Below are 144,179 nucleotides of genomic sequence, written 5' to 3'. Positions count from 1 at the left end.
GTATCTCCCTTCAACAAAGGCTCCTTGAGAGCCAAAGATTGTTTCATGGAGGACTTTGCGTAAACGCCCAGATAAGACCTTAACAATTATCTTATATAAACTTGTAACCAAGCTAATAGGTCTATAATTTAAAATTTTAAAAGTTTGGCTTTTCTTAGGTACCAAAGCAATGAAAGTCGCATTTGTACTTTGATTTATTATCCCATTGGTGTGGAACTCTATAAACACCCTCATGAGGTCCTCTTTCATCACATCCTAACACTCTTGATATACTGCAATCGTAAAACCATCAAGACCAGGGGCCTTTTCCTTATTCAATTGGAAAACTGTCAATCGTACCTCATCTTCAGAGAAAGGCCTATCCAGCCAAACCGCACTTTCTCCAAAAATAGGGACCCAATCTAACCCTTCAACCCTCCAAGAAACACCTTCGAGCTTGGAATAGAGTTTCCCAAATAAATGTACAATCTCCTCAAAGATAACCTCAACGTTGCTTAAAGTCACCCCCCTCTCAGAGATCAAAGACTTAATTAACTTCCTACTTCACCTTCCATTAGCCATTCTATGAAAGAACTTAGAATTGCAATCCCCTTCTTTTATCCACTTGACCCTATATTTTTGTCTCCAATGAACCTCTTCTTTTAATAACAAATCCTCTAACTCCCTTCTTCTTAAGGTCCTTTCTGATAACAAATCAAGATTCAAATTCCCTTCTTGTTCAATTAGATCAATTCTACCTAAGTCCGAAAGAATGAAATTTTTCCTCTCTCTTAAATCTCCAAAGGCCACTTTATTCCAATCTTTCAACTTTGATTTAACAACCTTTAATTTCCTCATGAACTTGTGACATTCCCAATCTTCAACCGTACACTCTTGCCACCAATCTCTAAACTCCTTAAACTCAGGATGAAACAACCACATATTCTCAAACATGAAAAGAGTCGGACCACATTTTAAAGGATTAGTTTCCAAACAAATTGGGCTATGATCTAAGGTCCATCTAGGAAGCGCCTCTTGAAGACTTTGAGAGAAAAAAGAATCCCACTCAGAAGAAAAAAAAAAAACCTATCCAACCTCTTGCAAATAGAAGCAACTTGCAAGTTTGACCAAGTAAAAGCCGCATTTCTTAAAGGGGGATCCAACAAACCACTCTCCCTTATAAACTCGCCAAAACACCTCATGTTGAATGTTAACCTAGAATCACCCAGTTTCTCAAAGATCCTCCTAATTACATTAAAATCCCCTCTTACACACCACATTGAGAAGTCAGACCATATAGGTCTTGAAGCTCCAACCAAAAATCCCTCCTCCACAAAGGCTTATTCAGGTCATACACTAAAGTTAGCTAAAAAGACCCTTCCTCACCAGAATTCAACTTCAAAGTTACAGAGAAAGACCCTAACACCTTCGCTGTACACTTTAACTTATTTGAATCCCACATAATCACAATCCTCCCTGAAGCCCCACAAACAAAAAGAGCAGCCCACTCTATGTTTCTACCTTTCCAAACACTACTCACAAACCTCCTATCCTAAATTTCTCTCTTTGTTTCTTGAAGCGTCACAACATCTGGATTTTGAGAACTTAAAAAATTCCTGACAATCCTCCTTTTCTTCTTGGAACCTAACCCTCTTGTATTCCAACTTAAGATCTTCATGTAAACAAAAAAAACCCAGCACAAACTGCAACCAGACCTAAGCCTCTCCTTGGATTCCACAACCAGTTTTTCTCTTCCTTCTGAAAAAGACCTTGTCCGCAGAAAAAGTACTCATACTCTCTACTGCCGCACCTTTTCCATTATCTCTGACAATTCTAATCCTCAAACTTTCCAAAACCGACTGAACCTTGACCATCTTCTTGGGCGTGAGGCCCTCAATCTGAAAACCATCCAACGGGAGGGTGGGAGGTTCTAACTCTGGGGACGACACCCAACCTAAGACACAAAGCTCCTCTAGGCTACTAAGTGGTTCCCTAAGGAAAGAACAGTGTCTAAAATTTTGGTTAAAGGCTTCTAAGAAGGACGCCACACCTTCCCAAAAAAGGCATGCCAACAAGACGACTAAACTCATCACCACGAAAATTCGAAAAGGGAACAACCTGAGAAGCAATGTTTGACTCCAGCGGAATCAAAGAAATGAGGTGGCACCAAAAAGAGTGAAAAGCAGAAACAGAGGAGACGGGAAGAGATTTTGGAACAAAAGCCCCAGCCAAAGAATGGCCCTTCTCAAAGGAAGCTGAGAGAGGAAGACACACCTTGTTTGCCAAACTGCAACGTGAAAGGCCTTTGTCTCCCTCTGTCTCCACAGTGAAATCTTTGAAAATTTCTGGAACAGAAGAAGAAACGCTCTGATTGAAGACTGAATTGCCTCGAAAAATGGCTAGATTTGCTTCCGCCGAAACACCCCCATCTAGTTTACGTTTCGGTGCAAAAGGCGATACTTTTAGGCTCGGAGGCTAGCTTCTTACTTTGCGCCTTGTAGAGACTGAGGGGCCTTTTATCTTTGACGACTCTTGAGAGTTTACAATCGACAGGACCTCCTTTGCGGAAGAATCTGAGCACTGAAGCTTTGAGGACGAAAGCGCTACAGGGCCTCCCTTAGAAGACCTTGCTTCTATTTCGTGGGTTGGATCAGTAGGAGGCCCAAAAATTTTCACCCCAAACTGGGCCCTAACAGAACGGGCTTTTAACAAGGCATCTGGCTTTGTGGGCCCGATATTACTTCCCACCACTGGGCCCAAGAGACTCCCTCCCCAGCCTTTCTCTGTTTTGGAAGCCAGATTTGAACTTGAAGAACGAAAACGGGAGCAAGGAAGAGGCCTCCAACTGTAGCGTTCATTATCCCTAGTAATAGCACGTAGCCCCTCAACATCATTTGGCCTCTGAGAGACGCAACCTCCCATTGACATCGACTCGTCCTTGCTACGAGTTGACTCAGACTTGAAAAGGTCGTCTTCTTAAACTTCTCCAATGACTGAAACTGCAACCATGAATGACCAGGCCCCATCTTCCACCTCTAGCAGCACAAGTAACACGACATTTGGAAGCATCTCCACCCACAAATTTACCTTCGACAAGTCTACAAGCTTCAAAGAGTCCCGTGCCACCTTCGTTACCTTCCCCCACTTCTTCATAATGTATCTCAGTTGATCCTCGTCCCACAAATGAAAAGGAAGACCTCTTAGTTCTAACCAATCCTTCTAAATTTTCTGAGTACAACCGTATTTTCTCTTGGCGACCATCTCCTCAGAAAAATAGACCCTCCTCTCACTGTTAAACTCCCCTGATCTTGGAACCAATCAGTTCTCCTTGCAGAATCCACAAAAATACACCCTTTGTAAGCGGAAATAGGGATTACAGACACCATTCCTTTCGTACCCATCATCCTTGCAATAGCTTTTCCTACGTAAAACCAATCTTGAACTTTTCCTTTACTTTCGCAAATTACAGCTCTGGCCCATTTTCCAATTAGAAACAAAGCTCCGTTCCTAGGTCCTTCCTCTGCAACCACATCTGCATAAGACCGACATCCTCTATAAATGTCCTTACTCGCCTGAGAATCTTCAATCGTCTCCTTCGAGGCTAGGCTCTTACAGCTTGATCAAACAAATCTTGCACTGAAGAAATCGCCTTCCTAAGGGCTTCCCACCCATTGCCTTTAACACCCTCGGGAACAACTAGAATTAAGGGTCCTCTTTATAACAAATTCTGTAATTTTCATGAATATCCCTCTACTATTGAAACAAATCTCCATCAAATGAGTCCTAGTCTTGCCCCTAATCTTTCAAATAAAACCCCTGGAAACCTCCAACTCCACAGCTTTCTTCAAATGCTTCAACAACCATTCCAACTTCTCCTTTCCAAAACCTATTGAGACAACAAAACCTCGACTCCTCTCTGTTATTAAAATCCAAGTTCCCTCATTGGAGCCTTCAAACTTTACCTGGAAAGCCTTTTTCTCCACTTCAAAAAACTTCGTCATTCCAATCCTTGTTTTCCCCCCTTATCTCTAAATATGCTTATAAAAATTCATTTTTCAGCTCTTCTTTTTCTCAAATATAATTGTTACTAAGAAAGTTGAAAGCATAAAAGGATATCAATAAAAAAATCAAACAGCCACACTCAAAGTAAGATAAGCGTGTCTAACAAGGATCTCATACCCAAACCCCATGTCATGTCATGTCAACATGACAACATTAGGTGAAATTGAAGGATCCGGATATCATAGACCTCCACAACCATTTGTCTAGCAAGGCTAGATTAAGGACCTCCAAGCTTCTTATTCCTAACCATCCATGCTTCTTGTCTAAACACATATGACCAACTTACGAGATGAATCTTTCTTCTTTTCCCAATATCTCCCCACAAAGAGTTTTTTTGAATTTTCTTTAATTTGATCCTTACTTTTCTAGGAATTGAAAGGAGAGACATATAAATAGATTGGAAGGTTTGATAGAGCACTCTTAATAAAGGCTAGTCTTCATCCTTTGTACATGTACTAGTTTTTCCAAGAAACTTATTTTCTTTTAAACCTTTCCTCCATTTAATCCCACACATCACAAGACTTATGAGTTGCCCAAGTGGTAAACCAAGATAATAAGTAGAAAATCTCCCCACCTTACAACTAAAAAGAGAAGCCATTCTATCCACATCCTCCACCTTCCCCCCCTAAAAATTTTCACCTTTTTGCATATTTACTTTAAAACCTGATACCAACTCAATCAAGTGACATTCCACTTCTAATATTTCCACTAATCAATATTAACCTCATAAAATAGAAGATAAAAGCGTATGGTTTGCAAACAAGAGGTATGAGATATGTATCCCTTCAACTCCTTTGCCCTCAACCTTGAAACCACTAATGAAACCTCCTTGCTTGGCCTTTTCAATTAGATAACTTAGGGTTTCCATGACTAGAACAAAAGGATACGATGAAAGAAAGCCTTAAAGAGATACAAGATAATATTTTCTTCTTCTAACTGAATTCTTGACAAAATTTAATGCATCGACAAAATTATGCCAAAAGAACAGGAAAAATGACAATTAGCAAAGAAGAATTCAGATACAAGTTAGCCAAAACTGCTTACAAACAGCATCAACTAGATACCAAACAAAAGAAATAGATACAAGTTGTCATGTTATCTTACAACTTGATCAATATACACACTTCATTGACCATTGCAATTGTAGGAAAATATTACAGAATTAAGTAGTGTATGGAGAACTACAGATCAGTTCTAATGTAAGTCATAAACAGGGGAAAAGTCATCATTACCCAGATTGCAATTCCTGATGAGTTAGACTCAGGTCAGAAAAATATAAATATAATAATTAAAAAAACACTCAAAACCTCATTGAAATTGTGACCTGTGAAGAGAAGGAATGCTTCCATTTCAAGCTTTGTTTGGTACCTTTTAATGGCATTTTGGAAGTACTTTTTCTTCCTTTCAAAGGTTAAAGTAGATGCCTCCTTTGCTTCTAAAAACATGAAAGGCAGTTCGAAAACTTCAGCCAAATGATATATTAGTTTACTTTAAACAAGTCAGCGTTCTTTGGATTTAGCACCTAAACAAAGATCTATAATGCAATCCTAGAAATGAAAAAGGAAAAAGAAAGAAAAAACACACTCAAACGCACAAACAAAATAGGGGGGAAAAAAGGAAAACACCCACACACACAAAGGCTACCTTGTTGATAGCCTCAAGCAGTTCTCATGAGTACCAGTCAATTATTGATCCAGTACACTATCTGCATAAAGCCAAAACATTTAACTTTAAAAATATAAATACATATATCTCACAAAAGATAAAGACATTATCTAAATACCATATCATATCTCACCATATAACTTTTTTTCCCAGATTAAGTATCCCAACAGAGGCCAATACAAGACAGTGCAAGATCTTTATTACTAAAACAATATTGAAATAGTGTTGTTTCACATCATATATCATCATTGGGATGATCCGTCATTCCTTCCAACCGTGCAATGATATGCAAACAAAATGTTGAACTGGCCACACATTTCTTTTAAGAAATCATTACCCGAATAAGAATCAAACAAGATCAGTGCTCCATTAGAATCAAAATCAAAACTAGATATAAGAAATGGAGAAACCCAAATAAGATTTCAAATGAGAAAAGTGGTCCATTCAATTCCAAGCCAAGATGAGTGATGAGAAATCTAGAAGCAAGCATATCAAAAATGGTGTCACAAACAAGAATTGTAACAGATGAATGTTCCATTATCAAAAAAATTAGAGATAAGTAGTAAAAGCTGAGTGGTACAAAAGTCACATCTCAAATAAGCAATCAGATCAGCATTGGAACAAGAATCAAAACTATTGATGAGAAACGGTGAGAGATCTGAGATTTTGAGGTAGCACTTTAAGCTTGATGATAAGATACAGAGAAGAAAAATTTGCAAGGACAATGGAGAGAGAGATGTCAAGTCAAGGGAGGTTTCGAGGATTCAAGCAACCTAGGTTTCAGAATTGAGTAGATCCCACCAGCTCTTTCAACACAAGCGATAAATCTATATTATATATAAAAGCACAAAAAATTAGTGGACTTTTTCATTCCGAAGTACCCCTGTTACATCACTTATTTCCTCCTATATTCTTGATCTTTACTATTCAACCTCATGCAATCATAATAAATCCATCTTAAATATCATAACAAGTTCACCTTTATATTATTTATTGGCTATAATTAATAAAATTAAATTCATTTTATTTATTTTACACTTTAAAATTTTTCATTCTCTTCCTAGATAACAGATTACCTTTTTTTTTGTTGCTCCCCACCCCCCTTTTCTAGAGGGTTTCATTTGGTAGCATGATAGGAACCATTTACGTTTCCATAGTAAAATTAGTGAATGTTAATTCAATCCAAAAATAATGTTCTCAAAATTCTAGCTTGAGTTGTAGTCCAAAATGAAATCCTAGGGTTAAAAACTGTTCAGCAATAGCATTGACAAGATAAAAGCATTCAAAAGAAACACTGGCCCTATGTTTGGTTTCCAAGAAATTGGAGCAATAATAATAATAATAATAAAACCGGATCAACTTGGCAGTGTGAGTTTTAAGTCACTTTTTTCTGTATTCCCGAATCCTTGGTGGTAAAAGTTCTACAATTCAAAATTGTAATTGTTTTTCTCGTATTTTCTCTGCATTTAAGAAAAAAACTATTTTTATACAAGAAAGCATTCCCAAATAGCAAAGATGGTCAATCCAGAAATTTCAGTCCGAGCTGTAGGAACTAGCAACAGTTCACACGGCTGTGTTCAAAGAGAAAGCCTAGATTTCAAAACTTCCAGCAATAGCAGTCCCAAGTTATAAAGCATTCAGGGTGAAATCCAACCCTCAGTTTGGTTGCCATGAAAATGAAGAAAAATAAAATTTAAAAAAAAAAACAATATTTTGATTCATGTGTTATCTCTCTCGCTTTTTTTGCTGCCAAAAATCCAAAGCAAACAATAAAATAAAATCAGATCAACTAAGTCAGAGAGTCATCGTGTTCTACGTAAAGTGTCATTTTGTGTATTCTCGAGTCCTAGATGGTGAAAAATTCACGATTCAAAATTTTCCTACATTTTCTCATTATTTTCCCAGCATCCAAAAGATTGTATCAAACCAAGAAGGCGATTGATTGAACTGGGAATGTAGATTGGAACAGTACCTTCAATCAAAGCGTTTCGAGAAATGCTTGAATGCTTTTGTGTATAGATTAGAGACCCACCTTGCTGCAAGCGAACTTTGAACTTTGAAGGTGTAAACGTGGGTTTAAGATCAGTTAGGTGATAGTGGGCCGGGGTTGGGCCGGCCCAAATTTTGAACTATTGGGCTGTTAGTGGACTGATTTCTAATGTTGTGGAAGAAGCCAACTAAAGTTGAACCCAATGTCATTTCGCGAACAAAAAGTAATAGCATATGAAATATAACAACTCTTGACAACTTGGATTGAAAATGTAACAGTTTTTAAAAATTAATTTAAAATTCGAGTTATTAAAAAAATTTAGGATTAATTTCATCGAAACCCTGAGGTTTAGTGTATAAATTTGATATAAATTTTATTTTATTTTTAAAATTTTATAAATATATTTCATATATAAATTTTATTTTTAAAATATTAAAATTTAATTGTTAAAGAATTATTAAACCCTTCCATCTAAAATACTTCTACTTAAAATCCCTCTAAAAAAATAAATTTGATGAAATTAACCCAAAAAAGTTTTGACCTCAAATTTAAAAAATTTTTTAAATAATTTTTAAAGATATAAGATAAATTCATATTTTTTGTTTAAGAGTTTCTATTTTTATATATAAGTTCTCATTTTCAAAAACAAAAATAGAAAGTATATTCATACAAAATCTTTTAATTTATATATCTTATATTAATTAATAAATCAATTTTATAAACAATTAAAAAGATAATGACTTTCAAAACCTATTTGAGAAGAATAAGGTGTTAAAAAAAATTATACTATCCCAAATTTTAAAAGTAAATTTTGATATATATAAAGTAAGTTTGTACGTTTATACATGAATTATCATATTCTATATAGAAATTTCCAAAAAATAAAAAACATGAAGTGTTTGTGTCATTTATATACACTTCTTGTTTTTCCTCCTTAAGAACATAAAATGATATTAACTCCTATATTAAATACAAGAACTTTTTTAAGACATTAAATATTTCCGTTTTTATGCTTGGAGATCATTAGACATAATTAATTATTGCGTGCATGAACTGTTGTATGTCCTGGGTGTAAATGGTATCAGAGTCATGTTCTGCTTTAGAACCGAGTGGTGTTACGAGTTGGAATAGTAATTAATCGCAGATTTAGTCCTGACTTAGTTCAAGTTGAATTTCCTGTGAACGGATTGGTCAGCCTATGATAGCGGTGTTTAAGGGCAGAATAAGCGTAAGTCCCGTGTTGATCCACTTGTGGTGGTCCTTGTTCAGGAAATTATCTGAATTGATTAAGGATAAAATTGTGATTATTTTCTGTTAGAATGAGTAATATTATAAGGAGATTAAGTAGAGGTAGTAAACAAGAAATAAATATAGCACAGATAGAAAATCAATTAAATAATTGGTCAATTCCTCACATGAAAATTAATACAATATATCAACAAGGAAATTTTGAAATTAGTCAAAATTATTCAATAAAAACTGAAGAAAAAACTATATCTCTTAATCAAAATTTAGAAAGTCTTCAATTATTGAGTCAAAACTCTATTAATCATCATAGGAAGAAATTTAATTATATTCATAAAGGATTAGATCAAGTTGCCATAAAACCTTTGTTCCATCTAGGTCTAAATATTCCTGTTTTTATTTGTTTAAGAGACGCTAGGTCAACAAGATTTACTGATTCTGTCCTTAGCATGATTGATTCAAACCTTGCCAATGGTCCCGTTTATTTTAATTGTTTTCCAAACTTTTCCATGAATATATATGACCCAAGTATTCTTTCAAGTTTAACCTTAAACATTAAAACTAAAAATATGAATTTTGTAGAAGAAGCTCAAACTATAGCAATAATTTATAGGATATATTAAGAAATATTTAATGTCTAATTCTGTCTAATTTATTGCAGAAATTTAAACATAATAATGCAGATATTTGAATCTGAAATTTTTTGTTTATTGAAATATACCTTGATTACATAGAGTTGATGAGTACAAGCTAGTTGATAGCAGAGGGATGACTCAAGTTGATGAATACAACAGAGAAAAATTACAAGAGAAAAATTTTTGAACTCTCAATTTCTCACTTTCTTTTTGCACTCTCTAAGCTCTCTCTTGAAGCTTTATCCGCTCCCTCAGCTCTATTTATAGGCGAGGATTCGAACTTGAGATTTTCTTCATTCTTGAAAATTTTTGAATCTGTCACATGTCTGGACAGCTAGAGCCTTGGTAAATTATATCTACAGAAGAAGGTAAGAAATTTTTGCTCTTGTCAGATTACTTTGGAAGAGAAAATATTCGTTTTCTTTTCCCATGCTCCACGTTGCCTTAAAGGATAAAGTGGAAGATAAAACCCACTATTCAACACTATTCACACTATTCAACACTATTCACTTTTTTTTTCTTTTTTTTTTAATATACAAACTTTTCACACTTTCAGACTTTACATACTCTTTTTTTTTTACTGGATAATTACAAATGTACAAAAGATTCTTGATATCTCTTAACTGAGCATTTCTAAGAGATATTTTTCAAAAGTTTGTCTGGCTTCTTCTTCAAGAACATATTCATTTTTGTACTTATCAACAAGATAAGTAAATTGAGTCTGGAAAAGAAGAGGGACTTCTGGAAGATTGATTGAAGAAATGATTTTTTGAATGTTGTCTTCAGTAATGAGATTATAGTTAGAAGAACTATAAATCTCATGATCAAGATTTCTTGAAATCATTCTTGACCTCCAATGTCTGATTTGTTTTTTAAGGATGAGTTTAGTACAAGGCCAAGGGCCTCTGTACCAAACAATTGATATTTTCTTTGATTGGCTTTGAGAAGGATGAGGTGTTGAGCAGGGTAAACTCCTCCATCATTCGACCATTCAGGAGGTCTGATTTCTATGATGAGTTCAACTGATTTAAAATCCCTAATGAAGGCATTTAAAACATAGACTGCTAATTTTCTTCCAAATCCATCGGTTTGATCAAGATGAGAAAAAACTAGTTGATAAAGAACTCCATAATCCATGAGAAGAGAAGGAGTTAGTTCTATTGACTCATTGTTGAATTTAATGATTATTGGTTTATAGCTGTCTAGGTCAATGTTGGCTTTGCAAATACTGTAAGTAAGAGCACACTTACAATCATGCCTTTCTAATGGAATTTCCTTACACAAGGGATCGATCTTTTGACAATTATTGTAAGTGTTGTCATAATAAGAAATCCAAGTGAAGCTCATCCCTTGAATAGTAATTCCAAAAGTGCTACAGTCAGCAAGAAATTGCATGATATGCTCTTACTTTGCTTCCCCTGTAGCTTCAGCCTTTTCACTGATCATCCGTCTAATGTTTTGAAGAAGATCCAAATTTTTTAGCTTGAAAAATGAAAATCTAGAAATTTGAAATTCTTGGCTTTCCTCATAAAGTTTTGAATCTTCATTTTGATTTGAAAGTTCTTTTTGAAATTTATTTTAAAAAGCTTTTGAAAATGTATCTTTGGATTCTTCTGCTTTTTCCCTGCAAATGAAATTTTCAAGATCTGTATCCATTGGGATGCAATGTATATCAAAACTTGAAGGGTTAGAAAAACTTTCTAATTTATCATTTAACTGTTTAAAATGAAAAGATAAGGCATTTAAAGCTTCCAACTTTTGAATATCACTTTTTGCATTCTAGAGGTCGTCTAAAATGCATTTTTGTGATCTGTCCTTCTATATCTTTATGAATCCTGAATGACAGATTACTTTTAGGAATTACTGGAAGAGTAAATTTCCCAAATGTAATCCTTTCTTGCTCCATCTGTAGACAAAATTCAAATTTTAGTATCTCTATTGAAGAATAAAACAAATATCTAATGTTTCTGTCTTTATCATACCAAAATTGAAAATATATTAAGTTTATGAGAGGCACATAATTTTGAATATTGATATTAAAAGGAGTTTTTGAATATTTTGGAATCACATTTATTGATTTATATGAGCATGCACAAATACCATCACAATCTTTTTGATTATCTGATTCTTCTTCTAGACTTGACTATTCACTTGATATTTCTTGTGTTATTAGTATTTGATTATCTTCTTCTGAGTCATAATTTTCACTTGATTCTTCATTTTCTTTATCAATCATTAATCCTATCATTAAATTTTAAAGTTTATCACTTATTTCTAATGAATTGATCTTGTTTTCTAATTGACAATCTCTTGAGTAATGTCCTACTTTTCCACATTTATAACATGTTGGTGTTTTCTTTTTTAAAGTTGTTTTATTTGAAGATTTTGATTTATTAGGAGTAGATTTTACAAACTTCTTTTGAAATTTTGACTTTGTATATGGTTTTTTACCTTTTATTTTATTTTGTTTATTTTTTCTTTTTGAAGGGGCAACTATTGTATCATAACCATAATAAGAACAAAATTTTCCTAATTCTTTTTTACTATCTTGTTTTTCTTTTTTCATTTGACTCTTTAATTTAAGATCTGTACAAAGGGCTAATCCTTCATTATTAACAAAAGTAATTAGTTCTCCATATGTTAATGACTAATAAGGAATTCTACCATTATGAATATTTCTTATTCTTTGTCTAACCTTTTCTGTAAATAAAGTGGGTAAACCAGATATAAATTTTTCTTTCGAATAATGACTTCGACAATCATGTCTTGTCATAACTTTGACCAAAAACATATCTTTATACCACTTGAAATCTTGAAGTGTTGGACATCTAAGATTATTAAGGATTTCAGAAGTTCTTTCTTGAAAATAAACTGAATCTCCTATAAAATGTTTTGTTATTGCAAATAGTAATGTATTGACAACATCTTCTTCATAAGATTGGACTGATGTTCCTTCTTCTTTGACTATTGTCTTTTTTGCATTTAATATGTAACCTCTATCATTTTGACTCAAATAATGATCCCACCATCCTTTAAGTAAACCAGTGAATCCTATTACTAAGGCACCAGCAGCATGAAAGTCAAAATTACTAGTCTTGATTCTATAAGCATTAGCAGCCATCATCATTTCCTGAAGTAAATTAATTATTTGATGTTCACTCATTCCATCTATATTTCATTCATAAAAACTACTACCATCATAACTAGCAGCTAATTGATAATTTCTATCTTATAATTGAATATCAGGAAAAGAGGGTTTTGAATAATAATTTTTTCTACTTACAAAATTATTAGAAATTGCATTGACTGTTGCAAGGGGGTTTTCTATTGAATCAGGAGACATTTTGAATTGTTCTTCTAATTTATTTATTTATGATTTTCCTTTTGTTATAGTTTGAATTTGATTCTTAATACCGTTAATATTGAGTTTATCTAATCTAATTTTTATTTCTTTTAACATTGTTTCTATTGGTGTGGCTAATTGAATATTTGATTTTGCAGCATTTATAGGAATAATAAAAGGTTGTTCTAAAGATTTAGAAGAAGATGATGATAAAGTTGAGGAAAATTTTGAGGATTTTGATGTTAATGTTTCTGTTTCTCCTATCTTCCCTCCCGGGGCAGAAGAAAACAAAAATTTAGAAATTTTTGTTGTTTGTTGACTTAGATGTTGAAGAAAATGATTTGTATAATTTAATTGTTGTTGAACTTGTCTAATATCTTTGTAAATTATGGGACTTTGTTCATATTTGGTTCTTGGAATTTTGAAGGGTGATGCAGAAATTGAATTGTTATCAAAATTAAATTGATGATTATTTAAGGGTGGTTGTGAACCTAATTCTGAAGTTATTGTTAAAATTCTTTTTTTAAATATTTTCTGAGTGTTTGATTGCTAATTGATGTCCTTCTTTATCTCTTAAAGTTATAATTTGTTTTCTTTGTTTTTTAAGTTTGAAAAACCAATAGAAAAAAGGAATAGTTATTTTCTTTTGATTCATATATTTTTCATATTGTTTTCCTAATGCATTTCTAGTTTGAGGAGGAAATGATTGAAAATAAGCTCTTTTAGTATTATTATAAGGGGCAAAATAATCTGATTTTATCCATTCTAATTATCATATATTTTATATTAATTAATAAATCTATTTTATAAACAATTAAAAAGATAATGACTTTCAAAACCTATTTGAGAAGAATAAGGTGTTAAAAAAAATTATACTATCTCAAAATTTAAAAGTAAATTTTGATATATAAAGTAAGTTTGTACGTTTATACATGAATTATCATATTTTATATAGAAATTTCTAAAAAATAAAAAACATGAAGTGTTTGTGTCATTTATATACACTTCTTGTTTTTCCTCCTTAAGAACATAAAATGATATTAACTCCTATACTAAATACAAGAACTTGTTTAAATTTATCTTCAAAAAGAAAAAAAAAATGAAGTGTGAAATTACTCAATTGATGAAAGTAATTTCGTCAATAATTGCACTTGTTTACATTTGTATCATTGTCTCCTTGTATTTATCCAGTCAAATAAATAAATAAATAAATAATCAAAAAGTAATGAATAGTGATAAATAGTGGGTTTTTGTCTACCACTTCAAAAGCAACGTGATAAAGAAGAAAAGGAAGATAAAGATAATTTATTCTCTTCTGACAATAGAAAAGAATCTCACCTCCTTTCTACAGATTTCAAAAACCAAAGCTCCAGTCGTCCTAACACATGGTGATGGATTTCAAAAAAAAAAAAAATTAAGCATGAAGACTCAAGTCTGACTTCATCGTCTATAAATAAAGAAGCCAACTCCCTCACAAGACAGAGTTGGAAATCCCGAGAGCTCAAGAGTGCAAGCATAGAGTGTTCTGGAAAATTCTCTCTCTTGTCTTTGTAATTTCCTCTTTCAAAAATTCTAGTCCTTTGTATTCATCTCTTTGAGTCATCCCTTTGCTGTCAACAAGTTTATATTCAACAACTCTCTATAATTAAGGTATATTTTCAATAAACAATATTTTCATATTCAAATATTTGTGTTTTTATGATTAAATCTCTGCAATAAATTAGACAGATTAAAGACTTCTTTTACTCCTAATGTAGAATGAATAAAATCATATTATTTTGCACCTTGTAATAATACTAAAAGAGCTTATTTTCAAACACTTCCTCCTCAAGCTAGAAATGCATTAAGAAAACAATATGAAAAATATATGAATCAAAAGAAAATGACAATTCCTTTTTTCTATTGGTTTTTCCTACTTAGAAAACAAAGAAAACAAATTATAACTTCAAGAAATGAAGAAGGACATCAATTAGCAATAAAACACATAGAAAATGTTCAAAAAAGAATTTCAACAATAACCTCATAATTAGGTTCTCAACCACCCTTAAATAATCATTAATTTAATTTGGATAATAATTTAATTTCTATCTCACCCTTCAAAATTCCAAAAACCAAAGATGAACAAAGTCCCATAATTTATAAAGATATTAGACAAGTTCAACAACAATTAAATTATACAAATCATTCTCTTCAACATTTAAATCAACAAACAACAAAAATTGAGAAATTTTTGTTTTCTTCTGCCCTGGAAAGGAAGATAGGAGAAACATCAAAATTAAATTTTTCTTCAAACTTTTCTATAAAAAAAATAAAATAATAAAATAAAATTTAAAAAAATCAAAAAGTAATGAATAGTGACAAATAGTGGGTTTTTGTCTACCACTTCAAAAGCAACATGATGGAGAAGAAAAGGAAGATAAAGAGAATTTATTCTCTTCTGACAATAGAAAAGAATCTCACCTTCTTTCTACAGACTTCAAAAACCAAAGCTCCAGCTCTCCTAACACGTGGTGACAGATTTCAAAAAAAATAATTTAAGCATGAAAACTCAAGATCGACTTCATCGTTTATAAATAGAGAAGCCAACTTCCTCACAAGGCAAAGTTGGAAAGAGTTGGAAATCCTGAGAACTAAAGAGCATAGAGTGTTCTAAAAAATTCTCTTTATCCAGTAAAAATAAATAAATAAATAAAATTGAAAAAGTATGTAAAGAAAGAATTGTGAAAAAAAAATATCAAAAAGTCATGAATAGTGGTTAATAGTGGTTTTTCTCTACCACTTTAACTTTTAAAACTACGTGAAGAAAGGGAAAAAAAAAAAGAGAATTTATTCTCTTTTGAAGCCACCTGACAAGGAAAAGAAAACTCTTCTCCTTCTACAGACTTCAAGAAACAAGGCTCCAACCGTCTCTACACGTGGTGACGGATTTCAAAAAAATTTCAAGCATCAAGACTAAAGATCAACTCAAGTCCGACTTCATCGTCTATAAATAGAGAAGCCGACTTTCTCACAAGGCAGAGTTGGAAATCCTAAGAGCTCAAGAGTGCAAGCATAGAGTGTTCCAAAAAATTATCTCTCTTACTTTTGTAATAAAAAATTCTAGTCCTTTGTATTAATCTCTTTGAGTCATCCATCTACTATCAACAAGCTTGTATTCAACAACTCTCTGTAATCAAGGTATATTTTCAATAAACAATATTTTTAGATTCAAATATCTGTGTTTTTAAGTTTAAATTTTTGCAATAAATTAGACAGATTAGACAACAATTATTTATGTTTTTATGTTTGGAGTTCATTAGATAGAATTGATTTGTTGTGTGCATGAACTGTGTTTTCATGTTTAAATTTTTACAATAAATTAGACAAAATTAGACAATAATTATTTCTATTTTTATGCTTGGAGATCATTAGACGGAATTAATTTGTTATGTGCATGACCTGTTGTATGTCCAGGGTGTGAATGGTATCAAACCACGTTCTGCTTGAGAACCGAGTGGTGTTACGAGTTGGAACAGTAATTAATGACTAATTTAGTCTTGACTTAGTTGGAATTGAATTTCCTGTGAACGGCTTGGTCTGCCTAGATAGTGGTGTTTGAGGGCAGAATGAGTGTAAGTCCCATGTTGATTTGCTTGTGGTGGTTCCTATTCAGAAAATTATGTGAATTGATTAAGGACAAGGTTGTGATTATTTTATGTGACAATGAGTAACATTATAAGGGAATTAAGTAGAGCTAGTTTTTCCAAATCTCTTAACTCCCATGATAGTTCTGCATCTACATCAAATAGTTCTGCATATAATTTAGAAAGTTCTTCATATGAGATAAATAGATTTACAAATTCATTACCTACATCATCATATAAAATTTAATAATTCAAAGTTAGATGAAGAATCAAATCAAATAGAAAATCAACTAAAAAATATGTCAAACTTTGTTTCAGAAATTCCTCTATTTGAAGAAGAGTCTGAGTCAAATATTTTCTCTTATCATGATAAACCTTCTTTAAACATAAATATCACTAGAAGAAGAGATATTAACAAAAATTCTTTTATTCCTCATGTAGAATTGATTAAATCAAATTACTTTTCTCCTCAAAATACAACAAAAGATTTTACAAATTGAATCTTTTGAATTTGATGATCCTGGCCTTGAAATTATTTGCAAAATCTTTTGCTAACATACAAAATCCTGATTGAATTTGTCCCACCATTTGATGTTGAATTCTCTAGAGAGAGATAATGGAAAAGGATGAGGTTGCTCTTGCTTCTTGATAATATTCCATGAGAGAATCCATGAAATTCTTAATCTAGAACAGAACGTCAGGAGTCTTGGCTGAGATATAGACTGAAATGAAGTCTTCCTCTTGTAGAAGTTGAATTTTTCTTGTATTTCAGAAGGAAATATGGAGTCTAGTAGACCAAAGAAAGTCCACCATTTTTTAAACCAAGCAGGAAATTTGGTATTACAGTTTCTTGAGAATTGGATGAACCAAGAATGTTGGTAGCTTTGCAAATAAAACATATTGTACCAAACGTCCATATAATCTATATAATTGTAGCTCATGGGATGGAAAGGTTGAATAAACGCCTTGTAGATGAAATGTTTTTTATTCCAATCAGCAATGGTCATGACTCTAAGAATTTGACATTTGGAAAAAGCAATCCTCTAAGGATTGTTTTTATCAGTGTTATGAGTAATTTCAACTGAATCGGTGTCCACTAAAATGAACTCATAAAATTGTCGAGTTTTCAAAGGATCATTGGAATTGAAGGTGACTCCTTGAGGAAAGATGTAAGGAAGAATTTTAGGAATTTCTTCATAATTGTACTCTGGCTCAATGAAAGCAATTTCTAAGATTTTGGGTTTTTTTAAAAAAAAATATTGACTAATTGAAAAATAGAGAGAATGAGAAGGTAATGTTGAAATAGTGCTAGGGCTGGATCGACTTTTTTTATTTAGAAGCTTGAATAAAACTTTTTGAAGGTTGAAGAGGAGGAAAATCTGGACTCAAAACTTGAAAGGAATTTGACGTTTGTAATGGAAAAGTAAGATGAATATTTTGAAAATTTGAAATCATTGCATATGAAGCTTTTGTTTTCTTGGATGATGAAGGAAGCTGGGGCCTAACGGGAGTACCCATTAGGATGGAAGAGGATCCTTACCCTGCAAAAACTCTCGAGTAAGAAAGTTAGGAAGGGAATTCAACTCTCTTTTGATAAATTCAATTTCAAAATCAAAATTTGAAAGTAAAGCTTGTCATCTTCCAAAAATTTCTTTTGAAACTAAATTTTTAATATCCTTTTGTAAAATATCTTTTGCAGCTTTGCAATCAATTTTTTAAAGAAATTTTTTATTTATAAAATCACTTTGAAATTTTGAAATACATAAGACTATAGATAAAACTTATTTTTGACAGTTGAATAATTTATTTGAGCGCCCAACCAGATCCCTGAATGATATCTAACTATATGCACTTGATTGTTATATTTTTGCTTTAATATGCCTCCATATCCTAAATTTGATGTATTTGATTCTACAATGAGCAATGCATTTGGATAAGGGATGCTAATTCATGGTAAATGTTTAACTCTTTGTTTAATTCTTTGACCAAATTAGTATGATGCTCAGTCCATGCAAGTGCATTTTTCCTAAGTCTTTTGTATAAAGATTCACAGATGATTCTCAAATCTTTAAAGTAATCAGAAACATAATTTAAACATCCTAAAAATCTTTGCAATTGTTTTTTATCTTTTATTTCATCAGGAAATTTGTCAACAAATTCTATTGACCTTCGAATCAGTTTTGTTTTTCCTTGAAAAATTTCATGTCCTAAAAATCTAATCTTTGTTTGAAATAATTTTATTTTTTGAGCATAACATGCCATTCCATTTGCTTTAGATTGAAAAACTTCTTTAAATGAACAAAATGTTTTTCTAATGAATTAGAAAATACTAAAACATCATCAATGTATACAATTATGAACTGAAAATGAGGGTTAAAAATATCATTCATAATATTTTGAAATTCAGAATGGGCATTTTTGAGACCAAAAGGGACAGTAAAAGTAGTTTTGTATCTATCTTCTTCTTTGATTTGAACTTGCCAAAATCCAGATTTCATATCAAATTTTGAATATATTACAAAGCTATGCAGTCTTTTGAGTAAATCTTGCTTATTAGGAATAGAATATCTTATCCATTGTAATACTTTATTTAAAGGTTTATAATTGATGACTAATATAGGTACACCTCTTTCTATTTCAGCAGCATTTTGAACATAAAAAGCATCACAACTCCAAGGAGATTTTGAGGGTCTGATTAATTTCTTTTTTATTAATGAATCGATTTCTTGTTTACAATATTCTAAAAGTTTTTCATTCATTTGAATAGGTCTAGCCTTAGTGAGAATTTTAGACTCATCAAAATTTTGAATGTAAGACAAACTTATCTCATGTTTCTTTTTGGACCAAAAAACATTTGGAAGATCAGAACAAATTTCTTTTTGAAAAAGATCTTGAATCTCTTTTATTTTCTTTTGAACTTTATCTTCTAGAAGTTGTTCTTATACCTTTTTATATTGAATTTCTTTTGATAGAAAATTTATATGAGCTTGTTTTCTTTGAATTAAATTTATCCTTTTATTTATTGAATCACTTTGGACTTGATATAATTCATTTTTAGTTAATGGATATATAAAAGGAAAAAATATGGTGTTTCCTAATATTGTAGCTTTGACACCTTTATCATTTACTTGAAAAAGGTAAAGTAATGTAATAAAAGGAGTTCCTAATATTAAAGGTTCAATCATATTTTGTACTAATATAAATTGAGTTCTAAAACAATAATTATTTTGACATATATGAACATTTTGAAGTTTAAATTCTATCTCCAATTTTCCATTATTTGCAGCAAAAAGTTCTTGTCCTATTTTTTCATAATATTTAATAGGAATTAATCCTTCTTGAATACAATTCATATCGGCTCCTAAGTCTATTAATACTACTATTTCCATTTCAAAATCTTTAACTATGAGTTTTACATTTGTATACCATATTTGAAAATCAATTTTTGATATTGTATTTATTAATGATTCTATAGGTGTTTGTTTATTAGGTATTATTATTCCTGGATCTTGATTATCAGATGTTTCAACAAAATCTTGTTTATATTGTATTATATTTCTGATTTGTTCATTTTCTAGTTTTATTTGTTCATTTTCTTGTTTTAGTTGATCTATTTGTTTTTTTATTTTTTTGTATTTCTTCTTGCAAGTCTTCAATAGTTATAGGCTTTTAAATCTTTTTTAATCTATTAAAATTTTCATCCATTGAGTATTGTGTAAGTTTAATTTCTTCAGTTTTATTTGAATTTTCCGTGAGAATTACATTTTTAAAGTTTTGTAAATAATTTCTTTGTGTTTCCTCATATTGTATTTTGTTTATAACATCAAAAAATACTTGCTTTCTACTTTTCAAGATATTACATTTATTGTTTTAATTATTTTTGTTTTTTCTTTATTTTCTACTTTTGGTGTTTCATTAAATTCTCTCGTTGCCTTTTCTATCTTTGATGTTGTTGTTGATTTTGTTGATGTTTCCTCTACCTCTCTCGAGGCAGAAGAAAACAAAATTTAATTAAATTTTGTTTCACTGGACTCTTTGTGGACCCCGCATTTTGCTTGATGCGTTCCCACTCGATGACGAAACTCGCTTTTTATTTGGTTTTATTTTTATTAGTTTATATAAATATTCGTTCGCATGTATTTATTGAGTGTGTATAGAATTGAACATCAAACAAACTAGAAATTTTGTTTAAATGAGAGGAAGAAGTCAGTAAATGTGTTTTAATAAAACAACAATTTTAAAATATTATTTTTAATAAAAGAAAGTTTTTATTTTATTTTATTTTATTTTTTATTTATAAAAATTCAAAAAAATGCATTTAGAAAAATCCAAAAGAAATGTTTTTAATGGAATTTGAAAATTTGTTTTTAAATAATATTTGTTCAAAAATTTCTTTGTTTAACAAAAATTTTCCGAATATTGTTTTGCAAATAAAGTTGTCCCAAAAATTAATTTTTAATAAAATTTTCCAAAAAAATGTTTTTTTTTTTAAAAAATGGATTAAAAGTCATTTTTAGAAATAGATGATTTATTTATTTATTTATTTATATTTATATTTTTACTTTTATTTTTATTTTTTCCTTTTAATTAAAATTTCTTTTGCAAATAAAGTTATGTCATTTTAAATAATTTGTAAAAATCACTTTTTTAAATGAAAATGAATCTAAATACTTTTGTAAATAAAATTGTAAAAATTCATTATTTTCTAGTAAAAGTAAGTGAAAAATAATTTTTGTGCCCAAATTGAAATTTTGTAATGAATTCTTTTGATACAATAAGTGTAAATAGTTTTTTTTTGAAAATTGAATACAATTAAAATTGATAAAATAAATTGTTTCTTTTTATAAGTAAATAAATGAATTTCATTAATTCAAAATCATTTTTAATAAAATCCTTTGAAATTTCTTTAAAACTTTTTTTAATATATTTTATTGATTTATTTCAATAAATCATTTTGCATAATTCTCTTATTATTTATTTTGTGTATTTTTATAATTAGATTTCATCATTGTTTTTGTGCATATTAATTCTCACAATGACTTTTATATTGATTATTTTTCTTGGTATCCATAATTAATTAATTAATTAATTGCTACAATTTCCTCAATTCGTTTAGTAGAGGTCGTACGTATGCGGGCTTAGAGGGGTGCTACGGCTCACCACCGTACCTTCTCAATAAATAACCTGACCCCCAGACCTAGACTTGGTTTTTCACAGACCCGTTTTTTTCCTTCAGGAGTCACACTTAGGATTTTCTTTGTTATTTGATTTTTCCCTTAAAAAAAATAAAACAAAAATAAGTGGCAACTCCAAGTTTTTTTTTTCTAAAAATCAAATTTTCATCAAATAGAATAAAAAGCGAGTTTCGCCATCGAGTGGGAATGCATCGAGCAAAATGCGGGGTCCACACTCTTCTTTGAAATTTTACTTGACTCTTCTTGATTTAAGTTTTGTTGATCTAATAATTTTTTATTATGTGGAGAATTTTCTATTGTTTTTCTTGAGGTTAATGTTGCAACTCTTTTAAGGGATTTCCTAAATTTGAAAAACCAAAGGAAAAAAGGAATAGTGATCCTAACTTGTTGCATATATTTTTCATATTGTTTTCTTAAAGTGTTTCTAAATTGAGGAGGAATTTGTTGAAAATAATTTATTTTTGCAGTATTTTGAGGAGAAAAATAATTTGATTTAATCAATTCTACATCAGGAATAAAATGATTTCTTTTAATATTTCTTCTTTAAATGATATTTATGTTTAAAGAAGGTTTATCATGATTAGAGAAAATATTTGACTCAAACTCTTCTTCAAATAGAGGAATTTCTGAAACAAAGTTTGATATATTTTTTAGTTGATTTTCTATTTGATTTGATTCTTCATCTAACTTTGAATTATTAAATTTTATATGATGACTATATGATGATGCAACTGATGATGTAGGTAATGAATTTGTAAATTTGTTTATCTTATATGAAGAACTTTCTAAATTATATGCAGAACTATTTGATGCAGATGCAGAACTATCATGGGACCTAAGAGACCTGGAAGAACTACCTCTACTTAATTTCCTTATAATATTACTCATTGTCACATAAAATAATCACAACCTTGTCCTTAATCAATTCAAATAATTTTTTGAATAGGGATCACCACAAGCAGATCAACATGGGACTTATGCTCCTTCTGCCCTCAAACACCACTATCTAGGCAGACCAAGCTGTTCACAGGAAATTCAATTCCAACTAAGTCGGGACTAAATTAGTGATTAATTACCGTTCCAACTCGTAACACCACTTGGTTCTCAAGTAGAACGTGACTCTGATACCATTCACACCCAAGACATATAACAATTCATGCACACAACAAATTAATTTTGTCTAATTAATTGTTAAAAAATTATACTATCTCAAATTTTAAAAGTAAATTTTGATATATAAAGTAAGTTCGTACGTTTATACATGAATTATCATTTTTATATAGAAATTTCTAAAAAATAAAAAACATGAAGTGTTTGTGTCATTTACATACACTTCTTGTTTTTCCTCTTTAAGAACATAAAATGATATTAACTCCTATATTAAATACAATAACTTGTTTAAATTTATCTTCAAAAAAAAAAAAAAAATTTGAAGTATGAAAAAAATTTACTATTTCAATTTTTAAAAATTTTGAAAGTAATTTTTAAAAGCGTTCAATCCATACTTTTTATATAACAATTGTTTTATTTTATATAAAAGTTATTATCTGTTTCTCTTTATATAATAATTTTTAAAAAAATATATGCATGACACTTAACATTCTACTAGTAGCAGATTTTTTTATAAAAGTACGGTCATTTGGAACAAAAAAAAAAAAAATACAATAAAATATTTTCAAATTTATAGCAATTTTTGCCATGTTGGATTTTGGCGTGGAAGGTGTTTCAAGAGACACCTTTAGTATAATTTTTTTTTTAATTTGTGGTTGACATGAAAATTGTGAAAAATGTCTCTTTAATAAACATCTTTAGTATAAATTTAATTTCGTAAAATTACAAAAAGTGTCTCTTCAAGATACGTCTTTAATATAAATTAATTTTTTTTCAATGTGTTAATGATATGAAAACTCTTCAAGAGATATCTTTAATATAAATTCAATTTTAGTGAAATTATACAAGATTTTCAAGGTATAACTTATATGAAAATTATGGAAAATATCATATATAAATTCAATTTTATGGAATTATGAAAGGTGTTTATTCAAAAGACATTTTTTATAAATTTAATTTTGTATAAGTATAGAAGGTACCTCTTGAAAAGAAATCTTCATTATAAATTCATTTTTTTTCAATATATGACTGATATGAAAAATATGAAAGATATTTTTAAATGATATTACAAAATTCCTTAGTAGTCCTTTTTAATAAATTGTTTTGTAATTAGATGTAGCTAAAAAAAAACTTTTTTTTTAAAATTTTTTTAATAAAATATATTTAAATATACTATCAACTTATTTTCTAAGCGTATAATAATAAAAATAAAAATGGTGAAATATAGAAATTATATATTATCAAATTCTCACTTTATTTCTAACAAAATTAAGAAAATAAAGAGGAAATTTTTTTGTTGAAGTTATAATTATGTTTGTTTCTTTTATTTAAAATATTATGAGATTCAAATAAAGCTTTTAAATTTTATAAATGCAATATATTTGTGTTTGTCATTGCTTTTAAAAAATGTAGATGGTAAAAATTTAGAAATAAAAAATAAAAATGGAAAAAGCATCATCACAAGTCATTTTGAATAATTTTTGGACTTCGGTTGATAGTAATTTTAAGAAGTGTTTCGAATATTTATAATACTTCAAAATTTGTATCTTTCAAGTATTAGAAAATGTAGAAACGCTTCGTAAAATCACTGTCAAACAGATGGAAGATCCATTTGAAAGTGATTTTGATGTTTTTAGATATTGATTTTAGGAATTGGTTTCACCGAAAAAATGTTAAAAAAAATTACGTATTTAACAAAATTTAAGAAATACTTTTAAAATTTTGAAAAATATTTTAAAATCATTTATAATATTTTATGAATAAACACTTTATGAGAGTAGGTTTGATAATAATTTAACGAAGTATTTATAATCTTTGTAATTTCAATTATTTAAAAATATTAGAAATATTTTTTAAAATTATTATTAAACGCATTTTAACATCTCGTTTGATAATGATTTTAATATTTTTAATACTTAAAAATTTTTATTTTTCAAATATTAAAAATTTTCAAGTATTAAAATTTTTTATTAACCCTAAGGGCTAACTCGCTTGGATTGGCCTTGGGTTTGCTTCCTTCGGGACGACGTAAGTTGGTCCATAACCCTACTTTTATAAAAAATACTTGAAAATTTTTATTAAAAAAAAACAAAAACTAAAAACGTTTTTTTTTTTTTTTTTTTTTCTTGGAAGCATTGTGGTCGAGTAAAATGTTTTGGGAGGAAATGAAGAGGGAATCTCTTCAGGGTTCAGACCCGTGGGAGACCCATGCACCCATAGTTACTCACCACCGACGACAACCCCAATACTGCTCTTCCTTTCTCTGTCTCCACTTCCAATCGTGATATCCTACTCCTCTTGCCGCTTCTCTTCCATCTCTCCACAACACTACCTCCCTTTTTAACCTTCTCCCTCCTGGCTTTATATCTAACTTCTCCGAGTCCGTTCTGGTCCTTCCGGCCCCAAAACCAGATAGACTGTGTTTCTTTAGGAGCTATACAATACAATCATTCATCATTCAGACACCAAGAAAAGAGGTAATCAAAGCAAATGGTTCAGAGGAAAGGATCAACTAGGGTTTCGGAAGATGCAGAAGAGCTTGTCCGCGTCCCTCTTCAGGCCATTCTGTTGGCGGACAGCTTCGCCCAGAAGTTCCGCCCCATCACCCTTGAACGCCCCAAAGTAAACTTCCAAACCTCTCTCTCTTTCTCGCTCCCTCCCTCTCTCTCTCTCTAACGCACTCGTACAAACCGTTATTCACATATACTATTTATATTCCATTATTCCTTAATCCGTGCCCAAACTCCTATTACTTTTGATTTGGGTTTTGAAATTCATCTTTAGAGGTGTATTCATTGCATTCAATTGTTTTACAATTCATGTTGAAGTGTTAATATTTGTGATTCTGGGTTCTGAATGTGATGTTGGAAGGTGCTGCCGGTTACATTTAATTATTCTACAATTTAGGTTTTCAACTCTTAATTCTTGTGATATCACTGATATGACGTTTTGAATTTCATGTTGAAAGGTTGTGTATTGATTATATTCAGTTATTCTGCAATTCATGTTCAGTGTTTTGTATTTGATGTTGAAAGGTGGGGTTGATTGTTCATATTCGACTCTAGTAACATTTTAATGTGGATTTCCAATTTGGTGTTTGAAGGTACTGCTGCCATTGGTGAATGTCCCCATGATAGACTACACTTTAGCTTGGCTTGAGTCTGCTGGGATTGAGGAGGTTTTTGTCTTTTGCTGTGCGCATTCGAAACAGGTTATTAACTATTTGGAGAATTCCCATTGGGTTTCTTTGCCGCACTTTGAGGTCACCACAATAGAGTCACACAATTCTGTCAGTGCCGGCGATGCTCTGCGTCTGATTTATGAGCGGCATGTGGTATGTCTAGTACCATTTTAAGATATTGATCTTTACTTATGCATGTTGAAATTGTTGTTCTTGGAAAAAATTTGATGAGAAACAGTGTGCCATAGACCTCTGATGTTTCTGATTTTGAATCTGAAGATACATGGAGACTTCGTCCTAATTACTGGAGATACAGTAAGCAACATGTCGCTTACACAGGCACTTCAAGAACATAAGGATAGAAGGAAGAAGGATAATAATGCTGTAATGACTATGGTTATTAAACGGTCAAAGCCTTCTCCGATTACTCATCAATCTCGACTTGGTACTGATGAGCTGTTTATGGCAATTGATCCTCACACGAAGCAGCTTCTATATTATGAGGATAAGGCAGACCATTTGAAAGGCACTTTATCTCTTGAGAAAATGTTACTAGCCGACAATCCTTCAATTTCCCTCCACAATGACAAGCAGGTTCATTCCTCAAAAATCCTTTTACATTTTCTGGCTTCTTTTTTAAATTTACTATTATACTTTGTTATTAATGAGTTCAATGTTCTTGTAATTCTGGTGCTTAGCTCTAAGAATTACCAACTAGTCTGACAACTTGGGTATGATATAAGGAAAATATTTATGAAGTAATAGAAGAAATAATGTGTTTGAAGTTCTTAGGTTTTCAAGTATTGGCTTTTGTCATTATCAATTGGTTGCCTCTTTCTATTTCATAACTGAACAGGCAACTTCTTTTTGTCCTATTGTGATCTTTATTTACTAAGGTAGAAATGCTGCATTGGTTGCCTCTTTCTATCTCATAACTGAACAGGCAAGTTCTTTTTCTCCTATTGTGATCTTTATTTGCTAAGGTTGCAACGCTGCATTAAGCTTATCTATATATACAGACCCTATGCCTCAATATGGAGGCAAGCTATATTTATATATACACACCACAGAGATAGGCAACAGTCTAGAAATCCTCATCTTTCTTTTGTTATCCTCTTCTATTTTTCCTTCAATCTTCTACTGAACAACTTAGTAAAAAAGCATTGCTCCTAATAGCTTAGGCTTTTGGGGTTCCAACTGGAAGTCCAACAATATCACCTTGGTTGGCTCCATAATGGGGCTGTTTTGCCTGTGAGAAGGTTTTGAAAATTTATTTCATTTGACATTTGAAAATTAAAACTGAGTATCGTGCCTAAACAACTTCTGTTGAAGTTAGCCAACCTGAATTTGTGGTTTTAGTTTTTCCTATGGTCGATCAAGTGATTTTTTGGATTGATAGATCTATCTCAGATTCTTTATTTTTCTTCCTTCTCTCTCTCTCTCTCTTCCTCTCTCTCTTCCTCTCTCTCTTCTTGTTGTGATTCATGGCTTGAAAAAAAATTGTTGTCCTTAATCTATTCTTTGCAGGATTGCTATATTGACATCTGCTCCCCGGAAGTTCTCAGTATTTTCACTGACAATTTTGACTATCAACATCTGCGGCGTCATTTCATCAAGGGATTGCTTGTCGATGATGTATGTTTTGCTCATTTCTGTTACTTTGAGATCAATTCAGGAGTATAGATTTATGTTTGCATGGGCAGCACATGCACACAAATTCCCACATATGCTCTCTGATATCTATATGCTCTGATATCTATATGTATATGGATATATGTAGAGATAGATCACAGTTCAGTGAAAAGAATTGTTTGTTTCTGATGAAAGCAAAATTTGTGCTTGTATAAGCTGGCATCAGAAATACATTGTGCCTTTGTGTGTGTATATATATATATATATTTATATTCAATGAAATGAATTGTTTTTCTCTGATGAAATCAAAATTTGAGAACATATTTTTGCCTGTATAAGCATGCACCAGACTTCATAATTTGAGCAGGTCATTCTTTGGTGAATATTTGTTGCCGATTCTTTGATTGACATAAATTTTCAACTTCTCCAATATTGTGTTTACTAAAATTTGTCAAATATATAGATCTTTGGTGAAACCTTATTTTCATTTATGTCTATTTTTAATAGATAATAAAGGATGTGTATTAAGTTAATAAAGGGGATGAACCCTAGTACAAAGTGCATACACAAAGACCCAACAAAGTAAAATAATTCAACCCCAACCGGTAACTTGCACCCACTAGGAATACTCACTTCAGTTACACCCTATCCAAGAAGTTATGAAGATATGCTTCCTTCCATAAAGGCATCCTTTGAGCACATAAACAAATATTTAAGGAGCCCTTAAGGCCTTTTTTTTTTTATGAATAAAAAGCAATATATTAAAAGAAAAAGGCACATCAAGGACGCGCCCCAAAGTGTGTAGGTCCAATGAGACGGTGTAGTGTCATGTTATTTTATTGTGTTGTTTAGTTTTAATTCTGGCGGGAGGATTTCTCATCCTCCTTATGTACTATTTTATCTTATCAATATATTCATGTGTGGTTTCCTATCAAAGAGGACGCGCCCCAAAGTATACAGGTAGTATACAAGAGAGAGAAAAAATAACCCCTTAACCAGAGCCTAACCAATCTACAAAATCTACAAAGGAAGGGGGGCCAAAGTAAAAAAACCCCTTAGTCCACGCCCAAAGATTACAAAGGAAAAACGATTTACACCGTTGAATCGAATGCTCCTCATTTTCAAAAGCCCTATTGTTTCTTTCCTTCCAAACAAACCAAAAAAGATACAAGGGAGCTGAAAACCACACTTTCTTCCTCTCCTTTCCCACACAAGGCCCAAGCCACCCCAATAACGCTTATCTAACTGAATAGGGGAGCACCCACGAAACCCCAAAAAGGGAAAAAAGTAAGTTCCATAAACTTCTTGTCAGCACATAATGCAAGAGGATGTGATCAATAAACTCTTCCTTTGACAAGCACAAATAACATCTATTAGCCAAAGAGAACCGTCTCCTCTGAATACAATCCAAGGTTAAGACCTTTTTCCATGTAGCCTCCCAAGCAAAAAAACTCGCCCTCGGAGGCACCAAAGAGTTCCAAATAACTATTGTAGGAAAATCCCCTAGTTTTTCCGATTCCAAAGCCTTATATAGAGACTTAACAGAAAATCTTCCGTCCTTTGCCTTTGTCAAAACTACTTGATCTTCCACATCACTATAAACCCTCCTTTCTTGCAACCTTAAGAGAAAACGCTCCACATTGAACACTTCCCAATCATTAAGCCGCCTAGAGAACCTAGGAGCCCACACTTCCCCTCCAGAGTGGTTCCACACATCCTCCACCTAAGCCTCCTTAGCCAAGGATATAGCAAATAAAGAGGGAAAAGAAATACACAAAGGATCGTCTCCACACCACTTGTTCTTCCAAAATCTAACACTCCTACCATTCCCCACAGAATAAACCATATTGTCGCCTATTACATCCCAAACCCTCCTAATCGCTTTCCACAAACCAACCCCAAAACTACCTCTCACAACACATGACCTCCATCCGCCCTCTTCTTCCCCATACTTCGCACAAATAACTTGCCTCCACAAGGCTTCCCTCTCCACCGCAAAATGCCAACTCCACTTTCATAAGAGAGCCTTATTCAACAACGCCAAATTCCTCACACCCAAACCACCCTTTCGTTTATCTGAGCAAACAATAGACCAATCTACTAAATGGGGCTTCCTCTCCAAGGCCCCACCACCCCACAGAAAATCCCTTTGGATCTACTCCAATCTCAAACTTATACTCTTTGGCATATAAAACAGGGACATATAGTAGATAAACATACTGGACAGAGTGCTTTGGATCAAAGTCAGTATGCCCCCTTTGGAGATATACTGCCTTTTCCAAAAGGAAAGTCTCTTCCTCAACCTTTCCTCAACCCCGTTCCAAACTGCCACCTCCTTGAAACGTGCACCTAAAAGAAGACCCAAGTAAGAAGACGGGAGCGTGCTAACCTTGCAACCAAACTCAAGAGCCAAATCTCTACATTCGCCACTCTCCCCACCGAGGTGATCTCACTTTTGTCCAAATTCACCTTCAACCCTGACATGGCTTCGAACCACATAAGAAGGCAACTCAAGTAGGACACCTGATCAAGAGAAGGCTCACCGAATACTAAAGTGTCATCTGCGAACAACAAATGAGTGATCTCCACTCCCGCACCTCCTCTACCATTGAGCTGCCACCCCGACAAAAACCCTCCCTCCCTCGCTCTCTTCAACAAGCAACTGAGAGCCTCCATGACAATCACAAAAAGCTAAGGGGATAAAGGATCCCCTTGTTTCAAGCCCCGAGAACTTTGGAAGAAATCGAAGGGGCTTCCATTAATAAGGACAGAGAAGCTGATAGTACCAATACACCACTGGATCTAGCTAATCCACTTAGCTTCAAAACCCATCCTTTCCAACAACCAAAGAAGAAAACTTAAGGCCTTGGTCAAGTGGTAAAGGGTTGGGGAGGGTTTCTAGGTTTAAGTCTCAACATGGACAAAAGTTTACCTATCAAAGAAAAAAGGACACCCAGATTTAAGGAATACATCTTTTAGTTCTAAATTTTTTTGATTCTTCTTCTTCCATAAACCCAACCAACCCCCCCAACCAAAAAAAAAAAGGACAAATCCTCTTCCCCACAAAACTTCCTCCTGAAAATGAAGGCAAAACCGAAGAAACCCTGAATAGAGAAAATATTAGAGCCCAAAGATGCCTTTCCACCTGATATTGAAGAAGAATACGAGTTGTAGATTCTTTCCTTTTGCTTAGATAGTACCTGTCTCCAATAATCAACCTATCCCTTGATTGGTCAAATGTGGGTATTTTTTCCTAGACCACTTCCCATATTAAAAACACCGTACTTGCACATAGGAACCTACACACCATACACATGAAGCTTATAAGGAGATGAAGCTGAGATTACCATAAAGAACTAAGAAACCCAAAAGCCCTTCTTCGATGGCTTTCAAAAGGTGGGTCACTCTTCATCATGCTAACATGTTTCAATATGTGCAAGGATAAAAATATTAGTTTTCATGGAAATATTAGTAGTTGGATTTTATGGAAATATCAGGAAATATGAATGAAAATTTTGATAAAAAATATTGGTGGAATAGAAATTGATCAAAACTTATAGAAGTCTTGGAGAAAACTCCAAAAATGATAGAAGAAACAATAATATACATATTGAAGTTATTTTGTTGAAGAAATTGATATATTTATATCAAAATTGGCGGCATTGATCGTACCTAAAGAATATTAATGTGGAAAAATAATATTTGATTAAAACACATTAAATTTATAATAATATCATTCATCTATATATATATATATGTTAATCAATCTATATTTATCAAATTTTCTACTGAATTTATCTTAAATTATTTTAATACATTTATATTCATTGTTATCCACAAAGGTTTAGCCTACTTAAGGATAAATAAAGGTAAAATCTCCTCAATATCGGACTCAGCTCCTCCATTGTTATTCTCCCCATTTGATTTACAAATTGAATGCCAACTAAGTTGAATAAGATTGAGTGGAACACCTATAAAGGCAATGGTATAAGAGGCCCATGAGGAGAAATAGAAGTGAAGTAGGACCTACAACATCACTACCGTTCTCCATTGAGTTAATTTCTGCTTAATATATGTATTTTTTGTTGATTTTAGTGTCTTTTCCTTTTATAATCATTTAAGCTTAAGTTTCTTGTTTTCAGATTATGGGATACAAAATTTTCACGCATGAAATTCACTCAAATTACGCGGCTAGGATTGATAACTTCAGAAGCTATGACACCATTAGTAAGGATATTATTCAAAGGTGGACATACCCATTGGTACCAGATGTTCAGTTTTTGGGAAATTATGCAGCTAAACTTGAAAGACAGGGAATGTACCGAGCATCGGGTAAGAATTGTTAAAGCATTTTGGTGAGTTTTCTAAATAGTCACTTGTAGGAGACTATGAAAGACTTATTTCATGCTAATTTTATATATTTTAATTAATCCACAATCTTATGTTGCATAATAAATTGTCTTCTGGATAAAGAATCATGAATTTTCATAAGCATACTTGTCATGCATGTTTTATATTTTCAATAATGTTAGTTACCTTTGAGTGTCATAGTCTCTTTTATCATTTCCAAGAGTTTAATTAATAATCTCCATATTTTGCAACTAATTTCCTACCTTTTAGAAAAATAGTAGGCATGAATAAATATGCATATTGTTGTATGTTGGTGTGTTGGTTGATATGCTTCTACTAAGCATCTCTATCATGCCCATGGTTATGAAGGACCATATGCCTTGGATTATAGACGAACAATGCAGACATGGGTATTATGACCGTAATTGTTTGCATGATAAATACACTTTTAGCCCTAGATTTATCTTTCTTGGGCGGTGGCACAACTTTACTGCTCTCTAGTTTTTTTTTTGGTTGGAGTTCCTTGGTTTCTACCTTACTTGTCAAGAACTCTTTCTTGTCTACAAATGTTGTTTTTTTTTGGAAGGAAAAAAGGGAAATTTGGAAATTAGTTTCTTGTGTATATTTTTGGTGTCTTTGGAAAGAAAGGAATGAGAGAATTTTACAGGAGAAGGTCTTTGTATTGAAAATTAGAAGTTATTTTTGCTGATTTGGAGATAATTTTTTTTTTTTTTTATATTTATTTCACTGCTTGTACAATATATATAAGCAAAGAGAAAAACTGTATAAGAAAGAATCTAAAACAAATCCATATAATCTGTTCATAACGTGCAGTTATAATAATAATAATCAAATTGTTAAAATCAAGGGGCTCCTAACTACAAAGAGAAGACAACCTAAAACATGCTACTAGGCAAGAAGAGCTAACCTACAAATCTGCTTTCTGCTTATAGAAATTAAAATAATCATTTTCTAAAAAAAAAATGGTCAACTAGGGTAAAATATGGAAGTTGATATAAAAATTATAAGGCTGAAAATCTCTGAAATACTTGTCAACACTCCCCATCTAGCTGGAGCATAGATGTCCTCATAGAAAATGAAGTTATTGATATGAGGTTGAAGAGCCTTGTAAGTGGGGTCAATTGTAAGTTGGATATCAAGAAGGCGGTTGACCATGTTAATTGAGACTTCTTGTTGGCAGTTTTGGAGAAAATGGGTTTTGGTCTCAAATGGATAAAATGGATTAAATGGTGCTTAAATATGGCTTGCTTCTTAGAGAGTGTGAATGGGACTCTATTAATGTTTTTTTTTTTTTTCCCTAAGTTATGGAGGTTTGCCCACTGTCTTCATATCTTTTCATTATGTCCATGGAGACTCTCTCTCCCATGTTCTAGATAAGGCTAATGAAGGAGGCTTCTCAATAGGTTTTTTAGTAGGCAAATGAGAAGGCAAAAAGGAGGAGGTGTCACACTTGCTATTTGTGGATGATATAATTATTTTCTGTGATGTATGTAAGGAGAAGTTGGAGCATTTGAGTTGGGCTCTTATATGGTTTGAGGCAATCTCAGGATTAAAAATCAACTTGGAGAAGAGTAAATTGATTCCAGTAGGATTAATCAATGATGTAGAGGACCTTGCTAGGGCCTTGGGATGTAAATTGGGCACCCTCCTCACAAGTTATCTTAGAATGCCTTTTGGTGCCCCTTTTAGATCTTATAATGTGTGGGATGTGGTGGAAGGAAGATTTCAAAAATGTCTTGCTTTGTGGAAAAGACAATACTTATCAAAAGAAGCTAGACCAACACTAATAAACAACACCATAACTAGCCTTCCTATTTATTTTATGTCTCTTTTTGCAATTTTGAGAAAGGTTAGCATAAGGTTTGAAACGATCCAAACAAGCTTTGTAGAAATGATTCTACCTTATGATTTGTTAGTGAGAAAAAAATAATTGAGAGAAGAAGGTGGATGTGGAAGAGAACATTGAGGAAGGTATTTTAGCCTTTAAACATATTGAAAATATTTAGATGGATGTGTTAATAGGATTAATGTTTTAAAGTGGATGTATGAAGTGATTATGTGGTTGCAAATATAAATTCTCTTTAAATTATTCAATTTTTGTTGATCAACATATTTTTGCCTATTTTTCTATTAATAACATCTTAAAAATTCATTTATTTGAAAAAAGTTTAAAACTACCAAAAATTTTATGAATTTCAATAATTAAATCATTTAAAATTTTTAAATAAGATTTTGTATGAAATATTTTATTTAGAAGTTCATGTTGAAAGCCTCATCAAAAAATTCATTTGACAACTATTTGTTATTAGTTTATTTAAATTATTAAAATTATTGAAAGTTATATTTGTTATTTATCTTGTCAAATTAATTATTATTTGAAACTTATATTTTATAAAATACTTTAAAATTGTTTTTTAATTAATTTTTTTGATATTTTAGTTGTTTGCCCATAACTTTATCTTTTTTTTTTTTAATAAATATTTTAAAATAAACATAAAAAATAAAAACTCTAAAATAAATATATAACAAATTTAAAGTGAAGTGCTTGGCAATTTTTTTATAAATTTTTAAAATAAAAATTAATATGGTAAATATGGAAAAATTTAAAATAAAAAACTAATGTAAATAAAAATAAAAATAAAAGTACAAATTGAAATAAAAAAATATAATTGTAAGTGATTTTTTCAAAAATCACTGATTAATTGGTTATGCATCATGATATTTTGCAGCTGCATGCACCCCGTCTGATCGATACACGCCTATTTTTTACCAATTGATTGGCCAGTCGTCTTTTCATCACATTTTCTGTATGGACAGTGTCCAATAAGCTGATTTTTGGCAATATTTTGTCAAAAATCACCAAAATTCTGTTCTTCATAAGAAAAGCTAAGGAGCCTGATTTCTCGTTTTCCATTTGTAGATAATTTATTCGTCACCTTTCAATCCAGATTAGAAATGTTGGTTTCTTTGATAGCAAAGACCTATTCACATCAAAATCTTGTATTTTCACAAGAATTTATGTTTTTTGATGTTTCCCCCGATTATGTTAATTTCAAAAGTGAAAGTGCCTTCTAATGTTAGAACTTTTTTCTTTAGTTTCTAGGAAGTTAGCACTAAAACTTGTTTCCAGGGAGGCGGCCTCATGAAGCCCTCAATCCGGACAAGTATAATGTGTTTGGGAAGCTGAGCAATAGCTGATAATTTGTTTTTACCCTTTTTCCTATGCCTTTGGGTTGCCTTAGAGAAGATTATTGATATGATGATTATCTCCTTTAGGGGTTTTAGCAGGAGAGTGCATTGCATTGTGCTCTTGTCATGTAATTTTCCCATGATTCATTTGGTGATTTGGGTGGAGAAAAATAAGACTTTCTTATGAGGGATGGCATGACTGAAGGCACATGGGAGGATATTTCATGCTCCAAACTGGTTGGCTTTGGTTGGCGATTGAGGCTGAGTTGTATCCCTTTTGGAAGATTTAAGGGAAGCTTGAGGCAGGGGAGCTATGATTGAAGGGGAATTTTCTTTGTAGGTTGGCTTGAATGTTTGTCTTGGCAGCATAATGAGAAGAGAGAACTCTTTAAGGAAAAATTTCCTTGACCTTAGTTCTTCCATTATATTACAGATTATTTCCCATTAATGATATTCATGATACATCCTTGTTCCATAGCGTTCAATCTCTTGGTTTGTGAAGCTACTTCTTTGTTAAAGCAGTTATCTTGATTATGTCAACTTGATTTTTTTTAGATATCGGGCAATCACGTTCTGCACAGATTGGTCCATTTTCCATCATTGGAAATGGAACCAATATTGGTGATAACACAAAAATTTCATATTCAGTTATCGGGGAAAGGTGTACTATTGGATCAAACGTTTCAATAGAAGGTTCCTATATATGGGATAATGTTACAATTGAAGATGGCTGTGTGCTAAAACATGCTATAGTATGCAATGATGTAATAATGAAGTCAGGAGCAGTTTTGGAACCTGGTGTTATTTTGTCTTTTAAGGTACGTGTGAAAATATCCCCATTATACTGTCTGAGTTTCTGAATTCTCTTTCTTCCTTTTTTTTCCTCATTTTGTGAGACGACTTTCTAAATTTAACAGTTTATTAATTGTTTTCTTTTTAACATGCCACCTAGTATTCATTTATCCAGACATAAGTGAATCTCTCAGGCAAAGATTTTGTCATTGAGAGTAGAATGTCCTGTATGATTTCGGTATTACATTCTACAATGTAACTTAGATTGGTTTAGATATTTAATTAATTGGAGTGGATTATTGAATATTCCATTCCAACTTATTTGATCACCCCTTTTTTGACCAATGGAAAGAATTTACTAAAAGCAGAAGGATAAACTACAGTCAGAGAATGAGATTTCTAACCAAAGAAAGGAAAAGTTACAAGACCAACAGAAAAAGCCCAAAAGGAAAGGGGTTCATATCTTCTGGAAGCAGGCAGATTATCCGCTGAATCTGAAACCCTATATATTAAGACATCAGCCAAAAGTAAGGAAAAAGGAGAGAGAACAGCAAACCAGAGCTGTTCTATGAAGTCCAAAAACTATTTAAGACAGATACCTGTTATTTTGTTTCTTATCTGGGATAGCTATTTCTGAGTTGCTACTCCAACAGCTCTACTTCTTCAAACATCTTACAGTTTCTCTACTTTCAAAGGAAACAAACTAAAATAACCATGCTGTTCTTCCTCTTTCCCACAAACTTCTGGTTCAAGAGATGCTTGGTTGATTCTGTATCCTTCTTGCCCATAGAACACCAATTGACAAGGATCCTTGCTTTTCTTACCAACTGCTTTATAATTTCTTTAACTACATCCTTTCCCAATTGAAGAGGCAAATTTTGAGAAAGCATATAATCCCTAAGTTTCCACAGCTTGGAAGTTGTTATTGGCCTATCTGGGTAGTCACTGAAATAAGACTCTACTGGGAAACAACTATCCTCTGACCTTCTCTAGGTGACCTTGGTCTCACTATTCCCCTTTCACAGCTACACAAAATTGTTCTCCATGAAATAATCCACCATCTCCAAATCTTGAAGCCTCCTTAGAAACCTCAGGCTTTGCCCTTGGCCCCTCCAGTAACCAATTATAAGCTTCAATAGCTTCTATCTTGAATAAGTCCTGATAATGATTCTTAACACAATGCTTCTCACTGGCTGAAGTTTGACCCTCTGTGCGTTCCCTATCAGAAGACAAGGATTTGCAGATTCATCTTAGCTTCTCCTAATTAATTTCAAAAATCTTTCTTTATTGCCCTAGTCTCCTGAGTACCAAGCCTGCTATCCCCCCCTACCCACCCATGCACAATAAAAAACCTAGAAAAAGTCCCTTTTGATCTTTAATTTTTTTCTTTATTCAAAACATAAGTTTTATTAAAGAAAAATGAATGCCTATGAGCAGAATCATAAGTTCCCTAATCCAAAATTCTCACAAACTACAACTAGCATATTTGGGATCTTTCGTGGTGCTGTCCAATAGATATACCCTTAACAAAGAGAGCTGTCAAAAATCATGACTGTGGGGTTTGGAATGTTCTTTTTTATGGATTCAATGTTCAACTAATTATTTTGCAGAATTCATTGGCTAAGCGAGACATTTCAAGTCTTGACAATTTTGCAAGCTATTTCATGCCCCGTTGCATGATCATCTATTTTATTGTTGTTGTTGGGTTATGTGCTTATCTTTTATTAGTCTTCTTCTCTTGTTTTGTGCCATTCACTTTTGAATGATAAACTATTCTGCTTATACTTTTAATTATTGCTTGTAATAAAAGAAGGAAGAAAAGGAACAAATGATTAATATCTCTTCACTTGTGCATAGAATGCACTTGTTAGGATTGGTAGCTCCAGAAAGGCTTTGAATATGAAGCACTTTGTTGGTATTCGCATTTTAAGAGCCACTTGAAAGCTTTGATTTTTCAAGGGTTTGATATTACTATAATAATTTGGCTAATAAAAAATGTATTAGGTTTTTGAGGGAAAGAGAAAGAAGGATTTTCAAGAAAAGGAATAGAATAGATTGAGGGACCAATGTCTCTCGTCTTGATTAGATGAAAGAATTATGTTTTCTCAGGAGAGAATAGGCCATGCTAGATCAACAACTCTTGCTTATTGAGATTTTCATGAAAATTGAAGTGCTAAGCCATTAAAGGTCAAGGCGTTTACTTGGTTAGTGACTGACAAAAGGATCAATATCGATGGTTTGCTTTAAATGAGAAGACCTTTGAAAGCTCTTAGTTTGGATTGTTGCACTTTGTGTATGGGAAGTAGAGAATTGATTGATCATCTTTCTTCACATCAATTGATGACTTTGGAGTTATGGCACAAGCTATTTAGAGTAGCCAAATTGGATTGGGTTCCTCCTAGAAGTATCAATGACATGATGATCATTTCCTTTAGGGGTTTGGGGACCATTATTATTTTTTTTTTGATTGGAAACGACACAAAGATATATTGATAGAAAAAAGAAGTATAAGAAGAAGGGTGAGAAATCCTCCCACCAAAGACAACTAAATTACAGGAACATACACATAAAACAAACGAACTCCCACTAAGGACCAATCCTTATGGAGTACACACTGCTATCCAATCCAGTTGAATCACATTAAGGGGAGTCCCCTTAAATGCCTTGGAACAGAAAGCCCAAAGGAAAGAAAGGAAAACAATAGAGTCCCAAAGGAACTCTGAATTCCTTGCTTTATCCTCGAAAATCCTTGCGTTTCTTTCCCACCACACAACCCGAATTAGAGCGATGCTCGCAGCTTGCCACAAAACAATCCCTCTCTTAGAATTACCGAAGCCTTTAAATTTGATGGACATCATGTCATATATGCTCCTTGGGGGAACCCAATCCATCTTAGCTAACTGAAATAACCTGTACCACAACCCAATCATCAAGGAACAATGAAGAAAAAGATGATCTGCTGATTCCCCATGCTTCATGCACATAATACAAATATCAGGACTAAGGGCTTTGAAGGGTCTTGTCACTTGTAACATGTCATTAGTATTCACCTTCTTGTATGCCACTAACCAGACAAAGGACTTCAATTTGAAAGGAACTTGAGAATTCCAAACAAACTTTGAAGGAAAGTCTTGAGGAGATCCAGAAGATTGAGATAATGCTAGAAAAAAGGATTTGACTGAAAAAAGCCCTGAAGAGGATAATGGCCATAATCTGGCATCTGGGACCGAAGGAGCTAGATACAAATCATCATCAAGAGACCGCATGAGGCCTTCTAAGTCCTCAATCTCAGAATCTGTCAGGTTACGGCGGAAATTCAAATTCCAATAGAAAGGACGAGATGGACCGAGAACTGAAGAAATAGAGATGTTTTTATCCACGACTACTCTAAATAGTCTTGGATATTGGGTTCCCAAAGGTTGGTCCCCCCACCACAAATCTTCCCAGAACCGAATTCTTACCCCGTTTCCTACCACATACCGAGTAAACAAGGAAAACCCGTGAAAGACTTGTGCAATAGCCTTCCAAGGACAGCGATGTGAACATCTGACTAAAGTGTAAGCATCCCAACTATTAGAGTGTGAACCATAAATGCTTAAAATGACCTGATGCCAAAGAGCTGAACCCTCTCTAGGATACCTCCATAACCATTTCCCTAGAAGAGCGAGATTCCTCCAAGAAATATTCCCAAAACCCAAACCCCCTATTGTCTTCGGTTTGCACACAACATCCCACCTCACTAAATGATCCCTTTTGCCTTCCCCAACCCTTGACCATAAAAAATCCCTTTGCAACCTCTCGATTTTTGCAGCCACTGAAGCGGGAATCTTAAATAAGGAAAGGAAGTAACACGACAACTGGGTAAGGCAAGATTGGATAAGAGTTATCCTCCCCCCGAAGGATAAGTAGGCCTTTTGCCACCCATCTAATCTACTTGAGATTCTCTCAATCACTGGATCCCAAAAGCCACACGCCTTAGGGTTCCCGCCCAAAGGGAGACCCAGATAGAGAATAGGCCATCTGGACGCCTTACAATCAAGCATCACAGCCAATCTTGAAAGATGAGCCTGATCAAGATTGATTTGGATGGTATGGAATGAAAGAAATGCAAGAATCTTTGAGGACAAGTGGAGAACTTTAGAGATGATATGGGGATCTAATCTATTTATGTTCCTCCTTTTAGGCCTTTACTACAACAACTTTCAAGGACATTCCTCTGCGTATTATACAACTTGATTGGATTTTAATATGTACATCAAAAGGGTGGTTGAAATAGCAAAAAATAGAGGACTAAGGGACCATTTTGTAGGAGTTGAATGACCTTCTAAGGAATTATGAGTCATTTTTCTTTATGTTGCCTTCCACTGTACCATATTGATGTCTATTAGATTAGGTTTCTCCTCTTCTAGTTTTTTTTTTTTATTAGATTTTGTAAATTAGAAAAGATTTCTCATCCTTGTAATTTTTTTTTTTTCATCTTAGTGAGTGTTTTTTGTTTCTCACTAAATAAATAAATAAATGGCTCAACTTTTTTTTTTTTTTTTTTCTCTCCTTTCTTTTTCTTTTTTTAATTAAGGTAATAGGCAAAAATGAAATAAGAATATAAAAGCAAGGATCTTGTCAAACCAAATAACTAAACTAAAATCATAAATTTCCAAGTAGTAGACAAATTATTGAATGAGGCTTAATGGAGTTGTAACCCGTAGATTGGCACAAGGATTCCAATGATGCAAAGCATGACCAAAATATGCTGCAACATTAGTGTTTGTAGTTTAGTTTCTGAAATTGATTTTGCTGTTATACCAATTTATGTAGGACAACCTATGATACTTGGATCCTTTAATTTCACCCAATGTGCTTGTGTCGACACGACATGACATGGGTGTAGGTATGGGATCCTTGTCGGGCACTCCTATTTTACTTTGGGTGTGGCTGTTTCATTTTTTCTTCGATATCCTTTTCTTTTTTCAATTGTTTTAGTAATAATTAGATTAGAGAAAAAGAAGAGTTAGCTACAAAGTGAATTTTTGTAAGAATATTTAGGGATGAGAGGGGAAAAAAAGGATTAGTGGGAAAAGATTGGAGCTTTAAAAATGATATATTTTACTTTCAATTTTTTTTAATTGATTTTTCTTTTATTATGCCATATCCCCAAAGATTAGACAAGGCCACTATTCCTGACTAGAGTTAGGAACTAGTTAGGAATTAAGGCGTTTATCGATTATAGAATTCATTATCAATATACCACAAAATTACCATTTTTTAATTGCACGATGCTAAAAAATGGATATTTTTGGTGATCGGTGACCAATTTTTGAACAAGAAATTAGATAAGGCACCATGCATATTGTTGAATATAATGTATTTATAGTGTATAATCTTTCCTTGTTAATATAGGTCACATGTATGGTAGTTAGGACTCCTAGCTTTGTATATATATATATTTCTCAATTGTAAGTAGACCTTACATGAATAAGAATTAAGGTCTTTCTTCTTTCTTTCTCTCTCAACATGGTATCAGAGCCAAGGGAGAAAACCTAATTCTTTCCAGTTTCCCGTGTCATCAACTCCGGGAAACCTTTCGGTGACCGTGTTTCATTCCGGTCACCTTCCCCATCTCCCAATACTTTCCGGTCAGTCGGATCGTCGTCAGAAAACACTCACCGCCGGCAAACTTTTCCGGCGAACTTTCCGGCGACGTCTTTTTCCGACACCAACCATACCAGAAGGAGCGGCTGGAGGAGATCTCCAACTTTTGTGAAGGCACCGGAACCAAAAGATCATCCACGCGCCGACCACGCGCAATTTTCCGTCCGGCGACTGCATCTCACGCGCCGGCGCATGAGGGCGCGTGAGGACTTTCGTGGCCACGCGCCTCCTCCTCCAGCCTCGCCTGACGCCGACTAGCCTTCCTTCATCCCTGGTTTTGCCATCCGAGCCCTGCACGTACCTCTTTTGGGGTTTTTTGCCTCCATCGACCCTCCAAACAGTTTTTCCGGCGAGCTTCGGCTACTTTTTCTCCATCCTAATCCCTGCACGTGCCTAAGGAAGTGTTCTTCTACCTTTCCGGTGGTGCCATGCCGCGATCTGAAGCCGTCTCCCTTTCCAGTGGTGCCACGCCGCGATCTGCAGCCGTATTAGGGCTCTCTTCGATCCAAATATACTTCATTCTCTAGATAAGTAGATATGGCTACTAAAACTTCCATTTTTTCCTCTGTTATATCTGGATCTCCTATGATTACTTCGGAGAAATTGGTTGGCAGTGACAATTATCTTTCCTGATCTGCCTCTGTTGAACTTTGGTTTATGGGTCAAGGATATGAGGATCACTTGATTACACAGGAGGCAGATATCCATGAGGTTGACCGCGTACAGTGGAGGAAGATAGATGCACAGTTATGTAGTGTATTATGGCAATCGGTTGATCCCAAGATTCTTCTTCATCTTCGGGCCTACAAAACTTGTTTTAAATTTTGGACTCAGGCCAAAGGATTATATACGAATGATATCCAGTGTCTTTATAAGGTGGCTTCTGCTATTGTCCATATCAGCCAACAGGACTTGGATCTATCTACTTATATTGGCCAGATTGCCTCTCTTAAGGAGGAGTTCTTAACTGTGATGCCTCTTACTCCTGATGTTGGGGCTCAACAAACATAGCTTGACAAGTTCTTCATGGTTCTTACTCTTATTGGCCTCCGTCCGGATCTTGAGCCTGTCCGTGATCAGATTCTTGGTAGTTCATCAGTTCCGTCCTTGGATGATGTCTTTGCTCGCCTCCTCCGTATCTCCTCCACTCAGACTTTGCCATTTGATAACACTTCAGATTCTTCTGTGTTAGTTTCTCAAACTAGCTCTCGAGGAGGCCGCAGTGGTACCCGAGGTAGAGGTCAACGTCCTCATTGCACCTATTGCAATAAACTTGGCCACACTCGCGATCGTTGCTATTAGTTACATGGACGACCTCCTCGCGCTGCCCATGTGGCCCAGTCCTCTGATTCTCCATTGCCTCAGCCTCCGAGTTCTTCCGCATCTCAGGCTTCTGTTGCCTCTGTTGCCCAACCTGGTAATGCCTCTGCTTGCCTTACCCACACATCTTCTCTTGAACCTTGGATTCTAGATTCTGGAGCTTCTGATCACTTATCTGGTAATAAGGATCTTTTCTCCTCTATTACTACTACCTCTGCTTTACCTACTGTTACCTTAGCAAATGGTTCTCAAACTGTGGCTAAAGGTATTGGTTTGGCCCTTCCTCTGCCTTCTCTACCTCTCACTTCTGTCCTTTATACTCCTGAATGTCCTTTTAATCTTATTTCCATCAGCAAAATCACTCGTACTCTTAATTGCTCTATTACCTTTTCTGATAAATTTGTGACCTTGCAGGACCGGAGTACGGGGAAGACGATTGGCATAGGACGTGAGTCTCAAGGCCTCTATCACCTCACCTCGGATTCATCTCCAGCAGTTTGCATTTCCACTGATGCTCCTCTCCTCATTCGCAATCGTCTGGGCCACCCTAGTCTCTCCAAGTTCCAGAAGATGGTCCCTCGTTTTTCCACTTTGTCGTCGCTTCCGTGTGAGTCATGTCAGCTTGGGAAACATACTCGTGTCTCGTTCCCAAAGCGTTTGAATAATCGGGCAAAGTCTCCTTTTGAGCTTGTCCACACTGATGTTTGGGGTCCTTGTCGGACTGCGTTTACTTTAGGATTTCAGTATTTTGTCACTTTCATTGATGACTATTCTCGATGTACTTGGTTATTTTTAATGAAAAATCGAGCTGAGTTATTCTCTATTTTCCAGAAATTTTATGCTGAAATCCAAACCCAGTTCAATATTTCTATTCGTGTGTTATGCAGTGACAATGCCAAGGAATATTTTTCAGCCCCATTTACTTCGTTTATGTCTCATCATGGGATTCTTCATCAGTCTTCTTGTGCTCATACTCCTCAACAAAATGGGGTAGCTGAACGCAAGAATCGACATCTTGTTGAGACAACTCGTACTATCCTCCTCCATAGTAATGTTCCTTTTCGTTTTTGGGGGGACGCTGTTCTTACCGTTTGTTATTTGATTAATTGTATGCCCTCCTCTGTCTTACACGATCAGATTCCTCACTCCCTTCTCTTCCCTGACCAACCACTTTATTTCCTTCCTCCTCGTGTCTTTGGTTGTACTTGCTTTGTTCATATTCTCACTCCTGGACAGGACAAGCTTTCCGCCAAAGCCATGAAGTGCCTCTTCTTGGGATACTCCAAACTTCAGAAGGGTTATCGTTGTTATTCCCTTGAGACTCATCGATACTTTATCTCCGCTGATGTCACCTTCTTTGAGGACTCACCATTCTTTTCCACCACTTCTGAGTCTCTTCCTGTTTCTAACGTCTTGCCTATTCCCATTGTCTCCCCACCTGATGCTATGCCTCCTCGACCACTTCAGGTTTATCATCGTCGCCCTCGTGTCGTTGCTCCTCTCCCTTTTGCTGAGGCACCTGCTGACTCACTTCCTATCCCTTCGGCTTCACCTGCCCCGACTCTGCCTTCTCCTAATGACTTACCCATTGCTGTTCGGAAAGGTACTCGCTCTACTCGTAACCCTCATCCTATTTACAATTTTTTGAGTTATCATCGATTATCTTCACCCTATTCTGCTTTTGTTTCTGCTATATCCTCTGTTTCTCTTCCAAAGAGCACCCATGAAGCTCTTTCCCATCCAGGCTGGCGACAGGCAATGGTGGATGAAATGGCTGCTCTGCACTCTAATGGCACTTGGGATCTTGTTGTTTTACCCTCTGGTAAATCTACCGTTGGCTGTCGTTGGGTCTACACAGTTAAGGTTGGTCCTGATGGTCAGGTTGATCGCCTTAAGGCACGCTTAGTTGCTAAAGGCTATACTTAGGTTTATGGTTCTGATTATGGTGACACATTCTCTCCTGTTGCCAAGATTGCTTCTGTTCGTCTGCTTCTCTCCATGGCTGCTATGTGTTCTTGGCCTCTTTATCAGTTGGATATTAAAAATGCCTTCCTTCATGGTGATCTTGCCGAGGAAGTTTATATGGAGCAACCTCCTGGTTTTGTTGCTCAGGGGGAGTCTGGTTTAGTGTGCAGGTTACGCCGTTCTCTATATGGCTTGAAACAATCTCCTCGAGCATGGTTTGGCCGTTTTAGTTCTGTTGTTCAAGAGTTTGGCATGCTTCGTAGTACAGCAGACCATTCAGTTTTCTATCATCATAACTCTTTGGGGCACTGTATTTATCTGGTTGTTTATGTGGACGACATCGTCATTATAGGCAATGATCAGGATGGTATTCAAAAACTAAAACAACATCTTTTTACCCACTTTCAGACCAAAGACTTGGGGAAACTCAAGTATTTCTTGGGAATTGAGATAGCTTAATCCAGTTCTGGTGTGGTCCTTTCCCAAAGGAAGTATGCTTTAGACATCCTGGAAGAAACCGGTATGTTAGACTGTAAACCGGTAGACACACCTATGGATCTGAATGTCAAACTTGTACCAGGACAGGGGGAGCCTTTAGGAGACCCCGGGAGATATCGACGGCTCGTAGGTAAATTGAACTATCTCACCATTACTCGTCCAGACATTTCTTTTCCTGTGAGTGTTGTTAGTCAATTCCTACAGTCACCATGTGATAGCCATTGGGATGCCGTAATCCGCATTCTTCGATATATCAAAAGTACACCAGGCCAAGGTGTGTTGTACGAGAACAGAGGTCATACTCAGGTTGTTGGTTACACAGATGCAGATTGGGCTGGCTCACCCACAGATAGACGTTCCACTTCAGGGTACTGTGTTTTTATTGGAGGTAATCTAATATCTTGGAAGAGTAAGAAACAAGATGTAGTGGCCAGATCTAGCGTTGAAGCCGAGTATCGAGCTATGACTTTGGCAACATGTGAACTCATATGGTTGAGACATCTTCTTCGAGAGTTGAGATTTGTAAAGGATGAACAGATGAAACTCATTTGTGATAACCAGACCGCATTACATATTGCATCCAATCCAGTCTTTCATGAAAGGACCAAACATATTGAAGTTGACTGTCATTTCATTAGAGAGAAGATCGCATCAGGATGTGTTGCTACAAGTTTTGTTAATTCAAATGATCAACTAGCAGACATCTTCACTAAATCTCTCAGAGGTCCTAGGATTAAATATATTTGTAACAAGCTTGGTGCATATGACGTATATGCTCCAACTTGAGGGGGAGTGTTGAATATAATGTATTTATAGTGTATAATCTTTCCTTGTTAATATAGGTCACATGTATGGTAGTTAGGACTCTTAGCTTTGTATATATATATATTTCTCAATTGTAAGTAGACATTACATGAATGAGAATTAAGGTCTTTCTTCTTTCTCTCTCTCTTAACACATATTGTAACACAACTACTTAAAATTTGAGTTTTGAAGGATTAGAACTTATACACATACCCACATCTGACATCATACTTGAATCCATGCAACATAGAGGACAATAATGACAAAAGAATATGGAGAAGCGAGATATAAATAGAAGAGAAATTCTAATAGAATTATTTTTTGATAATTAAAATTTTAACAACATTATCAATGCTAGTAATCACAATTTAAAGTGTTTGACATCACTAAATCTATATATGGATATACAATCTTAATAATAGTTGTAAACTAATTCAAATAATAACATAAATAATTGTAACTCTAATAAAACTTTATCAATAAATAATAATAACCATAAAATATGCAACAAAATAAAGATAGCTTTCCATGTGTCTTGATGCATGCTCTTGACTTGGAGTTTGCATCCCATCCATTAGACTACAAGCCATATTACTTTCCATAATAGAAGGCCAAAAGTATGTCAATTTTGTAGAAATTTCTACAATCACTTGCTAATAAAAGCTCTATTGCAAACTAAACACCTCCACTACGCAACCCTTGGCCAACCCCATCTATACCATAGTTGTTAAAAACTTGTAACACACGATATAATATATCGATATGATACATTTTTAATGGAAATCGATACACATTGCAGTTGGTATCTTATCTTAAGCATGTTTGATGATGCATATACAATACAAAATATGCTACCCAATACAATGATACAAAGTTACTAAACCCTTCAACTACTTTTAAGAAAAATCAAATTCAATTATGTTTTGAAAGAACTACTATATTAATTGTTTAAAATGTATAGTAATGTTAGAAGTTGATTATAAAAGGGTGAGAAAAGTAAAATAATCCTATAGAAAAAACTGTATTCTTGTTCTCAAAAACAATTGTTGGAATTTAAGTAAATTTATTCTAAAAATAAATATTGAGGATTTTTTTTTAAATGATTTGAATTTTGACATTGAATATGATAGGAATTGATGAATAAAATTTTTTACTTACTATATTAGTTTTTCCTTTTTGGATTTTTTTTTTCATCGGGGAAAGAATGATGCCAAATATAAAAAGTTGGAACTTTGGAGGTGACACATAAAGGCTTACATATCAACAATGCATATAAGTACATGTGCCTAGTTAAAATTTGGAACTAAAAATCATAAAAGTTCAAAATGCTTATTTTTGTAGATTTTATGAAAACCTCTACATCTACTGTACAATGTTTTTATGTTATGACATAGTTAACTCCTTAAATCCTACCATCTTTTATGAAATTGTTTATTTATTACTCTATACTTCATGTTTCCAATATATACTTACACATATGCATATTTTTTCTATTTATTATTCACTATATAAAAGAATTTATGATACACGATGCAATATGATGAATGATTTGGAGAAATGGAAAACAAAGCATGATACTTTCTGAGTTAACAGCTATGGTCTATATACTCTCACCTAATGAGATGATACCTATAATCTTCCCCTGCCCTGAACCACAGGAAATCCTGCTGGATTCTCTCAATCCTGGACGTCACACTTAGTGTTATTCTAAAAATGAAAAGGAAATAAGTTAACATGGACAAGGCATGATCAAAATCAACATGATCTCATTGCTTAAAGAGAGGCAGAGCTTCTTCCATCCTTGTAGATGCCGAGACATGTTGTTGGCAACAGGATCCTAAAAGGCAGGCACTTCTCAATTACATCAACCCAAGAGGGCTAAAGAATTAACCTGCCGAGCATCAGTCTGCCTCTATAGAGACATTCTGAGTTGCCCAACTTTTCTCAGAAGTTCTAGCACAGAATGCCACACTGACTAGGCACTCTTGCAGATATTACATTGACTGTAACTTTGATGTTCTTTGCTTGCAGTGTTGTTATTACTGCACTGATTAAGTTTCACTATGATTTGATGTATTTTCCCAAGTGAATTTGCCTGCCCTTATATATAAAGGTAGGCTTTCTCTATGTCTATTTGCATGCACACTTGTGTTATTCAAAATTCCCTCGTACATAATTTCCTGGTGTATCCATCCTGTCATGATCTTGCTTAATCTTGTCTATATTTTATGGCATATGATTAAGCGATCTACTAATTCTTCTTTGTGCTTTTTCTGTGAGCAATGTCACTTGTATTTTCATGATGTAAAGTCCAAATATGATCATTGGGTGATTGATTTACTGCTTATTTCATTCTCATGTTTCATGACACATTTATTTTTCTTGTCCTTCAGGTTGTTATTGGACAAGAATTTGTTGTTCCTGCGTACTCAAAGGTATCTTTACTTCAACAGCCAACTAAGCAAGATAGTGATGAGGAGCTGGAGTATGCTGACCATAACAGTGGGGTTGAAGAAATTCCATGTAACTCTTCATGCTCCATATACTCAAACTAACTTTTGACTTGTTTAACAAATCAACATGTTATGTACGTTTTAAGGCCAAATCTGAGCTTAAAATTTTCCTTTATATACAGGCCATTTTGATTCTGTTAATTGTGATTCTTGAAGAACCATCTTGCTAGTTTGACATTGTCATTTATGGTAGAGTTCTGTTAGATAATAATCTTGTACCAAGATTGCATCTCCTTTGGGTGTTAAATTGTTTTTCCTCTGTGTGCTTATTAGAAGAAAATATTTTGAAAGGTAAATCTCAATAATTGACTACACCTAGAGGAGAGGTGGGGGGTGAATAGGTGTTGAACAATTTAAAAAAATCTCTCAACAAAAATTACCTAACCTTAGAATTTCTCAATGTCTATAAACTTCTCTTCCAACAACTTTTCAATAAAGTATAAAATTCACAAGCAAGTATGAATGCAACAACACTCTCCCAATAATTTATAAGTGCAATTCACATGCAAATGCTTTAACACTCCTCAAAATTAATTCATAAGAACAATTCTCTCCTTAACTCATTTCACTCATTTCCAATTATTACAAGATATAGGAAAGCCTCAAAATTTCTGCCTTGTTAGCATCATTGAAGGCTTGCTGCCAAGAGAAGGCAAAACTGTATCCTGAAGATATCGGCCTAACAATACTGGTCATCTGAGCAAGATTCTGGTTTGAAGCTGCAGTTGATTACGTTACTAAAGACATGGTGAAGTGCAAAGTTGAAAGGATTGTTGTGGAGAAAAAGTCCTTTCAGGTAGAGTTTGAAGGATTGAATGGCGGAACTTGGGTATCAGTAACAGAAAGGAGCCGAGGTTTTGTAGTTTCAGTAGGATTTGGAAAGGAGGAGCTGGATTGGTTGATTGAAGAAAGCTGTGGAGTTGGAGGCTTCCAGGGGTTTCATACAAAAGATTAGGGGCAAGACTAAGACCCACTTGATGGAGATCTGTTTCAATAAAAGAGGGCGATTCATGAAAATTACAGAAATTGTTACAAAAAGGAAACCTTTATTTTTTGTTGTCCCCGAGGGCGTTAAAGGCAATGGGTGGGAAGATCTTAGGAAGGCGATCCTATTAGTGCAAGAGTATCCTAATCAAGTCGGAGGAGCTTCGAAGGAGAAGAGTGGAGATATCCAGATGAATAAGGACATTTACAGAGGAGGATGGTCATACGCAGAAGTGGTGGCAGAGGATGGTTTTAGGACTGGAGGTATGTTGTCAGCCGGAAAATGGGCCAGAGCTGTAATATGTGAATGCCAAGAAAAAGTCCAAGACTGGACTCACGAAGGAAAAGCCATCGTGAGGATGATGGGTATGAAAGGAATGGTGTCCATAAATCCCATTTCTGCTTTCAAGGGGTGTTTCTTTGTGAGTTCAACAAGGAGAGCAGAACGGGTTCATGATCAGGGAAGACTTGTAGTGAAAGGAAGACCTGTCCTCCTAAGGAAATGGTTGCCTAAGGAAAATATGGTGGTTCACGGAAAATTTAGGAGGGGCTGGTTAGTATTGAAAGGTCTCCCTTTCCACTTGTGGGATGAAGTTCAGCTGAATTTCATTTTGAAGAAATGGGGGAGGGTAACGAAGGTGGCAAAGGAAACTTTGAAGTTGGTGGACTTGACGAAGGCGAAGCTGTGGGTGGAGATGCTTCCAAATGTCGTGTTACCAGTGTTGCTTGAGGTGGAAGATGGGGCCTGGACCTATACAGTATCAGTTTCAGTCACCGGAGAAGATGACAAAGATGACGCTGTCACATCCGAGACAACCCGTAGTAGGAACGAGTGGGTGAAAGCGGGAGGTTGTGTCTCTCAGTCGCCAAAAGTTGCAAAAGGGCTACGAGGTAGAATTAGGGACAATGAGTGCTACAGAAGGAGGCTTCTTCCCCAGGCACGTTATCGACACTCAAGTATAAGTTTGGCGGCCTAAAGGGAGAATGGAAGGGGAAGGAGCAGCCTGGGCCCAACAGAAGAAAATTTTATTGGGCCCTCAGTGCCTGAGATCTCTTTTAAAGTCCAAACGGAAAGGGCCCAAAGTGGGATGAGGATTCGTGGGCTTCAAGCTGGCCCAAAAGCTCCTCAAGCCCACCAGACTGCAGCGGCTTCATCTCCTTCTCCCCAGCGACCTGGTTCCTCTGCAAAGGCGATCGCGATGCTTTGTTTGGGCGATGAGAGGGCCGGCGCCGTGGCTATCTTTGGAGAGGAAGGTCGGGCCGTTGAGTTAAAGGCCCAGTCTTTTCCCAACCCTAGCCCACTGTCAGACACTACCGTGGGCTGTAAGTTAATAGGTCCGTCGGGGTTGGGCCAAAACTTAGGAGGAACGAAGTCCTCTGGTATGGAAGTCTGGTGTCGAAGGGAAGAAAACGAAGCGAGAAAGGGGAAAGCTCCCGCGGTTCAGATGAGAGATTCTATGCAGGAGGAAGAGATGACAATTTCAAAGAAGACGTGGTCCACCCTCTTCCCTCCAAGCGTTGATCGACGACAGGGACATCGGAGTAGCAGCGAGCCTCTTTTCCTACAGGGTTCATCGTCGTCAAGTGAAGTTCGCAACATGGAAGAGGAATTTGGGACGAGATTTCAGATGGAACGAGGAATCAGAGAGAATCCTCTCTTTCGATGTCCACTGTCTGGTAATTTTTCGAGGGAAGATACTTCGGCGATCCGCGAAGAAGACAAAGAAGGGTTAACGGGACTTGTGGGGTTTGATCCTCGTGGCTCTTCAGACATGGTTTCACCTTCTAATTCAATAATTAGAGGTAAATGACTCATCTTTGAGGGGATTTGCGAAATACCGGGAGCGAAAAACTTGGAGGTATGTCAGCCCTCTCCTTCTCAGCCACCCGAGTCTTCTTCTTTTCCTTCTTGTAGTCTGGATTCTCCCTTGTCGAGTCCCTCTGGTCCACATCTCCCTAATTCAGTCCCTCTTTCTCAGTCTCCTACAGAAAATCAAGTTATTTCAAAAATTTTTTCTGAAAAAGGTGTTGTTGACTCTTTATATGTTGACATCCCTGTCCGTGTTGAGGAGGAGAACCAGTGTGCTTTATCAAACCAGATGACCGAGAGCTTTACCCATAGGGAGTCTTATGTCAAGTCGCATAAAGAGGATTCCAATCCGTTGTTAGGTAGTCAGGGGGATACTGAGGTATCCCCATCGGGTGATCTCCTTATTGATGGCCTGTCCCCCAGGAAAATGGCTAAAGTGCGAAAGGTTTTATGCTCTCTGGACATTAAGGTGTATTTCAGGAGAAAGAACAGAGGCCTCACAGGTAATTGAGACCTGGTGGTTTTGGCTTGGAAGGTTAGGGTCTTTGTGTTTTTTGATGAAAATTATCAGTTGGAACGTTAGGCGTTTGGGCTTAAGGAATAAGCGTAGGATGGTTAAAGATTTCCTTAGGTCAAAGAATCCGGATGTTGTGATGATTCAGGAAACAAAAAAGGAGAAATGTGACAGAAGGTTTGTGGGTAGTGTCTGGACGGTCAGAAACAAGGACTGGGTTGCTCTTCCGGCGTCTGGGGCATCAGGTGGGATTTTGATCATTTGGGATTCAAAAAATCTGCGTAGTGAGGAGGTGGTAATAGGATCTTTCTCGGTCTCAGTCAAGTTCGCTTTGGACGGTTGTGGACCTCTTTGGATTTCCGCTGTTTATGGTCCAAACAGTCCCTCACTTAGGAAGGATTTTTGGGTGGAACTATTTGACATATATGGACTAACTTATCCGTTATGGTGTGTGGGCGGTGATTTTAATGTCATAAGGAGAAGCTCAGAAATATTGGGGGGTTCTAGTCTAACATCAAGCATGAGGGACTTTGATAGTTTTATTAGAGAATGTGAATTGCTTGACCCACCTCTTCGGAATGCTTCATTCACTTGGTCAAATTTGCAAGAGTCTCCCGTGTGTAAGAGACTGGACCGTTTTCTCTACTCAAATGAGTGGGGGCTGCTCTTTCCCCAAGGCCTTCAAGAAGCCCTAATTAGAAGGACCTCGGATCATTGGCCAATTGTTATGGATACCAACTCGTTCATGTGGGGCCAACACCTTTTAGGTTTGAGAATATGTGGTTACAACATCCTAATTTCAAGGAGAACTTTAGAAATTGGTGGAGCGGTTTTCAAGGAAATGGATGGGAAGGCCACAAGTTCATGAGGAGACTACAATATGTTAAAGCCAAATTGAAGAAGTGGAATAAGTTTTCTTTTGGAGAGCTTAAAGAAAAGAAAAAAAGTATCCTCAATGATTTAGCTAACTTTGATGCTATTGAGCAGGTAGGGGGTCTCACTTCTGAATTGTTAAGTCAAAGAGCCTCAAGAAAAGGGGAGCTAGAGGAATTAATTTTGAGGGAGGAAATCCCTTGGAGACAAAAAGCTAGGGTGAAATGGGTTAAGGAAGGGGATTGCAACACTAGGTTTTATCATAAAGTGGCTAATGGCAGGTGAAATAGGAAATATATCAAGGGGTTGGAGAATAAGAGGGGCTTAGTGTTGAAGAATGCCGAGAGTATCATAGAGGAGATCTTACTTTACTTTGAAAAGCTTTACACGAGCCGTATAGGAGAGTCTTGGGGTGTTGAAGGATTAGATTGGTCCCCTATTTCGGAAGAGAGCACGTTAAGGTTGGACTTCCCTTTCACTGAAGAAGAGATTTCTAAGGCCATTTTTCAGCTGGATAGGGACAAGGCTCCGGGGCCTGATGGCTTTACTATTGCAGTATTCCAAGATTGTTGGGACGTGATTAAGGAGGATTTGGTGAGAGTGTTCGCAGAATTTCATAGGAGTGGAATTATCAATCAAAGCACTAATGCCTCTTTCATTGTTCTATTACCCAAAAAGAGTTTGACAAAGAAAATATCAGACTTTAGACCCATTAGTTTGATTACTAGTCTCTACAAGATAATAGCCAAAGTGCTCTCAGGGCATCTAAGAGGGGTTTTACATGAGACCATCCACTATACTCAAGGCGCTTTTGTTCAAGGGAGACAAATATTGGATGCGGTTCTTATAGCGAATGAGATAGTGGATGAGAGAAGACGATCAAGGGAGGAAGGCGTCGTCTTCAAAATAGACTTTGAAAAGGCCTACGATCACGTGAAGTGGGATTTTTTGGATCATGTTTTAGAGAAGAAGGGGTTCAGTCCTAGATGGAGGAAATGGATGAGTGGATGTTTATCCTCGGTATCTTATGCAATCTTGGTGAATGGTAGCGCTAAAGGGTGGGTTAAGGCATCGAGAGGATTAAGACAAGGCGACCCTTTATCCCCTTTTTTGTTTACTTTAGTCGCAGATGTACCGAGTAGGATGCTTATGAGAGTAGAGGAAATAAATATGTTGGAAGGTTTCAGGGTGGGTAGAAACAGAACTAGGGTGTCCCATTTGCAATTTGCTGATGATACCATCTTCTTTTCTAACACGAGAGCAAGAGCTACAGACTCTCAAGAGTCTTTTGTTAGTGTTTGGGCACATTTCTGGGCTCAAGGTCAACCTTGACAAGAGCAGTATTTATGGCATCAATCTTGATCAGGCTCATCTTTCAAGATTGGCTGAGATGCTTGATTGCAAGGCGTCCGGTTGGCATATACTCTATCTGGGTCTTCCTTTGGGTGGGAACCCTAAGGCGTGTGGCTTTTGGGATCCAGTGATTGAGAGAATTTCAAGTAGATTAGATGGGTGGCAAAAGGCCTACTTATCCTTCGGGGGGAGGATAACTCTTATCCAATCTTGCCTTACCCATATGCCATGTTACTTCCTTTCCTTATTTAAGATACTCGCTTCAGTGGCTGCAAAAATTGAGAGGTTGCAAAGGGATTTTTTATGGTCAGGGATTGGGGAAGGCAAAAGAGATCATTTAGTGAGGTGGGATGTTGTGTGCAAACCGAAGGCAATAGGGGGTTTGGGTTTTGGGAATATTTCTTAGAGGAATCTCGCTCTTCTTGGGAAATGGCTGTGGAGGTATCCTAGAGAGGGTTCAACTCTTTGGCATCAGGTCATTTTAAGCATTTATGGTTCACACTCCAATGGTTGGGATGCTAACACTTTAGTCAGATTGTCACATCGCTGTCCTTGGAAGGCTATTGCATAAGTCTTTCAGGAGTTTTCCTTGTTTACTCGGTATGTGGTAGGAAACGGGGAAAAAATTCGGTTCTAGGAAGATTTGTGGTGGGGGGACCAACTTTTGGGAACCCAATATCCAAGACTATTTAGAGTAGTCGTGGATAAAAACATCTCTATTTCTTCAGTTCTCGGTCCATCTCGTCCTTTCTATTGGAATTTGAATTTCCGCCGTAACCTGTCAGATTCTGAGATTGAGGACTTAGAAGGCCACATGCGGTCTCTTGATGATGATTTGTATCTAGCTCCTTCGGTCCCAGATGCCAGATTATGGCCATTATCCTCTTCAGGGCTTTTTTCAGTCAAATCCTTCTTTCTAGCATTATCTCAATCTTCTGGATCTCCTCAGGACTTTCCTTCAAAGTTCGTTTTGAATTCTCAAGTTCCTTTCAAAGTGAAGTCCTTTGTCTGGTTAGTGGCACACAAGAAGGTGAATACTAATGACATGCTACAAGTGAGAAGACCCTACAAAGCCCTTAGTCTTGATATTTGTATTCTGTGCATGAAGCATGGGGAATCAGCAGATCATCTTTTTCTTCATTGTTCCTTGACGATTGGGTTGTGACACGGGTTATTTTAGTTAGTTAAGATGGATTGGGTTCCCCCGAGGAGCATATCTGACATGATGTCCATCAAATTTAAAGGCTTTGGTACTTTTAAGAGGGGGATTGTTTTGTGGCAAGTTGCAAACATTGCTCTAATTCGGGTTGTGTGGTGGGAAAGAAATGCGAGGATTTTCGAGGATAAATCAAGGAATTCAGAGTTTCTTTGGGACTCTATTGTTTTCCTTGCTTCTCTTTGGGCTTTCTGTTCCAAGGCATTTAAGGGGATTCCCCTTAATGTGATTCAACTTGATTGGTTAGCAGTGTGTACTCCATAAGGATTGGTCGTTATAGGGAGTTTGTTTGTTTTTTGTGTATTTTCCTGTAATTTAGTTGTCTTTGGCGGGAGGATTTCTCATCCTTCTTCTTGTACTTTTTTTTCTATCAATATATCTTTGTGTCGTTTCCAATAATAATAAAAATTATTACAAGATATCATTAATCAAAATGAATAGAAAAATTATTCAAGATATCCAATGGTTAATCACACCTATTTCAACTCATTTTTTTTTCCATTCAACATATATGCCCAAGTAACCAATGATATTAAAAATTGAAAATAAATCAAAAAGTAAAATGAGAGAAAGAGACAATGACACCAAATTTTAACGTGGAAAACCTTCAAAGAGATAAAAATCATGGGCCTGCAACCGATCGAAAACGTCCACTATGAAGAACAAAAACTGAATACAAGGTTTTACTTAGTTCAAGCCAACCAATCCTCCTTAGACCAGTTGACTAGTACCTTTCACTTTCAGCTTCTCACATTTTTTCGAAGCACACTTGAGTCCACACCAAGCTTGATGTTGACCTCTTCTTGAATCCACACAAGAAGAAAATGAGTTTTTACCCAAACCCAAATAGACTAGAAATTGAGAGATGAATGAATGAAAAATCAACCCATCTTTTTCTCAAGAAAATCCATTGAAAACGGTTTGTAAAACAATAGAAAAGTTGGATTTTCTTGGCAACCAAACACCCCAAAATAGAATAGGAGAAGAGAACCAAAGGGGATGGCTGCAGCTGTGTCTCTCTCTACAACATAGGAAGCAAGTTTTGGGTTTTTAAATGAAGAAAGCCCTTGATCCAGTGGGTGAGATTTCATAAAAAAAGTGTAAGCTGGATTGATCCGACCTAAAGCTGGTTTGATATTGGAATAGAGCATTTTGAACACTTAGTAAAAAAATGCTTCGTAAACCTTCCTAACTCCTTAAAAAAATTTCAAGAAAAAACAACATATAAATACAATGGTTGATTCAAATCCATCCAGCTCCAACCTCAACTACAAACCTTGGTCTCTTGACAAATTCAACAAATTGATCTCCATTAGCCAAGTTGTCCGTACAAGGATTAGAAAAATCGAGTTAGGAGACACTTAGGAATTTTGTCCGGAATTGCCAACGTAGCTAAACACTCACAATATTCTGTTAGATAATGGTGGCCGGTGTATTTGGAAGGAGTAGTTTGATGCTAAATCCTATTGACAAAGTAAATGATGAGATTGAAATGTGTGATGAAGAATTGTAGTTTGCAATGTTAACTAGACATGTGTCATGGACACAATACGTCCTCAATTATTTTGACATTTATATCCTTCCAAATGTTGTCTTGGGAACACAGCCACACACAAGCACATAGTATCACTGCTAGCAGGACATAGTTTTTATAAGTGAGATACTACTTGTACTGACTTTGACTTGTGTGGTCCTTTTTATTCTGTTTCCTTTATGCCTTTTTTAAAATGTTTCTCTTTGTAGGGTTGAAGTTCAGGAGAAGAAAGTCCATGATTATTCAATTCCTAAAATTTGCTGGATTGAACAGATTTAATTTAATCCATTATGTTTTAACTGCTAGGGTTAGGTAGATGAGTTTGTAACATTATGAGTGAGCAAAAGATTTATTTTAAATCATTGAACATATACATTTGTCAGTTGTTGATTTCTTGTTTCACACTGTTGTGACGAGTTAATTTACTGAAAATGCTATATGACAATATATAGATTATATTTATTTATTTTTTATTTATAATTTTAATACCAGAAACCAACAATTCATTTCAAAGAAAATGATTTCAAAACTAAGAAACAAATAAAAAACTCAGAGAAGTAGAAAAACAAGAGGGTTTAACACTGTGGACGCTGATTTTGTAACCCCCTGCTGTCAAAAAATCCATTATCTCATAACCAAGGTATCCAAGTGAAAGAACATTTCATGTTGATGATTTTACACAACCAAGAGTCTAATTTCCATGAACATCATTTCCCTGTGGCACCCATAAACCTCTGAAAAGTAAAAGGGTAAAGATTACATTTTTCATCTGAAAAGAAGGGTTAGTGGATATGCATGAAGCAATGAACAAGGGGTACAGGANGTGAAAGATGGGGCCTGGACCTATACAGTATCAGTTTCAGTCACCGGAGAAGATGACAAAGATGACGCTGTCACATCCGAGACAACCCGTAGCAGAACGAGTGGGTGAAAGCGGGAGGTTGCGTCTCTCAGTCGCCAAAAGTTGCAAAAGGGCTACGAGGTAGAATTAGGGACAATGAGTGCTACAGAAGGAGGCTTCTTCCCCAGGCACGTTATCGACACTCAAGTATAAGTTTGGCGGCCAAAAGGGAGAATGGAAGGGGAAGGAGCAGCCTGGCCCAACAGAAGAAAATTTTATTGGCCCTCAGTGCCTGAGATCTCTTTAAAGTCCAAACGGAAAGGCCCAAAGTGGGATGAGGATTCGTGGGCATCAAGCTGGCCCAGAAGCTCCTCAAGCCCACCAGACTGCAGCGGCTTCGTCTCCTTCTCCCTAGCGAGCTGGTTCCTCTGCAAAGGCAATCGCGATGCTTTGTTTGGGCGATGAGAGGGCCGGCGCCGTGGCTATCTTTGGAGAGGAAGGTCGGGCCGTTGAGTTAAAGGCCCAGTCTTTTCCCAACCCTAGCCCACTGTCAGACACTACCGTGGTTGTAAGTTAATAGGTCCGTCGGGTTGGGCCAAAACTTAGGAGGAACGAAGTCCTCTGGTATGGAAGTCTGGTGTCGAAGGGAAGAAAACGAAGCGAGAAAGGGGAAAGCTCCCGTGGTTCAGATGAGAGATTCTATGCAAGAGGAAGAGATGACAATTTCAAAGAAGACGTGGTCCACCCTCTTCCTCCAAGCGTTGATCGACGACAGGGACATCGGAGTAGCAGCGAGCCTCTTTCCTACAGGTTCATCGTCGTCAAGTGAAGTTCGCAACATGGAAGAGGAATTTGGGACGAGATTTCAGATGGAACGAGGAATCAGAGAGAATCCTCTCTTTCGATGTCCACTGTCTGGTAATTTTTCGAGGAAGATACTTCGGCGATCTGCGAAGAAGACAAAGAAGGGTTAACGGACTTGTGGGTTCGATCCTCGTGGCTCTTCAGACATGGTTTCACCTTCTAATTCAATAATCAGAGGTAAAGGACTCATCTTTGAGGGGATTTGCGAAATACCGGGAGCGAAAAACTTGGAGGTATGTCAGCCCTCTCCTTCTCAGCCACCCGAGTCTTCTTCTTTTCCTTCTTGTAGTCTGGATTCTCCCTTGTCGAGTCCCTCTGGTCCACATCTCCCCAATTCAGTCCCTCTTTCTCAGTCTCCTACGGAAAATCAAGTTATTTCAAAAAAAATTTCTGAAAAAGGTGTTGTTGACTCTTTATATGTTGACATCCCTGTCCGTGTTGAGGAGGAGAACCAGTGTGCTTTATCAAACCAGATGACCGAGAGCTTTACCCATAGGGAGTCTTATGTCAGGTCGCATAAAGAGGATTCCAATCCGTTGTTAGGTAGTCAGGGGGATACTGAGGTATCCCCATCGGGTGATCTCCTTATTGATGGCCTATCCCCCAGGAAAATGGCTAAAGTGCGAGAGGTTTTATGCTCTCTGGACATTAAGGTGTATTCCAGGAGAAAGAACAGAGGCCTCACAGGTAATTGAGACCTGGTGGTTTTGGCTTGGAAGGTTAGGGTCTTTGTGTTTTTTGATGAAAATTATCAGTTGGAACGTTAGGGTTTGGGCTTAAGGAATAAGCGTAGGATGGTTAAAGATTTCCTTAGGTCAAAGAATCCGGATGTTGTGATGATTCAGGAAACAAAAAAGGAGAAATGTGACAGAAGGTTTGTGGGTAGTGTCTGGACGGTCAGAAACAAGGACTGGGTTGCTCTTTCGGCGTCTGGGGCATCAGGTGGGATTTTGATCATTTGGGATTTAAAAAATCTGCGTAGTGAGGAGGTGGTAATAGGATCTTTCTCGATCTTAGTCAAGTTCGCTTTGGACGGTTGTGGACCTCTTTGGATTTCCGCTGTTTATGGTCCAACCAGTCCCTCACTTAGGAAGGATTTTTTTTTTTTTTTTGATTGGAAACGACAAAGGCATATATTGATAAAAAGGAAAGTACAAGAGAAGGATGAGGAATCCTCCCACCAAAGAAAAACAAGTCTACAATGAAACAAAAGCGAGAAAATACAAGGTAGATACAGGCAACTGCTATGAATTAGGCCACCCCAATGGAGTTGCACGCCGCTAACCAATCAAGGAGTATCACATTAAGGGGAATCCCCTAAAAAACCTTAGAACAAAAAAGCCCATAGAGAAGCAAGGAAGTGAATCATGTCCCAAAGGTTCTCTGAATTCCTTGTTTTATCCTCAAAGATCCTTGCATTTCTTTCCCACCACACCACCCATAATAAAGCGATGCACGCAGCTTGCCATAATACAATCCCTCTCTTAGAAGATCCAAACCCATTAAAATTGGTAGAAAGCATGTCTCGGATGCTCCTAGGAGGGACCCAATCTATCTTTGTTAACTGAAATAGTCTGTACCACAACCCCATCGTCAGAGGGCAATGAAGAAAAAGATGATCTACTGTTTCTCCCTACTTCATGCACAACATACAAATGTCGGGACTAAGTGCTTTGTAGGGTCTTCTCAACTGTAGCATTCATTAGTATTAACCTTCTTGTGAGCCACTAACCAGACAAAGGACTTGATTTTGAAGGGACTTGAGAATTCCAAACTAATTTGGAAGGGAAATCTGAAGGCAAACCAGATCTTTGGGATAAGGCAAGAAAGAAAGATTGACTGTGAAAAGTCCTGAAGAAGATAAAGACCAAGATCTCTTATCTGGAACCGAAGTGATAAATGTATAAGATCAAGAGATCGCATGTGACTCTCTAAATCTTCTATCTCGGAATCGGAAAGGTTACGGCGGAAGTTAAAGTTCCAAGAGAAGGTCGAGTGGATCCGAGAATAGAAGAAATAGGAATATTTTATCCAATACTACTCTAAGTAGTCTTGGATAACGGACCCCCATAGGTTGATCCCCCCACCACAAGTCTTCCCAGAATCGAATTCTTTCCCCATCTCCTACCAAGAACCGAGTAAACTTGGAAAAATCTTGGAAAACTTGTGCAATAGCCTTCCAAGGACAACGATGTGACCATCTAACAACAGTGTTGGCGTCCCAACCATTAGAGTGTGATCCATAAATGCTTAAAATGACCTGATGCCACAGCGCTGAACCCTCCCTGGATACCTCCACAACCATTTCCCTAAGAGAGCGGAATTCCGCAAGGAAATCCTTCCGAGACCCAAACCCCTTTCGCCTTCGGATTACACACTACATCCCAACTGACTAGATGATCTCTTTTTCCTTCCCCAACCCCGGACCATAAAAAGTCTCTTTGCAACCTCTCAATTCTTACTGCCACGGAGGTGGGAATCTTAAACAATGAAAGGAAGTAACAAGGCATATGAGTGAGACAAGATTGAATGAGAGTTATCCTACCTCCAAACGATAAATATGCCTTTTGCCACCCATCTAATCTGCTCGAGATCCTCTCAATTACAGGATCCCAGAAACTACCCGACTTGGGATTCCCACCCAGAGGAAGACCCAGGTAGAGTATGGGCCACCCAGATGCCTTGCAATCAAGCAGCTCGGCCAACCTATGAAGATGATCCTGACCAAGGTTGATGCCATAAATATTACTTTTGTCAAGGTTAACCTTCAGCCCAGAAATATGCCCAAACACAAGCAAAACGCTCTTGAGAGTTAGGAAGGATTTTTGGGTGGAACTATTTGACATATATGGACTAACTTATCCGTTATGGTGTGTGGGCGGTGATTTTAATGTCATAAGGAGAAGCTCAGAAATATTGGGGGGTTCTAGTCTAACATCAAGCATGAGGGACTTTGATAGTTTTATTAGAGAATGTGAATTGCTTGACCCACCTCTTCGGAATGCTTCATTCACTTGGTCAAATTTGCAAGAGTCTCCCGTGTGTAAGAGACTGGACCGTTTTCTCTACTCAAATGAGTGGGGGCTGCTCTTTCCCCAAGGCCTTCAAGAAGCCCTAATTAGAAGGACCTCGGATCATTGGCCAATTGTTATGGATATCAACCCGTTCATCTGGGGCCAACACCTTTTAGGTTTGAGAATATGTGGTTACAACATCCTAATTTCAAGGAGAACTTTAGAAATTGGTGGAGCGGTTTTCAAGGAAACGGATGGGAAGGCCACAAGTTCATGAGGAGACTACAATATGTTAAAGCCAAATTGAAGAAGTGGAATAAGTTTTCTTTTGGAGAGCTTAAAGAAAAGAAAAAAAGTATCCTCAATGATTTAGCTAACTTTGATGCCATTGAGCAGGTAGGGGGTCTCACTTCTGAATTGTTAAGTCAAAGAGCCTCAAGAAAAGGGGAGCTAGAGGAATTAATTTTGAGGGAGGAAATCCATTGGAGACAAAAAGCTAGGGTGAAATGGGTTAAGGAAGGGGATTGCAACTCTAAGTTTTATCATAAAGTGGCTAATGGCAGGCGAAATAGGAAATATATCAAGGAGTTGGAGAATAAGAGGGCTTAGTGCTGAAGAATGCCGAGAGTATCACAGAGGAGATCTTACTTTACTTTGAAAAGCTTTACATGAGCCCTACAGGAGAGTCTTGGGGTGTTGAAGGATTAGATTGGTCCCCTATTTCGGAAGAGAGCGCGTTAAGGTTGGACTTCCCTTTCACTGAAGAAGAGATTTCTAAGGCCATTTTTCAGCTGGATAGGGACAAGGCTCCGGGGCCTGATGGCTTTACTATTGCAGTATTCCAAGATTGTTGGGACGTGATTAAGGAGGATTTGGTGAGAGTGTTCGCAGAATTTCATAGGAGTGGAATTATCAATCAAAGCACTAATGCCTCTTTCATTGTTCTATTACCCAAAAAGAGTTTGACAAAGAAAATATCAGACTTTAGACCCATTAGTTTGATCACTAGTCTCTACAAGATAATAGCCAAAGTGCTCTCAGGGCATCTAAGAGGGGTTCTACATGAGACCATCCACTATACTCAAGGCGCTTTTGTTCAAGGGAGACAAATATTGGCTGCGGTTCTTATAGCGAATGAGATAGTGGACGAGAGAAGACGATCAAGGGAGGAAGGCGTCGTCTTCAAAATAGACTTTGAAAAGGCCTACGATCACGTGAAGTGGGATTTTTTGGATCATGTGTTAGAGAAGAAGGGTTCAGTCCTAGATGGAGGAAATGGATGAGTGGATGTTTATCCTCGGTATCTTATGCAATCTTGGTGAATGGTAGCGCTAAAGGGTGGGTTAAGGCATCGAGAGGATTAAGACAAGGCGACCCTTTATCCCCTTTTTTGTTTACTTTAGTCGCAGATGTACTGAGTAGGATGCTTATGAGAGTAGAGGAAAGAAATATGTTGGAAGGTTTTAGGGTGGGTAGAAACAGAACTAGGGTGTCCCATTTGCAATTTGCTGATGATACCAACTTCTTTTCTAACACAAAGAGGAAGAGCTACAGACTCTCAAGAGTCTTTGTAGTGTTGGGCACATTTTTGGCTCAAGGTCAACCTTGACAAGAGCAGTATTATGGCATCAATCTTGATTAGGCTCATCTTTCAAGATTGGTTGAGATGCTTGATTGCAAGGCGTCCGGTTGGCCTATACTCTATCTGGGTCTTCCTTTGGGTAGGAACCATAAGGCGTGTGGCTTTTGGGATCTAGTGATTGAGAGAATTTCAAGTAGATTAGATGGGTGGCAAAAGGCCTACTTATCCTTCGGGGGGAGGATAACTCTTATCCAATCTTGCCTTACCCATATGCCATGTTACTTCCTTTCCTTATTTAAGATACCCGCTTCAGTGGCTGCAAAAATTGAGAGGTTGCAAAGGGATTTTTTATGGTCAGGGATTGGGGAAGGCAAAAGAGATCATTTAGTGAGGTGGGATGTTGTGTGCAAACCGAAGGCAATAGGGGGTTTGGGTTTTGGGAATATTTCTTAGAGGAATCTCGCTCTTCTTGGGAAATGGCTGTGGAGGTATCCTAGAGAGGGTTCAGCTCTTTGGCATCAGGTCATTTTAAGCATTTATGGTTCCCACTCCAATGGTTGGGATGCTAACACTTTAGTCAGATGGTCACATCGCTGTCCTTGGAAGGCTATTGCACAAGTCTTTCAGGAGTTTTCCTTGTTTACTCGGTATGTGGTAGGAAACGGGGAAAAAATTTGGTTCTAGGAAGATTTGTGGTGGGGGGACCAACCTTTGGGAACCCAATATCCAAGACTATTTAGAGTAGTCGTGGATAAAAACATTCCTATTTCTTCAGTTCTCGGTTCTACTCGTCCTTTCTCTTGGAATTTAAATTTCCGCCGTAACCTGTCAGATTCTGAGATAGAGGACTTAGAAGACCTCATGCGGTCACTTGATGAATTACATCTATCTCCTTCGGTCCCAATGCCAGATTCTGGCATTATCCTCTTCAGGGCTTTTTTCAGTCAAATCCTTCTTTCTAGCATTATTCTCAATCTTCTGGATCTCTTCAGGACTTTCCTTCAAAGTTCGTTTTGAATTCTCAAGTTCCTTTCAAAGTGAAGTCCTTTGTCTGGTTAGTGGCACACAAGAAGGTGAATACTAATGACATGCTACAAGTGAAAGACCCTACAAAGCCCTTAGTCTTGATATTGTATTCTGTGCATGAAGCATGGGAATCAGCAGATCATCTTTTTCTTCATTGTTCCTTGACGATTGGGTGTGACACAGTTATTTTAGTATAAATGGATTGGTTCCCCCGAGGAGCATATCTGACATGATGTCCATCAAATTTAAAGGCTTTGGTACTTTTAAGAGGGGGATTGTTTTGTGGCAAGCTGCAAGCATCGCTCTAATTCGGGTTGTGGTGGAAAGAATTGCGAGGATTTTCGAGGATAAAGCAAGGAATTCAGAGTTCCTTTGGACTCTATGTTTCCTTTCTTTCCTTTGGGCTTTCTTTCCAAGCATTTAAGGACTCCCCTTAATGTGATTCAACTTGATTGTTAGCAGTGTTACTCCATAAGGATTGTCGTTATAGGGAGTTTGTTGTTTTCTGTGTATTTTCCTTAATTTAGTTGTCTTTCGGAGATTTCTCATTCTTCTCTGTACTTTTTTTTCTATCAATATATCTTGTGTCGTTTCCAATAAAAAAAAATTATTACAAGATATCATTAATCAAAATGAACAGAAAAATATTCAAGATATCCAATGGTTAATCACACCTATTTCAACTCATTTTTTTTTTCCATTCAACTATATGCCCAAGTAACCAATGATATTAAAAATTGAAAATAAATCAAAAAGTAAAATGAGAGAAAGACAATGACACCAAATTTTAACGTGGAAAACCTTCAAGAGATAAAAATCATGGGCTACAACCGATCGAAAACGTCCACTATGAAGAACAAAAAACTGAATACAAGTTTTACTTATTCAAGCCAACCAATCCTCCTTAGACCAGTTGACTAGTACCTTTCACTTTCAGCTTCTCACATTTTTCGAAGCACACTTGATCCACACCAAGCTCGATGTTGACCTCTTCTTGAATCCATACAAGAAGAAAATGAGTTTTACCCAAACCCAAATAGACTAGAAATTGAGAGATGAATGAATGAAAATCAACCCATCTTTTTTCTCAAGAAAATCCATTGAAAACGGTTTGTAAAACAATAGAAAAGTTGGATTTTCTTGGCAACCAAACACCCCAAAATAGAATAGGAGAAGAGAACAAAGGGATGGCTGCAGCTGTGTCTCTCTCTACAACATAGGAAGCAAGTTTGGGTTTTTAAATGAAGAAAGCCCTTGATCCAGTGGGTGAGATTTCATAAAAAAAGTGTAAGCTGGATTGATCCGACCTAAAGCTGTTTGATATTGGAACAGAGCATTTTGAACACTTAGTAAAAAAATGCTTCGTAAACCTTCCTAACTCCTTAAAAAAATTTCAAGAAAAAACAACATATAAATACAATGGTTGATTCAAATTCATCCAGCTCCAACCTCAACTACAAACCTTGGTCTCTTGACAAATTCAACAAATTGATCTCCATTAGCCAAGTTGTCCGTACAAGGATTAGAAAATCGAGTTAGGAGACACTTAGGATTTTGTCTGGAATTGCCAACGTAGCTAAACACTCACAATATCTGTTAGATAATGGTGGCCGGTGTATTTGGAAGAGTAGTTTGATGCTAAATCCTATTGACAAAGTAAATGATGAGATTGAAATGTTGATGAAGAATTGTAGTTTGCAATGTTAACTAGACATGTGTCATGGACACAATACGTCCTCAATTATTTTGACATTTATATCCTTCCAAATGTTGTCTTGGGAACACAGCCACACACAAGCACATAGTATCACTGCTAGCAGACATAGTTTTTATAAGTGAGATACTATTGTACTGACTTTGACTTGTGTGGTCCTTTTTATTCTGTTTCCTTTATGCCTTTTTAAAATGTTTCTCTTTGTAGGGTTGAAGTTCAGGAGAAGAAAGTCCATGATTATTCAATTCCTAAAATTGCTGGATTGAACAGATTTAATTTAACCATTATGTTTTAACTGCTAGGGTTAGGTAGATGAGTTTGTAACATTATGAGTGAGCAAAAGATTTATTTTAAATCATTGAACATATACATTTGTCAGTTGTTGATTTCTTGTTTCACACTGTTGTGATGAGTTAATTTACTGAAAATGCTATATGACAATATATAGATTATATTTATTTATTTTTATTTATAATTTTAATACCAGAAACCAACAATTCATTTCAAAAAAAATGATTTCAAAACTAAGAAAACAATAAAAAACTCAGAGAAGTAGAAAACAAGAGGTTTAACACTGGGACGCTGATTTTGTAACCCCCTGCTGTCAAAAATCCATTATCTCATAGCCAAGGTATCCAAGTGAAAGAACATTTCATGTTGATGATTTTACACAACCAAGAGTCTAATTTCCATGAACATCATTTCCCTGTGGCACCCATAAACCTCTGAAAAGTAAAAGGGTAAAGATTACATTTTTCATCTGAAAAGAAGGGTTAGTGGATATGCATGAAGCAATGAACAAGGGGTACAGGAAAGATCGTTAATTTTCCAGTGAGATAAGGTGGGGCAGAATTTAGAGTTCCAAAATTAAGTGGAAGAAGAAAACTTTGGGATAAATGCGATAGAAGAATCTCTAGACCTTTAGACCAATTAGAGGTTAGGATAAAGAGTACAAAATGGTTGCACTCTAGGTTGCATGGGTTCAGGTATGAGTAGATGGGGGTATATGTCTAGGTGTCTAATCCTTCACAACTCAAATTTGAGGATACGAGGACTCGGCTAGAAAGGATCCAAGAAAGGGACACAGGTATTATGATATGGCATAATAGAAGAAAAATCAATAAAAAGTGAACGTATTGCTTTGAAATCCCCAGTTTTTTCCTCTAATTCTTTTTTTTTTTCCCTTTGATCCCTAAATATTCTTGCTGAAATTTCCTTTTCAGCTAACTCTTCTTTTTCCCTAATAAGAAAATTAAAAGAATAAAAGGATATCAGTAAAAAAATTCCGACAGCCACACCTAGCAAACAAGTAAAATTCTGTTTCAAACCAATATTGTATATCCAATACTTCTAGCTGCTTGTTAATGTTATCTTTTGTAGAATGCCAAATTAGAGACTCAATGTTGGCAGCATCATCATTATAACAAGACATTGGCAGTTATCAAGAATGTCATGGTATGCCAGAAACTTTGACAGTGCCTTTTTGCTTCTTTAAACCTAAGACATGATGTGTTTCAGGTAGTTTTATCTTTATCTTGTTTGTTTATTTATTTTTTTTGTTCAAGGTTAGTATAGTGAATTACAAGTAAAAAGTTTACCTTCTTATACCAGTCCAAGAATGAGCATTACACTTTGTCCTCCCCACCTATATTAATCTGGAAACCAAAGTTCCTCCCAATAACTAAGCGTGTCTAGTTGGTTGCAATGCGTTGGTCAATACTAGTGACATGCTTCAGACAGATTACACAGCCTTACAAAGCCAGAAGCCATTACTGATCCATGAAGTAGAAGACTAGCAGAGAAATAGTTGATCACGTGGCAAAGATTTGTTTGATTTATTCCTGCATTGCTCTTGGCTAGGAGTCGATTACTTTGGCTATGATCTATGTTAAGTTTGTTGTATTTGCTAGGATTTCAGTGGTTATTCTTGGGCATATTGAAGCCATGTGAATTATTCTCCTTTGGGGCTTTAGGAGGAGGGATCACTGTAGGGTGCTGAGGGGATGTGGGACAAATTTACTTTCTCACCTCCAGTCAATTACCAAATGGTTCAGTGGAGTTTCTATGAGCTTAATCATGAGAGATTGGTGGCAATTTGTTCAAAGGGGAAGCAAATAGTGGACATCTCGAACTTATCTTTTATGAGTTTTTCTAGGCAATTCAGGTTAGCTAGATATTGAAGGGATAATTAGAGACCATAAAGGAAGCAAGATCCACACCTTTTGGAATCTAGTTCATCATGGTATTGAAATGGAGATAGAGACATTCGTATTACCGGAAGGATTAGAGAGGTTCATGCATTGGAGGCTCATGCATTGGGGTCTAGAAATGCCATTGCAGCAGCTCATGCATTGTGGGGCCAGGAATAAAGGTAAATGAGGAAGTTGATGGTTGACCATGATGCAACCCATTTCCTTGACTGAATTTATTGGGGACTTCGTTCTTGGCTGATGGTGTCCCAAAGATTTGTAAGGTATGAGGTTGTTTTGTACTTTCTTTTTTAAAGTTTTGCTTTCCTGGTCGAGGTTCATGGGGACAAAAATTAATTATTCCTTGGTTTTGTGGATAGTGTGTCTAGGAAGTAGTAGTAGGTGGGTTTTTGGTTTTTTTTTTTCCTCACCTTGGTGCACCGTATATACACCTCCTTGGTACTAAGGACGTACTCCTTTTTTTTAAGCGCCTTTTGAATGCATAATATCTTCTTTGACCATAAAATAAGTAAATAAATAAAAATATATTTTTTTTGTTTTAATTTTTTCTTTATGCGCCTTTTTCGGTTAGGTGTCTATAATATAATTATTTCCTTTACCTAGCACCCAAATCTTCTTTTCCTTCTTGTTATTATTTTTTATTTTTATTTTTTTGATAAGAAACAAGACTATATTAGAAATGGATAAAGTGAGTACATGAGAAGGATGATGAATCCTCCTCAGAATTACAAAAGCTATCTAAAGAAAGGAAGATTGACCTACTCTAGAATAGTAATAGAACCTATACATCTATGTAGAACCATACGAGAATTATCAGTATAAAACCTCTCATTTGAATGAGGTTTTATACATCTTTGCATCCATGAGGAATAACACCTCATCTTGATAGAATCAAAACAAATATTCTCTCATTATTCAAACCTTTACGACCTACACACCAAATGTCAATTGAGCTGAACAATATTGAGAGGGATGTCCTTAAATGTCATGGTACAAGGGCCCAAAAAGATTAATAGAAATGAATTAAATCCTAAATTACCTCTAAAGTTATCCACTTGCCCTCGAAAATCCTTGCATTTCTTTTTCCGTAGAAACCAAATCAATGTAAGGCAAGCGATTTGCCATTGGGTTTTGCATGTAATAGAGCTCCCCAAACCCCTATATGAAATGGTCATCATATCGCATATGTTCCTAGGAGGAACTTGACCCAAATTGGCTAATCTAAATAGACTGTGCCATAAAGTCATCGAGCAATGTAAAAAAAGGTGGTCTATTGATTATGTGGAAGAAGGAAATTAGGAAAGTTGTGATTTTGTAAAGAGAATTAGGTAAACTTGTGATCAAAGAGATTTATTGTAATTAAGTTAGGAAAGTTTTTTATTTAGGTGTTGGATTTTTTGTATATATATGAGTCTTTGTATAGGAAAAAGATTAAGAAAAATAATTTTTGCCTTGTATTCTTAGTTTTATCCCATGGAAATACTCTCATCATTTTATCCTAATATAAGAACCACAAACCATCTCATTCCTAAGATATTTGAGTGTGTGTCCTTTGTGCATGTTCATAGTCCAAATATGGGAAAATTGGACCCAATAGTAGTCAAATATATTTTTGTGGGATATTCGTCAACTCAAAAGGGATACAAGTATTACCATCCACCATCGTTTTTTTTTTTTTTTTTTTTTTTTTTTTTTTTTTTGTCTTAGCTAATGTTACTTTCAATGAAAATGAGTCTTATTTTTCCACTCCTTATCTTCACGGGGAGAATTCCATTGAGGAAGATAAGGATCGGGATATTTTTTTTATTGATCCCTTTCTTATTAACCCTCCTAAAGTGTCTAATCTAGTATCTGTACCTCTCGCTGATCCTATTGACTCTCCTAAAGTGTGATCCAGTATTTGTACCCTCCTTTGAATCCGAGCCATCCATTGGGCCTGCTCTTGAGAATCGAATGACTGACAAAGTGTACTCAAGGAAGAAAGTTGTAGTTCCTCAACTTATACAAGTCCAAGAATCTGAACTGACTTCTAAAAATGAGGTAATAGTCTTTTGTCTTCCTTTACAAACTGAGTCAAAACTTCAGTTTGAAAAACCCATAGACCAAAACCTACCCATTTCCATTAGGAAGGGAACGAGGGAATGCACCAAATGTCCTTTGTATCCACTTTCCCATTTGTCATTTGAAAAGTTCTCCATTTCATAAAAGTTTTGTTACAAGTTTGAATAATATTCATATTTCTACCACTCTATTTGAGACTTTATCTAATGAGAATTGGAGACAAGCCATGAATGCAAAAATGAAGGCCTTGGAGAAAGATAAAACTTGATAGTTGGTAGATTTGTTTGTAGGAAAAAGACCAATGGGATGTAAGTGGGTCTATGCTGTTAAATATAGAGCGGATGGGACATTAGAGTGGTACTAGGCAAGATTGGTGGTTAAAGGATTTACTCAGACATATGATGTGGATTATCTAAAGACATTTGCTCTAGTTGCCAAGATGAACACAATAAAAATTTTGTTCATTGCCAGCAAATTATAATAGAGATATAGTTTGATGTCAAAAATGCATTTTTGAATTGAGATCTTGAAGAAGAGATTTATATGGAAGTCCCTCCTAGATTTGGAAGTGAACTAGCCACTAAAAAAGTGTATAAACTAAAGAAAACTCTATACTTGTTGAAATTGTTTCCAAGGACATGGTTTAGAAGGTTTGCTAAAACGATTAAAAATGTGGGATACTGACAAAGTCAGAGAGATCATACGTTGTTCATCAAACATTTAGATTTAGGGGGAGTTTCAACTCTTCTGGTATATGTCGACGACATCATTGTAACGGGAAATGATGAAAAGGAAAAACAAGACTTTGAGGCAATGCTTAACCAAGGAGTTTGAAATTATAGAGTTAGGAAGGTTGAAATGCTTCGTAGGAATCAAAGTTGCACATTTTAAGCAGGAAATTTTTATTTCTTATCAGAAATATGTAATGGACCTTCTCAAGGAAACAAGGAAGTTAGCGTGTAAACTAGTAAGCACACCAATAGATCCTAATCATGAGCTTGGAGAGACCGAGGAAGATGTTGCGATAGATAGAGAGATGTATCAACGTCTGGTAGGAAGACTCATTTATCTCTCTCATACAAGACTAGATATAGCATATGTTGTGAGTGTCATTAGCTAGTTCATGCACAGTCTAAAAGAGGTTCATTTGCAAGCTGCTTACGGAATGTTACAGTACCTTAAGGGGTATCTAGGAAAGGGCATCCTATTTAAACAAAACTTAAAATTAGTACTTGAAGCATACACAGATGTAGATTATGATGGATCTATGGTTGATAGAAGATGAACCACTAGATATTGCACCTTTCTTGGTGGGAATCTGGTAACATGGAGAAGTAAGAAACAAAATTTCATAGTGAAGTCTAGTGCTGAAGCAAAATTTCATGCAATGGCTTAATGAGTTTGTGAACTACCATGGTTGAAGATTATTTTGGAAGATTTGAAGATAAAATAGGATGGTCCAATGAGACTTTGTTGCGATAATAAATTTGCAATCAGTATTACACATAATCTAGTTCAACATGATCGAACGAAACACATAAAGATAGACAAATATTTTATTAAGGAGAAACTAGATAGTGGGTTGATTTGTACTTCTTATGTATCTATTAACCCTCAACTTGTAGATATACTCACAAAAGGTTTAAACAGTACAAATTTTCAAGCAAGTGTATCCAAGCTGGAAATGGAAAACATCTATTCACCAGATTGAGGGAGAGTGTGAAAGAATGAAATTAGGAAAGTCATGATTTTGTAGAGAGAATTAGGTAATCTCGTGATCAAAGAAATTTGTTGTAATTAATTTAGGAAAGTTTTATATTTAGGTGTTGGGATTTTTTGCATATATATGAGTCTCTGTACAAGCAAAAGATTAAGAAAAAGAATTTTTACCTCGTATTCTTTCCATATTTCTTCTACAGATTCTCCACTCCTTGAGCACAAAATGAACCATTCAGGGCTAAGGGTTTTGTAAGGTCTTCTCAATTTTAGCATGTCATTAGTGTTCACCTACTTATGTGTTAGTAGCCAAACAAAGACTTTGACCTTAAAGGAGACTTTAGATTTTCATATAAATTTAGTTGTACAAAAAGGAATTGTGTTTGTAGGATTGGACAAGGCTAATAAAAAAAATCTTCATCGAAAATAAGCCTAACGAAGATGATGATTGAGCTTTTGCGTCTAGAATGGATGGTGACAAGTGTACATGGGTGAGAGAGAATATGAGTCTTTCAAGATTCTCTATCTCTAAGTCATTGAGGTTATGACGAAAATTAAGGTTTCAAGAAAACAGGGAAGAGAAGCTAAGGATAGTTGAGATAGGAAGATTTTCTAACTATTACAACTCTGAAAAGAGTTGAAAATTGAAAGCATGATGGTTGATCCTCTCATGGAAAATCTTTCCAAAAAGGAATTCTTGTCCCATCATTTGTCACAAAACAAGTAAATTTGGAAAAATCCTAAAAACGTAGTGTAATAGCCTTCCAGGAAGAATGGTGTGACCACCTGATAAAAATATTGGTGCCTCATCCATTGGGTTGTGTTCTGTAGAGCCTCAAAGTATCCTGGTGTCAAAGAGTAGAAGTTTCCCTTGGAAACCTCTAAACCCACTTCCTTAAAAGGTCTTGATTCCTAAAAGAAATCCTCCCTAAGCTCAAACCCCCTTCCATCTTTAGTTTGCATATTAGGTCCTGGTTGATAAGGTGATCTCTTTTGCTCTCTCCCACCATGACCAAAGAAAATCCTTTTGCAATTTCTTAATCTTAATGCCATTGAATATAGAAACTAGAAAATAGAGAGGATATTATTAGGAATGTGAGACAAACATGATTGAATTGGAGTTATTCTTCCACCTAATGACAAAAAAGTCTTTTTTCCATCCATTCAATCTCCGTGGGATTCTATCAATCACTAGATCCTAAAAAAGTGCTTGCCTTAGGATTCTTGCCTAATAGAAGAACTAAGTAGGATAAAGTCTAGTTGAAGACTTTGCATTGAAACATTGATGCCAAACTAGAGATCTGATCCTCATTCGCGTTGACACTTGAGAGAATGCTCTTGTTTTAATTGATCTTAAGACTAGAAATATGCCTAAAAACCAATGAGATTAACTTGTGATTTTACAACTCTTCCATGTAGGATCTAGAAAAAGAAGATGGTGTCATGTGCAAATTGCAAATGAGACGCTCTAACCCTACTTCTACACACTAGAAAGCCTTCTAATAAACCACTCTCGTTTGCTCACAACATACTACTTGAAACTTTTGCTGCTATAGTGAAAAGGAGCAAGGAGAAATGATCCCTTTGTCTCAAATCTTCTAGTTGCTTTAATCCATCCTTTGACACTTCCATTCACTAAAATTGCAAAAATTGTCGAAGACAAGTAACTCCTTATCTAAGACTTCCATTTTGTACTAAACCCCTTCATTAATACATGATTAAAAAAATCCCAATCCATAGGATCATAAGCCTTTTGAAAATCAATCTTAATGACTATCCCTCCCTCTCCTGAGCATTTTTTCTCATCTACCATTTCATTGGTTGTCTATGTTGAAGCATTTTTCCTTTGTTGTTTGCATTTTTTTTTTCATTTTTAAAGGATCTTTAATCGTTGATATATTATCAAATTTTCTTTCTGAATGATTTTTGTTCTTATAGAAAACTTGAATTGTGAAACCTTTTATTTATTTATTCAATTATTATTATTATTTTAATAAGAAACAATAATTTTATTGCATTGCAATATTAAATACAAAGAAGGATGAGATATCTTTCCAAGAAGTACAAAATTACAAAATCTAATAAAAAATGCAGATCAATGCATATTAGTTCAAAAAGTCAAATCTACCTATAATCTATAGAGGTATAAAATTTCCTTTAAAAGAAATCATATGTCTAGCTCCATGTTTTGCTAGCACATCTATAGCATGATTGCCCAAGTGAGGAGCCTAAGAGAAGGAACATCCTAACTATGAAGAAAGATAAATAATTTGGTGCAATCACCCATAAAACTTTCATTGTCCTCTTTCTTTCTTAGCCACCCATGATATAACAATAGCAAAATGATCTCTTTCAAATTTGGATAGACCACAAGCTTGCACCTATAGCAACCCTTCTAAGAAGGCTAGAATTTTTGCCTCAATGATTAAATCTTGATTTGTAGGTTTAGAGAGTGCTCTTAACATTGTGCCAAAGTGATCACTAAGCAACCCTCTAATCCTTAATTGTCTTAGGTTGTACAAAGAACATCCATCAAAATTTAGTTTGTCAAAATTGATTGGAGGTGGTGGGCATTCACATAGTGTCTGAAGAATTTCTGAATTCCTTTATTGATTTTTTCGGTACACACCATACACATATATATACACAAATGACTGAATAAGAAAATATCAATCTAGCTTGATTCTCTCCTAAAATTAGGAAACTGAATCCTAAGGAAATATCCTAAATGATCTCTCCTTTTTTATTCCTAAAATACTTTCCTAAATTAAAATCCTAACTTTGAATGCCAAATTTCAACACTCCCCCTCAAGCTGGAGAATATATATCATATAATCCCAGCTTGCAAGTTAAGTCTTCGAAGTTAGGCCTAGGTAAAGCTTTGGTGAGGATGTCTGCGGTTTGGTGCTTGGTAGGAACGTAGTTCAATTTAACCGTCTCACTAGTCACCTTCTCTGTGATGAAGTGTCTGTCAATCTCAACGTGCTTGGTCCTGTCATGATGCACGGGGTTCTTTGCTATGCTTATAGCTGCCTGATTATCACACATCATCAAAATCGGAGATGAACTCGTTTGTCCCAGTTCACTAAGAACCCTTTTTATCCAAATCCCTTCACAGATTCCCTGTGCTAGAGCTCTGTACTCAGCTTCTGCACTACTTCTGGCTACAACTGATTGCTTCTTACTCCTCCAGGTAACAAGATTTCCCCAGACAAAAGAACAGTATCCAGAAGTGGACCGACCACCTGTCAATGATGTTTCCTGCCCAATCCGCATCTGAGTATACTTCATTGTCATGATTCTCTGTCTTTCTGAAGAATAGACCTTTCCCTGATGTCATTTTTAAATATCTAAGAATCCTGTAGACTACTTCCATGTGTTCCTCAGTGGGGCTGTGCATGAATTGACTTACAGCACTCACTGCAAAGCCAATATCTGGCCGAGTGTGTGAGAGATAAATCAGGCGCCCGACGTGTCGCTGATATCTCCCCCTGTCTACCGGTGTACTCTCTTTCTCGATACCAAGTTTCTTCTGACTATCCATAGGAGTATCAATTGGTTTGCATCCAAGCATACTGGTCTCCTTAAGAAGATCGAGTATGTATTTTCTTTGAGAGACTACAATTCCCTTCCTTGATCTAGCCACTTCCATACCAAGGAAATATTTCAAATTTCCAAGGTTTTTAACTTCAAACTCTTTTGACAAATACTTCTTCAAATTTTGTAATTCCTCCATATCATTCCCAGATAGAATAATATCATCGACATAGACTATCAATATGGCCATTTTCCCGGCATGAGACTTCTTGACAAATAGAGTATGATCATCCTGACCTTGTTTGTAGCCCAGCTTCAAGACTGCCTTTGTGAATCTATCAAACCAGGCTCGGGGAGATTGTTTAAGGCCGTACAAGGATTTTTGGAGTTTGCAAACCTGATTCTTTGCCATACTTCCTTCGAAACCAGGTGGTATTTCCATGTAGACTTCCTCTTCTAGGTCACCATTTAGAAACGCATTTTTTATGTCCAGTTGTTGCAAGCACCAATCTTGATTGACAGCCAATGAGAGAAGAATCCTGATAGTGTTCAGTTTTGCAATAGGAGCAAAAGTCTCCTGACAGTCTATCCCATAGGATTGTGTAAACCCTCTAGCTAGCAAACGAGCCTTGAATCTCTCGACTGATCCATCTGCTTTGTATTTTATGGTGAAAATCCACTTGCACCCCACGGGCCTCTTCCCAACCGGCAAATCTGTGATAGTCCATGTCCTATTCTTCTCAAGTGCATCAATCTCATCTTGTACTGCCTTCTTCCATTCTGAAATTTTGAATGCCTCTTGTATTGTGTTGGGAACCTGAGTATCATCAAGAGAAGTAGCAAATGCTCTGTAAGATGGTGATAACCCTTCATACGTAACATAATTTCCAATTGGATGATCTGTACATCTCCTAACACCCTTCCTCAATGCAATTGGCAGAGTAGAATCATCAATGCTGGGAATTAACACCTCTCCAGCCCTATCCTCACCCATGTTCTCTTCAGGTAGACTTGAAATGGAGTCAATATATTGGCCACATGTTGGCTGTGATTCGTGCTCTAATTCCTGTCTTTTCCTCCTCCTGATGTAAACTTGTAAGTTCTCATTAGCAAGTTGTGGGGCTATAGGTTGAATAGGCATGGGAGATTGGATGGTCACGGGAGAAGGAACATTTGTGGGCTGGGCTGGCTGGACTGATGACGGCATGGGTGTGGACAACTTAGTGGGCGCGGATTGGGAAGGAAACATCATTGACAGGCGGTCCACTTCTGGATACTGTTCTTTTGTCTGGGGAAATCTTGTTACCTGGAGGAGTAAGAAGCAATCAGTTGTAGCCAGAAGTAGTGCAGAAGCTGAGTACAGAGCTCTAGCACAGGGAATCAGAAGAGGCTGCACGGGTGTGAGGGAATTTTTTTAAGAGAAGTTGACGTGGGGATTGAAAGGTAAGCACTCTGGATGGCATACGGTTAATCAAATAGGTAGCTGTGAGAATGGCTTCCCCCCAGAAATAGTTTGGAACATTAGAGGAAAACATAAGGCACCGGGCAACCTCCAAGAGATGTCTATTCTTGCGTTCAGCCACCCCATTTTGTTGTGGGGTGTCAACGCAAGAACTTATGTGGATAATGCCGTGATTTTGAAGATAAGTACTGAGACTACTAGTAAAGTATTCCTTTGCATTATCTGACTTAAGGACTTGAATTTTGGAATTGAATTGATTTTGAACCATAAGATTGAAGGTTTGAAAAATGTGCCCAATCTCTGACTTTTCTTTCATAAGGAAAACCCATGTTACCCGTGTATGATCATCAACGAATCTCACAAACCATCGAGTGCCAGAAATATTTTTTATCCGTGAGGGACCCCACACATCACTATGTAATAAAGAGAAAACAGTCGAAGGTTTGTATGGGATTTGAGGATATACTGTTCGAGTATGCTTTGCAAACTGACAAATTTCACAGTGATAAGATGCTGGATTTTTATTGATAAATAATTTGGGAAACAATTTTGCAAGGTAAACAAAGATAGGATGACCAAGGCGATAGTGTAACATTATAATCTCACTATCTTTATTGACCTTAGAATTTGACACAGAATTGAAAGACTCTAATATACTCCGAGACTGTACGCAACTTGCTTGAGAGACTTGGTTTGAGAATTGGCCACATGGGAGGAGGTAGAGCCCGGAACACAATTCAGCACTGCCAATCATCTTCCCCGATTTCAAGTCTTGAAAAACACACGAGTTTGGATAAAATTTAGTAACACATTGGAGATCACGGGCCAATTTGCTAATGGACAAAAGATCACAATTCAAGTTTGGAACATGGAGAACAGAGTCAAGATACAAGTCTTTAGTAAGTTTTATGGAACCTGTCCCGACAATTTTTGACTTTGAACCATCAGCAATATGGACGGATGAATGACCATTACTTGGCTTGTAATTTGAAGAATGCAGCATCTCCTGTCATGTGATCAGAAGCACCTGTGTCCACTATCCATGGCTTCATTCCTCCTCGATTAGCAGTGAAGGCTATCCTGGTAGTACTGCCACTGCCAACTTGGCTTAATAGTTTCTGTAGCATCTCCATCTGCTCTTTGTTGAATGGACTCGGCTTGGGAACAGATGTGCTCTCAGAGTTGGCAGCCACGTGTGCTCTGCCATCTCTGTCAAACCGTGGCTTTGGTTTCCAATCAGCCGGTTTGCCATGAAGCTTCCAGCAAGCCTCTTTATAATGGCCTAGTTTCTTACAATAATCACACCATGGCCTATCCCGTTTCTGACGATTTCCACCACTACTATTAAATGACCGAGCAGCAAGGGCAGAGGCATCCAATGTTGGGGCAGGTTGCTCTTTGGATCCCATCATCAGAGAGAAAACCAGAGATATCGGCCTAATGGAAAAGAAAAACAACCGTGGCACCACCGGAAGGTAGAAGAACACTTCCCAAGGCACGTGCAGGGATTGGATGGCAGAAACAGGTATGAAGGGTGGCTAGTCGGCGTTAGGCGAGGCTGGAGAAGGAAGCGCGTCGTCGGAAAGTGGCTCACGCGCCCTCACGCGCCGGTGCGTGAGATGCAGTCGCCGGCCAGAAAAACGCGCGTGGCCGGCGCGTGGGTGGTTTTTTGGCTCCGGTGCTTTGGGAAAAATTGGAGATCTTCTCCAGGCGCTCCTTGTGGTGTGGGAAAAAGACTTCGCCGGAAAAGTTCGTCGGAAAAGTCGCCGGCGGTGAATGTTTTCTGACGACTATTCGACCGACCGGAAAGTCGTTTCCCGGAATTGATGACACGGGGAAACTGGAAAGAATTAGGTTTTCTCCCTTGGCTCTGAGAACAGGGACTGATGGCCGGAATGAGAGATGGCCAGAGAGAGAGATGGTCGGATTGAGAGATGGCCAGAGAGACTTGGCCGGAATGAATGATGGCCTGAATAAGAGGCGGCCAGAAGGGATTAGGGTTTCAGAAAACTGGCTCTGATACCATGAAGAATTTCTGAATTCCTTTATTGATTTTTTCGGTACACACCATACACATATATATACACAAATGACTGAATAAGAAAATATCAATCTAGCTTGATTCTCTCCTAAAATTAGGAAACTGAATCCTAAGAAAATATCCTAAATGATCTCTCCTTTTTTATTCCTAAAATACTTTCCTAAATTAAAATCCTAACTTTGAATGCCAAATTTCAACAGTCTCCTTAGTCAACCTCATGGTTTTGCAAACTAGGTGCTAGTCTTTCAAAATGAGGTTTAAAGGTATACTTGTAAATGCTTCATTGGAAGAAGCACACAAGGTAGAAGAGAAGTAAAATGAGTCCCAAATTGCTTTGAAAGACCTCCACTTGTCCTAAATTCCTACTCCTTTTTTGCCAAATAATCTAAATCAAAGCGAGGCTAGTAATGTGCAAAAGAATCTTGACTCGAAGAGGTCCCCTATAATCTCTAAAGAATATAACTAACATCTCCTACACCCTCTCGTGTAGAACCCGATCAATCCTTACAAGTCAACACAGTCTACATTATAATGTCAATGTTCTAAGGTAATGTAAAACAACATAATCTATAGATTTCTCACTCCCTTGACAAATAATACACCATTCTAGGTTAAGCACTTTGTATGATCTTTTTCTTTGGAGCAAGTCATTAGGATTGACCTTTTTCTTTGCTACAAGTCATGCAAAGACCCTCATTTTTTATAGGTATTTGGATTTTCAAATGAAATTTATAGAAATGAAAGGAACTAAATTGGTTGAAGCAAAGATAGCATTAAAGGAGCCAACTACGAACAATTCTAAGGATATCAAGGACCAAAATCTCACATCAGTAAAAGTGGGTAACAAATAGACCTAGGCTACAACAAATAGACTTAGGCTAAAGCAAATATTAGATAAGCTCATTCCTCAATTTCTTGCTCTAAGGGCTTACTACCAAAATTGAAGTTCTGAGATATAGTTGGAGAAGAGGAAATCAACATTGAGGTAATAGTAGAGTTTCTCAACTTCATTACTCTATAGATATTTGGAAATTGGTCACTTAAGGATCTATTACCCAATCGAAGATCTTCCTTGAAGCAAAATTTTTGTACTATTACCCAAAGAATAATGAGTGAAACGAAAAAAGTTTAAGTTTATGCAATAGTCTTCGAAGTGCATATATGTGACCACCTAATAACTTAGTCTACACTGGTACATACTATGTAGGGGTAGTGTAGAGATGAGTGACCATCTATTTCTACATTGTCCGTTCACTTCGGGGTTGCGACACAAGCTATTCATACTGGCGGGAATGGTGTGAGTTCAGCCTAGAAGTTATTGTAACATGATAACTATCTCTTATATGAGTTTTGGAAATTCTACTAGAGACAAAACCCTTTGGAATATTGCTTGTCACATTTTTATTTGGATCGTGTGGTAAGAGAGGAATGCTAGGATCTTTGAGGACAAATGAAGGACATCAGAGATGTTATGTGATTTAGTTCATTTCTTCACTTCCTTTTAGGCCTCTTGTATTAACGATTTTAAAGGCGTTCCTTTGAATGTCATTCAACTTAGTTGGCATTTGGTCTGTACACCACTTGGGTTGGGCCAACAATGAGATGAGCGTTGTCTTTTTTTTTTTTTTTTTTTTTTTTTTTTTTTTCACGAGATGAATTCCTTGTACATTTTTTGTGATACATCTTTTTTGTACAAATCTCCTTATATAGTGGAGGTTTTTAGTGGTTAGATCAGGTTTGTGTATTTATGGGGAGGATTCCTCATCCCTCTCATGAATTCTTTATATGTAAGTAATATAATATAATATATATATCTTTTTTTTGATTTAAAAAAAAAAAACATTGTTGGCTTCCCATTTATTAGAATGACCCTTAGATACTCAAGATGACCTTGTGCCAAGAAAGCATCACTCTTCCTATGGAACCTTCACAACCACTTCCCTAAAGGGCTATATTTTCCAAGGATATCCTCTCAATGGATAACCTTGGTTCCCTGTTTGGTTTACACGCTTGGTTCCAACATACAAGTTAATCTCTCTTCCCTTCCCCCTTCTTTATTGATATAATGGATTGCAAATGTTCAATTCACCATATTATTAAATATTTGGATCTTGTATCATCATCCTCCTAGATGCATTTTGTTTGAAGTATGTTAAAATGGATGGATAATTGATAGGGGAAAACCTTTTAAAGTCTTTTCAAGGAGGAAAAGGAAGACCTAAGTAGACTTTAAGTAGGATTAGTATTAATTAGAATTGAATTAAGATTAGTATTTGTTGGAGTCTAATTAGGATTAGCTAGTTAAGTTGTAATATAATTAGAATTTGAGTCATGATAGGTTATTAGAGTCCTAGTAGACTTTTGATGTTATAATTAGAATTTGAGTCATAATAGGTTATTAGAGTTCTAGTAGACTTTGGATTTCTTAGAGAAGCCTATAAATAGGCTAATCAATGTAAATCAAAGGGATGAATTGATTGATATTAATACTATTATATTTTTTTCATTGCAATTGTTGCAACCCTCAACGGTGAGACTCTATTGATTTTCTTCTAGGTGAGATTCCTAGAAGGCCTTAGTGAGAGACTCTTAAGGTTTTCATCTTTTCTTCACCGTTTCTTCTTTCTCTCTATTTTTTATCTTATTTTTTCTCTACCATTAACTTTATTCCTTGTTCCTTTCCTTACACCTTAAAAAAAAAACCCTAGCCCACCTACCCTCGAGTGTAGACAACCATCCTAGGGTTGTCCTACAATAATATTCTTATGTATAAAGTTATAATATTTTATAACTTTAGGAATATTTTACTTATGGCAAGTGATGTTGAGAAGGATGACAAAATGGATGCTAATTGTTGGTTCAATTATGAAACTAAAATAGTAAGACTTTGTGTGTTCATGTTTGTTGATTGCAATGTGCAAATGGATTTCCTAGTTCTCTTTTTACTATGGAAGAAAAAGATGCATAATATTTAGGCATAAATACCATATCCTGCCTTTGCTTTTATGTGTGGCTTTGTGCGAGTTAATGTTTAGCTAGGTTCATATGTAAATTACTTCTATGGTATCCATACTTGTTAACTCATAAAACGTATTGTGTATTATTTTTTTATTTTTCAATGTCGTGTATCTTATTGTATTGTGTATTGTAAGTTTTTTATAAAGTGCAAAATAAATAGAAAAATATGTATATGTGTGTATATCTATTTGAAGTTTGAAGTATAGAGTAATATATAATCAATTTTATGGAAGATAGTAGGATCTAAAAAGTTAAACTATATCATATCATATGAAAACATTGAATGCTGAAGTTTTGACAAGTTTAAATTAGCAAAATATGACCTTAATATATGGATTCATCATAAAATCCACAAAAATAAACTTCTTCAATTTTTAGCCATAATATTTTGTTTTAAATTCTAACTAGGTATATACACTTATTGTGTTGTTAATCTCTCTCTCTTTCTCTCTCTCTATATTATATATTTATATATACACCTTTATAAAAAGATCTAATATTTTAAGTAAAAATTTTTATTCACTAATCATCATCATTTTCATCGTCAACATTCAAACCATTCAAATAATTTTTTTTTTTAATATTCATTGTAAAATTAAACTTGACTTCTAATATAGCATTTGATAACAAGAAGTTAACTTTTCATATAAGATTATTTTACCCATTTCTCCTTTTTACAATCATTTTTTAATCTTTTAGTATATTTTAAGCAATTAATTTAAAAATTCTTTTAACAAATATATATATATATATATATATATATATATAAATTGATTTTTTTTTTTAAATATAGAAAATAGTTGAAGATATATGTATTGTTGAATCGTAATATCATGTATCGTAAGATACACATTAAAATAAGATATGGATTGTGATATGTATCGATTTCCATAAAAAATGTATTGTATCGTTGTATCATATTGTGTATCGTAAGTTTTTAACAACTATGATGGTATCTCCTTATTATAAATTGTTTGATTTGCAGCAATCACCAGTACAGTAGATAAGTTGAATGGGGTGTTGACATGTAAATTACCTGAGACAGAGGCTTGGTCTACTTCTGAGGTCAGTTAGAGTTTGATTTCCTATTATTTGCAGGCCTCGATCACCTAGTCTGTTTGTATAAAACCATTTTAATGCATATTTGTCACTGCTGTGATAAATTTTCGTCTGAGCATCTGCATATGATTTCAAAAAAAAAATTGATGGTATTCAATCTTTTTTTTTTTTTTTTTTTAATATATATAATTAGAAACAAAACATTGATGGGAATTAATAAGTACAAGGAATAATGAGAAGTCTTTCCAAAGTTTGCAAAAAATTGATAAAAAAGTTAAATTGGATGTACTGTGCTAACGGAGTAGCAAATAGCTGCATGTCTAAAGATGTAATAAAAGTATGCACAATTAAAAAGATGAAAAATTTCTGGGGGAATAATATAGAAGAGACGATAGATGAACTACACTAAAGGAATAGCAAAATAGCTGCACAACTAACGAAGTAATAAAAGTATGTACATCACCAAAGACTACACAATTATGGGGTGATAAACGGTTTTCTGATAAATGAAATTAACTGACTGCTTGTTTGTTGAGTAAATTTGCAACATAATCAGCTAAATATAGAGTCCAAAACAAAGAGTGATCCAAGTCCATCTTTAATGTATCATATCTGCCATTATATGTCTAATCACTTCTTTGTGACTTAGAGTCCTATCAAATCACAATAGCACAATCCCCTTCCACGAAAAGATTGAAGACACTCAAAGCCTCAACCTACAACCAGTCCTCCAAAAGTGCTAAGCATAGAACCCAATGGTGAAAGACTCTCTCACTAGTTTTGACAAGGCTCTCAAGACTGTACCCCAATGAATCCTATCTTCCAACCCTTGTAGGATGGTATTTATTAAATTGAGAAGAGGCTAAGAGAGGAAGAAGGGCACTCAAAAGCGTATCAAAAAAGCTAAAGCCTAACAACCTAGGCCATAGAGATAAACTTCTAGGTTCTGTCCTGTGATATATGAGACTGAAATTCCAAATCAAACTATATTCTCATCCATTTTTGCAAAGGATTTTATGGAGGATGAAACATTCATTTCTGTTTAGGCTCATTTGGAATGAGCATAACCTAGGATTATCTCTTGAGTGCTAGGATCAGGCCTTAAAGGAGGCATTATTTAGAGTTCTATATGATTGGTGTAGGGATTCATTGGGGATGGTCATATTTCGACTAGACTAGTTTAGGGCCTTTCTCTTTGTTTCTTCTTTTATTTTGTTCTTTTGTTTTCTGGTATCCTTCATATGCTTTTTGTACACCCAGGTCATGTCCCTATTTTTCATTTAGGTACCTTTTGATGTAATTTTATTTTCCCTACTGAAAATCTTTTTTCCCCCCTCATTAGAATGGGGTATGGGTGTTTGTAAAAATGAACTGAGAAATATATGTTTGTAAAAATGAATTAAGGGTTATGAGTGTTTGTAAAAATGAATCAAGGGGTATGGATGTTTATAAATGTGAACCGAGGTGTATGGGTGTTTGTAAAAGTGAACGAAGGGGCATGGGTGTTTGTAAATGTGAACCAAGGGATATGGGTGAACTTGGAATTCTAGTAACCCCATCCTAACCCCTTTTTGTTTGTGTCATACCTCGGGGCTCCTTTTAGAACCAAATAAATAGAGAGTGAAAACTTGCATCTTTTCTCTTTTTCTTTTTTATCAAATTAATTGCAAATAAATGGTTAACATTTACTGTAGACTCACTAGCTCAATGATTGTAGAGGACAATTACTTCTCCATAGAGGACACATCTCACACAATGTGTTTTGGCATGTCTTCAACTGAGAAATGAACATAAAAAGAGAAATCTTGGAAACCTGGGAAATGACTTCTAGACAATAATGTGACCATGGATGCCTGCCAAAGATAAAATCAACTACTCTAATCCCACACTAAACCACATAGTTGGGATATTCCTTTAGTTAGGTTCTTCACCTGAGAAGTCATGCAGTGGAATTGTTATTAAAGCATGAAGCATCACATTTAGACTCTTTTCTTGGATATTTCTAACCTCCATGAATTATAGTGAGCATTGTCCTAACCATTTTAACCTGTGTATATAGATTTTCCTTTTTGAATTAACATACTCTTATAGTCCTATTTCTCATACTTTATGCAGAGGATTTTTGTACTTGGTGGAAAGATTTTTCATCCTCCTTTATATTTTCTATTTTAATGCAATGAAATGGTTGTTTTGATCCAAAAGAAAATAAAAAAACCAAAAAATAAGAAGACAAGAATGAAAATTTTCCACATGGCAGAACAATGAAGCATCAATAGATCTGCAGCCTCCATGACTCCTTCAAGGGAGCATGTGGATGCAAATTCATTTGTACAGTCACAAAGTTCCAGATGTTGCTAGTGAAATGGGATGCTGCCTTCCTTTCTTAGCTAATCAAGCTATAAATCAGTTACCTAAGGAGATAACACTTGGTTTGTTTTGTTCGAGACTTTTTTCCTCTTTGAGTATGTAGAGCTACTGCAATGTGTACATCGCTCTGTCTGCTTATAGTCTATGCAGATGGTAGTAAGTTTTGAAGAAGTATGCATTTCTGCTTTTTCATCAGCAATTGTATATCTTGAAAAGATTGCTCATCCGTCTTTGTATTTATCATTCAATGAAATGAATATATTTTGTCTCTGGTAAAAAACAAAAAGAAGAAAGAAAAAAAGAAAAATTCATTTGTACAGTCATCAGAGCTGAAATGTATGCTTCTTCCTTATGGTGATCTTGCTGAAAGAATGACTGTTTGCTATATCTTTTAGATTCCATCCTTCCCTAATTCTGGTAATAAAAGAAAATCCTTGAAAGAACTGGGCCTTGGTGCCTTACAGCTCTTCATCTAATATGCCATTAATGGTGGGAGTTGTGGGATTGAATGTATCTTTGCATCTTCTGACACGAGTTACAATAACTTAGCAGGTTGGTTCTGGTGGGGTTGGTTATATTTGGTCAATTTGTGAAGGAGGTCATGAAGAAGAGTGGAGGCACTCTGTTGCACCAACTCCTGCTGATAAACTTACTGAGGTCATGCAAGCCACAGATGATGACCTGGAGTTAACAACTCAAGGCAGCAATGTTCTCCTACCTTCTGGAGAGTTGGTACCTGACTCTAACAGTAATATTTCTGAAGATGACGATAATGAAGATTCTAGAGATGACTCTGTCTACTTTGAGAAAGAGGTGATTGATATATCAACCAGAATGCTGGTGATGATTACACATTTCTGCAAACTGATAGCTTGTCCTTTTCTATTTGCAGGTAGAAGCAACTTTCCTTAGGGCTGTTCATGAAAATGTAAAAGAAGACCATGTTATCTTAGAAGTGAATTCACTGCGGTATGTTATGTTGTTCTCCTTCCTTTCTTCCTTTCGAAGCTGTGTCAACAACTAAACGCACTTTAGTTTTTCTGTTGGGTAACTAATAATTCCAGAAGATAGATAGCATCATTTGTAAAATTTCAATATTTCAGTCTCTGTAAATAGTCCAAAGTGTAGAAGTTAATTTTTTTTTGGAAAAGCAGTTGGGTATGCTTCCTGATTCTATTTTATATTTCCAGATTATGACATTCTGATAACATTTTAATTTCACACATTCTCTTTCATTTTCATTTTCGTTTTGCTTACCCACTTTCTCCTTTGTGTCCATAGTCCACAAGCTACAAATGGAGATCACACCTCTCTAGTTCTCTCTCTCTGGGTGTGCATTTGTGGATCTGTGTTCGCAGATGTGTCTTTTCTTCTTTTTTCTTCAAAGATAAAGGATTTTTCCCCCTGAATTGCCACCCCAGGATCAGGATGATTAGAGAATTAGGAGTGGCACACTTGTAGGTAACATATAGAAGGAAACAAAATTTCCACCAATTTTTTTTTCTTCTAAATGTGCGGTGCTAAGACTCATCCTTACGAGCTTTCCCAAATGCCCTAACAAAAGCAGCGTAAAGAGGCAACGTGCAGATACAGGAACCTTTCCCAACTTGTGTTGTTACTCAACTACAAGAATTACAAAATTGCTTAAGTGTCCCAACACTCATATGGAGTCAGAGAACCCACCCCACAATGCTTACAATTTTATCAAGAATTCTCCCTTTGAGTCTCTCTACAATGTAGGAGGCTTTTATACACATGGCTATTTGTTTGAATTTTCCTTGAAGTGGTGGTTGTGCAACTGCTACAACCACATAGCTAATGACACTCTTTCAAACCAAGGTGTCCCTTCATGCCATATGCAACCACAAGCTATCTCACGTTCCCTTCATGCTGTGCCAAGGCTGTTGCACTCAAGGTGCCTCTTCCTAAAGGGTGCCAAGTAACTTCCTTCAAGATGCCTCTTGCCAACAGGTGCCAAGTAACCACCCTCTGCAACTCAGCCAAACGACCCCTTCTCTAAATGGATCAGGCCAGGATAATGTTTAGTCCGTGTTTGCAAGTCAGTCCATGCCAATTTGATATCTTGCCCTTAATGCTGGTGTGTCAAGCCCACATCAAGCACCTGTTTAGTGTGCCAACCAATGCGAACCAACATCTTACCTTAGTCATCCAATTATGTCCAGCCCTCTCTGATGCATCAGTGTGCTTTACCCCACACACTGATGCCCATCCCCATGGTATGGCAAGGTCCATGGCACATTGGAGCTTCAGTTTGTGTAATCAACCATCTGATGCAAGGCCCCTCTGTATCTTGCTTGTGCCAGCCATGCACCATGTCTGTTGGTGTAATTGCTGTAACAACACCCCATGTTGTGACCAAGCCTTCTTAGTTGCAGCAATGAACTATAGCATTGTGCCCATGGCCTAGTTGTTATTGTGCACACGGCATTGGACCCTTGTGCCACGCATAACCATCTGTCTGAGTCGGTCATATTTATTGCAGCACCATTATGCTATGGCATTGCGTCCATGGCTTCCTGAATTGCCTCAGTGCACAAGGTTGAGTGCCCTCATGCCAGCACTAGGGAGGGAGAGGCTACACTAACCCCTATGCCATTGCGACCATGGGTTGCATGCTACACATGTTGTGGAGCACATGTGTGTGTGCTAGCATGCCATTTGTGTGCCATGGCCATGCCTTGGTGCCCACCTTGAGTCACCTACCACCCCTTAAAGAGCAACTTAAGCAGTTTTGGAAAATTTTGGAGGAGACATCAAACCTGCTTGAGGAAGCATAATGGGTTTATTTATTAAAAAATAAATAAATCCCCCATAAGCCTCACATTGCATTTGTACCATTGTTGTGGCTGCATCTGGGTGCATGTCTTGGTGTTGAGGGTGCAGAAGTGCGCAGGTGTGCAGGCTGGGTGCGTGTGCAGGCGTGGGAGTGTGTGCATAGGGGAGCGAGAGTGTGCATGCGGGCGTGCACAGGGCATTGAGCGTGCTGCCTGGTGTGCGCGCAGCCCTGCTGCCAGCTTAAGTGTTGCCTCAACACTTTGCCTCCTAAGTGATGCCCACCAAACCTCCATGTCTTCCTTGCTTCCTTTGTAGGGTCCTCATGGGTGCAAGGCCTACCCATGAGGCCCTTCATGCCACTGTCCGGGTCAAGGGGCTAAGGGGCTAATAACTAGTATGATTGCACTAACCAGAGTAGCCACACATCTAGAAAAAAAATTCAGTGGAAAACTTAGTTATCTTAATATGTAAATTTGCCCAGCTGGCCAGTTAAAGTCGTATTGCAATTCCTTTATGAGAAAAAGAGGGAAATTCAAAATTGAAAACAAATGATGAAGTTGTTTCTCAAAAAGGAAAGTTGTAATTGACTTAAAGTAGTCATTCATAAAAAAGGGTAAAATTTGACATAAAACAAGATTAAGCTTGAATTATATTTAACCTTCCTTGTTACATGTAGTTGGTAGAGATGTTTTCGTTTACGAAGTATCTTAATAGTTTTCACTTTAAACTCTTTCCTGCATCTATTTTCTGACATTCTAATATTTGAGTCATTTTTTTGCACTTTGTTGCTGAAGGAATTCTCATATATACTGTCTGCAATGATCAGTTGCTTGATGATATTTTACCATATCATTTGTTTGCCTATTCCATCTTTTAGGTTGTCATACAATATGACATCTGCTGACTGTGCTGGCGCATTATTCTATTCAGTAATGAAATTGGCTTTAGAAACTCCATGTAATTCAAATAGTAAGTCTTCTCCTACCATAGTCCTTGTTTTTTTATATATTCAGTCGCTTGGAATGTGAAAATGCTTAAAACTTTGATGTACATGTACTGATATAGTTGTGCAAAACTTTTAACTGGTGAGTGCAAGTTCTAGTGTCCATCTTAGTGGAACATTTGATTACAGGTATAGATATCAGAAAATGGACTTGATCCCTGGAGGATGGTGTTGCTAATTCATTACATAAATTGGAAGCATGCTACGTTTTATCAGGGAAAAAAAAAAAAGAAGCTAAAATCAACTGCTCCATTGTTTAGTTATGAGAGCTAATATATCATCATCTCCCCAAGTCACAAGTTTGTGTTTCTAGTAAATGAGCTTATTGCCAGTTGCAATCTGTGATGTATGATGCATAGAAAGTATGTCATGAATGTCTTTCATGAAATGTTTAATTTTAAAAACTTGAATTATTTATTCATTCATTATAAACCAGTTATGGTGATAGCATCAGTTCTGTGGTTCAACACCTTAATCTGTTTTACAGGCTATGACTAGTGACACAACAAACATATTTTTCCTTACTCTTTGACTGACCATTCATAAGTAACTTAGTTAAATGCACTCTACCCTTCTTGTGCATGTGTACATACAAACACGTGTATATGCACCTGTTAACCTTGTTTTATTTATTACATGCAAGCACGTGTAAACACACACAAGCACACACATGCACATGCAAGTTTATACATACACACCTGCATGCATTTTACATGCTTATACACACATGCACGACTCAAACATGTGCATGAAGACATACATGCATGCATTTATGCCTATGGATACACTCACATACGCTCATGCCCACACACACACAAGGTTCAAAAGATCAACCAAGTCTAGTACAACTCAATTGAGTCATATTTGCCTCACTGAGGTAAGGAATTCTGATACCTGAGTTACAATCAGTGTTTTGATGATAACTCGGCTTGAATTGGATGACTCGGTCTATTTATCAAAATGTCTCACTTGACTCAGCTTAGTTTTGAAAACAGCTTTGAGTTATGGCACAAAATCTCCCTTCTTATTCTTCTTTATTGCTAACTACATATACCTTCATGGTCATGGTGGTTGAAACTTAAGAAATGTGGTTTTTTAACTATTCTGTTTTGTTTTTTCTCAAAGACTTGTTGAGAACTGTTTTCTAAGAACATAACCAAACATGACCTTAATTTCTTGACTAGTAGCATTTATGTAGAACAAAACATGTTGGCAAGGACTCTTTGTTCTCTGGTTGTGTTATCGGTTTTTCCCCTTCAATTTAAGATAACCTTGTATCCACTACTTATTTTTGCATCATTTGCCACATCCATTTAAGATCTCATATTATTTGGTTGAATGCACCAACTTCTTTGGTGGGAGTAGTTTTCTTTAATCAAGCCATGTTTGAAACTGGGTTGTGCACTGGCAGTTCAATGTTGTATGGTTGTCATTGCTACTTCATTTTAGTACAAGCATATATTATTTCTTAACTGTTTCTTCTACTAATGTTTAACGGGTTACAACTAACAATGACTTTGACAATCTATTCTAGGTGAATTGCTTAAAAATGTTGCTAGTGTAATTACCAGATGGCAAAAACTTATAAAGTCTTACCTACAAAGCATGGATGAGGAGGTTTGTATTCTTTTATCTTCTTGGCAAATAGCTATCGTCATTATTTTCAATTTGTAATTTAGTATTTTACCTGGATTTGATAAAAGATTCACTCTCTTTTAAGCTTAAAAGATAGTTGTAGGAGGTACCTACTTACTATTGGTATTTTTCATTCTCTTCTTTTTATGGTATTTAATCTTTTGAAAGTATAACATTGCTTTAAAATTCTGTAATGCATGGGTTTACCCTTGTCAAGTATCAATTTATATGGAAAAAAAGAAAAGAAAAAACTTTAAATAAAATAGATTCAATATTCATCAAAGAAATTTGAGAATGGTGCTACTCATAGATCTAGTGTAAGATGTATGAAGAGGAGAGATGTTTATGGATTGTCAAGCAACTGTAGAATGCCGATAAAGTCAAAGGTAGGGGTGCCAATTTTGACACGACTAAAAAAGGACACAAATTTTAGCTACGTCACCCATATAAATTTATTAATTTTATATATTTAAAAATGAAAAATATTAAAAATATTTTTATTTACAAATATCATATGATTAAAAAGATTTAATAAGTAAAATTTTATATATTTCATTATAAAGATTAAAAATATTTTACAATTAAAGCATTAAACAAGTATAGAATTAAACTTTTAATTTATTTTTATATTATAATCATATTATAATTAAAATAATTAAAATTTAAAAAATTAAAACTTAAAAGTTGAAGCAACTAAAAAGTATTTTAAAATCATATATTTATAAATTTTAAATTTTAAATGGTTAAATAAGTTAAAATTATGCTCACGAATTAATGGAATAGAATTATATTAATGGGTCATCTATATCAATTCTTACATAAGTCAACTGAACCCATTTAATAAATGGGGTTAAATAGGTTGCGTTATGTTACACATGTAATAAAAGATTGATGTTCGTGTTAGGTTATCCTGACACAATTATTAAATAGGTCATATTCAAGTTGAGTAAATTTTCACTATTTCTTACCTTGACATGATAGGACTCATTGCCATCCCTGGTCAAAGGGGTAATTGTATTAGATGGCTTGAAGGCTTCATATGCTCTATGGTACAAAATTCAAGCCACTAAGGAGCAAAATGTTCAAAGAAATGAAACTGAAACAGGGCTATCAAAGTAAGATAAACGTTCATACAAGAAACAATAGAATAAGAAGTAAATGGATTCCTCAAAAGTTAGGTGAGCCACAAACTGATGATAAAATAAAAGTGTGAGTGGAAGAAAGGAAGAGAGAAGAAAATGATTTCTAGCTTGATTTGACCATAAAAGTTTTACAAGGTATAAATACATGATTGGTACAACTATTAAGGAAAAAAAGTCTAATATACAATTAAGTGAAAATGGGACAATTAAGGAACCAGATCCTAGTGACCCAAAGTTTGATTCATGGGATGCTAAAAATTCCATGATAATGTCTTGGTTGTTGAATTCTATTCAACTAGAGATTCTTAAAACCTATTTTTTCTCTCTCTCAACAACAAAGGAGGTATGGGATGCCACTGCTTAGACATATTCCAATATGACAGATTTTGCTCAAATCTATGAGTTAAAAAACAGAATCGGCAACACTAAGCAACAAGAGTCCTCAGTGACATTCTACTATAACAAACTCTAGAGCTTGTGGCAGGAAGTAGACCATTACCAATATTTTGAGATGGAATCTGCTAGGGATACAGTGAAGCTGAAAAAACTACTTGACCCAGACTGGATATTTGAGTTTCTTGCTGGGCTAAATCCTGAGTTAGATCGGATTAGGGCTTAAATCCTTGGAAAGGACTCTCTTCCCCCACTAAGAGAGGTATATGCTCTTGTTAGGATTTTGGAAAGCAGAAGAGAAGTTATGTTGGGACCATTTACATAAGAAAATTCTGCTTAAAATTCAGTTACAGTACTTCATAAAGAAGAACAAAAAAGGATGAGGATAAGGATTTAAGGCGGTGTAAATATTGTAATAAGTCGAGACATACAAAGGAGACATGCTGTAAACTACATGACAAACCACAATTTGGACAAAAAGGGGATAAATTTGCTTACAAGAATAACAAGTTATTGTAGATTACTATGGAAGCTACACCAGAAAAATCCTCCCAGCCATCTACTTTAAACGAAGCCCCATTCACAAAGGAACAATTAGACCTTGCACAAAATGCTAGGACAAGCATTTGAGGCGCCTTCTTCTTCCTATACTCCTACACAATCAGGTAATATCTATCACGCACTTATGATTTCCAGTCCTTCAAGAACTTGGATAATTGATTCAAGGGCCATAGATCACATGACCAATGACTCCACTTCAATCCATACATATTTTCCATGTTCAGGAAGTAAGGTAAAAGCGGTTGATGGGTCTTTTACACTTATCGGAGGAAAAGGCAAGATTTCTATTATTTCCTCTTTGATGCTCTCTTCTCTACTTCATGTGCCCAAAATTTTATGTAACTTGCTGTCCATTAGCAAGATCAATAAATCCCTTAATTGTTTTGTGACTTTCATTCGTAATTGTTTTAAATTTGTAGGACCTAACAACAGGGAGGATGATTGGCAATGCTGAATAGAGAGAAGGTTGCACTATTTGGAACCTAAAGGAACATCTATCCAAGTATATCATAGAGGAAAATGTTAATAACAAGTGAAAGAAATCCCTCTGCATCACCTATGACATGGTCATCCAAGTTGCATGTCCTTAAAAACTTTGTATCCAAATCTTTGCTTTAGTCCATATCTTTCCAAATTTAAATGTGAGAGTTGTGAATTGGCAAAAAATCATTGTGTCTTTTCCTTAAAAAAAAATAAATAAAAGATCTTTGATTCCTTTCTCCTTGGTTCATAGTGATGTATGGGGTTCATCTAGAGTTCTCTCTCTCTTAGGTAAAAAATGGTTTGTCACTTTTATAGATGATTGTACTTGGGTCACTTGGATTTGTCTTCTCAAAAATCTTTGATTCCTTTCTCCTTGGTTCATAGTGATGTTTGGGGTTCATCTAGAGTTACCCCTCTCTTAAGTTAACAATGGTTTCACTTTAATAGATGATTGTACTCAAGTATATTTCAACAATGCTGCTACTAGCACTTCCTCCTCACCAAAATGTTTCTCCTATTCTTCTATATCAATGTTGTCAATTGACTTAAAGAAGTCAACCTCAACATCTAGCCTCCCAATTTGAAGGTCCTCAAACACATAGCCTAAAAGAACCAAATTACCCCTGCACTTCACCTCACCCTTAACCCACAAAATAAAATTACTTCTTTGATGAGCAATTAACCATGTGGTGGATGGATATCATGCTTTTGTCTCCTTAATTTTTGCTTTATTTTTTTCCATTAATAACAATATAATAGTGATGAGTTAATTCATCTTATTTGACTAGTTTATATTGTACAGTCTTCTATACCTATTGATTGTAATTCTAGTTGAAAGTACTATTCCAACCTTCTTCCTACCTCATTTTTAATAGGCTCAAGATCCAACCCTCCATATTGGTATATTTAGTAATATATTCAATGTATTTAGATAATATAATAAGATAATGGTTCTTTATGGAGAGTGTTTTAGTACTGCCTTAATTGAATTAAAGGTAAAGAAATGACTCTAATTTCAAGGTATGGTCCCTTCAAAGTTCTTGTGAATTATGGTATACTTTCATTTTAGAGAGATCAGTGGGTTTAGCAGTGAGTAAACACCAGATGAAGAATTCAGGAGGTTCAGGGAGTCAACAAATTGTTGATAACTTCGGTTTACAAACTTTCATTTTACTTATGTATTGGGAAGTAGATGTATTTTCAGATGAGAGGACTGGTGAAGGAAAGTTACACATCCTTCAACACCATATGTTATATTTGTATGTACTTATGTATGTTTGTATCAATGTACGTACATATTTATGTATGTCAGTAGGAAAGTGATATCACCTTTTTCTCAAAGAAATTTATGTGCTGTTGTTGTATATGATATCAGATCATATACAACATTCTCTGCACCATCTGAACTTTTTTCTAGTACATGACACTTACTGAGGTGGTGCACATAGTGTTCTTCTCCAATGTCCTTGTTTGTTTTGTTGAACAAGGATACAGGGACATCTCTAATGTGTATTTCCTTCCTTCAGCCAATAAACAGATATCCCTTTTGTCAATCTCAATATTATCATTTTACATATACCTGTTTGTAGTTTAGGTTTTTATTCAATACTTTGCTCCATATCTTGGTTGTTTACCAAGAAATCAGTAGTGCTCTCATATAGGCATTTCTCCTCATATATATGTTGATGTTGACAACAAGACAAATAACTCCCCCTTTTTCAGCTATAACTGAAGGATTTTATACTGAAATTTTAGAACATGTAAAATTTTTTGCAGTTGAATGAGTTAAAAACTTCATATTCAACTTTATTTGATGGCAGATCTCTTTGTTGCTTGGTTCTGTCATCTGTGGATAATAGAAATGATGTGCCATGTTTTATTGTCAACCCTTAATAATAAATCCTTTTGGAATATGTTACAGATTGAAGTTATACTGAAATTTGAAGAAATGTGTTTGGAATCTGCCAAGGAATTTTCTGCATTGTTTGCACAGGTATGTTTATGATTGGATGTTGTAATGATTAACATAATTGTATTGAATTAATGCTTATTTAAAAATGATGTAATTATTCACTCAGTTAACATATAACAAGTACCTTCTGGTCAGGGTTGTTGGGGGTGGGTTGGGTTGTCAGTAACAAGTACCTACTGTTGTTCCTGACTGTTCATCTCATTCAAGCACTGGCTCTGATGTTTCATGCTGATTTGCTTTTTACGGAATTGGAAACTAAGAAGCCAAATCTCAGGGTATTTCAAAATGAATTGGGTAATCTAGGAAGAAAGAAAAAAGTAAGTAAAATGTCTCAAGGAAATGAGGAAACCCTTTGGAAGAAATAATCTATTGCCACTGATCTATATCATTCAATCCGATTATTGATCCATTATAAGAAACAGGGGGACCCTCTTTCACCCTATATTTTTGTTTTGGTCATGGACGTCCTTAGTAGCTTAATTGCAAAGGCTAAGCAGGAAGGTTTCACTAGAGACTTCAAGATTAAGGGTAGAGTGGAAGAAGGGATTCAAGTCTCATGCCTCTTGTTAGCAGACAATACTCTTCTTTTTTGTGAGGATAATGTAGATCAGTTGAAATATTGGAAGTGGATAGCTTGCTTTGAAATGGTGTCAGGTTTGAAAATAGATTTGCACGCATCCCAAGGCATACTGTATAATGGCATGCATCCTGGTGCATACGGTATTGTAGCATGCATCCTGGTGCATACGGTATAATGGCACACATCTCGAGGGGGGGAGGCGACAAATATGGATTGAGTGGCTTCTCTTTTTGGGCGTATAGTAGGAAGACTTCCTAATTCTTATCTCGGTTTACCCCTTGGGGCCCCTTTTAAGCATTGTGGTGTGTGGGATTTGATCAAAGAGAGGTTTAAAAGGAAATTGTCTACTTGGAAAAAATAGTACCCATCCAAAGGAGGAAGACTTGTCCTTATTAAGAGCACTCTATCAAACCTCCTTATCTATTTCATGTCCCTCTTTACAATTCCCAGAAAAGTGAGGATCAGATTAGACAAAATCCAAAGAGACTTTTTGTGGGGGATACAAGAGAAAAAGAAAGATCCATTTGCTAAATTGATTAGATGTTTGTAAGGATAAGAAGTATTGAGGGTGGGGGCTAAGAAGTTTGGAGGGTCTTAATCAAACCTTGCTAGGCAAGTGATTATGGAGATTTTCTTTTGAGCAGGAGAGCTTGTGGAAGAAGATTATTCATGGAAAATTTGGGGAGATGGAGGGGGGATGGACTACTAGAGGGGTGAGGGATTCTTTTGAGATGAGCCTTTAAAAGGACATTAGAAAAGGTTGGGAAGAGTTTAGTTTTAGATTAACTACCCAAATTGGAAATGTTAGACATACAAGATTTTGGTGGGACATGAGTGAGGGAGTTTAAGTTAAAAGATGCATTCCCTATACTTTTTAGAATAACATCCTTACAAAATGTTGCAGTTGCATATTTATGGGAGAGAGGAGGGGGAGAGTGGTCATTTGGAAGTTCATTTTAAAAGACATTTCCAAGATTGGGAGATAGAGGAGGTGACAATTTTTTGGAGCTTATTTACCCATTAAAAGTGAAAGAAGGAGAAGACACTTTACTTTGCTAAGATAATAGGAGGGGAAACTTCAATGTCAAATCATATAACAATCCCTAAGTTTTTAGAATAATTTAGTATTCCTAGCCAAAGAGATTTAGTGATCTCGTGCTCCACTTAGAACATGTTTTTTTTACTTGGAAAGCTGCTTAGAGGAAGATCGTAATTGTAGATACATTAATGAAGGGAATGACTTATGTTCAACAAATGTAGCCTTTGTAAAGATGGTGAAAAATCAATTGATCACATCTTGCTTCATTGTGATAAGACGAGTGATATGGATTTTTTTTGTTACCAGTCTTTGGCTTGATTTGGGTGTTTCTAGCCTCAGTAAGAAATTTCCTCCTTGAATAGAAACTTAAGGGGCTAGATAAGAAGAGAAGAATAGTTTAGCAATTGGCTCCAATTTGCTTATTCCGGTGTACTTAGAAAGAGCACAACCGAAGGACTTTTGAAAGAGCTCTTAGATCAAAGATTGAAGGAGTTCTTCACTAAATCACTTTTAGAGTAGTCCCATGATTCTTTGGAAATAGAGAACTCTTTTAATCACTTGTTGTTAGCTTTGCCTTGTTTTTGTAGGCTAACCTTATATTCGTTTGGTGCTTGCTTTGGGATGTTTTGTGTATACTGCCTATATATGTAGGGTGCGCTTTTTTTTTGATAGGAAACGACAAAGGAATATATTAATAGAAAAAAGAAGTACAAGAGAAGGATGAGTAATCCTCCCACCAAAGAAAACTAAACTATAAGAAAACGAAAACAAGAAAATACAATATAATATGAACAAGCTCTCTAGATTAGACCAACCCAAAGGAATTACACGCCGCTAGCCAATCAAGTTGTAACACAATAAGGGGAGTCCCCTTAAAGACCTTGGAACAAAAAGCCCAAAGAGAAGCAAGGAAATGAATAAAATCCCAAAGATTCTCTGGATTCCTTGCTTTATCCTCAAAGATCCTCGTGTTTCTTTCCTGCCACACAACCCAAATTATAGCTATGCACGCAGCTTGCCACAAAATTGCCCCTCTCTTAGATAAACCAAAACCATTGTAATTGATGGACAGCATGTTGGAAATGCTCATCGGGGGAACCCAATCCGTCTTGGCTAACTAAAATAATTTGTGCCATAACCCCATTGTCAAAGAACAATGTAGGAAAAGATAATCTGCTGATTCTCCATGCCTCATGCACAACTTACAAATATCAGGACTAAGAGGGTCTTGTCAATTGTAGCAAGTCATTAGTATTTACCTTATTGTGTGCCACCAACCAGACAAAGGACTTGACTTTGAAAGGGATTTGAGAATTCCAAACGAACTTAGTAGGGAAAACTGGAGGAGAGCCAGAACATTGGGATAAGGCAAGAAAGAAAGATTTGACTGTAAAAAGCCCTGAAGAAGATAAAGATCAGGATCTCGCATTTGAAACTGAAGATGATAAATGCAAACAATCCAGTGACCGCATGAAGCCCTCTAAATCTTTTATCTCGGAATTGGATAGGTTGCGGCGAAAATTAAAGTTCCAAGATAAGGGACGAGCAGATTCGAGAATTGAAGAAATAAGAATATTTTTATCCGTGACTATTCTAAATAGTCTTGGATAGTGGGATCCCAAAGGTTGGTCCCCCCACCACAAGTCTTCCCAGAATCAAATTCTTTCCCCATCTCCTACCACAAACCGAGTAAACCTGGAAAACTCCTAAAAGACTTGTGCAATAGCCTTCCAAGGACAACGATGTGGCCATCTGACTATGGTGTTGGCATCCCAACCATTAGAGTGTGATCCGTAAATGCTTAAAATAACCTGATGCCATAGAGCTGAACCCTCCCTAGGATACCTCCACAACCATTTCCCCAAGAGAGCGACATTCCTTAGAACAATCTTTCCAAAACCCAAACCCCCTTTTGCCTTCGACTTACACATTACATCCCAACTAACAAGATGATCTCTTTTACCTTCCCCAACCTCTGACCATAAAAAATCCCTTTGCAATCTCTCAATTTTTGCAGCCACTGATGCAAGTATCTTAAACAAGCAAAGGAAGTAGTAAGACATGTGGGTGAGGCAAGATTGGATAAGAGTTATCCTACCTCCAAAAGATAAATAAGCCTTTTGCCACCCATCTAATCTTCTCGAGATCCTCTCAATCACTGGATCCCAAAAGCCACAAGTCTTGGGATTCCCTCCCAAAGGAAGACCCAAGTAGGGTATAGGCCAACCAGAAGCCTTGCAATCTAGCAACTCGGCCAACCTAGAAAGATGATTCTGTTCAAGATTGATGCCATAAATATTACTCTTGTCAAGATTAACCTTAAGCCCAGAAATATGCCCAAACACTAGTAATAAACTCTTGAGAGTCTGCAAATCTTCCTCACTAGTGCTAGAAAAGAAAATGGTATCATCTGCAAATTGCAAATGGGACACCCTTGTACTGTTCCTACCCACCCTGAAACCCTCAAACGAATTTCTTTCCTCTGCTCTCAATAACATCCTACTCAGTACATCTGCGACTAAAGTAAACAAAAAGGGGGACAAAGGGTCGCCTTGTCTTAAGCCTCTAGATGTCTTGACCCACCCTTTAGCATTTCCATTCACTAAGACTACAAAAGATACTGTGGACAAACAACCTCTCATCCATTTCCTCCACCTAGGACTAAACCCCTTTTTTTCCAACACATGATCCAAAAAAACTCCAACTCACATGGTTGTAAGCCTTTTTAAAGTCGATTTTGAATACAACTCCTTCCTCCCCTGAACGTCTTTTCTCATCCACTATCTCATTGGTTATGAGAACTGCATCCAATATTTGTTTCCCTTGAACAAATGCGCCTTGAGTAGAATGAATAGTTTCATGTAGTACCCCTCTTAGACGCCTTGATAACACTTTGGCTATTATCTTGTAAAGGTCTAAAGTCTGAGATTTTCTTTGTCATGTTTTTTTTGCGCAATAGAACTATGAAGGAGGCATTAGTGCTTTGATTGATAATCCCGCTACTGTGAAGCTCTGTAAATACTCTCACTAAATCCTCCTTGATCGCATCCCAGCAGTCTTGAAACACTGCAATGGTAAAGCCATTAGGACCCGGCGCCTTATCCTTATCCAACTGAAAAATGGCCTTATAAATCTCTTCTTTAGTAAAAGGGGAGTCCAACCTAGACGCACTCTCTTCAGATATAGGGGACTAATTTAAGCCTTCAACTCTCCAAGACTCTCCAGTAGGACTCGAGTAGAGCTTTTAAAAGTAAAGTAAAATCTCCTCTATGATGCTCTCTGAATTATTCAACACTATTCCTCTTTCATTCTCCAACACCTTGATAAATTTCCTATTTCGCCCGCCATTAGTCACTTTATGGAAAAACTTTGAGTTACAATCCCCTTCCTTAACCCATTTCACCCTATCTTTTTGTCTCCAATGAATTTCTTCCCTCAAAATTAATTCCTTTAACTCCCCTTTTCTTAAAGCTCTTTGAACTAAAAGTTCAGAAGTGAGACCCCCTCCTTGCTCAATGACATCAAAGTTAGCTATTTCATTCAGGATGCTTTTTTTCCTTTCATTTAGCACTCCAAAAGAAACCTTATTCCACTCTTTCAAATTGGCCTTAACAAATTGTAATTTCCTCATGACTCGTGACCTTCCCACCCAGTTCCTTGAAAACCTCTCCACCAACTTTTAAAGCACTCCTTGAAACTAGGATATTACAGCCACATATTCTCAAACCTAAAAGGAGTTGTGCCCAACTTGAACGGGTTGGTTTCCAAAACTATTGGCCAATGATCCGATGTCCTTCTAGGAAGAGCTTCTTGAAGGCTTTGAGGAAAGTAATGCTCCCACTCATTTGAGTACATAAATCGGTCCAATCATTTACACACGGGAAACTCTTGCATGTTTGACCAAGTGAATGGTGCGTTCCGTAAAGGTGGATCAAGCAATTCACATTCTCTTATAAAACCATCAAAGTCTTAGACTAGATTCACCCAATTTTTTTGAGCTTCTCCTTATGACATTAAAATCACCGCCCGCACACCATAACGGAAACGATAGACCAAAAATGTCTAACAACTCCACCCAAAAATCCTTCCTAAGTAAGGGACTATTAGGGCCATAAACTGCGGACAACCAAAGAGGTCTATAACTATCCAAAGCAAACTTGACTGAGACCGAAAAGGATCCTATTACCACCTCCTCACTGCGCAATTTATTAGAGTCCCAAATAATCAAAATCCCACCTGAAACCCTGCACGCTTGAAGAGCAACCCATTCCTTATTTCTAACTAACCAAACACTACCCACAAACCTTCTGTCACACTCCACCTTTTTTGTTTCCTGGATCATCACTACATTCGGATTCTCTAACCTCAGAAAATCTTTAACCACCCTTCGCTTTTTCCTTGATCCCAAACCCCTGGTATTCCAACTAATTATTTTCATGGAAAAACAACACAGACCCTAAACCCCCAACCAGTTCCAATAGGTCTCACAAACTTGTAGAGCGTCTGTTCTTCCTTCTGGAATATACCTTAATATCCAGAGAGCTTAAAACCTCATGCACTTTAGCCATTTTCTTGGGAGACAGGCCTTCAATTTGGAACTTGCCCGATGGGGAGACCATAACATCACCCTGGCTAACTGTAACCAGGTTGGGCACCTCACTGGGCAAATTGGGTTTAGTCTTAATGGGGTTGAAACTCTTAGGCAGCCGGTTTGAACAAGCAGATTGGGACCCCACCACAACATGGTTAGGATTGCTAACACAATTTTGACATAAAGTACCCACATTGTCTTTTTTGGAAAAAATTTCAGAACCTTGTTGGCGATCGGAACTTGGAGGAAATAGGGTAGTCCACAGCTTCTTTGAACTAAACTTCACTTCCTTCTTCGCGGAACCTCTCGTCTAAACATCATGATCGTTTGAAACTCCTTTCCCCTTTCCCCCTACAGCGGCTTCTTCTCTTTGTGACGGAACCTGCTTTTCAGAGGGCTTCTTTTCTCCTTCTCCTTGGCCTAACCTCAACGAGCCTTCTAAGTTACAACCCATTTTTGCAACATTTAGTGGGCTGAAATTGGGGAGAGATTGGGCCTCTCTCTCAAAGGCCCGACCCTTCTCGTCTGAGAAGGCCTTGTCCTCGCCGACCGTAGCTACGCCTGCCATTTCTGTCCTAATAGGCCCGAAGTTTAGTTTTTTTGAATTCAAACTGAACAAGCTGTTCCCCATAGCCTGACCCCTCTTAGCACGTGTCCCCACTGGAAGAACATTAGGCCGACCTCCTTTCTTCTCTCTTCTTCTTTCTGCCAACTTTCCCAACACGAAAACTACCTCCAGCCGTTGATCTAACTCTCTCCTCCCACCTTCCACCACTTGTCCCCAAGTGAGATTCAACAACCACCTGAGTCAACTCACCCATTGCTCTGCCTTTCCTGACCTCTTCATCTTCGACCACCGCGATAGAAATAGTGAACACCCAATCCCCGTCTATCACCTCAATCAAAGCTGGGAGAATTGACCAATCCTTCATTGCAATTCTTATCCTTGCCTTGCTAAGATCAAACAATTTCAACGTTTGCCATGTCAAAATATTGTGTGAATGGCCGAATACCTTGGTCTTGAGTTTTGTATATTATATATAGACTTTACAAGGATGCTATACATGGAAAGCAAATAAAAGCAAATAAATTCCCGCATGATTCTAGCCCTATACATGTAAACTATAATCTGTTAAATAATGTATGCTAACTGTACAGAATAATAAAATGGAGAAATAAGGAAACAATTGTGAGCTAAAATAAGGAAAGAAGAAGTGTGGACAGCAAGTTGTCCTTTGATAGGCCCCCTCAAATTGATGTAGGTTGATCAACAAGCATCAATTTGCTACTTAGCAAGCAATGTCAATGACGAAGGAGAGCCTTGGTGAAGATATCAGCAACTTGTAAGTCAGTGGAAATATGTGGAAGAGTGATAACACGAGCTTCAAAGGCTTCACAGATAGAGTGATAGTCCACTTCAATATGCTTTGTGCGCTCATGATAGACAGGATTGGCCGTGATCTGAATAGCACTTGTATTATCGGCATGTAGAGGTGTAGGACCGGTCTCAGAAAAATCTAACTCCGCAAGCAAACCTCGAAGCCAAATGATTTTAGAACAAGCAAGAGACATCGCCCGGTACTCAGATTCCGTAGATAACTTAGAGACTCTGTCTTGCTTCTGACTTTTCCAAGATATCAATGCATCATCTAAGAACACACACCAACCAATGATGGAGCGACGGGTATCCGCACAACCAGCCCAATTAGCATCACTATAAGCAGCAAGGCGAGTAGAATTGCCTGCAGGGAAGAACAAGCCACGAGTAGAAGTGCCTTGAACATAGCGTATGATCCTACGGACAACAGCCAAATGAAGATGACGAGGAGTCTGAAGGAACTGGTTGACTTGCTGTACAGCAAAAGAAATGTCCGGTCTAGTAATGGTGAGACAAACAAGGCTACCCACCAACTTCCTGTATAAACTGGGATCAGCAAGTAAGTCGCCCTCCTCTTTGCGAAGCTTGACATTTAATTCCATGGGAGTATCAACAGAAGTAGCCCCTTGTAGACCAGTTGTAGCCACCAAGTCACTCGCATACTTATGTTCATTGAGGGAAATACCAGAGGGACTATGATGCACCTCAAGACCAAGAAAATATGTGAGAGACCCAAGATCTTTCATATGAAAGGACTCGGAGAGATGAGTTTTGAGCTGACCAAGTAAAGCAGAATCGGAACCAGTGATCACAATATCATCAACATAAACCAAAAGAACAACAATACCCATGTCTGATTTCTGAAGAAACAAGGAAGTGTCATACTTGCTCTGCCTGAATGAAAATTGTAATAAAGTGGTGCGGAATTTATCAAACCAGGCCCTCGGAGCCTGTTTGAGACCATAAAGAGAGCGACGAAGCTTACACACATATGAAGTTGGAGAGGGAAACAATCCCGGGGGTGGCTTCATATAAATACACTCTTTAAGATCCCCATGAAGAAAAACATTTTTTACATCCATCTGATGTAGTGGCCAATCACTGGAAGCAGCAAGAGCTAGAATCGTACGAACAGTAGTTATTTTAGCCACAGGAGCAAAGGTCTCTTCATAATTGACACCATATTCCTGATTATTCCCAAGTGCAACAAGCCGAGCTTTCTAACGATCCAAACTTCCATCAGATCGGACCTTGACTGAGTAAACCCATTTGCAACCCAGAGGAACAATAGTGGGAGGACAGGGCTCAATGTCCCAAGTGTGATTGGCCTCTAGAGCGTCAATTTCTTCCTGCATAGCTTGTCGCCAACAATCATGCTTGGCAGCATGTGAGTAGCATGTGGGAGTATCAAAATTGGACAATGCAGCGATAAGGGCTGAAATAGAATTGCCAGAACTGGAAGAGGGAAATCCATACCTATTCGGAGGTACAAACACTCGAGAAGAGCGACGTACTGAAGGTGCTGGAGGTACTGCAACTGACTGAATCTGGAGCGTGGTAGGATCAGATATCGGGTGAGCCACCGAAAGAGACTGTGGGCGGGAGCGTCTCGTATACACAATACCTGGTTGAAAGCGAGAACTGAGTGGATGAAGATCTGAGAACTGCTGCTCAAAGGAGGGGAGGACCACAGTAGAAGAGGATGACACAGTAGAAGAGGACACAAGAAAGAAATGTTGATTTTCAAAGAAAATAACATTCCTAGAAATATGTGTACGATGTAATGTAGGATCATAACAAACAAATCCCTTTTGACACATATTATATCCCAAGAAAGCACATCGAACAGATTGAGCAGATAATTTATGTCGCTCATGAGGAGGTAAATGAACAAAGTATACACAACCAAAAATACGAAGGTGATCATAACTAGGTTGCTTAGCAAATAAGCAGAAATAGGGAGACTCCATATGTAGGACTTGATAAGGTAAACGATTAATCAAGTGAGTAGCAGTTTTTAGAGCCTCTACCCAAAACATGGATGGAACAGAAGATTCTAACAAGAGAGTACGTACCACATCTAGAAGATGACAATTTTTGCATTCGACAACTCCATTTTGTTGAGGAGTAGAGGGACATGAACGTTGATGAATAATACCCTTAGAAGCCAAGAATGTTTGAAACTCAGTAGACAAATACTCACCACCGGAATCTGTGTGTAATGTCTTAATAGAAGTAGAAAATTTATTGTCAATATACGCTAAAAACTCAGTGAAAGTACGAAAGACCTCAGATTTAGAGCGAAGAAAGTAGACCCAAGTAAATCTGCTATGATCATCAATGAAAGTCACATAATATTTAAATTTCTCATGTGAACTAACCGGGAAAGGTCCCCAAACATCACTATGGATAAGATCAAAGCAGTGAGATGCTCTACTTGCATGCAAAGGGAAGGAAAGAGTTTTACTTTTACCAAGTTTGCAAGAATCACACTCAAGAGATAAAGAAGAACGATCCTTATTACCAGGTAAATTAGAGTTCAATACATGAGATAAGATCTGAGTATTGGGATGGCCTAAACGACGATGCCACACCATATTAAGATCTGAAACATTATTACAAGCAAAAGACTCAATAGAAGAAAGTGGAGAAAAATCTGGAACAGGTAAAAATAGTGGAAACAAGCGCCCCACTTTAGGTCCCTTCGCGATCGGCTTCCCCGTTACCTGGTCCTGCACAACACAACCATTATCAGAAAAATTAACAGCACAATTGTTATCAACTAATTGGCCAACAGAAATAAGATTCGTGGAAAGCTAAGGAGTAAGAAACACATCAGTGAACTTAGAAGAGGCATCGCCGATAGCAGCTATGGGCAAAGAGCTGCCATTGGCAGTCTGAATGGAAGATTGACCAGCGTAGGGCCGAACATGACACAAAGTGGTGGGATTATTAGTCATGTGATTAGAGGCCCCCGAGTCCACGTACCAGAGTTTAGTAGAATTGTTACCTTGAAACCCCATTGCTGATAATGCTGAAATTAACATACGTTGCACCATTTCTGGGGTGCAGTAATCTGGTGCAGGAGGTGTAGGAACAGAGCACGCGGTTGAAGGAGAGTCGTGTGCTGCAGAAGTTGTTACAGGAGGGACAATAACCGAAGTCTGAAATGCTTGGGCTTGACGATTCTAGGGGTGAATACGACATTCTTTGATAATGTGACCCTTCTTCTTGCAATAAGAACAAAACTTCTTAGGGCAAGTGGCAGCAATATGCCCATATTCCTTGCAGCAGAAACACTGCAAGTTTTTAGAATGCATAGGTGGTCTGCGTCATTGGGCAGCATAATGTCACAGGATGCTTCAAATGACCCTCCCCATGGGCTTATATAGGAGGAGGGAAGCTTCTGGAGACTCCTGGAGCCATCTACACTAAGCCATTGGTGGGAAGAGTGTGGAAGGTTCTAGAAATTCCTAGAGATGTCCACACATCTCTACACTATGGTGGAAGGCATGAGAGGAGTCCAGGGCTTTCTAGAGAATTCTAGAGATTTCTTGTACATAAGGATGTACATAGATTAGTGTAGGGAGTTCTAGAATATTCTTGATTTGTAAGGAACCCTCCAAGGTTCCAGAGAGTTCCCTTGGTGCCTATAAATAGGTGAGGGCCTCATTTGGCCAAGGCACCACCCAAATCACTTCCTAACCAAGCAAGTGTGCATCCAAAACACTTGTAAAGGCTTCTTTGAGCAATAAAGAGCTTCCATTCTTTAAGGAGTGGCCTACTAAGCTTCTTAAGCTTCCGAGTCGCGAGTGTCTTAGCCGAGCAAGCTAAGCATTGGGGATCAAGGCTGACTTAGTAAGATCAAGCATCTTGACTTGCCTAAGTGCCGCACGAGCTTAGTAAACGACTAAGTCCGTGACAATAAGCTACAGTTGCCGTCCCGGAATTGCCATGAGATTTGCTCCAGAATAGCTTGAGTACTAAGGCGTTGCTCTTCGCGAAGTAACTCACCAAAACAAATATCAAGAGAGGGAACAGGAGATCTATTCAGTAAAGAGGAGCGAATAGATTCATATTCCGGACGTAGTTTCATAAGAAATTGATCACGCCGGGTAGTCGCGTGAATAGTCTGAATAGTTGAGAGAGCGGCAATAGGAACATCCGCTGTAACCAAATCAACATATTCATGCCAAAGAGTCAGAAATGCCGAGTAGTAGTCCTGGATGGAAAGACTACCATGTTGAAACATGGCAATCGCATGTTCTAACTGAAAGCGACGAGCATCGTTATCCTGATGATAAACTTTCTTCAAATAAGCCCACATAGATTGAGCGGAGCGATGGGGCCGCAAGTGGGTGACAATATGAGGCTCCACTGAACCAAGAAGCCAAGACATGATGCGTGCATCAAGCACAGCCCATGAAGGAGAAGACCCAACATCCTGAGATTTGTCAAAAGTGGATGGTTTTTCAACATCCGTGCCATCAATATGACCCCAAAGGTCTTTTCCCTTGAGAAAAAGTTCAAACTGAAATGCCCAGGTAGAAAAATTTGTGCTTGTAAACTTAACACACAGAGGTGCGGAATCCATAGAAAATAAATAGAACCCGAGACAAAAGGATGGACCAAAAAAAATCCCAGAAGAAAATTGACCCACGACAGCCACAGAAATACTGAGAAAAATGGTTGTGGTTGGGTGCAGCACGGATCAACACAGACTTGACCGAAAGACATGAGAGGCACCTCCGAAACAGAGAAGACAGAAAAGAATTTGAGGAAAGAAAAATTAGCAACCTTGCTCTGATACCATGTCAAAATATTGTGTGAATGGACGAATACCTTGGCCCTGAGTTTTGTATATTATATATAGACTTTACAAGGATGCTATACATGGAAAGCAAATAAAAGTAAATAAATTCCAGCATGATTCTAGCCCTATACATGTAAACTATAATCTGTCAAATAATGTATGCTAACTGTACAGAATAATAAAATGGAGAAATAAGGAAACAATTGTGAGCTAAAATAAGGAAAGAAGTGTGGGCTAAAATAAGGAAAGAAGAAGTGTGGACAGCAAGTTGTCCTTTGACATGCCAATCAATTTCAGTCACCTTCCCCCACTGCTCCACTATTTTCTTCAGATCTACCTCAGACCAGAGATGAAATGGCACACCCCGTAGCTCAATCCAACCTCCTCTGAACTTCCCCTCAACTTCCGAATTTTCCTTTGGCGACCACCTTCTTAACTAAATTGAATTCCCTCCCTCAATCTTAATAAACCTTAAATCTTGGAGAAAGAGAGCTTCCTCTATCATTTCTACAAAAAAAAACTCCTTTTCTGCCTGAGAAGGGCACTATCGTAGCCACTCCTTTCTTCCTTAAGCTTCTTGCCACAGCTCGGCCAACCTCAACCCATTTAATGCTATCTGCACTGCATTCACATAGCACGGCACGCGCCCATCTCCCAAAAGGAACAAATCCACCTCTCCTTGGTCCTTCATCTCTGACTACGTTTGCAAAAGACCGGTATAGAGGACCCATGTGATTGTGGATAACCCTTTCCACTCTGTATTGTCTTCCTTTTTCAAATGCATTAGATGGGGGGACCGCCGACATTGAAGACAACGCGCTTTTTAGATTCTCCCATCCTTTGCCCTTCTCGCCCTCAGGAATAACCAGAAAAATTGGTTTTATGTTGGTAGCGAACTCCAAAATCCTTATGAACCTTTTGTGGTTGTTGAAGCTTACTTCCAACAAATGGACGCAAACTTTTCCCCTAAACTTTCTGTTGAACCCCAAGTGACTCTTCATTTCGATGGCTTTCGTTAAGTGTTCGATCAACCACCCTACTTCTTCCTTTTCAGATCCTAAGACATAAACAAAGCCTCTGCTGTGCTCTGTGATCGAACACCAATTTCCTCCGTGCTCGCCTTCCAACCTATCCAAAGAAGGTCCTCCTCTCCACAGAGACCTTCAACGTCCTTACCATACTTTTTCTATGGTTCTCTAATGTGAAAATCAAACCACCTTGTCTCGTGCGCTCTCTTTTTGGCGTTTCTTAATTCATGCTTTTGTTATCTATCAAAAAAAAGAAAAAAAGAAAAAGAAAAATGAAGCAATTTTCTTGGTCTAAACAAATATATTAAACCTTATCATCAACATATAAATTACATAAAAAGTTTACCGAATTCACTAGACCTTATCACCATTATATATATTTAGGATACCCGAACTCTTCAACTTCACCCTAACTTCACTGTACCAATACAATATGAAAAGGTTGTAGGTGTGGGATCCTTGTTGAATACTCTTATTTTGCTTTGAATATTGAATATTTTGATTTTTTTTCCCCCTTTTTAATAGGCAATGAACAAGGAAAGAAAGTTTTTTCCCTATGAAGAGTGATAGTTTTTGCTTCTAAGTGAGTGTTTTTTCTTTAGCATGCTATATCTAAGTACCATTCAAGATCAATTTTTAAAAGGGTCTGCATCTCCAAAAATTTGGTATGTTAAGGATCAGGCACCTAAACACATACCCTTGCCCAATGCCCATACCCAAACCCACATAACATAATATGTACTACATTGCTGAACCAAATAGGTACCAGAAACCAAATATGTCCAGAAGATAAATGGTGGTAAAATTGACATGCATTTCTTCATTCTGAAAATCTATATTGTTTGTCTAGTGGAGAATTGGTCGTTCAATCTTTAAAACCATCAATATTGTCAACTGTATCACAATTTATCTACTAAATGCATTCATTATTGTTGGGTTGGCTCTCTTTGTCCTACAATATGCAATTGGTTACTTGGTTGGATTTAACCCTTTGTGACACATGATTTGCTCGTATCTGCTGCTTAAGTGTGTCTCATAATCCCTTATCTTGTCCTTATTATTCAACTAAATTCTCATGTCAACATGGGACACTAGTTTCCTATTGTAGACCCTTAGAAACTCGCATGGCATGCCATTGCATTGCAATTCCTTATAGAATAATTTCAATGGATCAATGGATCAAATTACAATCAAGATAATGTAGATCAATCAACTGAGCATTAAATAATATATAGTCCATGAATGCTACTTGAAAATAACCTCTTCTGCTCGGTAGTGAATTTGCTCCCATTGGACCATCATGCTTAGGCCAAAGTGTGTTTTCTATTCCGTATCAGTGTCTCTATGTGATAAAATCCTACTTTTATTAAGCATGTTGGATCAATTCTTTACTTGGATAACACTTGTTTAAAGTGTATGGTGTTACCATGTTTTTGTGCATGTTCTCTCCTGAAAAAATAAAAGCAAGATTATTTATTTATTACTGGAGTGTTCCCTGATGACACGTGTACTTTTTATTTTCTTTTTAAATCAAATTGTTTTCCAGTGCTTGGTGTATAAAATTTGTCGATGAGTCAATGACATTGTTCTAATGAGCAATAGAGCAACATTGAATAATGCCCTTGTGGACTCGCATTTCTCACGTGCGTTCCCACTCAATCAGCGAGACTCGCTTTTTAATGGTGAAAAATTAGTTTTAGAAAAGTTGGAGTGGTCACTTATTTTTATTATTTTTTTAAGGGAAAATAAAATAAGAAACTAAAACCCTAAGAAAAATGACTTCTTGAATTTGGAAAAGCAAGTCTTCGAAAAGCCCGAGTCTTGATTTAAGGATCAGGTTACCTATTGGGAAAGTACCTGAAAGAGGTAACACCCCTCTAAAGCCTTAAATAGGTCTCTATTAGCTAAGTTGAGGGAAATGTGACAATTAATCAATTGATTATGGATACCTAGGTAGGTTAAGGTAATTTCGAAACTAGCATGCTAAATAAAAAATCAAATCACAATCATAAAGGAGAGTTAGGGTCTGTACCTTGACTGTTTCTTAAGTGCTATCACAAGACATCGAAGTTAGTTCAGGAATATTGGCACATTTTTATAAAAAATAATCAAACAATGCATCATGGCAATCAAGGACAACATCAATCATAGATATAGCTCAAATGTCCTACATATTCATGGATTTTGGAAAATGGGTGATAGAGAGCGTCCTTGGGTGGCTTGCTAAACACTTCATGGGAAACAAGGTTAGCTCAATAACAGTTGCAAAACAATCTCATGCATCACAAAGAGGATCAATATCAATCAAATATCAAACAAACACCTCACTTGAATCAATATCAAAGGTGTCATGGATGTTGGGCCCCCACCAAGACCTAAATTACTTTTGCATGAGTTGGTTCAATGCATTCCATTATTTGGAACCATGACGTTTGTTCATGCTTGTTGGAAAAAACGAGTAAACCGTGAAAATTAGTTGAAAATAGTGAAAATGCATGCTGGAAGGGAAATGGCAGCAAAGAGTTTGTTAAAAATCTGGATTTTATGCCTAGAAGAAGTCTAAAAGGGATTTTTTAGAGCTGGAATTATTCAGTTGAAAATAGATTTGAAAAATCAATTCAAAACTGTAAAATCCCAATCAAAGAAACAAATAAAGGAAGAAGTATGCACCAAGATGACCACGATGGAGTGAGGTTCGGGGTAGGTAGGCATGTACATTTCTGAATCAAGTTCCTTGTGCTACTACTCATTCTCCAAGAGCCTGTAAGTCGCTTCACACGTATCTCCATGCAGCAAATGAGTGTTCCAGTTTTCTGGTTTTCCAGCTCTCAACCCTATATGCACTCCAACTCAAGATTCCCCTCCCTGCACCTTAATCTCTATCTCTGCTGAATCCCAATAACAGAAACATTCTTCACAAAAATGAACCTGACGGTCACTTCTTCCGAGAACTCAAGTTTTTGATTGTGTCTAATAATCTTCCTGAGCAAATCCTCATAGCTAGCATCAGTTCCCGCCTTTGGGATGCAATTTGTGTCATTGTCCTTGGCAAAACCCATTGTGAAGACGAACAATCTTGTAGTACGGAGGCAAATGCAAGTTCATTATCCCTGATTCACCTTGAGGGCCAAGTATAATAGAGTCATCATCTAAGAGTCCACACGGCAGTGGAAATGACAGAAAGTTGCTGTCATAGGATTGCCTATCCTTTAATGGAGCATCTCGAGCGTCATACCCGCGAATCTGAGGAGAGGAAAAATCCCAGAAACCATCTAGTAATACATACAGTCCCCAGAAAAGGGTATCTCAAGATTTAAGGTCTTTATCTGGTAGTAGAACGCATCAATCAAAAGGTTTAGAACAGAAACATGTGCTAGGAAACGCCACTCCATTGGTCTCAAAACAATGGGTTGTCTGATAGTAGAGCATGAACTGTGAGTGGCCACTTTCAGAGTGCAGGATCATTATATCTCTAATTGAAACAGTCCATAGTTTTGCTCCAACTTGATTGAGATGTTCCAAATGAAGATTTGGAAAATGTCCAGTAGCTTCTGTAACCTGACAAATCCTATTAATGGATTCAACCTCACATTTGAAGTCTTTTTATTCCCAATTTTTCGACATCGTCTAAGATTTGTTTTGACAATTCACCTGGGGTTTCTTGAGAATATATATATATATATATTTATATATATATTTTTTTAATTCTTCATATCAATCAGATATTCAATGAGGCTGCTTCTGTATCCCCCTCCTCCGAATCTTGTGGCCTCAATTTTGGGCTATCCGGAATCACCCAGAACCTCCTTTGCAACCCCATTTAGTGGCCTTTGTAGCTTGCTGCCTCTAATTACATTAGCTTTAGTTTCGATACACTAGAAAAAGGTCCAAAATGAATCCGCATGTGCACCCCTGAGAGGTTCAAAGATGACCCCATCTGCCACTTCAAGCCTGCAGAATTCTCGTACAGTATCTGCTGCTTCTCAGCTGCAATGAGAGGAGATATTATCCCAAGTAGACACTTCCAGCTTCAAAACTGCAATTTTCTTGATCAGATTCTCAGCCGGCTTGGGCATTAAGCTTGCGTTTTTGGTATCATCTTCATAGGTTCTCCCTGCTTTTTACTGTCATATAACGATCCCATGCTTGGCTTGCTCTGTATGCTCCCTCCTGTTTCTGTTCTGGGGATTTTTTATGTGAGTGAAACTTTGTTCAATTCTGCCAGAAATTCGAATCCAAATTACACCAATGAGCTTCCAAGCTTACGTCAAACAATATGTCGCTCAACTCCAAATCACTGTGGGGCATTTGTGGGGTAGCAGTCATGGTGAAGATAGCAAAGTTTCCTTGCAATTCCAATCACAATTTTATGCTTGGCTGCCCAGTGCCTTTTCGTTCTGATTTTCTCAGCTAAATTCCCTTTTACTGAAGCTCCCTTAAAAGGAGTGGGGGAGGATCCATTTCTCCAAAGAAAGATCCAGCAGGAATTATTTTCTTCACATTAAATCTTACTGTCTTCAACAATGTGCTGGCCAATGATAACATGATCACTCGAAAGCATGGGGATATATTAGCTTGGCTTTGACCCATTTAACTATGCTTGTGGATAACTCCAGGAGCTGTGACTCTATACGGGCCATTGAGTCCTATAGAGTTAGGAAAACCAAATCTGATGTCATTGGAACACTACCTCCAGTTCCTCCAGTTCAGGGAGTGGTAGGTGGAAGATCCTTTTTGAAATTTATCTCCAACTGTCCATCATATAACTCATGTACAGGATCTCCGAATTTCTCACTGGTTCCTGCAGTGAGCGGGTCACCCAACCAGGCACACCCATTGGGTCAATAAGCAATTCTACCTGGATGAAGAAGAGAAAGTAAAGTGGCCCAATGAGAGCTTTGCTTTGAGTTGATTCGTCTCTTCCAAATTTTGAAGAACTTTTGGACAAGCAGAAGTAACATTTTCCCTTGGAATAGATGTTCTGCCAGCATGAAAGTTCCATATAAACCTAGAAACATTACTCATATTCAAGATAAAGTGTGGCAGAATGCTTCCCCAAAAGAACGTCTGACATAGTTGCTAGGATAGTTTGTGCAGGGTGCAGTACAATTCTTCACCAGCTCACAAGATAGACTGGATCACAGTTCAATAGACAACCCAAAACTGCTTCAACTAGAGAGGCATTCACATTGGTAGCGCTTAGAGCTGAAGTGCTTAAGTCGTTGTCGTCAGAAGGTTCATTAACCGAAGAGTTCCTAATAGATCTTGGCCAGAAGGAATAAATTCGGTCCCCAAAAGCCTTCAGAGCTAGATTAATGACCTACAGTTGGCTCAATAGTAGGACTTGAAGGTTCTCGTCTTAATTTTTGAATTTCCAACACCACTTCAATGTAGGAATCACGAACACTAGACAACAGTTCTCTGTTCCAAGCTTCAATTAACAAATTTTCAGCATCAGGTCGTGCCTCAACTGCAGCTCCTTTATCCTGGCTTTTAAAAAGATAACGACCTCCATTGTGACGGACAAGGAAACATCCAAGAACAGTGACAGGCATGTTTATGTCACTGAACAAAGGAAGAGGACACAAAATGGAGTTTTGAGGGAAAGGAATTAAACCCTTCTGGTAGCCAGTAGGACTCTGCCATCGATCAACATCAGGACTCTGCATTGATCCAACAGAAACTCAATAAGATTGGCATGACAGCAAAGCGGAGTCTGAATTTGGTTGCACCAAGCTACAGGACACCCACAACAATAGATCCATCTACACACAGAAGGAATTGGCCTCCCAGAGAGATTGTCTTCGATGCTGATCTGGTGGGGGAATAAGCTGTTAGTTTCCTTTCTGAAGTTGCAACTACCATTCTCAGGAAACTGGAAATTCCACCAGCTTTTCTGAATTTCTATTTGCATTCGAAAAGTAGGAGCTTGTTCAATACAAAAGTTCCAAGAGAACATTCTGGCAATAGCTTGTTTTAGGATCAATTTCAACTTGCTGCTGTTTGATGGGGATGTGCAAAGATCCAGATGCAAAACTGGATGCTGTTGTTATGGCACTGAAAACAGAACAAGTCTAGTTCAATATCCTGCTGTTTCCTAGAGCTGACGGTTGATTTATAGAATCATTTTGCTTGGTATCTCTCAACTGCTGAAATTGCTACTGCCTCTGAACTTGGCGAGGTTGAAATGGAACTCGTTCCAATGACCAAAACGGAGGTATCTTGACCTTTTTTTTTTTTAGGAGTGCAATCTGGGGATGTGACTGTTGGTTTTAGGTGCCTTTTGCTTCTATTCCACATTCTGAGAACTTTCTTCCACATCAAATGCTGATAAGACATGAGGCTGCACTGAGACTTTTGATTTATGATTGACAGGGGAAGGTTGCACCACATTTGATATTGGAAAATACGGTTCATCTGGGATCGATGAAGTGGCCTTCAACTTCTGGTCTTCCATATTGCTCTGTTTCTCAAACATCATTTGAAGTTACTTTGCCTGTTCTTCAATCTCCAGCCACGAATTGCGCTGAACCTCAAGTTGTTTGTGGAGCTCCCAGGAACTCCATTCTTTCATCAGAAACTAAGCCTTCATCATAAGGTAAATGCTGTTGAAGCAATTAAATTCCCCCAACTAAAATATTCAGCATTCTGGAACTGTTTGGCAGTGCATCTTCCAGCTGTAGGAAACATAGGTGATCAGAGGCCTTATTAGCCATAAAAAGCAGTAGACTGACCGAACCATCCCATGTCCATGTGAGCAGTTCACCAGAACAGGATTATAGAAATCCGGCCTTCCAAAACATCTTTGCCATCATTCCCGAGTTCTGTGTGCAATAGGGCTGAATGGTATTGAACAAAAACACTTTGAAGATCATGGTGCTGGAGGCAGCTTTTTCAATCAATTATCTCTCTTACGTACTGGCATTCCAATAAACTCGGCATCCATTCATGTATCAGTTGTAGAACAAGGCAAAAATTATGATTCCATCCTCTTAGAAAGCTGCTGATGCTCCCAGAGGTATGACTTGGTTGACAGGAAATGGGAGAGGAGCTGAAACATTTCTACACTCATCTGTATTCTGGCACCATGTTTCTTGAATTTGTAGCTTGTTTGTCATCCTTTGGTTAGCGTCTTTGCCTTTCCATTGCTCCATTTTCAGTGCTGAAATTTTATTAAATCTACTGTGAACAACTGTTTTGGTGAAGGACATCTTCTCAATCAAAGTGAAAGGCTATGAGACGGTGCTAATGGCAATGTATGCAAACTGGAGGCCAACTAGAATAGCTCCACATGAACTCTTCCATTGCTTTTGTGATGGGAGATCTTTCAGGGTCTTGCAGAACACATCTTTATCGACATCCCCATTTATGTAAAACAATTCATAGCCATAGGAATTCAAATAGGCGACATGATCCTTACCGCAAATTTTTTACTGTATTCCCAAGTCAGAGGCAAGGGTTCTTGGCAATTGCGCTAACAGCAAAGACTGAACACAACTGCAGCCATTCTCAAGAAGATAATGCTACTAAATTCCATCTTTGAAAACTAAAATACAGTGCAAGCATCTCTAGATCTGCTAAGTTGCGTAGGGCCAAACTAAGTCAAGAGAACACCAGAAACATGAAATTACAACTTCACGAGGGTTCATAAATATAGTCAAAATTTGATCAAATTGATGGAGAGCTACCCAGATAGTAAAGGAACTGAACGTTCAAAAGCCCACTGATATTTGAGATCAAGTATTTTTGAAGTGCTCTAAACATGCTGAATTCAATTTCTTGCCACCACTGCAATATTCAATCAAAGTCTCCAAGGCCCACAGTACCAAATTAACAGAAGAGAAACCCAGATAGGAAAACAACTGAAGGTTCAAAACTTACCAATATTTGAATACTGGCTTCAAAGTGGTTTAAACAGTGAGCTTTAATTTCCCACAATCACCCTAAAACTTGATCAGTCTTCAAAACCAATCCACCAAATTGATGAAAGATAGAAGCCCAATTGACATAAGAACCAGAAATATTTTCTCCAAGAACTTTAATTGCCAAAAATACCAAAGTTGGTCTGAAATACATGATACCCAATTCACCAAACCAAGAAACAAGACAAACCCACATGACACACAAACACCGTGAAACTTGATCAGAGTTTTGAAACCCAGTTCGGCCAAACTAAATACTTAAACCCAAAAGCTCAAAGTCCCAAGAAAATCTCTACAACTCGATCACAACATAAAGAAAGGGGCAAAAGAATTAACTTTCCTTGGTGCTATAGCTGAATGGTAATATCCTGAGGAATTTTTGGGTCTGAAAGGAGTTGAAATTGATTTCTTTTTCAAAAGAGGGTGGGGATATCCGAGAACAAGAGCATGATTCTCAAACACCAATATCAAAGACAAACCCATGCATCAACCATTTACCAAAAGGACCAAAGTGAAACCAGAAAACAGGGTATGCATATACATAAAGATATTAAATAATATAAGCAAACAACCCTAGATGTCCACAATAATCAATAGAATAACACAGAGATTTGCAAAAAAATGATGCAGAACCATGAAAAAAAAAAAGAAGGAAAAAGAAGATATAAGTTTTGTGTGACCGTACCAAGAAGGATCTCTTCTTGAGGAGTATTGCTTCTTCTAGTCTGTCATGTTCTCTCTCAAGCCTCCCAAAAGGACTGGTGATCGCTTCCTTTTTTTTCTCTGTTGTTTATTTTTTTTCCCTTTGTTGTTTTTTTTTTTTTTAGATCCTCCCTTTTTCATGTATATATATCAGCCTCCAGAAACCCAATATGCCGAAAGAAAATCCCCCTTCCTTTCTTCCTTTTTGTGTCCTTTGCCTTTTGGAAAGTTTACTCTCTGCCTGATGTAGAATTCTCCTTTTTCCATATGTATGTAGCCACATTGATCCCCTTTTCCCTCCAAAAATATTTTGCTTGCCTTCTTTGAGTGCACGTGCCTTTGTGAGAGTTGATTAGCAACCCCAATTCTCTTATAAGACAATAAAAACAAAAATAAAAAATAAAACCAAGTAAAAGAGTTAGAGATCTTGCAATATATAAAAAGAATAAAATAAAACAAAATAATAAAATAAAATGGTCAATCCCATGCAGTTTTTCTATAAAAAAAAAAAGGATAAGCAAATGTGTAAATAAATATCAAGTACATGCAAATTATACAAACTGTGAAGGTCATGCGGGCTATGCAAGTCATGTGACTATGCGAATCATGCAAGAAAGGAATGAGTCTAAAAGTGTATAAGTGACTTAGGGTGATCTAAGTGGAATTTGACTAAAATGCACCTAAGCAAAGCCTAATCTAAACTTGTAGGGTGGCCAAGGTCACAACGAGGGGCCAGATAAACTCCTTAACCAAAGTCTCCAAGTTGGATCAAAGTAGGTAGGTCGCATGAGTAACAATGGGCTGCTAGGGAACCACTGTGAAATACTGAAAGACCATCTAAAGGCATGTGCTAAGAGAAAAAATGGAGGGTCTACAACACCCTTCTTTTTTGTGCTTTAAAGTTATCTAAGAATAGTATTGACAGATATGATGCTGAATTTTTTTCAACTTTGGTGATCAACTTTTCTTGTCATATGTGATCTCCTTCCTCAAAGCAATGTGATTGAATGTTGCTTGTTTTATTTTTCTGATTCACTATCATTATTTTGCTTTACAGATTTTGCATATTTTGTATGAAAAAGACATCTTGCAAGAAGATGCTATTCTCAAATGGGCATCTGAGAAGGAGGGTGCAGAAGAATCAGATAGAGTTTTTGTTAAGCAGTCAGAAAAATTCATCCAAGTAAGCATTTTTCTCTTTATTCATGATTTATTCATTATAATTAGTCATGTATGTCATCTTCAAGTCAAGTAAATCTTTTATGATGAGTACGCACCCACCCATAAAACATGTGTCTTGGTGTGGGCATGTAAGTGGTATATATAAATTGGAGAGAAAAAGAGGGGATGGAATGGAACAAAGATAGGAACTGGCAGATCTAGGTTTGATTTGGTTGGAATTTTAACTGAATTGTTAAAAAAATCACTATTTTGATTTCTTTAAAAATCAATTAAATTTTCCGCATGGAATTTCTAAATGTCTTAACGAAATGAAACATGGAAGTTTACTATTATGATTTCAATTTCATTTTGTTTTGTTTTTGTTTTTGTTTTGGTTTTTGTTTTAACATCCATGTGTTATAGCTATGATTCTTTTCCAATTAGATAGCCTCTTCTGTACTCCAGAAGATCCATCTTCATGTTGCTAGCAAGGTCATATTTGCAAACTAAATGGTGTGTGAATTTTGGTGCAGTGGCTGAATGAGGCATCCGAGGAAGAAGATTGAACAAAGGCCATATATATGCATGTATACATATATATTCAACATGGCAGATAGATACTTCCATGCAGGATATTCATGTGATCTTGAAAGCACAGTTGTATCTGTGCATCTTCTTTCATATAGCTGTATGGCAGGTTGGGGAAAAACATTTTGTCCATCTCTGTATTTTGATGGAGCTTACTATCAACCCTAGAGGAAAAAATGAGTTGTTTTATTGATTACAAGTTTTTGTGATAGGGTTTTTCCTAATCTATGGAAGGCTTATCAAATGTTTTTGAACTCGACTTTGGTGTTCTTCCATGTGAGATTTTTAATTTCTCTAAAATTTGACTAGTAAGTGTTGAAACATAACTAAAATTGTGAAATGCATGCCAAACTTGTACTAACTTCTGATCATAAAGTCCTTGAAACAATTAGGGGATTAATGGTCTAGCTTCCATTGCCGGATACTGTTACAAGGACTCTTGAAGGCATGCCAAGTATTTGGGTACATATGGGAAGATAGGTGCCTAATCATGGTAAGTAGCATTTGGGACATGTTTAATATTTTGTCTCAATTGTGATTATTTAGTAGCCTTTTTATAAGATGTGATAATGTAATAAATCTTTCAATCCTTGATCCATGATCACCTAAATGCCTGAGGGGTTCATTCTCAATAATTGCTGAGATGCTCGAAGGTTACTATTGAAAAGAAAAAGTCAAAATATTTTACTTTTTCTAAATAAAAAAAAGTAACATGTTAGTTTTTTTTTTTGTTTTTGTTTTTTGTTTTTTTACTTTTTAATACTTAATAGAAATAAAATGTTAAGCATTATTAAACATCATTTAGCTTTAAGTTCCATTTATAATTAAGCAAAAAAAAAAAAAAAAAAAAAAAAAAACCAAACTTAACCAAATGTCTTTGGTTGGTCTTTCATTTGATTTATTTGGACATTGATAATTTAAGTTGCATATAGGTTGTTGCTTTGGGTTTGCACTCTTAATTCACTCTGTTTTATTATTATGTTATTATGTTTATATGTATGCATAAGAGCTTGATGTTATAAAAATATGTTTTCAATCATTAAACTTGTAAATAAAATAAAAGCTAAAAATCAATTTTAAATAAAATTGTAAAAATAACATTTTTTTTTTAAAAATTTGTAAAATTTTAATAAAAGTTGTTAAATTATACCTTGTCGATAAAATTGGATTAAATTTATAAAAAATATTTTTTTAAAATAAAAATTGTAAATGCCATTTTCTTGTGAATAAAAATTGGAACATTTTCCTCAAATAGAATTGCATCAATTTTTATTTTTATTTTTTTAACAAAAGTAAATAAAAATTATTTTCTAGTAAATGAAATACTTTGAAACATTTTCTGCAAATAAGAAAGAAATCAAATGGTTTTCTTTTTAATAAATTAGAACTTTATTTATAAATAAAAAAAATTGAAATCATTGAATTGGAATCTAACTTTTTATGTCAATGAACTTTTTAATTCTTTTAAGGATATGTTCGAACTTTTTTTTTTTTTTTTTGGAAATAATCAAACCATTTTTCTAATTAGCTTAATGAATTGATTTGCGTCATAATATTGTTTATTATTTTGTATATTTTGTAATATCCCTTTTATCATGTCCCTGTTCTTTTACGTTATGCCTAATTCATTTGGTAAATATCCTTAATAATTAGTTAAACACTAAATAAGGAGTGACTTTTAAGGTTTTTCTTTCTTATTTTCATTTTCATTTTTTTAAAAAAAAAAATAATAAATGGTAACTTTAACTTTTCAATAATCAATTAATCAAATTTTTATAAATAAAAATGAATCTCGTCGTCGAGTAGGAATGTACATGAAAAATATAAGTTTATAGTGGGTTAGCGGGTTTTACTAAATGATTAATGTTTGTGTTTAATGTGAATGAGTTGCCAAATAGTAAGTGTAGGTATTGAAGTTGAAGGTTAGATTGCAAAACACACATAGGGCTTATTGGAAGCAGCTCCATGAGAATGAAGAATAAAAAATTGTTACGACTATGTATCTTTCACAGCCTTAAATCATGCATTGAATTTCAACAAGAATGAGCTATACCTCATGGCATATATATATATATTCTAGTCAATTTTCCACGAACAAAATGATATGAAAATTTTTCAGGAGTTCAGTACTTGCTTGTAGCCAGACAGCCTGCTTAGTTGCTTCCCCAACATCATTGAGACTCACCACATCTATAAACCACTCATCTTTTAACCTACTGCTACTGCTGGTTGAGCAGACTTGAGGAATTAGCAGTTACTAATGCATTTTGCCCACCATGAATTATACATTGCAGACGAACATGGAAGATAGTAAAGAATCTGAAGCTCCACTAATAACAACACCCTCCATTTTAACATGCAGTAGATAATCCAAGGCTTTCTGTGTAACAATCTCACCTGGGATCATTACTGGAATCCTTGGTGGGTATGGGCAAATAAGCTCCTCGCAAATCTCTCCAAGGCGGTCTCTGACGCTCACTCTCATTTTTCTTGCAAAGAAGGCCTCTCTGGGACTTAAGCACATCTTGCTATCAGCAAAAGGCGGACGATTGCTATTCTCCACCCTCTCTTCCACTCCTTGAATTGGTAAGGAAGCAGCTGATAGATCCTTTATTCCTGACACAAATGTAATGGATCGGGTGTCCACCAGTTTAGAAACAACTCCATAATCCCTGTATTGGATTTCATCTGCTTCATAACCAGATATACCAAGCTACCGTACACTAATAGTAAGCCGCAGGGGATCAATGGGAAGTTAGAGAACCTCTGACATTCCAAGACTGAAATACCTAGAATTTCTTTTATCAGATTTGTCACTTCAACCACTAATTCCAGGGCTTTACTGAAAATCATTTCAGGGTTTTCACTTATTTGAGCTTTGACAGCATCTAATGATGCTAAGAGCAGATAACTAGGGCTAGTACATTGAAGTATTTGAAGAAATCTGCAAAGTCTTTCCCTATCTACAAGACTTCTTGACATATGTAACATTGATGATTGCGTAAGAGAGCATAGAACTTTGTGAGTTGATTGTACAGCAAGATCAGCCCCTTACTAAAGGGTTGAAGTAGGAAGCTGGGGATGAAAACCCAAATGGGCTCGATGAGCCTCATTAACGATCACAGGAATTTTATGAGAATGATAGAGCCGAGAATCTCACTTAAATTGCTGTATATACCATGATATGTGGGGGAAGTGACAAAAACTGCAGCAACTTTTCGACCTTCCTCCAAGCCCTTGATTGCACACTCTTACCTGTAATAAGAGCATCTCTCATTATATATGGATATAGTTGAACCAAAAACATAATGGTTGTTACACTGTAAATAATAAATGAGGCTGTTGTAACAAACACTCCTTCCATTTGCTTTGTTGTTAAAACTTGTCAACATTATTTGAGGATTTTAAACTATTTCATCCAATCCAAACATACAAACTTCTATGAGAGCTGTGTTTCAAAGAAAAACAGAAACACATGCTTCACCGGTATATTGCATGATTCAGAAAGCAACAACCATGACTAAAGTTATTGCAGACTTTTGCCTATGAAGGAGTGATCCCACAAGCAATATCCCAACCAGAATCATACTCAGGGATGATGAATTTTGGAAGTGCACTAGATAATACCATTGCTGAAATGGCTGATATATGGGAATTTCGAGGGAGATCAGGGAGTCTCTAGGGGAACAAGTAGCTATAATCGCAGTTTGGATTCCGCAAGTAGTACCCCTAACACAAAACCATGTTTCTGATGACCCAAACAGTTTGGCTGCCTGTATTTGTGCATCTAAAATGGGCCCTTCAGGAGCAAAGAGGTTGTCGAGCTCCAGAAGCTCTGGTAAGTTATGAAGGTCTTATGCCAATGAGCTGAGTTAATGAAGATGGGGCAACCGGTCTATTATGCCCGGGGAAGTGAAAAGTTGCATCATCTTATCCAACATCTTGCCCCACTACCTAAGGGAGTGGGGCTACCTTGTGAAGCTATCCCAAAATTGAGAATAACATTGTCCATTGTGACTGTCCTAGTGTTCCTTGTAGTGCTTCTCTTATCATGCTTGTTCCCTATCTCTATGATGCTTCTTTCCTATGAGACACTTCAAATAGTTAACAACTTTAAACTAGTAAGACATTTTGGCTTGTAAATAGAGAGATACAATCTTGTTAGCAACTTTTGATAGATAAGCACATTAATTCTGTTATTATTATTATTTTTTTCATTTAAAGGCAACAAGGAAGCCTCGATTGGAAATAAAATTATTTCTCTTCGTGAAGTAAGAACCATCTCTTCCTCTTTCTTCTTCTTCTTCTCATTCTCAATATACACATAAATCGAAATGAGATTAAACCAAACCAGTTGATGCTAAGCCAACTTGAGTCAAGTCTGTCTAGCTTGATTGAAGTCAAACAACCTTCTTCCCTACTTTGTGCCTCTCAGAGAATCCATCTAGCAATGATGAAACTGGATGGACTCCTTTCTTGCACAAAAGGATGTCCTGACAGTTGGTTCGAGCACACCCCTCTGAAGCTCAAGTCAGGCAAGAATAACTCAAGCTGCTTAGTGGAAGAGAGTGAGTATGCGTGTGCGCGCGTACCTTGTTTGTGCTTTTTGGAGGGTTTATATAGGGCTGATGAGACCACCATTATAGTGCTAACTAGGTACCTTGATTTTCTTCTGTAATGATGATTATCCTGCAGGTGACTAGGCAATCATCACAGTTATGGGCGGATGGCAGGTGCCATTAATTGACGTGCCATGATCTTGGACTGTGTGGCTACCTACCATTTCAGCCTATTGACGTCTAGGATTATGTGCAACAATTAATTGAGATGGACTTGCGGGCTAAATGGAGTCTCATCGAACATTCGCATGTCAAGTGTGAATGATCATGCATGCCAACAGGTCTTTAAGACTTGACTGGACAATCCTTCCCGTTTAGGGAGTCCGGACTCCCATTGCCGTCTAGCCCTGTAAGGGAAATGAACCTTCTCACGCTTAGTGCCAGTTAGAACTGATATTGGTCCGGACAGAATAATCCGGATGGGTTGCATACTTGTGCTAGATGATCAATGTGTTCGGGCTGGAAAAGAGACACGTGGAGGGGAGCCCCTCCACAATGCCCTCTTAACCTGTCTACCTATGTTTGGACAAGTAGGCGTTGGGTAGAGATGGAATGGGTTGTATGTCTCTTCAAGTCACTTGGGCGCTTTGGGACCATGTCACTTGAAGTAGCAATGATAGGTCACATTCATCGAGGACACCTGTTAGATGGTGCGCCGCTTTGGGATGTGTTTCCAGGTGGCCTATCTTTTGGGATTCCTAGGGTTTTGGGTCCTTATAAATAGAAGGGCCCCACACCCCTTAGAGTAGTTTTTTGGTTTTCAGTTTTTCCCGCTGTTAGAGCTTCCTCTTATTAGTTTTTGCATCTGCATTGTCTTTACGCCTTTCGTCACTCGCTTTCCGCTATTTTTGGCCACCGTTCTCAAGCCTGCTGCAGGCGGACTTCCTCTCACTAAAGAACATTTATCTTTGACTTCGATAAATCCCCCGTCATCCATCATTTTTCCTGTTTTTCGTTCATTTTTGGGACCATGCCAGCAGTTGTTGATTATAGCCAGAAAATGGACGTTCTGGCGTCTAGATTCTAGGATTTTTTTTGGTGTTTTTTTATTTGGAGAAGATGATTGTAGTATCCCTCGAACCTAGGGTTTTTCAGATTCTTCTTTTTGTTTCTTCATTATTGGTACACTAAATGGTCGATTCAGGCATTTCATCCTACAATCTTCGTGGTGGCATGACAGGGAAGACCTTTCTTGGGGCTAAGGCTTGCTCTACAAGTTTTGTTAGGTGCTCCATTTAGGTTCCTTGTTGTGCAACTAGGGCACCGCCTAACGACAGATGGGTCAGGTGACTGTCTCTAACAATCTACATTGTTCGCGCAGGTTTCCACGTGGCCTAAAGCTACTCAACATGTCGATAAGAGGAGGTGTCGCTTCCACTAGTAGAGATGGTAGGGCCTAGAAAGGTGGCCAAAAGGGCGCGGGAGCCGGGCACCTTGGGTCAAAGCGCCTAATCGATCTCCTATCTGAACAGGAGTTTTGGGCTTGCTTCGGTGTCCCGAATAACGTTTCCATTCTCTTGGTAGACAACGAGCCTTTGACCTCTAAAAAATAGTCCCACAACGCCACTATTTCAACAAGGAGCAATTTAATGCGGGACTCCGTTTCCCTTTGCCTTATCTCTTCAAGCAATTTCTCCACTTCACCAAGATCCCTCCAGCCTTTCTTCATCCAAATACTATTCGGGTGCTGATAGGATGCAACATCCTGGACATGCTCTACCAGCTGGATATTTCCTTGTTGGAAATTCTGTTTGTTTACACGGTGAAAATGAGTCGGAAGGAAAGGTTTAGCCTGTCCGCTCATATCCATTCCCTCCAGCTAGTGATTGGGCTCTTAGATTCGAACAAGGGCGGGACAAAGGGGCATGTCCTTGTTTTTGGCCCTTGGAGTGGTCTGTATGAGGGGTCGGAAAGAGCCTTTTATCCACGACGCTCATTAGAGATTCCGAGTAGGATATCTACCTATAACCTTTGTATGTCCTTTGCAATTGTTTCTTCTTGGCTATGAATCTATCGTTGATCTTTCTATTTGTGTGGTGCAGGCAAGGACAAGAGGGGTCGTTTTGTGGAGTGGGTTGAAGAAGCTTCTTTCACCCAACTCAATAAGCTATTTAAGATAGTAGCATCCAAACGGGACCACTAGGTTCTTCTATCGGACAAGAACATATAGGCTATAGTCAAAGAGCCCAAGCCGTTCATTCTCCCCTTACTCCCTCAATTAGCTTCTCGATCCCTGGTGCCTGACGAGCACTATGTTCTGAAGGACTTGCCTTTTTATGAGGTCTCTCACTTGGCGGATTCAGAGGCACGCCAGGCCCGTCTAGAGCAAAAGGAGAAAAAACGTCAGAAATAGACACTACTCCGACTATAAACAATCCGACCTCTAGCTCCATCGTCCGACCTCTTGGCAAGAAGAAGAAAAGACCTATTGTTCAGTCTTTTCAGAGGGCAAGGACTCGCCATCCGAATCTTTGTTTTCCCCATCAACTTCATCTTCTTCAACCGCCAGCACCGAGCAAAAAACAGGGGTTGAACTGATGGTGCCTCCCATCGCCTGCGAAGAGGAAGAAAAGGGAGACATGGTTGCAAACTTGAGGGTCGATTTCAAGGAGAGACAACGCAAGTGCCTGTCCAAATCCATCATGGTAAACCTTGCTCCCTCTAAGAGGCCTTGTCCGGAGCTTATCTGCTTGGAACCTATCTCGGCCCTTGCACTGGTGTCAGTGCCCTCGATTACTACTGTAGGCATCATTTCTGAGTTGAAGGAGAGGCTTCCTTCAATCGAAGGTACTACTCACCATGAGCCAAGGAGGCCCTCCCTTGGTTTGGACCACCTTAGTGACGAGTTGATTGAGTGTGTGGCTTCCTTTCCTTCCCGTCCAAAGTCATCTCACATCCTCAACTGGGAAGAGATAACTGAGTTGATGAGGTAGATCCCTTCCTTCACTGAGAGGGAAACTCATGTGCAAAATTTGGGGGTGTTATTTTTAGCCACCCAATTTATCCCGATTGAGATGGAGAGCAACCCCAGTCAATCTTTCATGGCCCGACTCCTATTTGGCACTCCAGACACCGTCATTTCCTACATCCTGCCCATGTAGGATTACACGACTTTTGAGACGACGAAAGTGGTAAGCCGCTTTCCTTTTCTATTAATTATGCCTTAGTCTTTGATTTCTTAACAATTTTCCTATTGCCCTCTCAAGTGATAACTGGGATTCAGAATCTAATACGGCAACGTGCTCAGCTCTTTTACCAAATGGAGGCTGCCAAGACTATGAGGGCATACATTGCCCACGATATGGGTGGCAATAAGGAACTCAGTGCCAGGCTGGAGGTGGTAGAGGGTGAGATCGTTGTTGCCCAGAAACTTGTTGATGAAAGGGTCGGGCTGCTGAGGAATGTAGAAGAGGGGAATAAGGTAGCCAAAGCTGAGGCTCGCCGGTTGGCAGAGGAAAGGGAGGTGATGGAAGCTGGCAAGAAAAAGGTCAAGGAGAAGATTGAGCGACTAAGACAGAAGCTACAGGAGCTCCAGGCGGTGTTTACCGTTCAGAAGGAAGAGTTGGAGGTTGAGTACTAGAAATATGTGGATGACATGTTCTTCTATGGCTATCAATGCTATATGAAGAAACATGACATTACCCAAGATACTCCAAACTTTCCTTCGGATGATGAGGACGAAGCTGTAGGCAGCCCTGCCTAGGGCGAAGGAGATGTTGCTGGAGCCGATCCCTCTAATGGGCAGGTGTAACTTTTGTTTTTGTTTATTTTGGCCAAAGGCGACCTAGATTGAGAAATTTGTAGAGACATTAACTATTTTATTCACTTGAATATATCCATTTTTTTTGTTAGCTTTTCTCATTTTGTGTTCATGAGCAGACTTCAGTGATACTACTGCTTTAGATTTGATACATTCCAAGGGCAGAGCAGAGGTACGTCGTCTAGTGTTTGGAGATGGTATGCCCTTAAGTCCCTAACCTTAGTCACAACATAGAGCCCTTCCCAATTAGCCTGAAGCTTTCTGGCTCCTACTTTGGTTGTGTTCTCGAAGACTCTTCTAAGGACTAGGGTTCCTGTCCAGAAAACTCGTGGTTTGTGCCTTTTTTTGGTAATGAGCGATTGCTCTCTAGTGGTAAGAAGCCATACGGATAGTCGCATTTTCTCGTATTTCATCTGCCCAATCCAACTGTCTTTCGAGTTCCTCATTGTCGTCTCTTTGACTTTGCACGATCGTTTTGGTGGTAGGCATGCCTATCTCATTCGAAATAACGACTTCCATTCCATAGGCAAAGGTGAAAGAGGTAGTTCCTTTTGGTCATCTAGACGTCGTCCGGTAAGCTCACAAAACTTTGGGCAGTTCATCCACCCATTTCCCTTTGGCTCTTTCCAGCATTTTCTTTAGTGCAGTCAGTAGGGTCTTATTTATTGCCTCTAGTTTCCTGTTGCTTTGAGGATAGCAGGGTTTTGAATATAGGTTCTTAATGTTTAACTCTGAGCAAAATGTTCGGAAGACAATGTTGTTAAATTGTGGTCCATTGTCTACCACAATCGCTTGTGGGACTCCGAATCAGCACACAATGTTTTTCCAAGCGAACTTGGAGACATATTTTTCCTTGATGCTAATGTGGGCTTCTGTCTCTACCCATTGTCTGAAATAGTCGGTTGCTATGAACATAAATTTCTTTTGTGCTGCTGCAACGGGTAAGGGGCCGACTATGTCCATCTCCCATTATGCAAACGACCAAGGACTTGTGACTAGATTGAGAGCTTCAGAAGGCACACAGGGGATGAGAGCGTATCTCTGACAACGGTTGCACCTCTTAAAATAATTTTTAGCAACTTGCTTCGTGGTGAGCCAACAGTACCTTGCGTGTGGGCACGATGGGCTAGAGTTCATCTGCTTGGGTGATTGCCGCACTCGCCTTTGTGGAGTTTGGCAAGGACATATTTAGTTTCCAAATCGCTCAAGCATCTTAGGTATGCCCCTTTAAATGACCGTCTATAAAGATGGTCATTTGATCAGAGTGAAGTGGGCGACCTATATGCGAACTTTGTGCATATGCTTCTCGTCTTCTGGTAGTTCTCCCGTCTTGAGGTATTTCACAATGCCGTGCATCCATCTAAGGTCTGCCTCAATGGCACTACATTTTGTCTCTGATTGAGGACGTGGCTTGGAGGTAGACGGGCAACATTACTACCTCTCTTATAAGAAAAGTGACAACTATTTCAGCTAGTGCGTCAGCCTTCAAATTTTACATCTGGGGTACCCGTCTAATCGTCCATTCGTCTAACCTTTTCAAGCGGTCTTCTAGCATAGTGAGATAACAAGACATGCGTTCATCCTTTGCTTCGTATTCTTTTTGAATTTTCTTGACTATTAGTCAAGAGTCGCTACGTATTTCCAACTTTGTTGTAGTCAAAGTAAGGGCAAGGTCTCACCCAACCAGGATAGCTTCATACTTTGCTTCATTGTTAGAGGTAGAAAAGTTGAGTCAGATAGCCTACTCTAATAGTTTTCTGGTTGGTGACTGTAGAATCAGACTTACTCTAGAACCGGAAACTCTAGATGCTCTGTCCACATGAAGTGTCCACCATTCCTCCCTAGGGGACTCAATTGGATGTGTTGGTTTTTGAGGGAGTTTGGCTATAAAGTCAGCCATGACTTGTCCTTTCATTGCTAATCTTGGCTAGTATTTGATTCTAAATGCACTCAACTCGATGGCCTATTTCAACATTCATCTGGACAGATCCGATTTGTGCAGGGTGCTTCAGAGTGGTTGATTTATGAGTACAATCACTTGGTGAGCCTGGAAGTACGGGTAGAGTTTATGGGCGGCACTTTTCAGGGCTAAGTTCGTCTGCTCCATTCTGGAGTACCGGGTCTCTATGTCTACCATTGTTTTGCTCATGTAGTAGACGACCCTTTGTTCTTTATCTCGTATGTGTCGAAACAGAACAACACTGACCGCACAATTAGATATGACCAGATACATGTAAAGCTATTCGCTAGACTGGGAGTTGCTCAAAATGGGTGGCTCAGTGAGGTAGCACCTGACTTCCTCATACGCTTGCCTGCATTCATCCATCCAGCCAAACTTGCTTGCCTCCCTGAGCGTGAGGAAGAAATGCCTCAGCTTGTCTGTGAAACGGGCTATGAAACACCCTAAAGCAGCTAGATGACCCGTGAAGACAACTCTTTTTTGCTACTCGGGGCAAGTGTTTCAAGGACGACTCTCATTTGATCTGAATTAACTTCGATTCCTCTTTGGGTTACCATAAACCCTAGAAACTTTCTTGCATTGACACCAAAAGTGCACTTAGCTAGGTTTAGCTTCATGTTGTATGCCCGCATCAGGTGGAACGTTTCTTCGAGGTACTGGGCGTGTTCATCTCGAATTTCGCTTTTCACAACAATGTCATCAATGTAGACTTCCACAGTGCAGCTGATCAAAGGCTTAAAGATCTTTGTCATCAATCTTTGATTGGTAGCACAAGCATTCTTGAGCTCGAACAACATGACTTTGTAGCAGTACAACCCATGAGGTGTGACGAGAGCTGTCTTTTCTTCCTCTGATTGGAACATGAGGATTTGATGGTATACAAAGAAAACATCTATGAAGGAAAGCATCCGATGCTCGGAAGTGGTGTCAACTATTTGCTCTATCTAGGGTAAGGAAAAACTATCCTTTAGACATGTGCCATTTAGGTTGGTGTAATTGACACAAACTCGCCATTTCCCATTCTTCTTTGGAACGATCACCACATTTGCCAACTAGTCTGGATATTCAACTTCTCTGATAAATCCAACTGTCAGCAATTTGTCAATCTCTGTTTGGATGATTTTCTACCTATTTGGATAGAAGCGTTGAACCTTTTGTCGTACGGGATGTGAGCAGGGTATGATGTTGAGCCAATGAGAGGCCACAGATGGATGGATTCCCGGCATGTTAGAATGAGTCCAAGCAAAGACGTCTTTGTTCTGCTGAAGCACACTTCTGAGCAGTTCCAATTCATCCAGCATGAGAAATGAGCTAGTATAGGTGATTTGATTTATGTCATGTGAAAGACACAATGATTGGAGTGGATCAGTAGCAAGCGGGTCTTTCTTTGCCAGGTTCAGTAGTTGTTGTTACTCCTTTGTATTTGATGGTTTTGGACATGCCTCCTCACTAGTTGGGCGTCCGGAATCTATTGCCACTTGATAGCATTGGCATGCGACTAACTGACTGCTAAGAAGGTCGATTTGTCCGTCCTTGGTGAGGTAGCTCACCATCTGATGGTATGTAGAGGGAATGACTTTCATTCTATGAAGCCATGTGCGTCCCATGATGACGTTAAAAGGGGATAAATATTCTACCACTGAGAATTGTGTGTTCAGGGTGACTAGGCCAGCCTGGACGGGCAATACTACGTTACCCTGAGAAGTCGTCGTGGCTCCATTGAACTTGAATAGTAATCGCCTTGGGTTCTCTAGGATAGACGATGGGTAACCCATTTGCTTGTAGGTTGACATTTGTAAGAGGTCAGTTGAGCTACTTGGATCAATCAGAACCCTTCTTATGTCAAAATCGCTTATTCCTAGTGTTAGGGCCAGAACGTCTTCGTGTGGTTGTAATTCCCATTTAGCATTTACTGGAGGGAAGGTAACTATGTCATCGATGGGGTGCATGCTCCCTTTCGATAAGTTGTGCTGAACAGAACTGATTTGTTTTCTTATAGAGGTCGCACGAAGCAACCTTTTCCTTTTTCGTTTGGAATTGTATCTCTTGTCGGTGGGGTCTCCGTGAATGTAGTTGATGACAACTTGGGAGTTGCTGAAGCCATGAGGGCTTGGACGACTAGATCTTGAGCTGTCTTTCTTTGCCCGCCATTTATGCAGACATATTGTTTCAGGTGTCCGACCCTAATTAGTATTTCCACTAAGTAGTGGAGACTTCTGCATTGTTTGGTGGTATGGCCATGATCTTTATGATAGGCGCACCATCTGCTCCGATCCTGTTTAGGCAGATTTGTCTTGATCTGCTCTAGCCACCTGAAATTAGACAGATCGCGGATCATCGAGAGGAATTTTTCGTATGAGATGCTGAGGGGGGTCAGACTAACTTGATTTGGCTACTATTAGCCATCCCGCCCCTTGTTATTTTGCCTCGATTGGTTTGAGGGCTTAAAGTTTCCTACATGGTCGTGCCTAGTCGGACGATTGGTGACCAGAACTTGTTGAGTAGCTCCCAGACGTTGTCCTCGAGCATGGAGTACTTATTTGCCCATCTGAACAGGTCCTCCATCATTGTTGGCAGTTTTTTCGCAAGATACTCAAAGAACGGTGTAGGGTGCTTATGTTTTGCTTATGATGAGTAGAACACAAGTAGTGGCCTACAAAAGCTTCCGATAAATCCTGAAAATTGTTCATGGAATGCTTTGGGAGGTGGTGAAACCATGAGAGAGCCTAGCCATGTAGGCTAGTTGGAATGACTTTGCAAAACAGTGCATCATTCCCTATGTCAAGGGTCATGAGCTGCTTGAAGTGCATGATATGATAGAATGGATTTCTTGTTCCATCATATGTCATGAATTTGGCACTATGAACCCCCTTGAGTGCTCATAGTTAATAATATGGGGGTCGAACGGGGTAGAGAGCATGTCTTCCAACCGTCAGCTGACGGAGTCGGGTGGAGCTTGATCCGTTAGAGTCCCCGCTTGTTGTTGCCTTGGCGAATGAGAGGGCCACTTCAAAATGATTGCTGTAGTTGAGAGACCTAGACGAGCCTCCAGGGTTTCTACTATGCATGGTTTTTCCCCTATGCCAAGTGTCTGAGGTCCCAACCGGGCTCGCATTGCATCAAATAGACGTGACTTCCTGTCGGCTTCCTATTTGTTGATACCTAGGTAGAGTCAGAGCTTTTGTCCAACTACACCTGGCAGGCTGGTGAAAGCTCCTCCTCAGACCGCATCATGTGATTGTTGGAAGGGAACTCTGCATTCTCTGGGAAAGACGCCTCATCAGCACGTCTTGAGGCTATTCGTTGGCTTTAGGGTTATTGGCTCTGAGAGGGGCCTACTGATGACATCTGGGCACACAACTCTTCATTCTCTTCCTTGATTCACCTTGTTTGGCGAAGCAGAGATTGCATTGTCTAATCACTTTCCTACTGGTGTCTTTCCATACTTTCACGTCAAGGCAAAGTAGCCTTCGCTACCCATGGTTGATGATCGGCTTCTAGAGGCTGTTGACATCCTTAATCGTTCTCACAGACAGTGCCAATGTTGATGCTAAGTCAACTGGAGTCAAGTCCGTCTAGCTTGATTGAAGTTAGACAACCTTATTCCCTACTTTATGTCTCTCAAAGAATCCGTCTAGCAATGATGAAACTAGATGGACTCATTTCTTGCACAAAAGGGTGTCCTGATAGGTGGTCCGGGCATGCCCCTCCGAAGCTCAAGTCAGGCAAGAATAACTCAAGCTACTTAGTGGGAGAGAGTGAGTGTGCATGTGCGCGCATACCTTGTTTGTGTTTTTTTGGAGGGTTTATATAGGGCTGATGAGACTTCCACTGTAGTGCTAACTAGGCACTTTGATCTTCTTCTGTAATGATGATTGTCCTACAGGTGGCTGATCATCATAGTTATGGGTGATTGGCAGGTGCCATCAGCTGGCGTGCCCTGATCTTGGACTGTGTGGCTACTTGTCCTCTTAGCCTGTTGATGTCTGGGATTATGTGTAACAATTAATTGACATGGACTTGTGGGCTAAATGGAGTCTCATCACTCGTTCACATGTCAGACGTGAATGATCACGCACACCAGTAGGTCTTTAAGACTTGACTGGATAGTCCTTCCTATTTGGGGAGTCCGGACTCCCATTGTCGTCTAGCCCTGTAAGGGAAATGAGTCTTCTCATGCCTGGTGCCAAATAGAACTGGTCTTAGTCCGGATAGAATGATCCAGATGGGTTGCATACTTGTGCTAAACGGTCAACGTCTCCAAGTTGGAAAAGGAACACGTGGAGGGGAGCCTCCCACAAAACCTACACACCAATTGAAATGAAGACAACAACCAAAAATTGGTCCATTACCCAAGAATTGACTTGATACCCCAACCACGTCCATAACCACATCAAATTCCAAGCATAGAAATAGGACAAGAGAATCACCAATTAAGATAAATTTAGGTTGCTCATAGAGAATTAAGAGAGGGAAATAAAATATAAGTTTTGAATCAAAACCCTCGAATCAACTCTCCCCAATACAATTATTTAGCTTGTATTTTTTTTTTTAATCTTCGAAAGCTAAGAAAAACAACACATAGAATCTAATTTCTCAGAGATTTTCTCACAACCAAACAAAAAAGTTTGAAGATGCAAAGTAAAAAAATGGGTCTGGGAGTAAATACCCACCTCGAAATTACAAATCCTTAATCTTTTGCAATGCCTGGAAACTTTGTTATTGGCCAAGCTGAGACATAAACTCTGCACCAAAAGAGGTAAAAAAAAAATGTGGTGGGGTTCATTGGATTGAGGTGTGAAATACTTGGAAGAAAGAAAGCAAACGAGACCTTACGATATCAAAAGAAGTAGAAGTCAACATATTTAGGATTATTATGAATATGATTGGTTCAGTGAAGGCCCAAGCGTGCTTGGAAGACATCAGTAGGGTTAAAAAACCTAGAAGAGATGGGGCATGTGCAGGCACTAGCCGCACTACATAATGAGACCGACCACCAATACTAAAGCTCCATCAATTTCAGCCTTGAGGATAAGGGTTATGGTGGGAAAATGGGGGAATGTTAGAGCAACTATTTTGAAGCTACTCCAATTAGAGATACCTTATTGTGGGAGTCTCTAATATCAATTCTAGTAGAACTGTTTAGGCTGAGTCAACCACGATGAGCGAGCTTTCATGTTTAATGTTATTTTCCCTGCATAGTTTATTTTTGTGAGGTAAAGCATATAGAATCAAGAAAAAAATATTATGGAATCAAAGTGAAATTTCAATAAATAAATAAAAACATAGAAACTTGTATCTAAATTTTGCATTTTTTTCCCCTGGCCATTAGAGATTCCTAAAAGGCTAATCCATAATAATAAAACTACTCAACCCTTCCACTTTCATACTTTAGTTCACTTAGAGTTCTCCAACTTCAAGTCTCAGTGTATTTTTGGATTTTGGATGTTGCCAACTTGCTTAACCCCATTGATTGAACCACTTGACCTTACTTAGTAGGTGTATGGCATTACTCTCAAACTACCCTTGAGTGTAATCTTTTAATCCCAAATCTTAACATTATGTTTTACGGTTTTAAAATACGTCCATATGATTAAGAGAAATTCATACATATATAGCGTAAAGAACTTTTTTCCCTTGTCCAATATGGGATATCACAATCAATCCTCATGTAGACACAACATCCTCATTGAGTCTTGTAGGATTACGGGATCAAAAAAACTTACACTCTAATATAAAAAATTGACTCTAATATCATTTATAAGAACCTACTCCCAACTATATAGATATTGTTCGTTTTGGGCCCAAATGGTCATCATGGTTTTATCAATGAATCTTTTTCTATTACATCATGTCATGCTTTCTAGGGCTCAATCCTAACAAACTCCCACTAGCCTTAAAGTATGCTAGGAACACATTTGACACCTAAGCTATCCCTATGACCATCAAAGACTCTATTAGACAAAATCTTTGTGAAATGATTTCCTAGGTTCTTTTGAGAAATGATCTTCTCCATGGACACATCTCTTTTCATTACCATCTCATGTATCAATTGATACTTTTTCTTAATGTGCTTATCTTTTCAGTGGTTTTTAGTTCTTTAAACTATGCCATCATCCCATTGTTATCACAAAACAATATTAGGGATAATACGGCTAAGGGTACAATCCCTAGTCCCATTAGGAACTTTCGAAGCCAAACAACTTCCTTTGTAGCTTCAGAAGCAATAATATACTTGACTTCTATAATGAAGTCAACAATATATGATTGCTTCACACTTCTCCAACTAACAACCCTACCACCTAAAGTGAACGCAAACACGAAGGTAGACTTGTGAAAGTTTCTACCAGACTGAAAGTTCGAATTTGTATACCCAAGGGGTAACAACTTAACACAATGATACACCAACATATAATCCCTTATTCTTCGAAGATACTTGAGTGTATGCTATCGTCATCCCATGCTCCATGCTTGGATTGAAATATTATCTACTCACCATTCCTACAGTAAAGCAAATATTCAATCTAGTACATAGCATCACATGCATATGTCTACCCACTACTGAAGCATAGAGTACTATATGAAATACGTATGAATAGAGGAATAAAGAAAATTCTCTACTCAAATTGGAGTTTGTAACAAATACAAATGGAAAGGAATAACAAAAGTAATTCCATTTCTACCATTATTATGATTTTATGTATTTTAATATAATTAGATACTAAAAAAATAAATGGAATTAGGATTTGATTTGTTCACTAAAATAAAGCCATAAAAGTAAAAAAGAAAATAGAGTTTTTTTTTAGCACTTAACTTTTTTGTGGATTCCATTGTTCAAAAAATGATTCATAAAGAAGAGATAAATTTCGACATATTTTTCTTTTTAAGTATAATTCGTAGAATACGATTGAATTACACAAGGGTTATACTTTTTAAACATGTGCAAATATGACTATCTATATACTTGTCTCCTCATTTTTTTGCACTTCTATTTAGAGTAGCATAAGTCGTGCTCTATCAATTTTTTTTTCTATTTTCTATTCAATATATTAAATGAAAATTGAAGCATGATAATTTCCTATAAGCATCATATATGTATAAGATCATAAATTTTATATCTTTGTTAGAATTTAAGTTATGGGGTTTATATATATTCATAATTGCTCTTAAAATATAATTGATAAGTCTTTTTCGTTAAAAGAATAAAAACTAATTAGTTATATTATGTAACAATTTTGATTTTCTTATGTTATTGGGGAAACACAATTTGATATTTAAATCCAATGATTGTTCATGTCAATAGTAATAGGCAATGGTTCCAATTTGTCCTGAATTTTTAGCTTTACCACATTTGATTTTTCAATAGAAAAGAGAGGAAAATTTTATAGGTATTGTGTTTTGAGATACTACACAATCAATCAAAAGGATGAAATCCAATCTAAAAAAAAGAAAAATGATTTTTAGGAAAGGGATTTTGGAAAGTGAGTTCAAGATTCCTTATATAATATACTTATTTAATTATATATCAAATCAATATCTAATGAACTGAATGGATCCAAGAGGAATGAAATAAGGGATGGAGTCATAATAAGATCCCAAGACAAAAAAAAAAAAGGTATATGGGATGCATGTTTGGTTCTTATTGGAAGGAATCAACTTTAAATGACCTTTCATCTACCACTTGACACAATTTGCCACACGATGATCCCTAATTAACTTAAAATTTATAGTTTTAGGACATGAGGGAAAAAAGTGAGCATCTTAATTAGATCAATCAAGAGATGGGGGTTCAACCAAATATCTTTTCCTAAGCTAAGACATAATTGTTGAAAGACGATTGCTATATCTTTTAAAGGGGAAGTTCTAGGCGATACCATTTCTAGGCTTACCAATTATTTCTTAATGTAGGGAGAGAGAGATCGTAAGGGAAAAGTTACTAGAACTATATATGCATGAGCTATTTTAACCATGTAGATGCATTTTAAAACCATGATGGCCCTTTAGGCCCAAAAGGAACAATATCCATTTAAAACATACATGCCCCATATCACTTGCATTATACATGACTTGAGTGGATTAGGAGTTGCATAGAAGATCTAAGTCATGGGTCCCCTATAGAGTAATGAGTAGTCCACAATTAGTTCATGGATTGAGGCAATCCATTTAAGACTGTAGTACACTACCTCCTAATTGGATGGATGACTTGTCTCGACCATGAGGATGGTTTTCCCATCGTGAGTGCACTAGTGTAAGTGATGCATACTAGATAGGACCTATAGTAAATCATGACATAAGGTTATCAATTATCATGATTCACCAAGCTACTATACTACATGGACTTTCAACCTTGAGAGGATATTGAGCCTGTGCCAAAGTCAATAGGAGGCTTTGACATATGGGTGAGATCCTAAGGTGGTTACATATCCCTATATGGATTGGGTCACTGTTGATAGAAGTTGGTGACAATAAGTATTCTCAATAAAGGTACCATGATATCTCATGGATTGAGACAATGTGTCCCGAGCCCCTTAAGTGATCCAAATGACATGTGATCCATAAGACTATGACCATAACATTTTCTTTAGTATAAATTTGACATATGCTCCTTAGAGCTAGAGTATGTCAATTGATTACATAATAAGTGGAATATACAACTCAAGGATTAGAGAGGTAATCTTGATAGTTGATAGTACTACCTTGTTAGATAATGGATACTAGTTCATGGGGAGTCTACATGTAGTGGATAGTAGGTCACAAACCCGAGCTTCATCTCATTGTTATTGACATAGGGTGTTGGAGTGAAGTTGATTCTTTTTAGTGAAATGTTGAATCAACTTAAGAATTAGATTTTAAAAGAGTTAGTACTCTTATGGGTCCCAATGGTTCCCGCTTTGAGCTCATATACCATAATGACACGGTTTATAAAGGTTGGATTAGCTCTAGGTTTTTTTTTTTTTTTTTTTTGTGCATAAGGGTGTTTTGATAATTAGACAGGGTTGCACATGGGATAGTGAACAAAGGTCTTTGGATTAGACTAATTAATTAATTAGATGGTCTTATGTAGTTAATTAATCAATTAAGACCCATTTTGGAGTATATTAAGTGATTCAAGCTTTGGTGGGATCAAGTCACTTAAACTTAACAAAGAAAGCCCTATAAATACCCCTTAAGGGTTAGGGTTTTGAGAAAGTCATTTTCTACCTCTAGAGAAAGAGAAAGTCAAAGCTTCCTCCCTCTTATTGCCCACCCTTCGAAGTACCAAGATCATGGTAGGAGTCATTGGGTGAAAAATCTTGAGTGGACGAGACTTTTGGATACATTAGGCATCTTCTTCATCGCGCAAAATTGATTTTGGGAACGTTCAAATTATAAGTAAAGTTTTCTATAAAAATGTTATTCTAGATCTTGTTAATAAAAATTGTATTTTTATGCTTCTATTGCTAAGATCTAAAACATTAGGGAGTATTCATGTACCTAACCTAAACTTGAGATAAGGAATAGAGAAATCCAAGGTTCCCTACAACACCACCAACTACATGTGTTTTGATAAGTTAGTTACATACATAAATTTTTAAAGTGATGTTTTGTCGTCACCTTAACTACTGTTTCATGCAATTTTATTCAAAGTGGGAGAGGTTAAGGTCAACAATAGTAGTTTTACTTTAAGTAAGTTGGTGAGTTTTTGGAGGTAGTCTTATAACTTACCACATTTACCCCCTTAGCCTTGTTACTTTTTTGAATTTAAAACTTGTGTTCATGGCTACTGTGGACCCCGCATTTCGTGCTCAATGCGTTTCCCACTCGATGGCGAAACTCGATTTTTATTTGAAAATTTTGATTTTTATTTGATTAAGAAAACTGACTTGGAGTCGCCACTTATTTTTGTTTTATTTTTTAAAGGGTAAACAAAATAAGAAAAAAAAAACCCTAAGTGTGACTCCTTGTTTTGGAAAAGGTTGGTCTACGAAAAATCGGATCGGGTTCGGGGGTCAGGTTACTTATCGGGAAGGTACGGTAAAGACCGCAGCACCCCTTTAAGTCCCTAAAGACGGGTCTCTACTAACAAAATGAAGCTGACATGGTAATGGATGAATAAATCAATGAATACCCAAAGCGAATCATGCACATATGAGAGTTAGAAAATGCATGTAGACTAACCAGAGTGAGAATGAGTGCGTACCTGGGCAGTGAGCCATCATGCGCTATCACGAGAGGGAGTTAGTGCACAATCAAAGAATAATCTCAGGCATATCATAAAGCATAATGGATCAATCAAGTATGATAATCAAATCAATCAATCAATCAATAAAAAAAAAATCATGTATGTGGGGTCCCCACCAAAACCCGATTTATTTTCGAGTGAATCAATTTCGTAAATTCTATCACCAAGAATTACGGAAATAAATTCACGCTTATTTTAAAACATTTAAAAAAAATCATGGGAGTTGTGAAAAGTGTATGCCGAAGAAAATGGCAATGAATTTTATTGGAAAACGGATTTTTCGGGAACCTAAGAAAATGCTAAGGATGAAAAGTGGAAGAGTTGAAATTATTTGGAAAGTTAAAGATTCGGAAGATTATGTGCAAAATGGAGTTTGGGATTATTTAGGAAGTTAGAACTTGGAAAAAAACATTTGAAAATGGGGCTAGGAAATTATTTTGAAAATCAGGAGATGATAAGAGAGAAGATGCCATGTGGTCCCTTGATTGCATGCCAAAGATGGCCATGCGGCTTAGAATCACGTAAGAGTGGGCCCAAAGTAGGAATAACCACACAAGAATGAGGGGCCTGAGCTTGAGCTTGAGCCTGGGCATGTTTCCAGAGCCTCTGCTTGCTTGGATGGTTTCTTTGAACAGAAACATGGCAGGCTTCTCTAATAGGCATCTGCAAAACAAGGCTTCCTGAATAGTCTGCAATATCTCCCATTACATCCAACCTTCCAGGGGCTCTTGCTACAAAGATTTTTTCCTTCCAATTGAACAGTCCAGCAGCAGCAACTCGCTCCCATATCTTACGCTTCTCAGTATCCTTTCCAGAGTCATAAGCAGCATCCAATTTCGCCAAGCTCTTTAAGAAATTCATTGTATCTGAAAGGCCCTGAACATCTCCATGAAGAATATCAGAGTCTTCGGTGCATGAATTCATGAGGGAGCTTTCATCGTTCATTTCAATGGTTGGCAATCCAGTACGCAGACCAAGTTCATTTTCAGCGTTTGCATACCAATCAAGGATGCAGACATCTCTACCAGGTGCCCTTTGCAGTTGATAGCCAAGAACTATTGCATCTCGCAGTCTCCTTGCACCACTAAACTTATCTGATGCATAGTTTTTTTTCTATAGCAGTATCCTGCAATATTCGAGCTGCCACCTCACCACCATCAATGCCACTCTCATAGCATGGTTTCAAACTAATGGCACGTTCAAGGTAAGGTAACCAAGGACCGGTGAGCAAATCTCTCCTAATCATCTCAACACCACCTTGATAGTACTCAAGCATATTTCTCAAAAATGTTTCCTCATTGAAGTAATCTCTACGAACAAAGACAAATGGTAACTTGAACGCCAGAGCTTCACTTACAGTGCCATATCTAATTTTTCCAAGCATACAATCAGATGCTGCTATTAAGATCAGGTGTATACACATCTTTTGCAAGCCTCAGAAAATTTGGAGGAAGTTCATCCTTGTCGGAAGCACCACATACCAGGCAAAGTCAACCAGAAGGCAAGTACTCTTCCTTTAACTTCCAGCCTGCTGGCTGTCCACCAAAATTGAAGATAACTAGCTTCACATCCTCCCTAATTCCAAGCTCTTTCCTCACCTCCTTTCGGGATTTATGCAACCTTCTCACAACAAGAGGCACATCAATAACATCACGGAAAGCGGGCATTGGGCAGTATCTTGGAAGGCGGATTAGAAATTCACAATGAGAATAATACTCTGCTATCTGCCAAACTATCGAACGATGATGATTTCCAGCCGCCATTACATATTCAGCATATATGAAGTCCCAACTGGAGTTAGTGACACAAACAGACCGAATTCCTGCATCAGCTGCACTAAGTCAGCCTTGATGGAGTTTAGCCACTCTATTTCTGTTGCCAAAATAGAAGCTCGAGGTGCCACAGCTGTCTCAGAATACTTCTCCAGGGAGGCAAGCCACGCATGCATTGGAGGAGGTATGAAAATGAATGCATAGAGAATAACCAGGAAACGGGGATTGCAAATAACGAATTGGGTTGGTGTGGGGTTCGGAGATATGAGAGAATGCAATGATAAGGGTACGGTTATGGTGTAGAGAGAGAAGGGTGGCAAGAAGAAAAGGGGTAGGTGGTGATGGACGTTAATGGGTGCCATTGGTAGGATAGACGGTAGGAGATAAAATGGAAAATGAATTTGATAGAAAGTAAACTTCAAAAACAGATGTTGGATGGGAGTTAGCGAGATGATGGGTTAGTGGGGTGGTAGGTTGGAAGAATGGAAGGTGACCATGCGAATATAGAGATGGGAAGGCGACAGTGGGACCCAACAGAGACGCGGCTGTGAGTGGCTGCTACTCAAAAGGTGTGGCCCATTTCATATATGATTGGATGAATAGAAGGTCAAATCAAAATTTAAAGTCCAAACCCATCTCCTTCACTATGGAATCTGCAACTCCTTATTTGTCATCCATCACTATTATATTCCTCACTTTCATTGGTCTTCTGCACGCCAATAGAGCAGCTGCCAGGCCACTTGACTATCTCTCTTGAGCTTCCCATTAAAACATAAACCAGAGGCGGAACCACACTTGCGTACAGACCATATTGAGATGCGAGGTTCACCAGAGTTGCATATCCAATACTCTGGAGAATGCTTAAACTTGCTAGAGTTAAGCCTGCCATTAAATCGTTTCTGAACTTTTTGATGGTCCGGTAAACTGCAGTGATGAATGAAGTCCGATTCAAAACCCATAGAGGACTACTCTTCATTGTCTTTGGCTGAGGACATTGTAATGCAATTCGCCATGGCCGTGCTTGAAAACTGTAATTTCATGTCAGTGACAATAAGTCGCTGCTGATGCGCCAATCGAATCGGATGATCCATGTTCTTTAGCTGAAGTCTCTCCATACCCCAGGCTTCAATTCTTGAACCCCTTTTTAAAAGAAAAAGTCTCTGTGGTCTGTCATCTGGGCATATCACTCAGATGTTCAATGGCTCTGCCTCCATATTTTTATCCTTCATTGATGCCCAATCTTCTGTCCTTGACTCGTCAGCAATCACCATGAGCCGCCCTTGCAAGATAAATGCCACAAAGAGGAAAATCGAGCACATGCATAACATGACAATGATGGGGAAAGCATTAACATTATATGGCACGATGCACACAAAGATATTGAAGGGAATGAGGAAGAAGTTCATGATAGACGGCCAGAAGATCACCACACAAGCCTCGAATGCACAGAAACCAAGAAACTGGACACAACCACAAAAAAACAATCTGCATGTAACTTTCAGCTTTGAGTGATGTGCGGGCCAGCAGTCGAGGAGCAATAGGGCTTCCCAACATTGAAGTCGACATGAAAGTTGCAAAGATGAAACCATGGGGGATCTTCTCATCATTAGGGTTTAGAGCAGGAGTCCAGAGGAACACAAAAGTATATATTGAGCCTTCAAACAACGACTGAATTGCACCCAGCAACGCAGTTTCCTCCTCAGAAGCTATGGCAACAGTAGCTCCCTTAAACTGTGTGAGCGAGTCCTTGTTCTCTGAAGGATCACCGTGGTTTTCAGACCATGATGACAATATGACAGCCATACCAACAACTTTGAAAATGTCACAGACAACCATTGTTGCTCAAAGCCTCTCTTGTCGCGCTCGGCAACAAGCCATGACTCAAGTGCTGAAAACAGGAGAGAAATGGCGATACCTCCTGCGGCCCATTCACTATATAGCCACTTCCAGCAGAGAATCTCGATGTTCCAATGCTATTATGCAAGGATGAACCAGCCAAATGGAGACCCCCAGGTGCCTGAGATTCATCTTCTCAAGCTCTGATTCAACCCTGCTGCATCTATTTAATACCTATATACCCCACACCTCCTCCCAGATTCATGGACATCTGAAAGTCATTTTCATCCATCAAATGTTCTTCAAATCGAATCATTCTCCACCAGCGCACCGGCTCAGATTTATAATCTCAAAGCCTCGAACGTGCATTCAAGAGAAAACAGAGGAACAAAAGAACAAAACTACCAAGAAGCAAATACCAAAACAGAGTATATAAAATGAATCCCCAGAAAACAGAGACACGAGCCCGTCTTATATTGAAGTCATAGGGCTCATGCATGGGTGGGAAAAGAAACCAGATGGAAACGAGATTCAAATCATATGGGAATGAGATTACAGGATATCATTCAAACACACAAAGGATAGTAAAAGAAGAATTCTCATTCTAAATCAAACCTCACATGAAGAACAGGGAGCGGACATGACACGACACAGTCATAGCAACCA

At 37.1% G+C, this 144,179-nt stretch overlaps 2 protein-coding genes, 1 long non-coding RNA gene and 2 pseudogenes across 3 annotated transcripts; 1 reads left to right on the top strand and 4 right to left on the bottom strand.

The window, feature by feature from the left end:
• Window positions 1-5,081: 5,081 nt before the first annotated feature.
• Window positions 5,082-7,738, bottom strand: LOC117931877. The gene is made up of 3 exons (XR_004654108.1): window positions 7,679-7,738; window positions 5,686-5,746; window positions 5,082-5,476 (listed from the first exon to the last, which is right to left on the bottom strand). It is a non-coding gene; the product is annotated as an uncharacterized LOC117931877 (long non-coding RNA).
• Window positions 7,739-24,999: 17,261 nt separating this feature from the next.
• LOC117932481 (translation initiation factor eIF-2B subunit epsilon) lies at window positions 25,000-119,603 on the top strand. The gene is made up of 15 exons (XM_034853745.1): window positions 25,000-25,469; window positions 25,951-26,181; window positions 26,308-26,622; window positions 27,556-27,663; window positions 31,803-31,992; window positions 35,776-36,038; window positions 48,642-48,771; window positions 83,117-83,196; window positions 86,110-86,370; window positions 86,450-86,526; window positions 89,231-89,322; window positions 90,891-90,973; window positions 95,492-95,563; window positions 118,653-118,778; window positions 119,290-119,603. The coding sequence occupies exons 1-15, from the start codon at window positions 25,338-25,340 to the stop codon at window positions 119,320-119,322; spliced, it is 2,193 nt and encodes a 730-aa protein (XP_034709636.1). The 5' UTR covers window positions 25,000-25,337; the 3' UTR covers window positions 119,323-119,603.
• A 2,022-nt stretch (window positions 119,604-121,625) lies between these two features.
• On the bottom strand, window positions 121,626-126,356 carry LOC117931976 (annotated as a pseudogene).
• A 13,993-nt stretch (window positions 126,357-140,349) lies between these two features.
• On the bottom strand, window positions 140,350-142,039 carry LOC117931975 (annotated as a pseudogene).
• Window positions 142,040-142,834: 795 nt separating this feature from the next.
• Window positions 142,835-143,495, bottom strand: LOC117932482 (molybdate-anion transporter-like). Its single transcript, XM_034853746.1, is given in 2 exon segments — window positions 142,835-143,150; window positions 143,152-143,495. Coding segments are annotated over 2 exon segments (615 nt in total). The 5' UTR covers window positions 143,481-143,495; the 3' UTR covers window positions 142,835-142,864.
• Between the last annotated feature and the right edge of the window lie 684 nt (window positions 143,496-144,179).

The sequence above is a fragment of the Vitis riparia genome, chromosome 15 (genome assembly GCF_004353265.1).
Source record: "Vitis riparia cultivar Riparia Gloire de Montpellier isolate 1030 chromosome 15, EGFV_Vit.rip_1.0, whole genome shotgun sequence".
NCBI lineage: Eukaryota > Viridiplantae > Streptophyta > Magnoliopsida > Vitales > Vitaceae > Vitis > Vitis riparia.
Note: the sequence above shows the minus strand (reverse complement) of the source record. Positions and strands in the feature narration are given on the sequence as shown.

Coding starts and splice junctions, on each gene's coding strand:
- LOC117932481 (XM_034853745.1), top strand. CDS start 25,338: ATGGTTCAGAGGAAAGGATCAACTAGGGTTTCGGAAGATGCAGAAGAG. Junction 86,371..86,449: donor CTGTCTACTTTGAGAAAGAG/GTGATTGATATA, acceptor TTCTATTTGCAG/GTAGAAGCAACTTTCCTTAG. Junction 118,779..119,289: donor AGTCAGAAAAATTCATCCAA/GTAAGCATTTTT, acceptor ATTTTGGTGCAG/TGGCTGAATGAGGCATCCGA.